This window comes from Natator depressus, chromosome 4, assembly GCF_965152275.1.
Source record: "Natator depressus isolate rNatDep1 chromosome 4, rNatDep2.hap1, whole genome shotgun sequence".
NCBI lineage: Eukaryota > Metazoa > Chordata > Testudines > Cheloniidae > Natator > Natator depressus.
Genome location: NC_134237.1, coordinates 30,488,864 through 30,610,759, shown reverse-complemented (window position 1 = coordinate 30,610,759; position 121,896 = coordinate 30,488,864). Strand labels below are relative to the sequence as shown.

General features: G+C 41.4%; 1 protein-coding gene across 2 annotated transcripts; it reads right to left on the bottom strand.

Moving 5' to 3' along the window:
• Window positions 1-1,380: 1,380 nt before the first annotated feature.
• TET2 (tet methylcytosine dioxygenase 2) lies at window positions 1,381-88,031 on the bottom strand. 2 transcript variants are annotated; one of them, XM_074950700.1, is made up of 10 exons: window positions 87,728-88,031; window positions 32,197-35,596; window positions 30,197-30,287; window positions 18,899-18,992; window positions 17,434-17,642; window positions 15,956-16,106; window positions 13,580-13,669; window positions 12,076-12,213; window positions 9,964-10,324; window positions 1,381-6,045 (listed from the first exon to the last, which is right to left on the bottom strand). In XM_074950700.1, the coding sequence occupies exons 2-10, from the start codon at window positions 35,549-35,551 to the stop codon at window positions 4,655-4,657; spliced, it is 5,880 nt and encodes a 1,959-aa protein (XP_074806801.1). In that variant the 5' UTR covers window positions 35,552-35,596; window positions 87,728-88,031; the 3' UTR covers window positions 1,381-4,654. The 2 variants fall into 2 exon arrangements, with proteins under 2 accessions (XP_074806801.1, XP_074806802.1); XM_074950701.1 differs by having other exon boundaries at window positions 1,381-5,214.
• Between the last annotated feature and the right edge of the window lie 33,865 nt (window positions 88,032-121,896).

The window sequence follows — 121,896 nt, the reverse complement described above, 5'->3', positions numbered from 1 at the left end:
CATTGCACCCCATAATGCTTTATAGCAATATGCTTATGAATGTAAATATGACATAACTGGAATATGTTTTATGCTAGATATGCCATGTAAAATATCTCTGCAGAGGTTATGATCTACTGAATATATTCATCCTATTTGTATGCATGTATCATTTTTGTATTTGAAGTTATGAATATTGGCTATATATTTCTTTGATTCTAAGTAGCCTCAGTGAAGCATTTGGTCAGCTTCTTAAGAAAGGACTATTCTCAGTAAGTGCCCCGTCAAGAAACACTTAACTGACAATGGACTTTGGAAGATGCCAATCCACATCTGAGCTTTCCTGGGAACGTTCAAACTAACAATGTAAACAATGGCGTCGGCCTGCAAAAAGCTGAATCATTCATAGACATGTGACTTGCCCAGGTGGCTAGAGACCACATCTTGTGGCTGTGATGTTGCACAAGAGAGAGGATATAAAAGGCCCTAAAAGCCCCTCCATTTTGTCTTCAGCTAGCTCAAAAGATAACCTCAGCAGCCCCAAAGAGATACCTGAAAGAAACTGGAACAAAGGACAGTAACTACTGGGGTGTCAGTGATTGCTGGACCCAGATTAGGAGGAAGTCTAGTCTGCAAAAGAAGCTTACTGGAACATCTCTGAGGGTGAGATTTACCTGCATTTAGTTTCCTACTGTATTAGGCTTAGACTTGCATGTTTTTATTTTTCTTGGTAAATTACTTTGTTCTGACTGTTATTACTTGGAACCACTTAAATCCTACTTTTTATATTTAAGAAAATAACTTTTTACTTATTTAATTAACCCAGAGCAAGTATTAATACCTGGGGGAGCAAACAGCTGTGCATATCTCTCTATCAGTGTTATAGAGGACAAACAATTTATGAGTTTACCCTATATAAGCTTTATACAGAGTAAAACGCATGTATTGGGGGTTTGGATCCCATTGGGAACTGGGTATCTGGGTTGGCAACAGGAACACTTCTTAAGCTGTTTTCAGTTAAGCCTGCAGCTTTTGGGGGACGTGGTTCAGACCTGGGTGTGGGTTTGTAGCAGGCTAGCGTGTCTGACACAACCACGCAGGGTACTGAAGTCCAAAGCTGCCAGGGAAAACGGGCTCAGAGGTAGTCTCAGCACATCAGATGGCAGTCCCAAGGGGGTTTCTGTGACCCAACCCGTCACACTTTTAAATCATTTTTCTTTGGCTTCTTCAAATCCTTTTCAGTTTACTGACCTCTTCCTTGACCCGAGCAAACCAGAATTGTATATGTTCTCTTGTTGGCTGTATGTGCTTGGTAAAAATTATTCATCATGAAAGACAAGTTTCTGTAAGACAGACTTTAGAGTGCATTAAATAAATATAAATTTTATTAAAAACACCCACATCTCAGCGTTATCAGGAATGATATAATAATAAACAGCTTTAAAATAACCTGCATTCATTACATTACAATACTTACAGTATTTATAACCATCCTCAGATTTTTATAGACTTACCAAACATTTCATAAAAATGAGTGAAACTAAAGTTTAAAAAAAAAAAAGTAGAACATAAGCATGGAAAACACACATAGAAGTTCATTACCTTAGTGTCAAACTGCTAAAGTTTCCTACACAAGTTAACCACTAGCTTTAGAAGTGAACTTTACACCACTGTGCATCAATCAAGATGAAAAATTCATTCAAGTAAAGTTGACACCACTCAGAAGCATCTTCAAGTATGGCTATAGTCAACCTGATAATCCTATACACGCAATTTTATGTCTGCTTTTTCATTCATTTTGAGGCAGGGTTCTGTACACCTAAATTACAGTTCAGGTATTTACAATACATAATTGAATCCCCAACTAAGCTTCCTGCTATTGTTTGCCAGCAGTTTGGCAAATGACAGTGAATGGTATATTAACCAAACATCAACTATGGATGGCATGATGGATATGATTCAAATAAAAAAAAATCAAGAGATTAAATTTAATGATTTAATTAACCTAATACATAAGGAAATTATAGTTAAGGTTTTAAAAACTTGAAACTCCTGTTTCAATGAAAACAAACATTTTTTAAAAAATTTTGTATTTATAGTGGTTAAAGCCACATATTAAGAATTTCAAAAATTGCCAGAATATAAATATTTGACCAATAAAACCAAAAGGCCTCCTTTTATTGAATAGAATTAGTTTGTAATTCTGCTAGACAATATGTGTTTAGATCAATCTTACAGTATATTGCACAACAAATATCTAAGTGATGGAGGTTTGCTTGTTTAGGGAAGCCCTCATATAGACTGTACCTTTTTAAAAAAAATTATTTTATTCATTACAGTATCCCAGAAGCCTTGTTTAGAGAGCGATTTGAAACACTCTAGCAAACGGTCACTTGCCAAACCTCTGCCTTACAATTTTCCCTTTAATTAGCTCAGTGCATTCTACTTTCTTTGTTTGAAATAGGCAAAACAAGTCTAAAACTTTTAAACACTTTCATTACAATAAAAAGAGCTAACAAATTTACAAAATTAGTTTGTTACATCAATACATATACAAGTAAAAGTAGAAGAGGGATTCAAAAGAGAAGAGTTAAATCCCTGAAAAAAATAAAGAAACCCCACAAGAATAATATATTTATTAACCTACAACAGCTTACATACACACAGGTGACATGTTGGCATAAGGAGAACAGGAGCTGAAATATCCCTGAATTTTTAGGAAAAAAAAAAAAAGCTTGAAGTTCAAGTTATACTTGCTAAAATATCAAGTACTGAGAAAAAAGGTATTTTTTTCAAAGGCTATGGGAGGTGGGGGAGGTGGTATACAATATTATAAACTTTCACTCTCAGTTCAATATCCTATTGCCAAACTAGTGTTGAGGTATATGACAAGTAGGAACATCACTCAAATCTTTTAATGTATTTTTAGCTCACATTATGATATATTTGTAGCAGGCTGAGTAGCACCATGATGTGAATTCAGCTTCAAACCCAAATATATATATATATATATGTGTGTGTGTGTGTATATATATACATATATATATACACAAATTTTTACAGTACTAAAATACTAAAGCATTGCATTAAAAAAGGTTTTGTTTACAATTTAATTTACTATACAACTTTTGCTTTTTTTTATATAGAAATTAATGATTTAAAACCACCACAGCAAGCCAGCTGCCTTTTCCCCTCCATTTAATCAATGGAATCACACAGAACTAACCCTTCTTCATTAATTTTATGTAGGCATCAGTCTGCTCAATCTTCCTGGAAAAGAGGACACTTACACTGAGAAATGACATACACCACAATTTACATAATTATCAACACAAAAACAATCTGCCATTCAATTATCTGAAGAAGCATACAGATCTTTTAGAAATAGCAGAAACCTTAGCTAACTAATTGTAGAATCTGTCACATGCTGCCAATTATTACCTGTGGTTACTATAAAATTCTCTCCTTAAAACTGTACTCATTTGAGTAATAAACTTGTCATAATAATTGTAAAAAACTGTTACAATATAGCTGTGAGAGATGAGCACCAGTAAAATATGTGTTGTGTACTAAAGTATTCCCTTGTATCCAGTAAACCCCATTTCTACTGTAACTGACTTATTAAAAATGGATATGTAGCCCACCAGCAGATGTCTGGCTAAAGCCAAAAGTATTTAAAAGCTTTTTAAAAAAAAATTCTTTGCATTTTAAAATCAAAGTAAACGTTCTTTCTTTCTTTTAACGTCTTAGTACCTTAGCACTGTTCAAGTTGCCAAGCTTAGGTAGACAAAGTGCTTCTGAAACACTATTTAAAAAAAAAAATCTCTCTCTATATATATTATTGTCCCTTAACCAGGACTTGACTGGATGAGCAAAATCCAGAGGTCTTTAATTCCCATATGTTAAAAAGTAAGCGTGTTTTAGTAACAGGCAAATTTGATAAAAACATGAATGAAAAGGTCCCCCCTGTTGTTCAAGGATATTTGAATACACCATTAACATTTTAAACTATTATAAAGGCATTAACTGTTCAACGGTTATAATAAAGACACCATTTTCTTAGATAGCACCATGTTTTAGAATATCCAAACAAATTCAGTGTTTTGCTGTCTATTCATTATGTTCTATATGTATCTATTTTGTTAAATAAAATCAAGAGACTATTAAGATTACAGTAAAAACTGCATGTTAAAAAGCCATAATTCCAGTATTTCAGTACATCATAGATACAGCACCAGATGGTATTTTAAGATTCCTTCTGTTGTAATACTACAGTATTTTAATTTTTTGCTCCTGTTCCATGACTATGCAAAGTCGATATTATTAAAAGTGGTCACAGATGTGCAAAACTAAGGAAAAAAGTTACATTTGCAGATTCTCTCTTCCAATAATGGAGCCAGTGTTTTTCAATGTAAATTGTGAAACACTTTTTTTTTTTTTTGCATAGGATGCTTTGGTCTTGTTTCCACATGCCATCTGTGACCACTTACAAGTCAGTGGAAAATAAGTGCGGTGGTAAGATTACCTCTTTTTGCTGGTGTGCTGAGGTTTTTCCACTGACAAGTCTAATGAAAATACTGTTTCTTTCCCTGCCCACCCCTCCCTGCAACCTAAATGAGAACTATTCTATTGACAACTTGTTTTTTAAAATGAGGTAACCAACAAAGGTGTGAAGTTATATATATCTGTTGTAAGGCCCTGTAACCCGTGTAAAGGCATATGGAGATGTAGTTACTGTGGAGTTTGTGGTGACTGACATAGTCCTTTGTGCAAGAGACTTGACAAAGCGCACGTATGTTGGTTCTGAGGGCTCGTGTGATTCAGTAGGCTCCCGCTTTGATTTTTTGCCATAAGATTTTTGAGGCACGTAATCAGGACCATATTTTTCACACTCCTCTTCTTTTTCTCTTGCCTTCTCAGCCATCTTTGCCTCCCACAGAGCCAGACCGTGTTTTGGCTCATTCATACTCTTATGTTGATAGAAGACAAGTGATATCCTGGTGGGATGGTTCCTGTTGGGATTTTTCAAGGGGGTCGTTGCATGGAGCTCACGTTTTGCACATTCAATGAGAATTGACCCATGAGATGGGGCAACTGCCACTCCTCCAATATCTGCATCCAGAAAGCTGTGCTCGCTATCTGACCAGACATCATCGGGATCCTCTGCTTTTTCTGGATTCAGACTATCAGTTTTATTTAAACCATGTTGGGGAGTAGTCCTATCGTGGTTAAGACCTGGAAGCATATTAGACAACCCATTAGCTGTGTGTGAAGTCATTTCACTATCCTTATTTTGGAGATGTAGTGAATGAGGAGGACCACTGAATATACTTGAAGCTGAGTGGTAATCATGTGCTAGATGTGAAGGTGGATGTAGGGGATGTTCACCATTTTTATTCATGGAAGTATAGTCCATACTTGGATTACTAAAATTAGATTTTAATCTTGAGGCAACATCCATAAAGTGGCTGTCAGCCTCAAGGGTGGAGTAAGGGGAAAAAGACCCTGCGTGGTGTACATTTGGTCTATTGGTGCAATTATTGAAGGCGTCTACCTGCATATTTTGGTTTCCATAATTCAAGTACTTGGGACCAAAACTCTGGTTATTCCCAAGTCTATGCTGGTATAGTGTATGAATGGGTGGCAGACTTAGTTTAGATAAAGGGTCTTGACTCTGATACCTATATAAGTCCAAGTGTTGAGGTTGTGAAGGGTAGGAACCCAAGTAAGAGGGGAGGTTGTCCATAGGCATGTTTCCATTGCATTGGTAAGGTGGATATTGGTTATTTTGACTTAATGATCCTGAATAAGGGTTCATAGGATTGGAAGAATTCAAATAAGACCCTGAAGGCTGTGACGAGGTTCTATAAAGGTTCATGGGGTTGGACCCTCCATAGAGATCTGAAGTGTATGAAGAGCTTGGATGAGCACTGGCTGGATTAGGCAGCCGCATGTAAGGATTGGCAGGACCTGAACCAGAGTAAGAGTTGACAGGGTTTGACTGAGGGCTGTTAGCAAGAGTATGCTGTTGCTGTAGCATGGCTGGTCCTGACAGACGTAAAAGATCTGCAGACGTGAAAAGAAAAAAACACATTTTACATTGACTCTAGATGAAAATACCAAAGCAATTTCCATTAAATTTCCCACAGATTAACAGAAAGATCCCTTTCACACAAATCACAAATACAGTTCCTCTTACAAAAAGAAAAGGAGGACTTGTGGCACCTTAGAGACTAACCAATTTATTTGAGCATGAGCTTTCGTGAGCTACAGCTCACTTCATTGGATGCAACAGTTGCTCTTACAGGTGACTAAACACTTCTACTTTTCCAAGTTTCTGGCAAGGTGATATGTGAAAACTTGGAACAAAATTCATAGTGTGACCTGTCCTAAAGAAGAGTCAAATGCATAAAATCTAAGGGCTAAATTTTCAAAAGCAGCCTCTAAAAGGAACCTGCCAGATTTTAAAAGGTATTTAAGGTGCGTAGTGTTGCAGATAAGTGCCTAACTCCCACTGATGTAGAGTTAACACAGAGGGCGTTAGGTACCTATCTGCATCTCTAGACACCTAAATACCTATCAATTCTATGGGCCAGAGAATCAGCGAAATATAGGGCTGGAAGGGACCTCAAGAGACAGGACTAAGTATATCTAGACCATCCCTGACATGTGTTTGTCCAACCTGTTCTTGAAAACCTCCGATGATGGGGATTCCATAACCTTTTTTGGTAACTTATTCCAGAACTTAACTACCCTTATAGTTAGAAAGATTTTCCCATCACCTCACATAAAACTCACTTGCTGCAGATTAAACAGAGAACTTCTTGTCCTACAGTCAGTAGACATGGAGAACAATTGATCACAGTCTTCTTTTTTACAACCCTTAACATATTTGAAGATTGTTATCAGATCCATCCTCAGTCATCTTCTCTCAATGCTGAATATGCTCAGTCTTTTTACCCTTTCCTCACAGGTTTTTTTTTGCTCTTCTCTGGACTCTCTCCAATTTGTCTACATCTTTCCGAAAGTGTGGCACCCAGAACTGGATGCAGTACTCCAGCTGAGGCCTCACTAGTGCTGAGCAGAGCAGGATAATTACTTTGTATGTCTTACACAGGACACTCCTGTTAATACAGCCCAGAATACTAGCCTGTTTCGCAACTGCATCACACTGTTGACTCATACTCAATTTGTGATCCAGTATAACCTCCAGATCCTTTTCAGCAATACTACTGCCTAGCCAGTTTTTCCCCATTTTGTAGTTGTACGTTTGATTTTTCTTTCCTAAGTGAAGTACTTTGCCTTTGTCTTAACTGAATTTCATCCTGTTGATTTCAGACTATTTCTCCTGTTTGTCAAGGCTGTTCTGAATTCTAATCCTGTCCTCCAAGTGCTACCAACCTCTCCCTGCTTGGTGTCATCCGTACATTTTATAAGCATATTCTCCACTCCATTATCCAAGTCATTAATTAAAATATTGACAAGTACTGGACCCAGGACAGACCCCTGTGGGACCCCACTAGGTATGTCCCCCTCCAGTTTGACAGCAAACTACTGATAATTACTCTGAATATGGTATTTCAACCAATTCTGCATCCGCTGTATAGTAATCTAACCTAAATCACATTTCCTTAGTTTGCTTATGAGAATATCACGTGGGACTGTGTCAAAAGCCTTACTAAAATCAAGGTATCAGGTCTACTGCTTCCCTCCATCCACTTAGCCAGTTGCCTTGTCAAAGAAGGAAATTAGGTTGGTATGATATGATTTGTTCTTGACAAATCCATGTTGCCTATTACTTACCACCCTATTATCCTCTAGGTACTTACAAACTGATTGTTTAATAATTTGTTCTAGTATCTTTAGTATCTATAATTCCTCAGGTCCTCTTTGTTATCCCTTTTAAAGATAGGTACTATGTTTGCCCTTCTCCAGTCCTCTTGGACCTCATCCATCCTCCATAGGTTCTCAAAGATAACTGTTAATGGTTCAGAGATTGCTTCAGCAAGTTCCTTAAGTACCGTAGGATGAATTTCATCAAGCCAGGCTGACTTTAATACATCTAACTTACCTAAATATTCTTTAACCTGTTCTTTCCCTATTCCGTCTTGCATTTCTTTCCCCGTATTAATATTAATTGAGTTAAATTTCTGGTCACAATTTACTTTTTTAGTGAAGATGGAAGCAAAATAGGCATTAAACATCTCAGCCTTCTTGATGTCTTCCATTATTAGCCTTCCTTTAATTAGAAGGCCTACACTTTCCTTTGTCTCTCTCATATTGCTAATATATTTATAGATGCTCTTCTTATTGCCTTTCATGTCCCTTGCTAGATGTAACTCACATTGTGCCTTAGACTTTCTGATTTGGCTGTACATGCTCGTGCTATTCTTTTGTACTCCTTGTTAGTAATTCATCTATGTTTCCATTTTTTGAAGGATTCCTTTTTTATTTTCAGATCATTATAAAGCTCCTAATAGACATGTTAGCCTTTTACTATTCTTCCTATCTCTCCTTTGCATCAGGGTAGTTTGCTGTTGCACTTTTAATATTGTCTCTCAGAGAAACTGCCGGGTCTCCTGAACAGCTTTTTTCCTTAGATTTTCTTTCTATAGGCCCTTATTTCCCAGTTCTCTGAGTTTGTTAAATTCAGCTTTTTTGGTGTCCATTGTCCTTATTCTGCTGCTCTTAAGTTTCCGTAGAATCATAAAATCTATCATTTAATTTTCACTCAGATTGTCTTCAACCTTCAGATTCACAACCAATTCCTCACTGTTAGTCAGAATGAAGTCTAAAATGGCTGTGCCCTTGGTTAGTTCCTCCAACTTCTGAAACCAAAAGTTATCCCAATACATTTCATTTTCTGTTTTGCTGTGTTACTTTAACTACTCAGATTTCTGTTGTTAAAAGTCCCCCATTACTACCAGGCCTTATGTTTTGGAGAGTTCCTTTATTTGTTCTAGGAATGCCTCATCCACCTCCTCCTCTTGACTTGGTGGCCTATAGTTAGGCTTGGCAGGATTCAATATAAATCAATTTATGTTGGTAAACATTGATTTCACTTGAAACATTGAAATGGATGGAAAAAAATATTGATCTGTAACAGTGGGACTGCAGTCTCCCCTGCTTGTGCCTGCAGGGATGGGATGTCACCAGCCCTGTGGCAGCGCAGCGAGCCATCTGCAGCTCCGAAGTCATGGCCTTGCTCGCTCGCTCACTCACCGACCATCCAGGAGTGTTCGAGCCATCCTCGGGCAGGAAATGTTCGTCAGTACGCCGTGGCTGGGGGCTTGTCCACCTCATTGCAGTCCTGGCTGGGGGTCTCTGTTCTGCCAGGTCAGGACTGCAGCCTCTGCCACGCCTTGCTCCCCAGTGTCTTGGGCCCCTTGGTCATATAGAGAACCCCCTGCAGCCCCGATGTCTGTGCTGAGAGCCCCCTCCAGGCCCTCTGTCAGTTCTGCCCAAACCCCAGCCCCAACCCTAACTAGGGTGATCAGATGAAACGGACAAAATATCGGGACACATGGGGGAAGCAAAAACAACAAAAAAAAACGGCCGGAGCGGCCAAAGCCGCAATATCGGGACAAATGGCGTCCCAACCGTGCATCGGTCAGGACGTGGGACAAAGAACTAAAAATCGGGACAGTCCCAATTTTATCAGGACGTCTGGACACCCTAACCCTAACCCCCATTAATTTCCAAAAACTGTTAAAACAAAAAAATCTTAAACAAAAATTAATAGTCAAAATTAGAAAAAAATAAAAATCAAATTCTGCCAAGCCTATCTATAATAGACCCCTACAATGATATCACCCCTGGTTTTTATCCCCCTTTTATGTTTACTAGAGGCTTCAAATGGTCTGCCTCTCAACCCTCTTTCCGGACCTCCTGGTTTTCTCAAGACTTTTTATAAACTGCCTTCACTTCTATGGTTAATTACTGTTATTAACACGTATACTGACTAATAGAAGATTCTTGCATTACCTGCTAACTGTTTTGCATGACCTGCAGCCTCCGAGCTGGCTTGTTTATGGCGTGCTGCGGCAGACTTATCTTTTTCAGTTTTGCTAGAGCTATTCTCCAATGAGGAAAGCTTTTCTGCTGCTGCCTTCTTGGCTTCTAACTTCTTTTGCCTGCATGTCTTAACAGGCTCTGCCAGCATCCTTACTTTGCGCCTAAACGAGCTGAGGACTTGGATGCTGCCATTCTTCTTTTTCTGTTCCTGGCCTTCAGTACTTCCAAACTCATCCACATCAGAGACTTTGTATAATGGAAGTACATGCAGCTGCTCATCTTCTGGCATTTGGCCAGTTTCACGATTGTCTTCTCTGGTTAGTGTGCACACCTGTCCGAAAGGTATGGTAGAAAAACTATCAAAAATTTGCATTACGCTGTCAACTCAGATAACTCTATAATGGCAAGTAGCTGGCCAGTAACATCAGATTGCAAGGCTCATGACATAACAGATGTAATGCCAAATAGAGCATCCAATGTGGGGATCAACTGAATGCAAACCCCCCGCCCCCCTTTTTTTGTGTGTGTAGAAAATTTTGGTAAGCTTTAACTTTTTTTTTTTTTGCTTCTAGATTCAGCATCCAACTCTCTCTCTCCCGCCCCCGACCTTGGCAATATTAAGGGACACTTTATATAAAATGCCTATTTTCCTCACATTCCATATTCCGCCTGGAAGTAAGCAGGATAGCCACGTGTTCCCAAAAATTAAGTGAATTCTTTGGCCAATGATTCCATGGTCAGGGAACTGAAACGCTAGGCTCCCTGGAACTCTACAGCCAGCAAGATTTTTTCTTAGGGTGTGACACGATAGTTAGCTACATATTGGCAATGCTGTTTAGTATAAAAAAAATCCCGTGACATGACATATACTTTCAAAGACCACCCTAAAATTCCAAGGGCAGCGTAACAGTATGGCAGACTCTAGGGCCTTGTACTGGATGCAGGCTCCTTCACTGAGTCAACCGCACGTTAGATGTTTGAATGACAGATACAGATTCAAGGAACTGCTGCAGAGACATAGCAGTAGGCACATCTTGTGAACTCCATCCAGGATATAAGAGATGATGGGGATATCTCTCAAAAGGAATGAGAAACTGCAAGACAGAAAGATCTGCAGGAAAACCAGCCAGTCTTGGGGAGAAAACTCAGGCAGAAGTGTATATTTTGTTAATGTTGTTTTGAAGAAAGTCAAGCCCCAGGAAGGGTGTAAGTTTAGACTTTGTAAAATATTTGGATGTTCTGCTCAGACCATGGTGGGAATAGCACCTGCTTACAGGCACTGATGCACTTACTTCAAATTACAGCAAGCTAGTCTTGATTTTTTTGCATATTTTCACTGACAGCATGCAGTAGATAGAAGTAAGTCATAAACTCTCCTATTCGATGAAGCCAGCTAGTCTTGCTCAGTTATTTTTTTCAGTGTCGAGTTTTGGAAAGTAGCAGAGTTTTGTGGGACAAGAGCAAGGGTTTTATTTAGTACTGGCCAAAGAACAGAAATTATGTTTGAGAGGATTTTGACATTTGTTTTTATTCTGATTTGAAATTAAACATGAAGATTTTGAATTTTCTGCAAAATAAATTTGAGGGGAAAAAAATCTTTCCAGCTCAAAATGCTTTGGTTATACTATAATATGAAATAAAGTTGAAATTTATAATGTAATACAGAATTTTAAAAACTCAAAGTGAAAAGTCATTTTGAAAGGAAAAATCACAATATTTCACTCCAAAAATGTCAAAATGGGAAGTTTTAGCATCATCGTAAATCCCATCCCCCTTTTTTCTCCGAAATGGAATTTTGGCAAAATCAACATGATTTCACGAACTGTTTCAATTTCAAACTACATTTTCCACTGGAAAACTGTTCCACTGAAATTTTTCAGCCAAATCTATTTTAGATCTTTCTCTAAAGTCTGATTTAAATAAAAAATCCTGTCGGGATTGCACATTTTAGCTCCAGCTACTGATGAACGACTCTTCTTTTAGCAGTTAGCTTTATGTGCAAACTTAATAGAAATATAGATAATGAATTAAATATGAGAAATCAGTGCTGAAACAAGGCAGCTTTATGCAGCACTGACTTACCAATGTACTCCCATTCTGCATATTGTGCAAGTCTCTGTGAGCATGAGCACAAAAATCCAGGCAGGCAGTGACCCCTGAGAATGGACGACCTTCTTTTAAACCAAGACGGCACTCTGGCGCTCTGTGTTCATACTCAATCTGGAAACAGAAGTCAAGTAATCACTGAAACTTATCTGGACAGCCCATTACACGGAATTACTACTGAATACCTTAGCCTCCTAATATCTTGGCAATGGCAGAATATAGTTCTTAGAGGTGAACAATTCCAAGAAATTACGGTAATAAAAATGGGAATACAAGCTCCTCTTTCTTTTCTTGCTACTCAGTTCCACGTTGCCTTCCATTGTTCAAGCGCCATGCTTCTGCCATTATCATATTTGTGTATTTAGCTGACAGTACTTCTCCTTCAAGATTACTTTTCATTTTCCTGCCATTGTCCAGTTTCTTCAGATGATAAAATACAGTATATAGTTTGAATGTCTGGCATGTTGTTAAGTTATAAACACAGGCTCAGAAATATTGAACTACCTAGGAAGAGTGCATTTCCTTGGAAAACTGACTTTCAGTGGGCTGAATGGAGAAGTCAGTGCAGAATTTGACCATTAGATTGTAATTTCTTGGTACATTGACAGCCTTTCACTATATTTGATATAACACAAGTATGATGGTGCTCAAAAATAGATAACGGATAATCAGCACAATATTTTCTATTGTGTTTTCATTACTAATTTTGTGAAATGTTCACACTGAAACCAAAAGTCACACACAATTCTTGGTTTCACATTTTATTAGAAAGTTAGAAGTTCTCAAAAACGTCGCGAAGATTCACGAACCTTTCAGGCGAACATGGGCCCTATTTTGAGTAAATGTATGGATTGGCATTAAAATGTGAAATTTGAGGTTTGGCTTCCACACCAGGAAGAACCTGGCTAGTTTGGTGATTATTTTTATTTTTAAATTTGAGATATTTATTTCATTCAAATCTGAAAATCAAAGCAAAGCTTGAGAGATGTGAACCCGTGCAATCTGAAACAAGAGACCGTGGTTGGATTCAAATCTGGATTAGAGTTAGGTTAGGGTTCTGGTTCAAGGCCAATACAAAGACAGGGATCATGTTCAGATTCTGTGGGGCTGAAGGTGCATGAGATGTTCTTGTAGAATTTCTGCGGGATCTAAATTGGAAAATCCAATAATGGATTTGCCCTGGAACCAAACATGTTGAGACAGGTTTAGATTGGAGTAAATCAGGGAAATCGAACATCTGTCAACTTAGCCAGTGAATAATGCTGAATCTGGAAACCTTAAGGACCTTATCAATCACAGGAGCAAAGCTTTTGCTAGAGTGTTAAATGCTATATAATGTATTGAGTGAGCAGGATTTAGTCTAAGTAAGAGCAATATTGGCACAAACTGTAAACAATTACTTACAGCAAAGAACATGCACTGGCAAAGTAAAGCAAAGATCAGATTATTTTAGTGACTTTGCCAACTCCTTTTGACCTACCTGGTTGTTATATGCGTCTGGTGCAAGTTTCTTGTAGGTAGGTGCCATTAGAGTCGATAGATTTTGCAAATTGGACTCTAGCTTTTCTTCCTGTTATCAGATGAAATCATTTTAACATATCATCTAACCACCTACATTACTATACATGCAATCTACCATCTTTAGAAGCTACCGGACACTATGATACCACAGAGATGACTGATATAAATGCCTAATATGCACTGTAAATGCCTTGTAATTCTTGCTGAGAAAACAGCCCCTATAAATTTCAGTTATAGTGATCCCTTTTACTGTTTTTAAAAGCACAACGTATGTCCAGAAATGAGCTTCTATGATCCTTATGAGGAAGCATCATATAATGCTCATCTGATTTATAAGAAAAGATGTACCTACTATGTAAAGGTTCAACCCAAGCACGAAATAACTAGTTATTACAGTTTTTTCTGGAAAAAAAATTTCCCCTTTAAAAACCTTGAGGGGGAAAAAAGAAAAGAAAAGAAAAGAAAAAATAACAGACTGCCCAATCAGCATCAATTTAATCCATCTAATTTGAGAGTTTTACATACTGAAATCATAACACTTCAACACAATGAAATTCTCTCTCCATGTAGCAACTTAAAATTATTGGAATACTTCAGACTGAAAAAATGACAGTTTTTGAGCAATCAAGAGTTGTGGGTGTGGCTAGTGTAGAGCAATTTGGGATACAAATGACCACTTACTTTTTGTTTTTAAGAGAGATACAATCTTTCAAAATGACAGGCTCTTAAAAACATGAAGTGCTCTAATAAATTTAAGTTGCTCCACTAATTTCTCATGCCCAGAATCCTAATTTCAGATCTGTTTCTTAAATTAAAAATACAGGCCTCATTGCAAATGTTTAAAAAGAGCAGCAGATTTACACAGAGAAATGTAATCATTTCTGGAATTTGTTCATGAAAGCATGTGAAAAGCTATGAAAAATCCATCAGTTTTGGTATGCACTAATTTGGTTAAAAAAGTTTGACCTGCCAGTTTCAATTTGAGTTCTGGGTTCACAGGAACCCAAAATCACAGTATGACATTATCAAAAACCTTTCACTGTGTCCCTTTTTTTAGTTGCTATCGAAACCTGGAATCATTATGTTGCTTTCCTTTCCAGCCTACAAGTTACAACTCATAAAATGTCACTTCTTCTTTGAGTCTTTGTGTAGATCCCACGTGTGATGCGTATCACGCTCTCTTTGTTGCCCTCTCATCAAGCATAGGTATTTTATAATAGAGGGAAAAAGAGGGTCAAAGGTTACAACTGTCTCAGAGATGCTAACATTTTTAATAGAATATCAAATGTGCTAACATAATCCACAGGCCATGTGATGCCTGCTAGATCTAGGCATAAAAATGTCACATGAACAGATGGTTTAAAAAAAAGTTTTAAAAAATTCCATGAAAAATGTTATCAAAATTCTTGCCTTTTTCATAAAAATTTTGAGAATCCAAAAAAATCTGACCAGCTCTCTAATTACATAAGTCACTGATGACATGTCTGAAATGCTAAATGTTATGGGTTTTGCATAAAATGCCCCAAGCTTTTAGTATGTTATGTGGCCCATCCATCACAGTGGACAAGCTCCATCGTAAGGGACACATTTGCACTTGTATTTGCCAAAAAAGTGAGCCAGCCAATCAGAGAGTAGAACCCTCCCCAGAAAGGCAGCCCGTTAACAATTAGCAGGCATGTTAGCTGAGGGTATCTAGAACCCACTGGAGTTTGAACTTCGAAGTCAACTTGTTCCCCAGCTACAGGCACGGCTGCTGAGCTCCGTGACATGCTTTGATATGATCAGCATGCAGTTCTGGGTCCAGTACTTACAGCATCTTAGAGGCCACTCTGGAAACCTTTCCTACACTGTCGGCGAGGCAGCAGCATCCACTGAATGAGTCCTCCCAGTCCTTTCATTCTGTCACTCCTACTGTATCTCACAGCTCCCTCATACTGTCTCCATGCAATTTAGTCCAGCTCGGAGCTGCAAAAAGTTATATGCCTCAACCGAGTACATCCTGTATTCTGCCATTGTGGAAACTGCAAGTGCAACGCTTGTCTGTGGGCCTGATATAGCCATAACTGTTCTGGGTGTGCCCTTTCTTGCTCTTTCACAAAACCTGCATATATCATTTTATGTCTCATGGTTTTGACCTGCTGCCAGCATTTTGGCAGTCAATTAAGCTGGCTCAGTGGCTGGGGTAAATCCATTTTGACTGACACTGACTTAATTTCCCTATGTGGGTGGATTTCAAATGAGATTCTGGCCCTGTGTCTACTTTACCTCAGCTCCACAAGAACAACAGAAACATTTTATAGAATGAGGCAAACTTCACTTTAAAATTAACACCAACCTCTTTTGGATCATCCCCCAGCAGCTTAAACTTCCTTGGGACCTTGCTTCTGGCAAACTTGCACCCATTGTAGTACATGCTCCAGGAGCAACCAAAGGAAAAAGAAGCACCACAAGTCTCAGGGTCCAGCCCTTGACATGCACAAGTCCGTCTAAGAAATAAGAGAAACATTTATGTGGCTATCAACAGCATGTAGAGCCGTACATGGGTAAAAGTCCGCATGCTTAAAATTCATGCAATACATGTAAACCATGTACATGTTCATGTATATGGGGATAGAGTTCTTTTGTGTGGCATTTCTCCTTATTTGCCCACCATCAGTGCAGGATTTCCGCTTCTTTTTGGCTTTCTGTGCTTGAATAGCCTGGCCCAGGTTTCAGCCCCGTAAGATAAAGCTTTGTTGAATAAATGGTCTTTTGACTTTCTAGGGAAAATGAGTTAACTCACTGCTGTTTGCAAACTGGGATAGGACTAAGTTCCTGAAACAAAGCCATGCCCATGTTACCAAAAAGAGAGAACAGAATATTTGTAATTAAGTAAGCCTTGTTCTGAAAGCAGTTTCTTTCTGTGTATAGCCATCAGAGAAAGGGAGAAAGAGGAAAAGGAGTGTGCCCTTTCTTGCTCTTTCACAAAACCTGCATATATCATTTTCTAGCTGTAAAATAGTTGACTCAAACAAAGATGTTACCAATCATTAAATATTTTTACAGACTATCAAGGTTTTGTTAGCCAGTGCTTCTCTGTTTAGATGAAGCCTTGAGAGAATTTGTGCTCAGTTGTCAAATTTTTTGTGGGTGATGGGAGATTTAAAATGAACTGTCATTAAAAACTGTAGCTACACAACTTAATTCTATATAGAAATCATACAGCTAATTCTCTTTGTGCACTCCCATGAGCCTAGATGGAAAAGCTCATATATTGAATGTCTGTTTTATATTGAGATTTTTGTGATTGTGAGTGCCGAAAGAGGTCTTCATTGACTTTAATGAAGCTCAATTTGTCTCCCCCACAAGGACAGTAGGGTTTCAAAATCTCAAAAGTAGCTTGCTTTTGAGAGAAGTTTCTTCGAGCCCTAAATACGTAACTTGAATTGTCTAATTTTAAAAGCGGTATATGTACACATCTTGCAGCTTCTGAACTAAAATCCTCCCCCCCCGCCATGACTTCGCTGGTATTACATGGGGGTGAAATCCAACACAGAATTTGTCCTACTGGATCTAGATAAACTTTTGTGGGTCAAATTCTGCTCTCAATCAGACAAGGGCAAGTACAGTTCCCACTGAAGTAATGAGCCCCTGTCGTGTTCTCATTTACACCAGCCTAAATGAAGAGTAACTCCAGTGAGGTTAATAGTGACACCAGTTTAAAACCAGTGAGAGGAAAATTAGATCCAAGACGTAAGTAGAGCTTGTGTTTGTTTTTGACTGTAGCTTGATTGCATACTCAAGGGAAAGGAGAATATGATTTGTTTCACTTACTCTTCATTCAGAGCACACCGTCGGTTTGTGAGTGTGCCATACTTCCTTAGAGTGTCGGTGAGTTCAGAATACAGCTTGTCTGCCAGACTCAGGGAAATCCCCTCCCATACCAGGATAAGGATCACTATCACTGCAGTTTCACAGGTATGGCCAGCTCGTTCCCGCACCAAGCAAAGCAGCTTTTCTTCGTCACTACTTCTACGAACTACCTGCATGTACGGCAACACCATCCCCCCCGCCCCCCCAAAAAGCATTTCTTAGTGAGAAGCAAGAGAACATGAAACCTCAACAGTCATGGTAAAAAGTTACATTTGCCAATATACGTTTTCCCCCTTGATGCTTCTGACACACAGATTCTTGCCTCTATTGAGTAATACACTGATAAGGGCCAGGATAATTCCCTTCTGTTTCCTGAAACACAGGGCGGGTCTAGATGAGATAGATACTGTCTGAAGAGCACAGAAGACCTGGGGTAGGTGCAATGACACCTTTGCAGAATATCTCCTTTATTCTCTGAGAAAACAGAAATGTGTCCAGGATGGAATTATGGCAGAAAGGACTATTGCTGTAGTAGAGAGGGCAGGAAAAGCTAGATACTCCCCATGGTGTTTCCCTCTGCAGAGATGGCAGCAGATATTTGTACCCAAATAAATCCTCCCTAAAGCAATGGTGATTAATTTAGGTCTCTCTTCTGCAAGAGCCACACAGATTCGGGGAAGAGACTAGAAAAGCTTCACAGAGGAGCCTGCCCTCATTTCTCTCCCCTGATTCCTGCTGTGCCCAGATGATAAACTGCAAACTTGAGGTCAGCCTCCGTGTTTTGCGACCTCATGTGCCCCTATTATTAATTTTCATGTATAAACATTATGGCAGCATGCACACAGTGGCAGGTGAAGTTCAAACAAAGTAGAAAGACAGGTCTGCCTCTCAGTGCCCATATGACTGTGGGTATTTCTACAAGAGGGTACAGTTTGCCATACCAAAAGACTATAATTAAAAAGGCATCAATTTGTCCTCATCTTGTCTCCTACCAAGCGACCCAAAGTACTCAGTACTGAGTCTGCCAGAGCAGACAAAAGAGCTTGCTGGCCTCTGCTGATCAGTGTGCATATTCAAAACATTGTACTAGTGCTGTTGCACCTCTTAATTATTTCTACGCTAAATGTAACAGTAAGAAGAATGTCTAACATTCTGGATCTTATATCTAAAAGAATGCATCTTCCTTTTCATAACTCTAGGCCAAGTTTTGCTTTCACTCACACGCTTGCAACTCAGCTGAAGGAACTGCACAGGTGTGAGGGCAAAAACTGGCTCAGAGTGGGCAACTGGGCAGCCTGAGATATTGTTGCTACTTAGCTGTTTTAATTCTACTTCAACCAAAATAAATACATGTGTCATTCTCCTTTACTTACATGAATGATCAAACTGAAGTAGATTATTAAGGACATGTAGACATCACTCTTACCCATTTAGCAATAGGACATCCCTGAGAACTTTTGCCTTCTTTTCCAGTATAGATGACCCTCTCAATCCTTATAGCTTTACCCTTCTGTCCAAATCTTAAACGAACAAGCAAACAAACAAAAAAAATACAATAAGCAGCTGAATTTGAATGTGGTCTGCACAAATACTTAAAGTTTGAGCACATTTCTAAGTCTTATCTTAAGAAATAAACTCTTAGCTCTAAGCAAGAAGGGATGAATCATAATGTTTCAGTCTTATTCATATCAGTACAATAATATGTTGCTATGGTGAAAGAGGCCATTTTGTAAAATGTATTTAGTCGGTCATAAAAGTGTAAAAATTGTCCATCTGTGCTAGGGTGCCCAGGTGTCCTGATTTTATAGGGACAGTCCCGATATTTGGGACTTTGTCTTATACAGGTGCCTATTACCCCCAACGCTGTCCCGATTTTTCACACTTGTTATCTGGTCACCCTAATCTGTGCTAAATTTTTAAAACCAGATAGCTCCTTTCTATAGTGAATTTGCTGTATTTGATCATTTGGAAACACACATTTGACAGGTATTTTAACTGTAGGTAGTTGGTCATTTTTTAAGTTTATCGTTGTCATGGAATAGTTGGGATGTAATAGTTACATTCAACTCACTTTCTATACTGATTTCTGCTTTAGACACAGCGTAAGTCAGCAAAAAGACATGAATCATTTATTTTAAGACATACTCATTACAGATTATCATCCATTCTGAGTTACCTGTTGCATTTAGTTAATAAGTATGGATAAGAATTATGCCTGCCTTCTATACCTAAGCAGGGTTATAGGAAGTACTAAAATAATACCTTTGATAATGTGTCTGTAAACCTTTGCAGATTTGGAGATCTGGTTTGATTCTCACTTATCTTGGTGTAAATCAGGAGTAATTACATTTTGGAGTGGAATCTGGTCCAAAGTTGTGAGTGTGTATGAACCAAAGGCAGTAGCATACACCCCAAAGGGGACATAGTCAGCCCTCCATGCCCCCCCCTCCCACTCCCATGCACCAGCTGGCAGTTTGAGGCCTGTGGTAGGCAGAACAATTACTGCATCTATAAAAGAACTATGAGATCTGTTGTCATTTCTAAACACACTCCCCCTTCTGTGTCCCCCAGAGGCATTTACCGAAGGCCATTGCTGCTGTTGTGGTGCCCTTCTGCACAACACAATAGCGTACCAAAGTTGAAACAGCCCACTTAGTTGCAAATTTGAACAGCTCTCAGTAAATGCAACATCATGGTTCCAACAGTAACATTAACTTAGCCACATTTCACAACTGGGCCAAATTCTGTTTTCAGGTGCACTTGTGCAACTCCGTTGTGTTGTAGGGACATAATGAAGGTAGCATTTGGCTCAGATCACAGTCTACTATATATGTAATAGTCTAACCAGTAATAGAAAGCATTACACATGTCGTGTGGCCAAGGTAACTGTTTCTGGAACGTTCAGTTTGGCTTTTCTTATTTGTGTGTTTAAATTAAATACAAATGTTTGTATTTAATTTTCTTCATCAGTAAAGGAAGGGGGAAAAGGAAGAATTCCCAATCATGTTGGACTACACATCTGCTAAAGGCAATTACTAGATCACCTTTTTCCTAGTTAAAGGCTGAGATGTGAATGTACAGCTGTTTTTTTTTAAAAATTAACCATGTGCAAAAGTTGTAATTCTTTATAAAACCATTTTTCCTATCAATTAGCTAATCAGGTTGCACTGAAATTTGTTTCTATAATATTATTCTCACTCTGACATCTTTCCTTAAGTTGCAAAATAGGAGCTGATAGTTTTGAGTTATGTGAGCACTGTAGAGGGTGGATGAGGGAAAAGATAAACACACATTCCCATGGATTCATGCAACACATTGTTGTCGCATAACTAGAAATTCCAGACCTAGCTTGTTTTGTAGATCTAAACACTTAAAAATAAAGCCAAGTGTGTTGAAAGCCAGTTCAGTAATGTCAACGCTATACTTATTTAAACTCAGTAATTGCATACATGTGTTTTAGAATATTTGTATAGGTATTTCAGGGTGTGTTTTAAAGGAAGGTTGACTTAGGGATGTAGTATTAGCTTAGAGAGCCAAATAGCTTTGTAGTTCCTCAGCCATCTTGAACCACACAGCTCTTACAATATAAAAGACTCCCAGCCTGTTCAAGTAATTTTTGAGCTTTTCTGGTGAAGCCAGCTGAGAGTATGAAGGCTGTCAATCAAAATACCTCTAGATCTTCTCCTTATGCCAAAACAGCAGAAATTAAATGCAAACAAGTGAATACAATAAGCTGTGAAATCAAGCCCTCAGAAGTCAAAAAGTTTGAAAAATTAAGGTTTCTTCTATAACACTGCCAAAGTCTCATACGGAGGATTTTCTGTTTTACTGATTAAATATAAATATTAAGGCCTAAATGGAAGAACTAAAGCCCTGAGCTGGGAATGCTGTGCAGTTACAAACATACTGCATCCCAGGTGTGGCCTGTACCACCTTCTAAAGGTGCGTGCTCCCCTGCACAGTGAGGAGTGTGGGATATGGTCCACCCACCCTCTCAAGCTGCCCTGCAGTGGCTCAAGAGCGTGAGTACTAACCACAGGGCAGACTGTCAGGGAACAGGGCACAAACCCCAAATTGGTTGTGAGCTCCTTACTCAGATTTCACCAACTAATTATCAAGTGTGAACTCCTCAAGCACTATAACAGCCTTAACATGGAGTCACAGACAGTCCAGTTGGGTACTCCGATCTGTCTTGCCAGGTAAGCCTGCCCTTGTGACAGATGAACCCGTACACCAAAGATCACAGCAATATTCAGGTTACCCCCAGTCCTAAAAGACTGGTCACTTACCCCAGATCAGTTGCACTTTATATCTCACACCAAAGAAAATGCTTGTAGCCAATCTTATAATAAACTATCTACAGATTTATTAACAAGGAAAAGGAAACAGAGTTGTTTACAAGGTTAAAGCAGGTAAACATATATACACACAAATGAGTTCGAATCTTAAGTTTCAAAAAGTAATAGAAGCTTCTGTAATAAACAATCTCTAGATGTCCTTTAGAGCTAACCCAGGCTAAGCACTGGAGATCTTTTTGCTTATGCACAGTCCAAGCAGCATAAAGATACGTTTCAGAGTAACAGCCGTGTTAGTCTGTATTCGCAAAAAGAAAAGGAGTACTTGTGGCACCTTAGAGACTAACCAATTTATTTGAGCATGAGCTTTCGTGAGCTACAGCTCACTTCATCGGAGTGAGCTGTAGCTCACGAAAGCTCATGCTCAAATAAATTGGTTAGTCTCTAAGGTGCCACAAGCACTCCTTTTCTTTTTGCATAAAGATACGGTTCCTTCTTGTTAGGGGTTTTTGTTTCTTTCCCCACTTGTGCTTTGAGTTGCAAACTCAGCTGATGGGAAGAATAAACTTGGATGTCCTTACTGGTCCTCTCTCCAGGGTTTGGGGTAGGAATCAGGTTGGGTGATGGTGTGTACATTTCTAAAATCCAGACAAAATCTCATGATTTATACCTTTTAGGTACCACCACAATAGGAGACCCAGGGGCTTTTTGATTTAGTGATCACTCCCACGTCTACAATGCTCTACAATTCCTCCTGAATTTGTCTTTGCATTTCACTGTTAGCATAGGCTCTGCTAGGAGCAGGGCAGGGTGCTGTAATTACAATAGAATGCATTATTTTTTAAATTAAATCTGGGAGGTTGGAAAATGAATGCCCCTGCCTGTGGTATTTCAAGAGAGCCAATATCTCCTGCTTTTGGCTGGGTTCAAACCCTCTCAAATCTCAGTGCTCTCCAGAGTAGTCTCTTCCTTCTCTCCTTGACCAAATCCATTAAAGGCGAAGAAAATGTTCCCTCAGAAGTATAACAAATTGTATTCATCGCCATCTCTCTGTCATGGTAACCCTTCAAACTATTGACATGTACCGTTTGCACAGCTCCCCTGCCACGGGGTTTCATTACATCAGAAGTGACCTCATTCCCTCTCTCTTTTACCTCAAAAGGTCCCTCCCAGCAATCTTGCATCTTGTTTTTCCTCACTGGAATCAATACCAAGTCACCTATATCAAAAGACTTTCTCCAGCATGCCTGTCATACCAAGCTTTCTGAGACACCTGACTCCTTTCACGGTTCTGATGCACTAAGTCCATCATAGCCATTAAACTGTCTTTAGAACGAGTGTCATATTCCCCTACAGGCTTTCCTAACTCCTCTGTACTACCCTGCCAGAGCCTTGAATTAAATCTAGAGCATGAGTGTCTCTTGTAAAGGAGATCAAAGAGGGAGAACCATGTAGACTCTTGGGGTACACAAACAACAAACAAAGGAGCAAACACCTCAGTCATTCACTTGCTGGGTACCACACATCCTCATCATAGACTTCAATATCCTTCTGAATCTTTCTACCAGCCCATTCGTTTCTGGATGATTGTCGTGGCCTTTATATGCCTCACTCCACACAACTCCTGTAACTTTCTGAAAACTACAAGCATGGAATTTGCAACACAATTTGACAAGATTTCCCTGGGAAAACCTACCCTGCTATAATTGGTCATTAGGGCAGTAGCCACAGTTTCCGCTTGTACATTAGATAGAGCTCTCACTTCAGGGTACCTGGTGGCAGAATCCACCATAGCCAGTATATATTTCTTTCCATTCCTGGAGAGTCCATTTAATCTCTTATGCTTCTGACATATGGCACAACTCTTACAGTACTTTTTTTTTTTTTTTTTTTTTTTAACTGTCTCACACACGTGAGGCCAATAAAAATTCTGTTGGAGCCTATCACAGGTTCTCTTCACCCCTAAGTGTCCAGCAAAGGGGCAATCAAGAACTACCTGCAGCCACACTGTCCTGTACTTATCAAACACAAACGCCTGCTTGCAAACTTCACCACGGTGCCTCTTTTTCCTTATGGAAGCCTCCCTATACAACAAACCTTCTTCTAGAAAAAATCTACCCTTTCCTTCCCCAGTCAGGGTATTATTCTGAGCTGCACTCCTCTCCTGGTGCAGGGAAAGATCAACATGTTGAGCCTCAATAAATTCCTTTTGCGTTTCACTTAAGTTAAGAGCAGACTCTGGCAAAGCCATGGAATCTGCAAACCCTTTTTCTGGGGACAGACTGTTACCCTCAGTCCTTTATAAGCTGTGAGTATTTCCCTCCCACTGGCAGCCCACCATAGACAAGCCAGGTGAAGTACAGCTATACTCTTTCTAGCTGCAAGTTCTGACATTAACCTGCTTAGACATGGCTAAGGTATCACTACCTATTACAACATCAGTGGGAAGTAGATTCCGAATGCCCACAATAATATCTCCTTTAAAATCCTCAAATTTGAGGTAACCTTGGCCAAAGGTACAGAATATTCAGCCAAAGCTAATATATTTAAACTCTTATCGGGAAGTCTGTCTTCCTCCCTTACCAAACTTTCCTTGACCAAAGTGAGGGCTGTGTGTCCCTCCAGCCCTTACAATCTAAGCCATTGCCCTTTAGCATTTTAAATAAATTCTTCACAACCTTCCTAAGGTTCAGTCCTAATATAGTTCATGACTGACACTGTCAAACGTTCTGAGGTTTCTATACTTCAACTGATAGGTCTCAGGGGTAATCTTAAATCTTTTCAATACATTTTCTTTCTATTTCAGATACCCCATGGCATCACCCTCCTTCATATCATTAAAAACTTGTCTGGCTTTCCCAGTTAATCTAGTTAAGAGGAAAGACATCTGTTTCTCTGCTGGGATATAGTGCATCCCACATAGTCCCTCAAAGGTGGACAGGAACTCTTCCGTACAGTCAGTTTCTTTGTAAGTTGGGTGGACTTTCTCCCATTCCCTCCCATGGTGGGGTGTACTCACTACATGGAGAAGCTCTTTTTACTGCTCCAGTATTTTGAGCAGCATTGCTTGAACTTCCATCAGATTCTAGTGGGCTCTCTCTTCTGCTGCCTTGGCCTCCCTCATTGGCAGTTCTGCTATCAGTCTCTGATGCTCGCGTTCTTCCTGGGCTCTCAGGTCAGTTGGACCAGTTCCTCTGTGGCATCTCGGGGAGGAGGGTCCTAGGACTCCACCACCTCTTCTTCCCCTGGTGCCTGGTCAAAACTTATGAGCAAAGTTCTCAGCTCCTGAAGTGGGGCCTTCTGTTTATAGGATAGTGCACTCTCCAAATGTAACTGTTCAAGTTCTTTTCTCATAAGACCATCATATGACTGGTTCACTCGTGTCTATTCTTCATCTTTTAGAACTCAGTATCAATTTAAAACTTTTTGTATTGCTGGGGTTAAGATCGATAACCTTAATTGACCTGTGGTATATAACTCCTGTCATGACTATTCCAGTGTCAAGCTGCCCTGCAGTGGCTCAAGAGCATGAGTACCAATCTCAGGGGAGACTGTTAGGAAGCAGGGCACAAACCCCAAATTGGTTGTGAGTTCCTTACTCAGGTGCATGCTCCCCTGCACAGTGAGGAGTGTGGGATATGGTCCACCCACCCTATCAAGTTGCCCTGCAGTGGCTCAAGAGTCTGAGTACTAACCACAGGGCAGACTGTTAGGGAACAGGGCTCAAACCCCAAATTGGTTGTGAGTTCCTTACTCAGATTGCACCAACCAATTATCAAGTGTGAATTCCTCAGGCACCGTGAGAGCCTTAATATGGAGTTACAGACAGTCCCGTTGGGTACTCCGATCTGTCTTGCCACCCAGGTGAGCTGCCTTTCTGACAGATGGTCCCTTACACCAGAGATCACAGCAATATTCAGCAAAAAGAAAAGGAGGACTTTTGGCACCTTATAGACTAACAAATTTATTTGAGCATAAGTTTTTGTGAGCTACAGCTCACTTCATCGGATGCATTCAGTGGAAATTACAGTGGGAAGATTTATATACATATAGAATAACGAGAGTGATCAGGTAAGGTGAGCTATTACCAGCAGGAGAGCGGAGAGGAAAAAACCTTTTGTAGTGATAATCAAGGTGACCCATTTCCAGCAGTTGACAAGAACGTCTGAGGAAAAACGTGGGGGGGGGGGAGGGAAATAAACGTGGGGAAATAGTTTTACTTTGTGTAATGACCCATCCACTCCCAGTCTTTATTCAAGCCTAAGTTAATTGTTTCCAATTTGCAAATTAATTCCAATTCAGCAGTCTGTCATTGGAGTCTGTTTTTGAAGTTTTTTTATTGAAGAATTGCCACTTTTAGGTCTGTAATCGAGTGACCAAAGAGATTGAAGTGTTCTCCGACTGGTTTTTGAATGTTATAATTCTTGACATCTGATTTGTGTCCATTTATTCTTTTACGTAGAGACTGTCCAGTTTGGCCAATGTACATGGCAGAAGGGCATTGCTGGCACATGATGGCATATATCACATTGGTAGATGTGCAGGTGAACGAGCCTCCGATTGTGTGGCTGATGTGATTAGGCTCTATGATGGTGTCTCCTGAATAGATATGTCGACACAGTTGGCAACGGGCTTTGTTGCAAGGATAGGTTTCTGGGTTAGTGGTTCTGTTGTGTGGTTGCTGGTGAGTATTTGCTTCAGGTTGGGGGGCTGTCTGTAAGCAAGGACTGGCCTGTCTCCCAAGATCCTTGAGTGATGGGTCATCCTTCAGGATAGGTTGTAGATCCTTGATGATGAGTTGGAGAGGTTTTAGTTGGGGGCTGAAGGTGATGGCTAGTGGCGTTCTGTTATTTTCTTTGTTGGGCCTGTCCTGTAGTAGGTGACTTCTGGGTACTCTTTTGGCTCTGTCAATCTGTTTCTTCACTTCAGCAGGTGGGTATTGTAGTTGTAAGAACGCTTGATAGAGATCTTGTAGGTGTTTGTCTCTGTCTGAGGGGTTGGAGCAAATGCGGTTGTACCGTAGAGCTTGGCTGCAGACAATGGATCGTGTGGTGTGGTCTGGATGAAAGCTGGAGGCATGGAGGTAGGCATAGTGGTCAGTAGGTTTCCGGTGTAGGGTGGTGTTTATGTGACCATCGCTTATTAGCACCGTAGTGTCCAGGAAGTGGATCTCTTGTGTGGACTGGTCCAGGCTTAGGTTGATGGTGGGATGGAAATTGTTGAAATCATGGTGGAATTCCTCAAGGGCTTTTTTTCATGGGTCCAGATGATGAAGATTTCATCAATGTCGCGCAAGTAGAGTAGGGGTATAAGGGGACGAGAGCTACGAAGCGTTGTTCTAAGTCAGCCATAAAAATGTTGGCATACTGTGGGCCCATGCGGGGTACCTATAGCAGTGCCGCTGATTTGAAGGTATACATTGTCCCCAAATGTGAAATAGTTATGGGTGAGGACAAAGTCACAAAGTTCAGCCACCAGGCTTTCTGTGACATTATTGGGGATACTGTTCCTGACGGCTTGTAGTCCATCTTTGTGTGGAATGTTGGTGTAGAGGGCTTCTACATCCATAGTGGCTAGGATGGTGTTTTCAGGAAGATCACCGATGGACTGTAGTTTCCTCAGGAAGTCAGTGGTGTCTCGAAGATAGCTGGGAGTGCTGGTAGTGTAGGGCCTGAGGATGGAGTCTACATAGCCAGACAATCCTGCTGACAGGGTGCCAATGCCTGAGATGATGGGGCGTCCAGGATTTCCAGGTTTATGGATCTTGGGTAGCAGATAGAATACCCCGGGTCGGGGTTCCAGGGGTGTGTCTGTGTGGATTTGTTCCTGTGCTCTTTCAGGGAGTTTCTTGAGCAAATACTGTAGTTGCTTTTGGTAACTCTCAGTGGGATCAGAGGGTAATGGCTTGTAGAAAGTGGTGTTGGAGAGTTGCCGAGCAGCCTCTTGTTCATATTCCGACCTATTCATGACGACGACAGCACCTCCTTTGTCAGCCTTTTTGATTATGATGTCAGAGTTGTTTCTGAGGCTGTGGATGGCATTGTGTTCTGCACGGCTGAGGTTATGGGGCAAGTGACGCTGCTTTTCCACAATTTCAGCCCGTGCACGTCGGCGGAAGCACTCTATGTAGAAGTCCAGCCTGTTGTTTCGACCTTCAGGAGGAGTCCACCCAGAATCCTTCTTTTTGTAGTCTTGGTAGGAAGGTCTCTGTGGGTTAGTATGTTGTTCAGAAGTGTGTTGGAAATATTCCTTGAGTTGGAGACGTCGAAAATATCGTGTTCGAGGGGGTGGAGGGGCAGAAGGAGAGGCCCCGAGATAGGACAGATTCTTCTGCTGGGCTAAGAGTATAGCTGGATAGATTAACAATATTGCTGGGTGGGTTAAGGGAACCACTGTTGTGGCCCCTTGTGGCATGTAGTAGTTTAGATAGTTTAGTGTCCTTTTTCTTTTGTAGAGAAGCAAAGTGTGTGTTGTAAATGGCTCGTCTAGTTTTTGTAAAGTCCAGGTTATTCCTAGTCCCAAATGACCAGTCACTTACCCCAGATCAATCTCAATTTAGATCTTACACCAAAGACAACGCTTGTAGCCAATCCTACTGTAAACTGTCTAAAAATTTATTAAATAGGAAAGGAAACAAGAAAGTAATTTACAAGGTTAAAGCACATAAACATATATAGACACAAATAAGTTCCAATCTTAACTTTCAAAAAATAATAGAAGCTTCTATAATAAACAAACTCTAGATGTCTTTTAAGGCTAACCCAGGCTAAGCACTGGGGATCTTTTTCTTATGCCCAGTAATCCTTGTCCTCCAGAATCCAAGCATAATAAAGATACAGTTCCTTCTTGTAAGGGGTTTTTATTTTCTTCCCCCCTTGCCCTTTCAGCTGCAAACTCAGCTGATGGGAGGCATTCACCTGGATGTCTCATCTTCATTGGGAGGAACAGACTACAAAGTTTTTGTCCTCTTTAAATGTTCCACAGTAGTTTGTCTGGTGTTGAGAGGCCTTCCTTTGTGCCAGGACATAACACCTTCTGTTGGAGATCAGCACTTTACATTAGTTAACGTCTCTCTCCTGTCCGGTGATATACACAATCACAGAGGCTTATAATACAATGCTCAAATATTACCTTACAATATGGGACCCTGATGTTATAATTAATGATGATTAATGCATGGAGAAACTTATAAGCATTCAATACAGTCTAAACAGTAATCACATTTTTATAATTCTAATACCTATTTTAACAATACTAACACATCGGTGAGCCAAACTGATGTCAGCTATGTATTTGCCAGTTTTCAAGTGAGGCCTGGGACTGTGCCATGAGCTGGCACTTGGCCAGCCAGCATCACACTCCCTTGTTAGAGTTGCTAATGCTGCTTACCATGCTAGCCAGAAGTACTTGGGCTAGTGCAAGGTCTGCAGCTGGGGCCAGCCCTGCACCGGAGTCGCAGGGGAAAGAAGCTCCTTATACTGTACCACTCCCCTGTGCACCTGCTAGCTTCAATCTGGCCCCAATAGATCAGGTCCAAATCCTGCAGTTCTTACTCAAGCAAACTCCAAATAGTCTGGGTATGGAGTAAGTAAAAACACAGACACAGCAGAGTGAGGACCTCAGGATTTGGCACATAGTGTCTATGCATACCATATAATATATGGGCTGTGCAATATGGCAGTTTTCAAGTGGCAGGAGAACCTTACTGTTTGCTGGAGTTCTCCCATTTAACACCTTATTAATGTTAGCAGTGTTTTATATTTATATAATATGTAAATGATCCACATATCTCTATGACTATTATATGCATATCCTAAGCATTTGTTTTGCTGGTAATCTGGAGAATGCTAGTAATGTAGTATCTTGTGAGATATAATTTATTCTATCATTCTGAAAAATACTGTCTTCAAATAATGGAAGGGGGGATGTTTTGCTAAAGAATTGCTTATTGAGTTTCAGGACCAAATCTTACTTTGCTCCCATTATTGTAATTGAACACATTGCAGGAGGAAAGTGAGTAGGATTAAGCCATTTGAAGTCTTTTTGTAGATAACATTTTGCTTGAAGTTTGCTTTTCGGTGCTCTCCTCCCTCCATCTTCTTCCTATCTTGGCATGTGCATCCCCCACTGTGAATACCATAGCCAACACTCTTGCTTGGCAGGCTTATGAATACTTGTCCCCGCTTGGGTTTGCTGGCATCTGTCTCAAAGTGGGCAGCCTGTGCCAGCCAGCAGACTATTAGCCCTGTCAAATATTGTGACTCTCCGGTGAATAGCACAGTACGTAAAGCTGGCACACTGGAGTAGCTAAGCCTACAAATAATTACTCCATTTGCAATTGTTTACTTCTTTATGTGCAAAGACTGGAAAAATTCTGACATACACAAAAGGATAAATGTTAATCTGTCCTGTTCCTTTGCGCTAATTACCTTTCTTCCATGATTTCTCTAATAGCTGCCACGTTAGGACCGGCTCCTAGATGGGTATAGAAAGGACCTTCATCTTTTTCAATAATTTGCTCTGTTTAAAATAAAATAAAGGTTATTGCCTTAAAGCGTAATTATTTAATATAAGAAATTGCGTTGCAAAGCTTGTCCACAGCTGACCAGGTAGGACCCTGTTATGAATTTTTGGGGGCCAAACTTTCACACATACTTGTCTAAAGTAGGCCCACAAATTATGCCCAAGTGTATTTGCAAACCATGAATTTACACATGTATAATGGGTGACAGTGTGTGCAAGTAGATATTGCACCCCATTGTCCCTTTTGCAAGCACAAATGCTTGTTTTATATTTGCAGTTACAGTGAAATTAAAAATTAGCATTTCCCAGTAGTTACTGAACAGTGATTTCTCACCCCCGTATTTAGAAGGGAGGATTTTTGTGGTCACATTGGCAAACATCACTTTGGGGGCTATCACGTATCTGTTTTTTGCATGTATGTGTAACTTATATACCTAAGGCTTGAAAATGTGGCCCCTAAAGTTAAACACAGCTTGAGTGGAGAGCAGACTCTTCTTGTTGAGTTCACAATTGCTGTATTAGGTGAAAAAGGGGTGGGGAAGACTGGGGCAAAGCTGAGATGAATGCTAGATGTTGAAGAAAAGCCTCTTTGTGCCAAATACATTGAAGAAATTGTCTTAATATATCCATTATGTGAAAATGCAGGGTGACCATCTCTGTAAGTATCAGTGACAAGTTAAAACTACAAATGCAGAGAGTTTTGATTTCCCCATTTCATTTCTACAAGGTTTCTCAAAGTGTGGCAAGGAGAAACAAGAAACCAACTTCCAGTTTTGTATTTCTCCTTGCAGTATGGTAATGCACTACTTTTTCCCTTCGCCCCCATGTCAATTTTCCTGAGATTCAACTCAAAACATTTTAGAAGGGGGAAAAGATCAACTTTGCTTTTGTAGAGAACTATATTTTCAACTTTATACCCTGGGGCAGGCTCTCTGTGTGTGTGTATATAAATCAGAGAGGTTACAACAAAGCTATTTGTCTTCACAATGAAGAACTGTACATTTTGTCTCAATCCAACACAGCAGAGAATCATTTCTCCAGAAAAATGACTTCAAAATGTGCCCATAGTAAGAGGCAGAGTGGAGACTCATTTCGCCAAACAAAACAGCGTGTGGCAGAATGAAAAGGAGGAGCATGCCAGCTATTACACTTATGTTCTCCCTACAGTTCCAGTCCTGCTCTGTGCAGAGTGGGAGGTGAGCCATGGTCTTGCCCCTTTGCTGCCTCTTAGAGGAGAGCAGAGAAGGAGCAGTCACTGTGCTTCCTAAAGCACAGTGACTGAAGTTCTGCTTGGCCCTGACACTGGTCATTACCAGGGGAGTGGAAGGGAAGAAAGGAAGAAGGCACCTATGTAAAGAGTCATGCAAAAATCCAACCCTCTGTTTTTAATCAGCCCTTACTCAGTCAAACTCTCAGTAATTTGACTGTGTATCTGAGTAAAAATGGAGTAAGGATCTCAGGTTTTGGCCCCAAGACATCTTTCATACAAACAGTATCTCCAACCTTGACTTAAATAATACTGCATCAAATTAAATTGTGAATCTGATCTTTTTATCAGATGTGTTTGCATAATATATGCCTGCTTCTGAAGGAGACTGGATACAAAGAGATAAACAGACTGAAGAATCTACTTTATATTAGATTTGTATGCCATACATTAATCTGCTAGCACACAAACCAGACAGCTTTGTTACAAACATACGGTGGAGTTCTATTTTTAATGTAAAAACTAGTGTTGCTGGAAAGAAACTGAAACTCTCCCTTGCTAATGGCTGGCATTCTCAAAAATCAACCCAAAATAAAACCAAACAAAAAACCAAACCAAACAAAACCCCCAACCACTCTGAAAGCTACCTTCCTAATTGTGAATTAACAATGTATTTTTAGTACATTTCTTGCCACTTACCAACACAACTGCATGATGGGAAATCATATTGGGTTTTGACAGGTGTGTCCAATAAATTTTTTACAGGAGTATCCAATAACTTTGAAGGGGACTCTAAAAAATTATTTAGGACAGATCCAGCTGGTCTTTTAGTTGGGGTTTTTTCAGCAGAAGGAATTGCTTGTTGATCTAAGGTGGAAGTGTGGCTGTCAAATTCTGCAGCAATAGAATTTCTTGATAGGATAGTGATAGGACCTGCGGTTTCGACCTTCACATGCTTAGGTGATTTGATAGTAAGAGCTTTGTGATCAAACAGTGATTTGACCTGAATCTGTTTCAGCTGCTGTTCCATTGTCTCAATGATACTCTTTTGCTGCATGTTCTCACAACTGAAGTGCTGATTCTCTTGTTTAATTGTTTTTTTCCATGTTTTGTTTTCCAGATGTCCAGTTGATAGATGCATGCAGATATTAGACTTTGAGCCAGCCTCAACTTTTATAGGCTTGCGCGTCACACTGGGACAAATTTCAGGTTTGGGTTGTTGGTGTATTTGCTGCTCTTGCTTTTGTAAGAGATGCCACCTGAGAGCAGCATGATTTTGAAAATCCTTGTGGGGTTGAGCCTGAAGGTAACACCCTCTCTGGTCTTGTGGGAGACTTTGTTGGCTGTGTGGTAAGTACCTTTGCTGAATCGGTGGAGCTTGCTGGCTGGACATACCTTGTTTCAAATTCCCACCACATCCCTCTGGTTGTTGGAGTGGTCGCTGTATAACTGAAGCTTGTTGAGATTGTTGCTCTTGTTCTTGAAAGCAATGATGCACCTCTTGCTTTGGGGTCATACTATTTGGATAATATTGCATATGTTGCAAGTCCTGCATTTTGTTTATTCCGAAGAGTTCAGCATTTATGGTGTTTTCCTTCTTCTCAGAAACCAAGTGCATACGGCCAGGATGCTGCAGATTAGTATTTGTTTTCAGAATCTGATTGTAAAGGGAAGTTTTACTGTTGCTACTTTGCTCCTGCTCTGGTCCAAGCTGAGGGTTATGCGGGAACTCAGTTGGTTTTATATACTTATTCTCGGTTTGAAAACATTCTTCTAGTTTAAGCTGACTGTAGGATGCCCCATCTATTTGCTGTTCATTGTTACTTTGGGAATGGGAAAAGGTCTGAGACAGTTCTTCGCTTTTCCTTTGCAGGCTTTGCTGGTGGTGGTGGTGGTTTGGGGTTAACTGTGGACTGCGTGACAGTTGTGTTTGCTGCGCCTGTTTTTGCAACATCTGTTGTAAAATGTTTGAATGTAAGAATGGTTCATTCTCTGTTGTCTGGGGAGTCAAGTGCTGCTGTTTTAACAGGGCCCCCAAAGGCTGCTCAGTTTGTTGTTCTTGTCTTGCTTGGAAATGAAGCTGCTGCGTATGGTGTTGCTGCACATAGGACTTCACCAGAGAATTCCTCGTTGTGAGCTGTGGCTGGGGAGAGTGCTTTTGGAACTGCTGCTGCTGGTCAGCTGTAGGATGGACTTGCAGTTGTGCTGCCTCGCTTTTGTACAGTTGAGGCATTTGTTCCTGTTGTATTATTTTCTGGCTACGGGGCTGTCCTGAAGGCTCTTTTAATGCATCGGGATTCCCAGTATACTGGTTTAAATGCATCTGTTCCATTGGATTTGGCTGGAACTGGAGAATTGACCTCAATAAAGCCTCATTGGGCTTCTGTGGGGAATCTCTATGGTGAAAATGAGTGGAAATCAATTCTATCCAACCAGGTTTTGGATAATGTTGTGGCTGCTGTTTCACTTGGTCTTTTCCTTTCTCAGGAGGCATCTCGTGTTCTTTTTGTCCCAAGTGCTGCTGATAGTGTTGCTGCAACTCTCCGTTGTTCCCAACTACCTGCAGATCTTGGATGTGTGGTTCTGATGTTGGCTTTATTTCTTCTGTGCGTTGCTGAATGGAGGTCATCGTGGTAGCTGGCAGATCACTTTCACTGCCATCTTGTTGTGACACCTCAGGCTTCTGTGGAAGCTTCTGTTGAGAGTTAGGTTGTTGCTGGGCAAGGCCAGGACTCCTGGACATCAGTTCTTCCTGCTGCCCTTCATTCTTCACTCCTCTAGGAAGAGTTTCAACATTTCTGTTGTCATAGGGGTGATGTCCTTCTGTAACCCCAAGGGACAGAGTGCTGTTCATTTCTGGAGCTGGGGGAGGAACAGAAGCAGGAGGAGGAGTGAAGGAATCCTTATTGGACATTGAGTTGTGTTTAAACAAAGCACCATTTTTTTCTGCTTGCTCTGAAATCCCCTCCAGGCTATTGTTGTGAGATTGCAGATTACTGCTGGAACTTAGAGAGAGATCTTGGTTGGGTGCCCGCCCCGTATTTCCATGAACACTACTGTTTCCTGTGGGTAACTGATGTGTATCATAGCCTGGGTTTTGCTGCTGTAGCTGCAGTTCCGATTTCTGAAGTGAATAGCTACCTGGTAATACAGGTGGTTTACTGGAGTCTTCCGTATTGTAGACCTCAGTAGCCACTACAGCTGGCACTTGAGGCAGCTCAGAGTTTGAGGTCTGTGGGGAAACGATCTGCCCTGAGGTATGGGATGAATGTGTTGTCTCATAGGACAACACATTAGTAGCCTGACTGTTAATGGCATTTATGTGAGATGTGTTTTTCTGCATTGCAATGGAAACATGGTCTGGATAATATTGAGACAGTGTTTTTTCTAGGAGTTCACCATGCATGTTTTCCATGGAAGAGGCAGAAACTGTAGCACCATTAGGCATTGGCACTGCCTTGTTCTTAAGTAGTAAGACAATGTTCTTGTTGTGGCAATTAATGTTTTCCCTCTCTTGCTCATTCTGAATCTGGAGATCTTCAGGATTTTCTGAACCATCACAGTTGTATCTTGAAGACTGTATAAAATCAGAAGCTGCATTTTCTTGTCCAGTAAAACTCTCAGATTCCTTCTCATTGCATGAATTGGAGACAGTTGGTTTTTCATTGTTTTCCCCTGGCTCATCTTTTTCACCATTTCCCTCTTCATCTCGTTTAATTTTCTTGTTCTGATGAAGGCCATATAGAGAAGGCTCACTAAAAGTGCGTTTTATCCCACCATTTTGCATATACTTGGAATACACTCTCTTTTCCTGTAGGAGGTCAGGGCTGGTACGGTTATTTGGGTTTCCCTTCACGTGAGGTATTCCATAGCTGTTCTTAAAAAGTAGCCACTTATGGTCACCATTTACTTCAGCATGGGTTCTCTCTGTTAATGGACTTCCATTCTGCAGCTTCACTGACAAAGGCTCCACCTGGGAAACATGAGAAGGATGTGGTATTAAAAATGGGCTCAATCTATTGCCATCAACATGGTTGGTTCTATCCTGTTCCATCTGGCCTGCTCCAGGGCCATCCACAAGGCTGCCCTTTTAACGTATCTGAAAGAGAAAAAGGGAGGGAAAAGGGTCTAAGTTTAGTTTTATTTGATACACATCAAATCACTGACCAGACACAATATTTGAGCATCTGCCCTCCTATCTATGCACAGCATCCCAAGTTACAGTGGTCTCTCCCGTTTGATTGGTCTCTTAATCAAACCAATGTTTTCTCAGGGTGTTTTCAATAGCATTGGACTTATAAAGTGTCATTTTTTCAAGCTGCGGTCTGATGTATTTTTAATAAATTAAAGGTGAAGCCTGAACTGAAACAATATCAGATTGGGCATGAACATGTGAAGCTGATGGTGGTATGCAAGCAGAGTGAAACTGCACCAGACAGACCCGCTTTTAAAATGGTGCAGAAAAAATGCTTGGTTTGTTAACTTGAAACCATTATGCCTTATAGCAACATACTGTCTTAGTTCATATTTTAATTTGACACGCTTTCTGAAGTTCAGCACGTGATTAGTTCAAGTGTGTTTTCAAACTTGATAAGAACATTTTCAGCACTAAGTTCCTAACAACGGATGCATAGGTGAGAAACTCAGATTAGTATAGAAAAGGGCATGCAAAAATAAACTGGGGATGAGAAAATGCTGTTCTAACAGAAATATACTTATCTTAAGGCTAAATCTCTTGCATGATTAATGATCATTTTTTAATGAAAATATAAGTATTTACTGCTTCGCCTGAACTTTTCTGTAATGATTTTTATTCCAAGTAAGGTGGAAAATCATGCAGAAACTGTAGTTCCCAGACTTAGAGCTAATCCTGTTACTTGATTATAGTACGCCAAGCCTCTTTTGTCTGATTTGAAGGATTATTGCCACCAAGCTTGCTGGTTAGAGAGGCACCCCTGCCCCTCTATTCATCAGCTGTTTGACAAGGTCATTTAAAGTTGGTTTTCCAAAGATCTCACCCTTAACAAAATACACGCATGATAAAACAAAACAAAAACTGACTACTCTCCACTGGAATCCCTATACTCATTCATTATTGTTACAATACTAACATTACCATTATGCATTTATTTAAGGAAAAAAATTAAAATCATGGTACATATTCATATACAACAGACTGTATTTGCTTGGTATTATGAATGAAGCCTGTGAGCATGCCTTTAGAATTGTATTTTTGTTGTTGTTCTGCAGCAAAGCCTAAAATCTGTGTGTCTTGGATATGAGTTGGGTCGTTTGGAAATTCTTCTCTTCAATAAATATCTTAATATTCAATAAAATATTTTCCTTTTATTTATATAAAAAAGGTTTCACATTGGATAAACGTGCTGCCAGGGTGTAGTGAACAAATTCCACCCAACAACTGTCCAATTCTGGTTAGGCAGATCAACCGAAGGTTCAGAATGACAGAAAAAGTAGAGAAAGCTGTTGTTGCACTCTCTCCATAATTTGTTCTTTGTGGGTTTTATCGTTCCCCACCAACAGCCCAAATGACAGAAGAGAGACCGACAGAGCACCTTGCAGATGTTAGAAGGATTTCAGATTGGGAAAGTTAGGAAAATGTGTCAAATAATAAATACATAATGTACTAAAGGTACAAATGAGTCTAACGTAAAAATTTTGACTCACGCAAATTTTTGCAATGAAGACATTACTTCTAGTTTGCATAGAAAGGGAATATGAAGGGCTCTCTATTATTAATTCATATTTGCTTGGACTGCTAAGAGCCTCACAAGTGGCTGATATTACCACTCCACAGAGAGGACTATTACATTTGAAAATTTCTCCTATCACAGTAGATTTGCCTCCAAGAGCACAGAACACGATTATTTATCCTTCTCTAATTTTTTTACAATATCAAATTACACCTAATTTATACAATGTGCACTGAATTCCAGGGTATTATTGCCTTACTAAACTCAAGTGAGTAATAGAATTCAGAAACACTCTTTACATAAGAATTGCTCTTGGGCCATGTAAAATTATTATAAGCAGAACTGATAGCATTATATAAGATTACTGGGATTCCCTTTCTGTTCAGGGTGCTAACTTCAAAATAGGGACAATCAAAGCATCACAGGTGCATGCTAAGCAAAACTGGACAACTGGACATATGCTAACCACACCCCCTCATTTGTTCTTAAATGTGCTTTTAACCCTTAAAACTCTTTTCTCCATGTGCTCGAATTATTCTTTATAAAATGAAAATATGCTATGGTCACATTGCTTCCCAAACCCCACCACTAACAAAGTGAGTTTATAAAGTAATTTGGAAAACAGAAACTAGAGATGGAGAAGATCAGTTATGTCATCTAGTCTGCTCCCCTAATAAAGCAGGATTCTTCTGGGTAGAATATATATTCCAGCATCTTGGCTTGGCTAGCTTTAAGAGTCCCAGGTGATAAGGCATTTGTAACTTCCCTGGGGAGACTATTCCATAGCATAATAGACATCGCTGTTAGACTGGCACATCAGGAAAACTTTAGAAGTTCCCCTCATTCCATATAGTTCTTTGAAGTAAAAATGAAAAGTAAAGGATGCTGCAGAATTACATTCCCTCCCAATGGGGTTCAAGAAACAGACATTCACCCTAACCTGAAATTGCTTCCCTTTCATTCCCTACCTGCTGTCTTTTGATACCTGAGCTTGCAGCCAAACAACTCCCAGAGGTGAAAGATGAGTGTGTAAACTGCTAAATGACACAGTATTCTGAGCAAAATACAAAGGAACAGTAATTAACACTACCCTATCAGATTATTTTTTATTTCTATCAAAACAAGGTATTAGTCTGTGTGACTGAGCCATGGGAATCCTCTCCATGGTCCTCAAAGCATATCAGTATTTTAACACTGGTGGTTGAACTCTACTTTATCACAGAGGGTAAAGTTTAACTCTCATTAAAAGTTTTCAAAAGCTCCTTTTGCTCTGTGTTTTGTTGATGGATAAAAGAGCCTTACTACTTGAGGAATGTGTGGCCTGTATCTAAGCTCAGCATGCAAACCTCCGTGCAAAGTGTGCCTGCTCCTCAGGAGGGAAACTCATGATCCTTGAAAGCCACGTATTTCCTTCCTTATTATGTGACAAAAAATACATGTACTCTTCACAGGCTTCTCAAAAGCCTCACACTACAAATCAACCAATCCCTTGGATTCTGATTGGCTCCAGCATAAAAGGAGGTGGTGGAAGGCATTCCAAAGCAGGATTAAACCATTTGACTCTTCAAAGCCTCGTATGAACTCATTGGTTTAAAAAGCCTCACACTTTCTTTCTTCAGAATAACTGTTGGATTGGGGTTACTTTGCATTACTCTTGATTCCCCATGTATACACTCAGTTATGATTCTATTCACAATCCTCCTGAGTCTCGTCTTATTACAAACCATAAAAGGTGCTCAGACAAACCACAGTAATGCAATTTAAAGTTAGGAAAAACCAAGCAATGGTATACCTCTGGTATTTATTTCAGCTAGTACACCATGCATGTGCTTTAGATGCTACTGTTGAATTGTTTAGGACTGCAAAATCTGGACTCTATGGTCTTTTTACATTTGTGGTGGGGTGAACTACATTTCTTTTAAAGAAAACTTACATTTACTAAAGGATAGTAGTTTATTTTTTCTCCTCCAGTAACAGGTGTTTGAGCCAATACGCTTAGGAGCTCTAACATATTTTTCCCCAGCCATAATTTATTAGGAATTCAAGTCACATCAGCAGCATCTGTGAAACAATTACTGCATCTAGGACTGACTCTGCAGTCTAATCCATCAGAATTATGACTGGTCTCTTTGAAGATGCTATGATGCATGACTTAAAAATAGCACATTACTGTGGAAATGGATCAGCATCTCACATCCCACCAAGTTGTAATTCTGCCCACCACTATTTGACTTCTTGAAGTATCCAGGAACATACATGTAATTCTTGCCATATACTGGGCACAAACGAGAGATAAGGAGTTAGAAGTAGATTATTGTTGGTTTTGTTTTTTTAAAAAGATGTGTAGGTGCCTCTTTGGAGTGCTCCTGCAATCTTCATGAGCACAGAATATGTAAGAGAGTGACTCATGTACAATTAGATGACAGGAAAAACCATTTTTTTTTTGGTCAAAAGTAAGCTTGGTTATGTTGATTTGCTTTCTTTTGATAACTTATCTATTTTGAGTCAATTCCTGAGGTTCATATTTTATTAACTATTTGTATTGTGCTGATTTGCTAGCTAGGGACTTTGTGAATGCAAAGAAGTTTGGCTGAGTAAACATCCATGATCAGATTCTAACCAGCCCCTGTACATACATCTAGTGCAGGAGGCGTAGGAAGAAAATTGGGGTGAGTTCCCCCCTCCTCCGGCTCTTCCACAAGAGCAGGCCAGAATCCCATTAGGAAGAGCAGTGACTGTTCTCTGTTAGGATGTCCATGAACACTTGCTGGCTGACAGAATCAAGATGGGTGGTACTATAGCCCCTCCGTATCAACTAGAAACAGAGCAGAGAACACACTGCATCTTCTCCAAGGTGACTTGCTGATAGCCCAGCCATTCACAGTGTATTTATGCAACCAGACCTCCTTGGACTGTGATCTCAAACATAAATGGGGTTGGACTTGCTCAGTAGCTGGATGGGAGAACACAAAGTAAAAGTCAAGGAAGTACAGGTGATAGCAATGGTGTGACAGTCCCTTCTATATCAATACTAAACTACTGCCCTGCCCCAGCATGATGCTTGGGTCACTATACTGCTAGACACTTTTGGATGAAACAGAGGTCTAAATCATTTGCAGTCATTAAATTCCCATGGCAGTATCTGCAAGAGAAGAGTGTTTATCTAGGTGCCCTGGCCAAATTCCAGTTTGGGTCGTTAAATTCTGCCTACTTTAATTCCCCTTCTAATATCAACTGAATACAATAGTAGGCTCACTTCGGGACTTAACTTGTTTAGTGTTACTGTGCACAATTAAACAGTAGCCTATCCTACCCCAGAAGTGGCTGAATTTCAGTGATGGGCAACCTCATGCCTCTATCTAGTTTGTAAAGCACTTTGAGAGTCTTCTGGTTGAAAGAAGCTACAGAAGAAACAATTTACGAATTTCAGCAAAGAAAGGGAAAAAGCTCAAAACAGCCCTTCTCTGTAACATCATAAACCATTACAAACCATGGGCTAAATCCTGAAGTCTTTACTTGGATGAAAAGCTCTTGAAGCCAATGGGAGTTTTTTCCTGAATTGCACCTGGTAGATAAGCTAATGAAATTTTCAGAGTTTTGATGCAAGTTTATCCCTGAAGGTAGTGCTGCCAAGCAGTCAAGCAGCCACAGTTTGAACTTCTGTGTGGTCCTCAAGAGTAGTCCTATGTACATCACAATGGATTATTGTAATCTATAAGCAATAATGGCATGGATAAATTCTATATCTGAGGAAATGACCACAGTTGCCTTAACAGATGAAAAAGGGGTGCTTTTGACCACCAGCACCCACTGAGAATCCAAAAGCAGTCAGAGCCAAACTCACCAAGCAATGAAGCTCTTTGACAACTTCCCCAAAAGAAATGTGGGCAGGCTCCAGTGCCTCCACCCCCTCAAGATGCCACCAACATACCCCAATCTACTAGCATCACCCTTGACTTCTCTGGATTGAGCAACATTTTCATCCAAGTTCCCATCTCAGTCAAGCACTTGGAAAAACAGATAAATCACATCATCTGGATTAGTTATAAGCCTCATGTCACCCATATATTGATGGCATCGTAGTGAAAATCATCTTGCTATCCTCAGCAGTCTTGTGTGCACAACAAACAATCTGTGTGATAGAAAAGAAGCCTGCAGAATCCCTGAGGTTTTCATTGACTCCAATGGGCTTTGGAACCCAAAATAATTAAAATACCAATATTTATCTCTCTCATAGATGGAACAGAATGAATATACATACATAAACACGTGGTTCAGTGTATTCTATCCATGGATTTCTGGGCCCCAAATCCCTTATGGACTATCAAAATTCATCCAATTGCCTTGTTTTAGATTTTGTATTTGCACCACTTATTTAGCAGAAAGTTCTATAGTAACTATACATCTGAGGAAGCACTAAAGAATAATTTATCCCTTCCCAAGTCAATTGTAATTGATGCCTGCTAAATTGTTTCTAGATCCACCTTTTTCAAACAGTAACATACGAACAGCTTAGGAAAATACACCCTCTGGTGAAGCTCTGCCATCAGAAACGCAGAGGACAAGTGGAATTGAGGAATGGCATTTTTTTTTTTGGAGGACAGCAAAATACCTTAGGAGCAAATATTTGGTATGGATATTGTCATCCCTTCAAATACATGATGACATTTTCAGCTTCTGGAGACTGGATTAGAAAAGAGAATTTGGTCCCAAGTCTTGATCTTATTTTTGGACTAGCCAATACATTAGTTTAAGAAGATCTTAGGCATCAACTAATCTCAAAGAAAACAGCATAAATCCCAAATTGTGCACTAATTATAAGTCAAAAGAAGCAATTTTCAAGTTACATCAATATTTAACAAGAAGCCACAGTGTGACTCCCTCAGGACTGTAGGAATATGGAAACCTTGTTTTCTGAGGTTAACATTCTGGCCATAGTATTCTTTTTTTTCCTCCAGGAGCTGGAGCCCCATTTTATTTTTATTTTTCTGGAAGGCCATTAACTAAGACATTGTACTAAGCCAAGTTTGGAGTTAAAGCCACAGACACCAGAATGCTCCAACAGCATTCTGACAAATTTTTGAGTTCTCCCTTATATTCAGCTTACTCCAGTACACACAACTTGTTTTATTTTCACTGCCTTTCAAAACTCTGCAACAGTGTAGTAAGAAACTGACACTGAGAAGCCAAATTGATGTATTTCATGGCATGAAACATTTGGTTAGAAAGGTTTTAGGAAAAAAGTTGGAGGGAGAGAGGTGGCTGGCCTTTTTTTGGAAACTGCCTTAGTGGTGAACCAGGAAAAAGAGTAGTCTTTATAGACAGGAAGTCTATTTAAAGGTACTGTCTTAAAGTTAAGCTTCACTGGAGCCACTGATTTCTAGAACTGCATAAAAATTCAGCACTACTGTGTTGACAAAGGTTATGGGTTGGAATCCCAGAATGAGCTGACATTTCAGCCTTCCTTCAATTTCCTATGTTTCAAAGCACATTCTTTCCCATGGTAAAATGTACTCTCTATGGCAAGATGCAGCAGGAAGAGCTAGAGAACTAACTAAAAGAGGAGAAAAATGGCAGATTGTGTTTTAACTCTAAGTAAGGCTTTTAGGCTCCAACAGTAGATCCTCGTAACGGTGATATTTATACAGTTCTACAGGGAATTTCAGTACTCCCCTCTGGCACTCCTTTTAAAATACTTCCAAAGCTTTGAAAACAGTCAGTCTTTCTTCATTCTGGCAGGCTGCCATTCACTGCCAACCCAATTCAGCTCATAATCTTCCAAGGCCTCCAATAGCCCACGTGGATTTAAGAGAATTTTAAATGGCTGAAGTACTAAGACATTTCGGGGTATTAAAAAAAAAGTATATATCAAATTTTAAATTAAAACAAAACATAGCTACACAAACTTTTGTCAGTTTTCTACAAAGTTAGCTTCATATTCTTCACAAAATGCTATTTCACTAATTGAATCATAGAATCATAGAATATCAGGGTTGGAAGGGACCCCAGAAGGTCATCTAGTCCAACCCCCTGCTCAAAGCAGGACCAATTCCCAGTTAAATCATCCCAGCCAGGGCTTTGTCAAGCCTGACCTTAAAAACCTCTAAGGAAGGAGATTCTACCACCTCCCTAGGTAACGCATTCCAGTGTTTCACCACCCTCTTAGTGAAAAAGTTTTTCCTAATATCCAATCTAAACCTCCCCCATTGCAACTTGAGACCATTACTCCTCGTTCTGTCATCTGCTACCATTGAGAACAGTCTAGAGCCATCCTCTTTGGAACCCCCTTTCAGGTAGTTGAAAGCAGCTATCAAATCCCCCCCTCATTCTTCTCTTCTGCAGACTAAACAATCCCAGCTCCCTCAGCCTCTCTTCATAAGTCATGTGCTCTAGACCCCTAATCATTTTTGTTGCCCTTCGCTGGACTCTCTCCAATTTATCCACATCCTTCTTGTAGTGGGGGGCCCAAAACTGGACACAGTACTCCAGATGAGGCCTCACCAGTGTCGAATTGATTATTCTCTGTCCGGGATGTGGACATACTTCTGGCAAAGTATGTACAAAGAAGCAGTGTGAATTACAAAGCTCATCATTTTTAAGCAGCAGTGATACTTTTTTCAGGACACTGAGGTCAATGTGTGTGTGTGTGTGTGTGTATATATACACACACACACACACTGACCTCAGTGTCCTGAAAAAAGTATCACTACTGCTTAAAAATGATGAGCTTTGTATACACACACGCACACACACACACACCCCCCTATCTCTTTGGCAGAGACTTGAGCGTTGTGCTGGGTTTGAATTAAACTTAGGATTCTCCTAGCTGAAAAGTCTGAGTTGGGAGAAATATCTTGAGTTTAATCAAGTAATTATAAGTCAAAAGAAAAAAGCAACTAAATAATAATTAAACTACTTCATCCATCCCTCCCTCTTTGCTCTTCCAAGAAAGGACAGCAGATGAACTTTGTTTTTTCTTATTTAAATACACAAATCCCACCAGCAAGGCCGAGTGGAACTCCTCATGGTTGTACGCACTATCGTAAGTGTTTGCAGGGCTGGACTTCCAGCTTGAAGTCTGATAAATCTGGTCTTCAGCTAAAGTAAGAAGTTAAAGGAATGTCTTGCGTGTATTAGTCAAATTCCAGAGAGAAGTGTGTGTGTAAGCGCGTGTGTGCTGAAAGCTGTTGGGCTGCAGTCCTGAAAGAACTGTAATTGTATGCAGTTTCATACCACAGCTGTTCCTTATTATGCCAGCAGCAATCTTCAGGTTTGTGAGAAGTTTTTTCTTTCTCTCTCTTTTTTTTTTTTTTTTTTTTTAAAAGGCAGGTAGGGGCAGGGAGGAGGGTAGTCAGGTTTTAAGCTCCAACACATACAACTGGTTTAGCTCAAAAGAAAAGAAAATCTGCGTTTGGTAATATAACTTCTATAGAGCCTTTGGGAAAATGAACAGCTGCTTTTTCTTAAAAAAATGGAAAGACGGGGGAGGGGAGAGACAGTCATGAGGATACTAAATGTTCAGTGTAGCCATTTAAATTGAAATGCACACTGCTGTCAAACGCATAAAGGGACATTAGATTTTGGGTTTCCTAAAAATATGATGGCTAGCCAGGTTGATTATGACAAAATGAGCGAATAATTTCACTGTGGGGGAAGGGGAAATTGCCAGCCAGAGCTATCTGCTCATTATACAATCTAGCAGACCACCCATCATAAAAACCCCATCTAGCTCACATATGTTTGTGTGTAATTGATATGTAATAAATCCAAAATGTATTTCAACCAATATCTTAAAAATTCATGATAGGTATGGATGACTAAGAAAATGTTCTGGAAAGCTAGCTATGCCTAAATGTGGAAGACTGAAAATGAGAGATCTGCCCTGGGCTACATGCAATTAACTTGCAATAAAGTAGTACATGGGGAACCGAAGCAAATCAGACCAACATCAAAATTTTAATGGGAAAAATAATCTGGTTCACTGTGCACTTTAAAAGGCACAATTCCGCAAAGTGCTGAATGCTTCATAGAAGTTATTACTCATTTGTATTGTGGTAGTGCCTGGAGGCCTAGAACAGCTCGGACCTGTTGAGCTAGGCTCTATGCTACTGTGAGAGAGTGGCCCTAAAAAGTGCAGAATCTCTTCAACTCCCATGAAAGTCAATGGGAGTGAGAATGGTGAGCTGCTTTCTGGAGTGCTTAGCAACCTGCAGGCCAAACCCTCTACATTTAGAGCTTTAAGATTAGATCTGACTCTGAGATCTCTATTTTCTGGCCTTAAATGGAGGGTGCTTAAGAACATAAGAATGAACCGTATTGGTTTATCTAGCCAAGTATCCTGTCTTCTGACAGTGGCCACAGCTGGATGCTTCAGAGTGATCCATCCTGTTGTCCGGTCCCAGCTTCTGGCAATCAAAGGTTTATGGACACCCAGAGTATTGCACTGTGTTCCTGACCATCGTGGCTAATAGCTATTGATGGACATATCCTCCATGAACTTATCTAAAGGACAATGCCATTCAAAAAGACAATGAAAAAGAAAGGACACGTTTCAATGAAAAGCAAATACCTATGTGCCATTGTCAATTATTTCTCTTCAGAGGTCCATTATCCAGAGCTTCTTTTTAACTTTTAACGACATGCTCAAAATATTATCAAATATTCTTAATGAATATTTACATAGTGGTAGTCCAATGGTTGTCTAGGAGGCTCAAAATAAGAAAAATATCTATTTCTGTGAAAAAGTGTGTGTGCAGCAGAGTTCTGTAGACCAGCTGTACAAAAGAATCATGTATTTGCATTAAAGTATAAGCGGTATTCAGGATCAGGTTTTCTTGACCTATACAAAAATACAGGAAATGATCAGAAACACTGCACCAGCGCAGCTGTAAATTACATTGCTTGGAACCATTACTGTTGAGCACATTAGTATATTTATAAGGGAATGTACATTTAACATATCCCTACAGGTGTGCATGGCACTTCACAGAGAGATCAACGACACAGCCCCACTCCCTGCCCAAACAAGCTTAAATCTACCCTGCAAAAAGATCAAGTTCTTGCTTTGGTTTGTGGTGTATGAATCATGATTGTCCTGCATTTATTGGTTTGGTTAATTGTGTTTGTTTATAAAAACTTATCATAAAAGTTATTTTACATAATGAAGTCCACTTGTATTTTAAAAAATAAGCTATACTGATTGTGCATAGCAGGATTGAGGATAGCAGGGAGAAAATCTTGCACTGTGGATTTTAAACCAATATGGTCGTCCGACTTTCTTTCATGGCAATCTGTTAGAGTCCAAAGGCGTGTGCTGACTATATTACAGTTAGAGGCATGAGGCCTGTATCCGTTAGCATGTGTAGTTTATCTCAAAAAACATAAAATAAAATAATAATAATAATTTAAAAAGTACTGAGATGATTCAGGTTTTTTACAATAATGGCCTCATTTTTCTCCTTACCCTTATCAAGAATACAGATATGCAAAATACATTTAATTTTACTGATAAATACTACGTGGGCTGCATATCGCATGTGTGCTGAATACAATACATTCAGCAGAGAAACAGGTAACTAATTAAAATACCAGACTTCACTAGACTGGTTCCTGTGTTGTGTCCTATTCAGCAGTCACAGTTAAGGCCAAATTCTGTAGTACTCATATAGGATGCCAACTGACTTCATATAGGTGAAATGATCATTAAGGATACCTAGATTTGGGCCCCCCTTCAGCAAAGCACTTAAACATGGGTCTTAAATCTCATTTACTTCAACCTAAACATGCTTAAATGTTTTTACTAATCAGGGTCCTAGTCTTTAAATTCTGCTATCTTTAGCCCTTGCCACAGCCCCTTCCCCAAAACTGCTTATCTTACTCTGACCCAGGGAACCTCATTTGCTGACTGTTGTTCTTTCTGAGGAGGAAGATACTTTTTATTTTAATTGGTGCAATGTAGTGCCTTGTACCCTAGCTGCTGTTTGTCATGGCAGATCACCACACTGTAAAGGCAGACTAACAGGAATAGCTAACTATTTGAAAAAAACATAAACACTGAAATGTTCCATGGCTACTTGGGTTGGAGAACTCAAACGTTTACTGTACTGAATAAGCTTCTGATTCAAACAGTGTTGGTTTTGTTTTTTTGTTCAATTTCCTTACTTTTGAGTAAAAGAGGCCTATATCAGAGTAGCATTACACATCTCAGTATTGATAACCCTTATCTTTCGTACTTGCACCAGAATATTTTCCTCCCATCTAATCTACTTCATTACTTTTGAAGATGGCCTAACTTGAATTACTTCTTTTCTGAATCACCAACTGCAGGATGTATAAGGCCATAACACTGGCTCTAACTATATCTGGAAAACCTTCCTCCATCCTGCAGTACGCTGGGGTTACTGAATGGCTCTGTGGATTAATAGCATGCCCCGGCACATGATCAGCAAGTCATGTTCCAACTAAAACAGGACATCAAATAGTTAACTTTGGAGAATTATTTTTCTTATAGGTTACAAAAGTTAATACAAATTGATATTATTAGTTTACAGGCAAATATAGTACAAAGTTCAGGTAATACTAATTTTGGAAGTGTTCGTTACAAACTGTTGTCCCTTTATGATTAGAATTTATAGATATAAATAGGATATTGTTGATAATCAGAAAAGCATAATGTAAAATTTAGCCAATTCCTTTGACAAACGTTTGCATTTCACACCAGGAAACTGGGATTGTGACTACTGCATGCTAAATAGTAAGAGTCTGTTTCAAGGACTCATGCTGGTTAGACAGCTCCCAGACCTATAAGGCTAGGAAACCGTATCACCACCTCCCTCGCTGTTTACAGTCCAGTTAGAAAACTTAAAGTCGGATGTGGCATTTTGCAATCAGCCAGCTTGTAGGCTAGCACACACATATTTTGCATGTACAATCATTTATATGCACAATATCTGCATTTGAACATGCACATTGAATTGTGCTAGCATGAAACACTGATAACTGTACATCTAACTACTCTATTTGTCATGTGTGTGAAATGGCACGTTCCACCCACCCAAACAGGCATATTTTTGTAGGGGCGAAACTAAAGACAATGGTTCCAACCACAGCCATCTATGTCCAGAATTTCAGAGATGAAACAGAGCAATTATAATGGGCCTCGTGAATGGAATGGCAACTTTTCTGTGTAGCTAAATCTTAAATGAAAGCTATTCACTTGAAATCTATTTAATTTCTAGAAGTGGACTGAAAACAGTTTCAGGTGCTATACCCCTTCCTGAAACTCCCTACTCATTTGTGGTTTCACAACTACATTTTTCTGTCTTGTTTTAATGTCTGGGTGTATTATGAAAACCCTGCGCAGTGAAACTGACCATAAACAAAGTGCTATCAAATGTGCTAACGGAACAAACTGGAAAGATAGAGGGTGAAATCCTGGCCCCGCTGAAATCATTAGCAAAACTCCCATTGACTTCGACAGAGCCAGGATTTCACCCAGAGACTATCACTATAGTTACCGGAGGTGTCTGCTGTAACAATTGTAGGTTAACTCCTCTTCCCCCCAAAAATCAGGCAAAAGTATCGTCGTTTTATATTTGTGGTGTGTCTGTCATGCAGTTATAATTTAGCAACACTGAGTATTTTCATTCTTTGGCCATTTTTATTTGCATTCTTCACACAAAAATTTCCCTTCCTAGGAAGAATATAAATTTGTGAGGGTTTTGGTTTTTTTTTTTAAATAAAAAAATAAAAATAAAGTTAGGGTTATACTGTACTTTTTTGATCTAGAAAGAGTAGAAAGTAAAATGTAGACTGAATCCACCAGGCATGAATAAAGAAAAAATGACCGTCAAATTGAAAAAGGACAGAAGTTTACTAAGAGTACAGATGGATCTCCTTCCCCCATACCACCTATGTATGATATCTAGAAAATAAGTTTGATAGACGTAAGCTATCAAATAGATCACATATTAGAAACTTTAATACAACATTCTGTCTATCATTTGTAATTAACTTTCAGGTTTGATACAATTTAGAATAAAAATTAAATCATAAGATGTATTTGATATGAGACTTCGTAATTTTCTTCTACTTGAAGAACCTTGAAGACTTAGTATATGTGCAGTGTTCCAATACAGTCTCGTGCTCCCTGACCTGGTACTTCGGAACATAAATCTCAAAATCCCATCAGTCTTCATTACTGTCTTATTGCATCACATGTGCATACTCAATTTAAGATCGAGAGCCTAATCCAAACCTCAATGAAATCAAAGAAAGGCCCCATGTCCTTACAAAGGAAAGATGATAAAAGCGACCAGCTATAATGCCACTTAAGAGCAATATCCACGGGCCAGACATTTCTAGCATACATACAACTTTATTTTCATATAACATCTTTATTCCAACAGAATCCCAAAACGCTTTACAGTTTAAACACAATTAGTGTTCATAACAAAAGGCAAAAGGGAAAGGTGAAAAGATATATTTTCAGTTAGAAGTTTACATGAAACGATGAGTTGGGACTCTATCCTGAAAGGTACTGAAAAAGCTGGTCCTACTTCAAAGAAGCACTTAATACTCCTGGGGGAATTCTGCGCTACTGCGCATGTGCAGAATTTATGTCCCTCACAGATTTCTTTGCTTCTCTGCAGAAAAATGACTTTCTGATGGGGAAGCAAAAGGAAGCCACAAAAGTGCGACCCTCCCTAGCAGTATGGTTCAGGTGCCCAGGGCAGCCGGCAGAGAGGTAATTCACTGTGAGGCAGGAGGCGGGACTGCGGAAGACCTGGCTGGTGGCTCCTACCTTGTGCTAGGCTCAGCTGCTAGTCCCAGATGCCAAGGATGGGACTTCCTCTTCCCCTGCACTGCATCCGGGGCTGGGTCAGACCCACCCCCAGATTTCTCCCCCGGCTGCAGAAAGCTCTGAAAACTCTTTCTTCTCCCTCCCCACCCCCCAGCTTCCTCCACCCATTGCTCCTCAGTTGCAGGGCAAGGGATCCCTGTAGAGGAAGCTGCTCCCCCACCCACCCAACCCCCGTGCATCCAGAACCCCTCATACCCAGACCCTCCCAGCAAGCCTCACCCCTCCGTACTCAGAACCCCACCCCCCATGAGCCCCACTCTTCCTGCACCTGGACCACTCCGACAAGCCACCCGCACCTGGATCCCCACCCCACTGAGCCCCAACCAGCTGCACCTGGATCCCCATCCCACTGAGCCGCACTCCCCCAGCATCTAGACCCCCCTTTGAGTCCTCCACACCCAGACCTCCCCGCTGATCCCCAAATACCCTCACCTGGACCCGGCTGCAGAGTCCCATTACTGTTGCACCCAGAATCCCCCAACAAGCCCTGTGCATCCAGATCCCCCACTGAGCTGCCCGCACCCAGACTGTCCCACATAAAAACCTCTCAACCCACACCTGGATCCCCCCACTAAGCCCCTTAGATTCTGCCTTGCTGAGCCTGCCTGACCACACCTGGTGCACCTGGAACAGAAGGGCAGGGTCCTGGGGTGTTTCTGGGGCAGGCCCGATCCTTGCGCTGTGTCAGGGTTGGGTGCAGCCTCACTGCTGAGTCCGTGTCCCAGGGGAAGCTGCACAGTGATCTCCCACCTCTGTGCAGCCAGTGGCCTGTGCCTCCCAATGCCCTGCTGGAGCCTCCACATTTATTGGACAAATAAAATTTGCAGAATTTTAAAATACTGTGCACAGAATTTTAAATTTTCGGTGCAGCATGCCCTCAGGAGTAACGTAGGGCTTGTCTACACTGGCACTTTACAGCGCTGCAACTTTCTCGCTCAGGGGTGTGGTTTATTAATGTTTCAGGGATGAACTCTCTTGCTGGAGTTTAGGCACAGAATAAGAATCTCTTTGGATTAGGGAATAGGAGTTAAAGGAATAAGTAATCTTTGTCACCATTTTGACATTGTTTCTCCTTCCATTTTTTGGGGTGTTTTTCCAAGTAGTAGAGAATCTGCTGGCTCATGCAATGCAGGGGCAAGATAAAAACTGTGTATTAGGGGGAGTGTCTCCCAGATAAATAGGTTGCTATTTAAAGGGGAAGGGAAAGAACAAACTGGTTCGGGGAGATAGTGTACGCTTTCCTCTTTCCCTGAGCAAATTATCAGCGATACTGGTAGGACTCTAGCAAAAGTAGATGAAAATTAAAACAAAACAAAAAAACAACCAAAGCTTGGAAGAAGGGAATTTTATCCATGTAAAATTATCTGGAAACCAAAGATTAGCATTCAGCTAGAAAATTTAATTGAGCTTTCAGAGAGAGAGAGGAAGAACTTCCTTTTATCATCTGATGTAATGTTTCTTTGGAGGAGGGAGCGGAAGGTAAAATGGAAAGGAAAATTTTCCTGTTTGCTGGCTACAGGAACTAAGTAATTCCTATAAGCCTCTACCTGTTAAAGGCAGGCATGACTTGCAATTCCCTGCTAAAAACAAAGCTGATTTACACTGATGCATGACAGATCCTACAATGTGACTGTGAAATGGTACAGTTTCTCCAAAACGACAGATGATGGGAGTTTATCTGAGGATAAAAGGGGAGGGATTCTCTGCACAAAGTCAGTTTAGGAGAGATGTTCAGAGCAAGAGCAGCTGTCTGCACTCTCAAACCTCTAATCTAAGAGGACCACGTCACTGCACTGCCTCCCTAAAAGACAGGTTAGACTGCACTGCTATTGCACTATCAACCATTTAAGTTGTTTTCTGTTTCACTGGCTTTTGTTTTCTCCCCTATTCAGATGTAAAATAAAATCCAGGGGATTTCTGAATTGAGGTCATCTTGCTTCTTTTGTAATGGCAGCACCACACTCAACCCTGCTGTCACCCAGAGGGCTTTTTCAGCATTTCCCAAGAGCTCTGAGGATAATAAATTCATTCAGGTCTTCACCCAATAGATAATTTTTGTGGTCTATTTAAGAGAACAGATTTTGAGTATTGTGTTATTTCCATTTTTGGTGCAGCCTTCTCAGTTGCTGTGCATTTCCTGTTTATTATAGAAACATCTCATTTGCTTTGAATCTACATTTTAGCTCCAAATATTAACAAGAAATGAAGCAAAATGGCAAGGAATGCCTTGCCAAGTATGTGTACAGCAAGTCACTGATTTCAGGATGGTTTGAAATCAAGGAATGTAATGAACATTCAAATCTACTTTGACGTATGCCCTGTGTAACCCCATTGGTGTATCAGCATGACTACATGATACAATTAATTGTTCTGCCTAACATGTTTTTTTAAACTTCATCACCTTCGCCATCAATATCATACTCCTCCTCCTGCTCCTCCATCAGGTCAGTTTTGTTTTTAGTAATCATGGTAGTCAAGAATATACCTAATTTCTCAGATTAAATGACTATTTTAAAGGTACAGCCGCTTAAGTGGACTGTTTAGGTCACGGGTGGCCAACCTGAGCCTGAGAAGGAGCCAGAATTTACCAACGTACACTTTCCGAAGAGCCACAGTAATATGTCAGTAGCCCACTATCACCACCACCCCAGCTCCCAGAGCCTCCCCCTAGGGTGACCAGATGTCCCAATTTTATAGGGACAGTCCTGATTTTTGGTTCTTTTTCTCACATAGGCACCTTTTACCCCCTACCTCCTGTCCCGATTTTTGACACTTGCTATCTGGTCAGCCTACTCCCACCCACCAGCAGCCCCACCGATCAGCGCCTTCCCCTCCCTCCCTGCACCTCCCGATCAGCTGTTTTGTGGCATTCAGGAGGCTCTGGGAGGGGGAGGGGGAGGAGTGAGGGCATGGCATGCTCAGGGGTGGAGTGGGGGCAAGGCCTGTGGCAGAGCCAGGGGTTGAGCAGTGAGAACCCCCTGGCACATTGGAAAGTTGGCACCTGTAGCTCCAGCCCCAGAGTCGGTGCCTATACAAGGAGCCGCATATTAAGTTCTGAAGAGCCGCATGTAGTTCCAGAGCCACAGGTTGGCCACCCCTGATTTAGATCCTCTGCTGTTCAGTTTACCATAGAAAGAAGGGCACAAATTGAACTCTTGACTAACTCCTTTGACATCAATAGTTACACTAGGGATTAATTTGGTCTATTACATGTACATTACATGTAGGGTTTGCAGAATTTAATTTTTATTTTTATATGCTTTTTAGGATTTTTATCCATTAAAATGTTCATAATTGTGGGAAATTATGGATGGGGGTCAGACACTAATTATTGAATGACAGAGAGATTCAAAAAGTTAAAGCTTTATAGCTGGTAAAATACTATTTGTCAACATCAGATGTCAAAACATACAGAGTAAATATCCTTAAATCAAACCCTAAGTTCTCTAGCAGCATATTTTCCCCTTTGCCTACCTGGAAATTTTGATTATTGATGGTTATTATTGATATTTTGACTATTGATTATTAATATTTTTGTCGGTTGGTGTATATACAGTGAAATTGAAATTTACCAATAAAAATCTAATCCTTCCAAGCCTAATTATGTACTTGTAACAGTACATCAGTCATTAAGATCAGGAAGTTGCATAAATAGGAAAGTGGACAGGACAGTCAAAGTTTTATTTATTTTGCTTTGTGATCTGCACAGTAATGACAGTTTCAGTCTTTGGCGCAGAGCAGTCCTCAGGCTGATGTTCTCTTTTCACTAACACACTGTATTTCCTCAGGGTGCACACCCTTAACTTGCCATCTATTTCACAGTTCTGCACCAATCTCTCAAACTCCCTCTTGCATATGGCTTTGTGCCAAGCCTATCTCCTACCTCAGGGTCTATTAAATTGAGGGGAAGAAGAAGAAGGCAATGAGAGCAGGTGATCAGAGTGGTGGCCTCATTGCTACGTGAAGAGCTATATACAGAAACATTTTCCCCTTGTGCCAAGTGAGGGGAGAGGGGCCCTTTGATAGTCCCCCGGCAGAATTTTTCCAGATTGTTCCACTGGAGAAGGCAAAAGCTTGCTTCCACCCCTGCAGGACTGGCAATGGATTAGCTCCAAAAGCTCACATGTCCTAAGACCAGCCGGAGGCCCAGACCCCTGACTTCAGACCACCTGTAGCACCGAATAAAGTCACACAACCATGGGCTATCCTATGCAGATGGAAACTGTAGCAGCTTTGTTGGCTCCTGAAGTGAAAACTACGATAGGCTCTCGGCTAGAACAAGGCTCTCAAAGTCAGGCTACAATGAGATCCTCCTGGGTTCTCTCTGTTCCTGCTTCTTCCACTAACTTAAGTGACTTCTGCAGGTCACATAAGAAAACTTGCCTATACTAGGAAAATAACCCATTGTTGACCACAGCTGTCAGCAATGGGGGCAGCTGGAAATGGTGCTGAACATGATTTGTCTGTTCACATTTGCAAAACTTGTAGTTTAACTGTATTCAGCACCTGTTACTGACACACAGCAACGGATAGCCCTCATAGCGTAGTCCACAAATTAATCTGTCTGGTCCTCAGTTTTACCATCTGTAAAATTGGGATACAAAGTATTTCATCAGGGTGCTGGGAAAAACATGTTTGTTAGTTACTTTGAGATCATTTGCATTTCTATAAAAGTAGACTATGATGATGTCCCACTATCACACAGATGACTTTTTTTTTTTGGTGATGGAGTTGAGGCAGGGAATGATGCTGGTGCAAACCTGAGCCATAACTGAGAGGAAGAGGGTGTGTTCAAAGAACTGAAAAACAAGGAAAACTTCACATTGAGGTGCCTCCTCTGCCCTGTTAATATCAGTTAAAGCTCTTCCAGCGTAATCATCTCAGAAAGTCCGATTCTTTGGAAAGTTGGTCACCAGGGACAGGCAGATTTCCCTGTGTCCCTGATTGAATCATGATCACACTTCTTTTTCTTCTTTTTTTTTTTTTTAAAAACCAACAGCTGTCACACAGAGAATCTACCTTCTGCATTATCTTACAATTAACATGCTGAAACAAATGCCACTGGTATCTTCTGGGAGTTTCAGTGACGCAAAACATCATTTCATTGTGAGACACAAAGCTGGAACCCGTTAACAGGTAAAGTAACCTGTGTTTTGAAGCCTGGAAGCATCGACTCTGTTGTAAGAAGCAGTAACATCATCTTTTTCAAGAAATCTTTAAAAAGAGAGAGAGAAAAACTCTCCGAGGCCTGGAGGATGCATTAGCTTTTGCAAAGAAGTTTCAGTCACTGACAAAAGCTACCCAACTATTTCAGCTCATTGTGCTGGGATACATTCACACTGTTTTGGCTTGAATCCTTCCTTCCTCCCTCCTATTCCTATTTGTCCATAACTCATCCTGTTTCAACATGAGCTCTGAGCAGGAAGCTCCTTCTAATCAGTGTTCCCAGGCGGCCACTGCTCCTGCTCCATACAGCTACAGTGAAATCCCACTCCAGTCCTAAAGAAGCCGAACCAGAGTTTACTGAACAGCTGGTCACTGGCCTCGCTTAGATACACCCACAGCACATAACCCCTCCCCTCCCTCCCTAGCAAGGAAAAAAAAATCCCTTTGCAAGCCAGAGATCCTGGCTGACCTAGGTCTGCCCACGGGGAAATGTTAATTGAGAATGCTGCTTGCCAGCAGAGACTGTCCTTACACAAATGCCCACAAAATGACCAAACAGTATATAGCAGGGTAAAAAGCAAATATTTTTCAATCCCTCTTCAGGAAACATAGTGCTGTGAACACAGAGATTTTTCCTTTGTTTACTTTGTGAACAAAAGGAAAGAACAGGGGTGAAGAAGGGACCCCTTAAGGAACAGTTGCAGCTGAATTAAAAACAAAACGTTACTTCCCAACTGTAGTCGTTTTAGCTAACATTGCTGTGAAGATCTGTTCTGGTTCTTTAAAACTGGGACAGGAAGCCAGGCAACAAGGGAATGTGGGTGGGTTCTAGACAGACGTTTTACCCAGAAGGTGAGAAAGACAAAGGAAATCCAGGATAATAACTGTTAATTAGAATAATAAAAACTTTCTTTTTCAATGTTAAAAGAAAGTGACTCTTTCTGTAAGTCACAGGAAAATTCTGAGAATCTACCCCAGCGCCACCTAGAACTCTCTTGTTCAACATAGTAAGGGTTTGTGCCCTCAGATCACTGTTTTTAGAAATTAGAATGCATTGCAGAAGGGGCGTGGAAAGTATGCTGCATATTATAATTCCCCGGAGAAGCATGAATAGTGCCAAATGGACATACTTCTTAATTGCATCGTAGATAATCATACTGCAATCACAGAAACATGTAAGGAATGGGAATTTTAATTCATGAAAAATAACTAGATTGTGTAATGGGGAAAACCATCACATGCAGAAGAAAGCAACCCTGAGATGGTCACTGATTAATGAGGAAAAACAAGAATTTCCTCATTAATCTGAGATCATGGGGCAACAGAGAGGCTCTTCAGATAAATACATACATACAATAGTGGGTATATTTGTCCCGTACAATAAAGAGCTACAGAACCGATTATGATTTCACTCTGGTGTGAATCAGGAGTAACTCCATAGTCACATGGGATGTAGAACTGTTATATGTAAGATCAGACCCTGTGCCTGCTCTGTATCCCATTAAACTGAAATCTTTTAACAAGTACACACTAACTAGCATGCTGTGCAGAGAAGATGAATTTGCTCCTTGTGGAAGCCTCCAGCTAGGCAGGGCTGGAGAGGAGTGCAGGTAGATGCACTTTTCAGAGGAAGGCGTGTGCACTTCCACATGCCAGAGAGGTGGTCTGAACAGGTGACCAGAGAGAAATATGCTGAGAAAGGGACCATTGGACCCATTCTTATGCCAACCCTGTAGTCAGGAACCCCTGCATGTGGGGTATGGAGAGGCAGCAGCCTTTATGCCAGCCTATGATCTGGAACAGTAGCTGTAATAGGCCTGTGCTGAACTCCCATGACTTGACCCTGGACTGCAGGTAGATTTTTTTTTCTCCCTTCAAACACTCACTTAGGACAGCCACCATGAAATTATTTCAACAGTTTCATTTTTTTTCTTTAACCGAAACAATTAACCTAAATAGACACACATTCACAAAATGTTTCAGGAAGCCCAAATCTGCATTTTCCAGTGAAAAAATATTTCGGATGAAAAAGGTCAACCAACTCTAAACTTAGGTCAAACTGTTAAAAAGAAAAAGGCAGCAGCCATACCACTTTGAGCTGTGAGATCAGTTTTTGCAGGCTGAGCATGGTCAGACTAATTCAGGAGAAAAAAAGCCAGGTGCAGCAGGAAGTGGGTCTAATATTTTGTTCAAGGTGTGGTTATCTTCTCTTGGTGCCAGTACTGGGCCCACAACACAGTAAGGTCAGCATAATGAATTACTGTTCACTTCCACTCTGCACAAAACCCTGGTCATGTTCCAACTCAGAAGTGACTGAATTTCTGTCCTGGGAGAAAGTAACCCCCAGATTGTGTGTGAGTTTTCTATATTTATACAAAGTGTGTAAAACACCCTGAAATTCTTCAGGATAAATGGGGCTAATAATGTGTGAAGTTTTATTAGTGAGTCTATTGCCCTGGATTTTTCAGTCACAATGGATTTTGTTTTGTTTCTTGCTATAGTAGTTTTAAATCATGTCATTGTTATTTAGAATGAAATGTTACCGCTTGTTATGGTGATACAATACTCTATGAAAATTGCATGTTTTGAGACTTCCTCAATTGCCGTTGTTTTGCAGTTTCTACTGGATAAATACCTAATCAAGATTTTTACATTTTTTTTTAAGGTAGCAGCTCTATACCCTGAATCAGGTAATTCTGCAATTAGTGGGTTATTGTAAAAATCAGCTCTTCAAAAGAATGGAGCCATTATTGTGTATCGTATTTGTATCACTGTCCATTTAGAGAGTCAGTGGATCAATAAACCAGTAGACTTTGATAGTTCCCTTCAGAGCTGCCACAAGTCTATAGCATCAAAGATCACTTAGAGAACTTACTCGCTCTTGCATCACTAACCCAATCACCAACTCTCTCAAAGCCAATGCAATGCACTGAATTAATATGGGTACTGAACATGCACAAGTAATCTGACTGCTAAAAATATTAAAAAAACCCCATACTGTGGATGCACAGGAGCTACTTATAATAACTATAATAATTTCATTAATAAATAATTTAATTGTTTTAATTTTTTAAAAATGCAACTGATAACTTAAATAAAGCAACCAACAATTGATGTCCTTTAAAAATGGTTTTCTAGTTAAAACAAGATGAGTCACAGAAAAATGACAGTAACATTCCTTGGTAGTGGTATGAATGATAAAGTCAGAGAACACTAGTCTTACTGGAATTAAAGGGTTAAGAGACATACCAAGAGTAGAAAACTATCCAAGAGGCAAAGCCACAATTGTGATTTTTTTCTTCAAACACTAGAAAAGGAGAGAAGACCAGACAAGACAAAATATGGGAACAATATTTGGAGGGAGGGTTTGGAGGGAGGGGAGAGAAACGCAGAGAAAGTTGTAATTACTTGCAAAGCTAGCTAGTACTTCCAGAGACTTCTTGACTTTGTGAAACAGAGGGGGATTAAGGTTGTAAGTAGGTTTGTTAAAGGCAGTGTAACTTCATAGCTGCTGCTGCTTCAAATGTCACAATGGTAACAATGCAATGGAGGGCCCTAATCTTTGGGTACAGTGAGATGGGGGTGAGGAAGACAACACATACAAACAAACAAACCTTTCTGAGCCAGGGACAACTTATCCTTTGTGACTGACAGATCTAAGGAATGAAAACCAATAGGTTGCTTTGTGACAGAGGTGGTAATTTGCGTCAACTGTTTTCCTGTTGTTGTAAAGAGAGAAACTTTTTAGGGTATGTCTACACTCGCATTAGCATTATGCATCGCAGATGCATCCCATGAAGTGAGCTGTAGCTAACGAAAGCTTACACTCAAATAAATTTCTTAGTCTCTAAGGTGCCACAAGTCCTCCTTTTATTAGCATTAGCAACTCTAGTGTTTTGTAGGAACCAAAGAACAGAATGGTTTGGTCGTAAAATGGCAGCACTGCTGACAGGAGCAATGCAGTGACCCAGAGTAGTGCATTTTAGAAATATCTCCTGAGCTCATGTGGTTTCATTCACACAGCTGGTTTTGTATGAATTTTATTATTGTGATCATGTGTTATCTCAGAGAAACATTTAAAAAGCTTTAAAGTGAAAGATACGAGGTTCTCAAAGCCAAAAAGGGAAAGGAAGTTGGGAGTATGTTAAAAATCTACAAAGGAAATTATTCTAATTTGACCACCTTTGGAAAAAAGTTGGTTGCAAAGTTTGATGATAGGAATTAAAGAGAAAAAATGAAGGCTGTGATGGGGAACAGGGTAGATACTGGAGCACAAACCATAGAGTGGAAGACTGGGGGTGGGGGTGGGGGAATCCACAATCAAACCTAGTGCTATAACAGCAAACGGACTGCAATGAATTAAGCAGGGAAAGGGAGTTGTACATTTCCCGATATAAATGCAGGTCTTAATTAGATTAGAGAAATCAGATGTGAGGCCTTCTTTGGGCATAGAAAAAAGAAAGATCAAAAGAAGGGACCTGAAAGGGAGCGAAATGGATGAATGAGAATGTGAAACAAGGAAGGTTAGATTTAAAAGAAAAGAGGTTACAGATACAGTAGAGGCAAAAGCCTATGAAGGCTGGTTTTGAAATAAAGCAGTGATCCTTTTCACTCTGTAGGATGCGAGCAGAGCAAGGAAAAGGTGAAACCAAGTTTGCAGTAAGAAAGGAGACCATAAAGATATTAAAGACCTCCTTGTCTCTATCCTTTTAAAGTTGTGGCACTAAGGGAGCTGTGAATTATTCACTCTCTGTACTTGGTGGTAGTTCTCGCCTCATTGTAAGCCAAGTGCCGAGTGACCAGATACTTTACCATGATGGGCATGATACAAATGCCTATAATAACTGAAGGCAATAACATTTCCAAACCTAATGAAGACAGTTTAGGAGAATTTATAAAACAGGTTAGTTGTGTAGTGGACACGTGACTTTCTTATTCAAAAATGATCAACAAGCAAATACAATTCTCCTCCATCACCAGTGGAACTGAATCTGTGTCAATGTAAGGTCACTGCACTGTTAGTTGGCTGACAAACCTAGCTGAAGAGCTGACTAGGGCTTTCAGCCAGTGGATGTGGAGCATGTCACAGAAATGACGCATTGGCTGGAACTTATCCATCAAAAGAGCCAATCAGTTTTATACAGTGCCTGTATAATTAGCTAATTCATAGAGAGGCAATTGTGCCATCTCTGAAGATGGTTGCTTGTCTGACCACGCGGATGGATGCATAGCTGTCCTGGCCACGGTTAAAGTTCTATATAACAGAGAAAAAGACTAGTCAATAGTCAGGTGCCAATTCATATCTAGATTCCTAGGAAGTCTGAGATTGCTCACAGTGAACATCCTGTTTGCCTTGGCTAGGAGTTTCTGGTAATTCTGTAAGAAATGAAGATAATCAGCCAGATCTTCAGCTGGTGTAAATCAGGATAGCTCCATCAATTAATAGATTGACACCAGCTAAGATCTGGCCCAGCGTTCCTGTACAATTGCACCAGAATCTGATCTCTTTTACACCTGTCTGAAAACTGGAGTAACTCATGGTTTTTCAAAAGCGTTATGCTGGGAATACAATGGTGTAATTATCACACTGTTCTTTAATGCTAATACTTGGTGCTCAGATTTTGTTAGTGGGTTACCATAAATAAAAATGATCTTGGCTGTAGTTCAATCCTCTAAACAATACCATGACAACTGTATGTGGCTCTGCCTGTCAGGTTCAAGCAAGGACAGAGCCATGCACACCATCACTGGCGCTGCAAATGAGGTAATGCGTTATCAGCAGGCAGGTCAGAGGCTGCATATATCAACTCTTATAGTGTACAGAGACTAAAAATAACTTTCTGTTTCAAGCACCCTTTTCCTGAAGAAGGAAATGCCCTTATTTTAACACCTTCCACCCCAAACATAACCAGGAAGGGCTTATCACAATTCCGATATCCTCCAAGAGTAGGTCTGGCTGGATTAGCGGATAAAGCATTCTCCTTTCACCCTAGGACCAGAAATCAAGTGTAATGTAAAGTCCTAAATTAAATGAATTTGGTAATCCTAGCTCAGTTCCCATCACTAAACTACCACTATATGTAATTTTGCATGTAAATCTCTCTCTGCTCAGGCATTTCTCACACCAACTCAGTCATGACCATTAACTAACTCTCATCCCTAAAGAAGCAGATATCTCCAGGTCAAGACCAGCAAAAGCATAAGCAACTTCACAGGGCAGCTGCCTGATTGACCTGAACTGTAGGTAGAGAGAGGAATTCTATTAGTTACTTTCATAAGCTTGAGCATTCACTCATATTTAAAATATGTAAATAAAGAGAGAGATCTTGAACAAACTATCGATCGTATTTACTATCGAGCATGGAAAAAACCCTCAGGATGGTAGGACTAGGTTCATTTTCAGCCTATAGTATATTCTGAGGTGTACATTTTGGGTAGGGTATAACTGGCGTTTTTGGTTTCACCATGTTTGAAAAAGCTGCATTGTACAGTGTGCAAAGATGGTGGGTCTGATTCTGAAGTCACCAACTCCAGTGTTGGTTAGCAGTGACTCCAGTGAAGTCTCTGTTCTCAGATTTATATTGGTGTAATTCCAGAGACAGACCCAGTTTCTCTAAGAATTCAGACAAAACCTGGGTGCCTAAAGCTAGGTATCCAAATCCACATTAAAGGCTGCTTTTATTTGGGTGCTTAATTTAAAACACCTGTGGGAGAGAAGTTTTACTTTTTGTACAGCTCTGAATAATTATGGTCCTGTATCTTTCAGTTCCCCATGCTGTTTCTACTTCTACTTTCCCGACTGTTCTCTTCTAGAGGTTTATGCTAATAAATTTACTGACCATTCTAATCACGTCTAATTAGGATGAGTGGAAGAGTTATGATTCTAGAGCACCACAGCAAAAGGCCAATCTAATCTTTTCCTAAAGATAATACTATTAGGACAATGCCGAATGAAGGGTAAGATAAAAAAATAAAAACAACCTTATTTATTTACTTTAAATCAAGTGCTATTTCAGCCACTTGCCTTGCTTATCAATATAGTATCTGACATAAAATGACGCAAGATGATTGCTTCAGTGCCAAAAGCACATTTTAAAACATGATTCAAGTTTACTTAAATATATAAAAAATAGCATGTATTCTGAAGACTAAAAAATTCAGTGCGTGTTAACACATTCACAAGGGACTGAATTCAGCCTTAGTGTAAGAGGAGCAATTTGGCCTGCTTAAGTCTGGATTTGGTCCATGACTAACTATATGGCAAAAAATTGTGCTGAACACAGTCCTCACCCCGACATACTGCACATCATGGCAGCAAGTCAACTTTATCTTTAATAGTAAGACTTCCTATCCCTCTCTCTCTTGAAACTACTCTCCCATCATCCTACTCAGCCAACTTTCTCTAATTTCGCTTTAAAAAGTTTACCCTGACAATTGCCACTTGGGTAAATAGCACATTGCAAATAGTCATTTTATTTTTCTATTCCTTTCAAAAGTTAAACGTAGGTGAATGTTATTCTTTGTAACATGTAATTGATGTGCACGAGCCAACTTTCCACTCAGAACAAAAACTGTATTCTTGGGAGACTGTTGAGTATTCTTGTTCATATCACTGGTTCCCTGAAGGGATGCGGATCGGGGGGAGGTGGGGAAGAGAAGCAACTTTTAAATTTTGGCTCACAAGAGTCATACAGATACATCTCGCTATTTGGCTCTATCAGATAAATGGTAATATGACAGCGCACGTTGCCAGAATAAGAGCACAGGCAAAATTTGAGAGGGCTGGGAGAAATAAACTGGTTTTGGCATTAAAGGATTTTTATCTCCTTAGATATGCATTACCAGAAGCCTTGATTCACTGAGTAGCATGCTTGGTTCCGTGCGTAACTCTTTACTTAATAAGGCTTCAAGTCAGCAAGATACCTAAAACACATGCTTTACTATAAGCATATGAATATCTAACTTAAAAAAAAAAAAACCCGATGGGACTATTCACATGCTTGCTGAATCAGAATCTAAGTGCTTAATCTGAAGCCGGCTGAAGTCAATGAGTCGTCCCATTAATTTCAATGGGCTTTGGGTCGGGCCCAAGAAAGCACCACATATTTTCTTAGTGTTTTAAGAGGATTGCTTTTCTTAATATTAAAAAAGAGGAGAGAGAGAGAGAGAGAGAGAGAGAGAGAGAGAGCGAGCGAGCGCGCGTGTCCTTTCATGCAGTTTCATCCTTTGTGAGAAATGTATACATGTCAACACACACTATTAAAATGCAACACCTGTAATTTAGAACATTGCTCACAGGAGATACACTCATGCTCCTCAAAGATGTCAAAAAATGTGTTGTGGTACAGTCCTTATGATGTCATAACTTCCCAGCTATCACTGCAGGCCATGGTTTTTGACACAAAAGGGAATCCTTTTCTGGAATACAGATCTTTGTGAACCCTCACAAAAGTCATTCTTTTAAATTTGCAAGAGGACCTCTGTCTTACAGCCTCTAGCGGCTACCAGCTTTAGTAAACATATCAAGGACTGTGTGTTCAATGTCAGTTCATATTTAAGGACTTGATAGTCACACTTTTCTCAAGCAATAAATATAAGGCTAAATCCTGCCTGCCTTGCTATGTAATTTCAATTAGGCTACTCACAGTTCTAAAAATTAGATTTTTTTAAAATAAATCTATTTTTATACCAGAAATGTGCACAAAGGATGAAATATACCCTATTCAGATGGTCAGCACAAGATTATGCACTTCAGTATCACTATCATAGCTTAATGAGACTTAAGTATTGGATAGGCCTTATGGTTAGTCCTCTGAACTGGGTTGAATGTCACTCACTATCAACTTGCTTTGAAAACTGCATTGGATTTATATTGCTTATTGTAAAGATGGAGTATAGAATGCCAGTAACGATATCATGGCACTTTTGGAACCAATCATGTAGTCCTTACTCACAAAAGACTCCCATAGACTAAGGTTGTTGAGAGCTATTTTTGTTAATTTTGCGGTGTTTATTTTACTTGTGTTGAATCAATGCTGGTTAGATGTGGAACCCTACAAGAGTTATTGCTTCTACCACCCTGTGCATCCATCGATAAGAATTCTGGACACTAGAATTGTGTCTATTAAAAATTTACTCTGCAACTTCTATACACACAATAAAAACAAAAAAACCCACATGCTTGTTATTCAATGGTAGCCTGGAAAATAAATGAGGCTATTCATTCTGCTTTCACTTTATTTCAATCAGATGTGCATATGGGACACACCATAATAGATTAAGTAGAAAGTTAAATAGGCTGTAAATTCTTACCTACACCCCCAGCCTTATTAAAGCCATGGATGTACCCCCTGAAAGTTGAGAAATTTGTTCAGATAAATCAATGTATCAGAATTATCAGATGCCAGAAAAATGTTAGCAGAAGAGAACATTCATGTCGCCATGTTCTTAAGATATTGTGATTGCCATTTAAATATCAGTATTTCCCAACAGCTATCATTTGTGCCTGTTGGACAACTGTTTTCACTTATCATGAGCAGGTACCGGAGACCCCAGTTATTTCCTATAATAACTATGGGTCGGATTGTGTGTTCCTTGTTCACATCGGCGATCAGTTAATCCCATACATGGTTCCATTGACTGCAGTGAGAACATATGTGGTTAGACATTCATAATATAGCCCCGTGAAAGGAACACTGATATCTCGGCTACCTATGGGAGATCAAAGTCAGTATTTGCCAGTAGTCATCACTCCACATTTACATTACTGCTTACGCTATTGTGAATGACCATCTATATTACAACAGGCAGCATGTCACTATTGCATACCATGCCAAATTTGTTTTTTTTAATCTCATGATCCTGCCATGTGTTTGATTCATCTACCTGTTGTATTTTTCCATAAAACCTATTTTAAACTCTTTGGGGGCAGGAATTGGTTTTTTACTACATGGTCGCACACCGCCTACCATAACTGAGCACCAGCTGAGATAGGGCCTCATTGTGCTAGGCATTGAACAAATGTATATTGAGAGATAAGTTCTTCAGAGTAGGGACTTCAAGTCTAAATTGACAAACAGACAGAGGCCAGGTGAGGAACCACAGGCACAGAGATGTGGCCACTTGCTCATGATCACAGTAGTTCAGTGGCACAGTCTGAAATAGAACCCAGTGGGCTATCCACTGGACCACATGGTCTCCCAGGACTCCTTATGACAGGATACTAGGGACCGATTTCTCCTGTTGAGCTTTGCCCTGTATGAAGTCTTCTTTCTTGAGAGTTGCCATGTAATTACCTAAAATAGCCTATAATACATCTACTCTGAGCACAGCTGGGAAAAGTTCCTTCATGCTATCAGTCATAGATAAAAATATTCCTGTTACAAAAACAGGCATGTTATATTGGGGCTGAGGGGAAGAAGAGACAAAATTATGTCAGTCTCATGGCAAGTTAACTAGTCCAGAAAATGTGCATGTTCTACTGAACACACTGAGCACTATAAGGATTTGGAGTTAGTTTCAATGATTTTTCCATATCAGCTGCATTTCTGAAGTATAAACAACTCTCTGGTTTGCTTCTTATTTATTTATTTGGTTGTCTTGGCAGAGGGATAATGTATAAACAAGAAAGGTGATGTCATTACTTCATGTGGCACTTGTTAAAAGTCATCTGCAAAACTGTGTGCAGCATTGCTCCCTGTACCACAGAAAGAATCTTAGTGAACTGATGAGGGATACATAAATTAAAGATATTTAATCTAAAACACTATTATAAATAGACAATGGAGTCAGGAGTCTGTAATAGTGTGTATGAAATAAAGCTACCAAGTAAAGTGATTAAAGCAAGGAATATAAGTGTGGCCAAGAAACACTCTGATTTGTCTCTGGAGACAGAAGTTGAGGATAATGATAAAACGGGAAGGTGGGATTCAGATCAGGCTCAAAAAGAAGAGGCATTTTGGGTCACACACGTTTTTCTTCTTCCTAACTTTTTTTTATGTTGTAACAGGAATCCATAAAAGAATCAGATATTGTCTTACAGAAATAACTAATTAAATGAGTGAATTTGAAGATGAGGAAATAGTCATATTAATCAGGTATCTCATAAGTGACAATGTGCTCAACACTGTATGAGACAGACTACAGCCAATCCATACTCTAAAGACTTTAAGTAAAGCAAGAGAAAGTGTTTTTAATGGGGAAAAGGGAAAATAAATACAAACAGGGCAAATGGGTGAGGTAGGCGTGGAGGGGACCCAATGGTTAAAACTCATAAGGGGTGGAGCAAAGCTGGTCTGCGAGCCTCTAGGAACCTTTATTTAGTGTAGGTCAGGACTTTTTGCAGATTAGACCTCAGCTCATGAGTTTTAACAAGATGCCTAGATTTTATGGAAGGGTATCTATTTCTTTTAATGGTTGTTGCTGGAACTTTGAGAGTCAGATTCATGTATTTCTTTTGGGATCTTAAAATTAAAGTACCTCTTTATATATCTATCTATCTATCTCACACACACATATACATACACACACACACAATGGACTTCTGATTCTTTCTTCCCTTCCTCTCATCATTCTTTCTAAGGATCTTTCATAGAACCCTGATTTCCTGCGCTACAACTGTAGTGCGACTGACACCCAACTTTTCAATCCGCTAGACAGCCAGAAAAGTTTGCTCACATCCAGATGAGGATGTAACTTTTCTGTGTGGTTTTGCACAAGAGAGTTTCCCCATCCACCCAAAAAAGACCTGCTGTTTCTACTGCAGTACTAAGTCATTAGTACTTTTCTTCATTTTTTATTTACTGGGACACTTAAAGAGAGTGAGACAGCTGTAAAAACTCAGCTACAATTTTTTTAAATTCTCGAAAAGGGAAGTCAAACCAGTAAGCACAACATATTAATATGAAAAATGGAATAAAGCACCAAGAGTGCGGGTATTTTTCTACACATAGAGGAAGGCAGGTGAGTTCATTCTGAATTTGCTTTTATTCTAGATGAAGAAAAACAAGAAAAAATGAAACCAAAGTCTCCTTGAGAGCGCAGTGTATATCCCCATGTAACAGGCTGCAACTACTTGGAGAATATGGTGGTTGCACTCTGTGTTTTGTGTTGTTTTTTTTCTTTAGATACGCAAAGGTGCAATAAAAGGACACAGGCACCACAGTTTCATAGCTACACATCTAAATGTTGGATCTGAAAACTCTAAGAGCTCATGGTGTCTGGATTATTCATTTATTTAGGTTCCAACCCATCTCTAATATAAGATCATTTAAAGTTGTCCATGTTTCCTGTAGATTTTTCAGGAAAACTTCCTAGTAGAACTAAGGTTCTTGTGGGTTTCTTTTCTAAACTATCTTTGCTTATCTCCTTTCACTTTTGGTGTAGTTTCAAGCAGCTCCTCAGTAAGCCACAAAAATGTTAACTATCCAATTCAGTGCAAGTGGGTCCCAGGTTAAATAAATAGTCTGCACAGGCATACTACCTTTCTTTTCCCTTCTATGTTAGTCCTGAATGCACTCACTTCACATAAATCAAGGGCATTTAAGTTGTTTAGTGAGGAGACCATGCACTGCAAAAAGTGTTGCTTTCATAGTGCTGTGTTTCTATAGTAACCATCTTATTAAAGCACAGCAGCCATCTGCTTTAAATATTAACTTCACAAGACCATCAGGACTGGCTTTAAAACAATATCACATGTTCATTAAATATTAAAACTAGAAACAAAGGGCTAGAAGAGAGAGCTTTCCTGTTCCTTGAATTTCCTCTGTAAAAAAAGCTGTTTGTTGCCTTTCAAAGTTAAACAATTTTAGACTTTGGTCCAAAGAATAGTTTAGATGACCATGCTAGGTCATGTCTCTAAAGCTTAAGCAGAATTTTTAGATGCTCACCAAATGAACGAAGAATTCAGTTAAATGAGTCATCCATTTGCATATATTTATTTGTAATAGTCAATTTTATGTACCATGTTTTCATAGTAGTAGTCTTCTGAATACTGAAGTGGAGAATGTTTTGGGAGCTGCACACACAGAGATACACTTCTCATGTACACGTGAAGTGCCATATTGAAGCAGAACAATTGTCCATTTAGTTCTGGTCTGCTACAGCACACATGCTTCAGTGAAAGGTATACAGTCCCACAGTAATGTACCTATCAAGTGAGCAATATCGTTTTCTTTCTGATTACTTCTAGAGTTCAGCTTATATCCTGAAGCATGAAAACCCCTATAACTTTTATCCTAGTTAGTGTAATGGCAGGGACAGTTCTTATTTCATACAACTGTCCGCTACTGTCACTACTTACATACTAAATGACTTGCCTCAGTAATATCCTGTGACAGCAAGTTCCTTGTGTGATTACACTAGTTTGTATTGATTTCCTTTTATCCAGTTGAAGTGTATTGCCTTTTAATTTTACCAAATGCCCTCTCTTTTTCTCATACCATACTATGGGAATGAGTAAATGCAAATGCCTGGCTGGCCATACCATACATACTTCTATCATACTATATCTACTCTTGTTCTTCTACATCATTCCTTCCCTCGTTTCTTTCATTGCCCTTTACTTGATCTTTTCTATTTCTGCTCTCGCCTTTGTGAAATCATGTGACCCAAACTTGTATACTGTATGCAAAGTGATGATGTACATGGCCTTCTAGGTTGCTCGGAACTCCATGGTAACAAGGGGGATAGAATTCAGATCCTCCTACTGCAGCAGGACAGGCCTGTGTCACTTGAGCTAAAGAACAGGAGGACTTGTGGCACCTTAGAGACTAACCAATTTATTTGAGCATAAGCTTTCGTGAGCTACAGCTCACTTCATCGGATCATGCATCCGATGAAGTGAGCTGTAGCTCACACAAGCTTATGCTGAAATAAATTGGATAGTCTCTAAGGTGCCACATGTCCTCCTTTTCTTTTTGCGAATACAGACTAACAAGGCTGCTACTCTGAAACCTGTCATTGAGCTAAAGAAAAATCTTTTAGTAGTATATGTCCATTGGCAGTGTCAAGCAGTTCTAATTCCATCCAGTAGAGGTCAATGATACATATAGACAGCTCAATACATTAATACAGTGATAATTTCAGTATTGTACTCTAACCTCTGCTTAATTCAGCCTCACATCTTTGAGGTTTTTTTTTTTTTTTGATCATTGCTAAAAATTGAGCAAGATGCTTTCATTTAACTGTCTGAAATAGTGTCTAGATCTTTTTCCTTGAGAGGTTATTTTTTATTATATATTGAGTGCCAACAGTGTGCTCAGCCTCACACAGACTTAAATACATGGTCCTTTTCCCAAGGAGTTTACAGTCTAGTTTTATTCTCAGACAAAAAAAGATTACAACAAACTCAGAACTCAGCATTTCTCGTACTTCAAAGTTTCATCCAATATACGCTTCTTTGTACTTGTCAACATTGACTTAATCTGTTCTCATGCAATCTGATGTTTTCTTAGGTGCTTCTGGAGTTTCTTGTACTCCTAACCTAAATATTGTGTCTCATCAGCAGATCTTGCCACCTCACTCAGTAATCACACCATCTTCCTCGTTATTGGCCCTAGCACTGATGCATGGGGAATACTTACTATTCACATCTTCCTGTGGGAACTCTTCCAAGGTAGGTTCTAATCAAATTTGTGGTTTCTTAGGTCACAGGCCTTGAAGTTCAAAAAGATCCTGGTTTAATCAGACCCTGTTTTCCCATGGTCAAATCTTCATGCAAATACATAGGCAATGTTCAGGTTGGGTTGGTTGGTACACTTTTGTATCGATTCTTGCGGGATTTGCAGGATTGTGGCATCCTTCTCTTCAGTGACAGTCAAACTACTACAAGAAAAACCCATCAAAAATTTAGTGTTGCCCAGAACACTGGGCCTGATCTACAGCTGTCTGACATCTATAGAAGTATTTTTCCATATATTTAAATTGGCTCTCTGTCAGGCTCATTGCATAATTTCTCCTTTGTTCTGTCCACTGAAAGAGGAAATAGGTTGTATATGTGGTAGGAAACCATGTTCCGTTTAGGGAACAATAGGTAAAGGAGACCCAAGAGCAACATGGAGAAGTAGATGCTCTCCACCAGATTCATGGAGGGCTTCTTTTTGTGAATCACTAAGATCCACAGGTTTTAGTGGACATACCTCATACCACATCCACAAGGCCATAACTCCTGTCCCTCAAGGGTAGAATTCAGTGGAAAATCCATAAGATAAATAAGTCTCTCTCAAGTCTGATTCACCTCTCTGTGGGATTTTAATCTGATCTTGTGGGAGGTTATGATATGTGTGTCCCCTCTACTGGCATGCTCCAAAAATCAACTGTTCCTAGATGTAATTATTTATTGTGTTAAGAAATGCTTTCTCCAAGTCATGTGACTATCAACCAGCAGATTTTCTACACTAACAGAAATTAGAGGAGGGTTCCAAGTCTTCTCTCAGATACCTGGGTGCAACTCATTCACTTCAGCAGGAACTGTGCCAATGTATCTGAGGACATAATTGGACTTCAGGTGTGACTTTTGCTAAACTTGTTAGACAGGATTTCCTTTACCCTTTTTATCTAGATGACAAACCCATGACAGAGTCTGCATTTTGAGATATTCATCTAAACTGACACAATATCATTACTTACTTTTTACCACGCAAAACTAATCTCACCCCACTCTCTCTCCCACCCCTCTCACCTCCAGTGCAAAGAAGTTAATTTTCATCAGCAGTAACAGCTCTTTGATTACACCTGCTTTATGGAGCAACTTAAAGATATTCTTTTACAATGAAAATTACTATGAGAAAAATGTCACCAGATAAGTTTCTGGTGTCATCAGAATCTGTTTTTAAAAAACACTAAGTTAAATATGCACTACAGATATGTTAATTACAGTCTGCATGTTCACCTCACCTCCACCTATGTGGATCTAATAAGTTAAGTGTGAACTTCCACTGCAAACAAAATACTGTGGGTGTCATTAACACTAATAATGAGTAAAAGGCAACTTTTTGTTTCATATAAACAAGCCTTGAGTCTTTTGGTTTCTGAGCATTTTCAAAATGCTTTCAGCTTTTCTTGAAAAATGTTCCAGTATTACTCTTGATGAGAATTTTAGTGCAGGATGTGCACAGTAAAAACCTACTGTTATATTTAAGAGAGGTTTTTAATACCAGCACCTTACTTTGCCTTCCATCCTTTTTGACTATTACTGCAGAGATTCACAATAAAGTTTAAGTGCTGTGCAATTGGTTCGACATGCAGAGTGACCATGAGGAGTTCTTTAAATGGGTAGATAGGAGTTATCCATTTTCAATAGTGCTGTTTTTTAAAAGAGCTACTAATTTCTAGGTCTCCTAGATACAGTGTAAAGAACACTTACAACACCAATCAGTAAGAAGACATCAATAATTAGGGCCCTACCAAATTCACAGCTGTGAAAAACAGGTCATGGACCATGAATTCTGATCTCCCCCGTGAAACCTGGTCTTACCTATGAAATCTGGCTAGTGTAGGGGAGGGGCAGGGCTGGGGATTCTTACTGTGCACCTGTCTCCAGATGCTAGTCTCAGCTGGGCTGGGGAAGGAAAGGACTTCCTGCTCCTGGGCTGGATCTGACCCATCTCAGGGGACCTCCCCCGGCTGCAGGTAGCTCGGCAGCTGCTGGTTGGGAGCCCGGCTCTGAAGACAGTGCCGCCACCAGCAGCAGCGCAGAACTAAGGGTGGCAATACTGCGAGCCCCCCTACAAAAGCCTTGTGACCCCCCTTCCCCCTGAGAACCCCCTTTTTGATGGGAACCCCCATGTTTACAGTACTATGAAAGTTCAGATTCAAATATCTGAAACCATGGAATTTACCATTTTTAAAATCCTATGGCAATGGAATTGACCAAAATGGACAGTGAATTTGGTAGGGCCCTATCAGTAATCAATGCAAATGCCTTTGTTCTCACATGCTGAATACAATTTAAAATTAGCCAAATGAAGAGGCTGTGTGCATCCAGTGTCAAGTCAGGGCCTAGGATACAGAGCATTTCTCCTCCTGCTGTAGTTATCTGATAACTATTTGGTAGCCCATATGAAATGAATTCGTGGTTAGTTCAGAACTGGCATGTGTCTACATAAAAAATTACCATAGCTGATACAGGATAAGCTTTTGTGAGCTTATGCTCAAATAAATTGGTTAGTCTCTAAGGTGCCACAAGTCCTCCTTTTCTTTTTGTGGATACAGACTAACACGGCTGCTACTCTGAAACATAGCTGATACGGATACTAGCAGACGCAGCAGAGGTGCCAAGGACTGAACACGCATGGAAGTGAGGTATTGAAAATGAATGGGGAAAACATATGGAAAATGAACTACCACCATACTTATAAATGGTTCCTCCAGTAGTGAGTTGGAGGTATATTGACAGCGTGATGTGGGAAAGATTGTACTGAATCTTGAGGAATTTATTCTCTAGGGCTTTCAGTCTGGCACCTCTGTAAATATTAATGTCCTTTTAGAGATAAAGGGTTAATAAAAAATATATATACAGCATAACATGTAACTCTTAAAGTAAACAGATTTAGTTATAACTTCCTCCTAGATCCTCAATTTATTTTTAAAATACATACATATTAATCTACACTTGTAGAATGATTTATGCCTAATCAAACCCTTACAATAATCATGCAGTTTGTTATTCTAGATGATAGTAACACCCAACCACTCTGGACTATGTAAATTCAAAATGGAGAAGGAGAATTATTATTAAATACCATAATGACATTAACTTGAGTCATGTAGTGTAGGAACCATGTAAAAACGTGTGAGCCATTCTATATTTGATATATTTTTATGACTAAGCAGAAGAGGAAACAAGTAATCTTTGCTACTTTGGGGGAAGAAAGTCCTTCATCAAATAATTGGTTTTTACAAATTGTTTCATTACAAAACTGAAAACAGGAAGTGGTTTATTAAAGGGCCTGGATTGTTTTCAGTTAATTTAGCAGCATTTTCAGGAAAGGCCTGTCCATCTCTGGCAACCAGTCACATTTATGGTTCTCTTTTCAAGATACAAAATAGCATCTTCTCTTAAATGATTTTTTTTTTCCTAGATCCTCCAACCCATCAGTGAAATCTATGTCAAAAGTTAATTTTCTGATGGGTTGCTTGCAGTTTCTAGTGAACTGCTAATTTCTAGCAAGACTATTGCCTTCATGGAACTTAAACAGTTTTTTAAAAAGTTTGGCATATTTAACGTACCAAAATATCAGTGAACTTTCATTGCAACAGAATATGGAGCATGCAGTACATTAATTCTGATTCTTGGTTTGTTCCATGGGGCAACATGACTATGCAGCACCCTTTTTCCAAGCTTCTTGGTGAACTTACAATTGAGTCTTTAAGCAGTATTCCTATTCTGCACACCCAGGTACGTTACTTCAGAATACTGAGTCTTTTCATCTTTCCACAACTGAATTTTAAAGCAGGAAGTTTTCTACAAAACATGCACAAAATGTCTGAGGAAATGTTTTAATAAGGAATAAAAAGGAACTGGGAGACTGGGGTCACAAGATCACAGTGTTCATTTTTTTTTAATGCAGTGAGAGTGTGACAGTAGCTTTACATTGCTTTGTGTCTTTTAAAAATATTTTCTGAGTTAGTTTGGTTAAGAAACAAAATTACGATGCTTAAGAACACAGTCACTTTTATCCCTGCTTTGCTAAAACACTTACTGCTATTTTAAATCTGCAGTGGAAAATTCTCTTCTGATGGCAGTGATGTTTCCAAACAACTCAGAAGTAAAATTATCTGCTCGAACATCCAAAGTGTTTTCCAGTTTATGTTTTGTACAAGCGTCTCAATATTCTCTACAGCACTCACAATGCAGGTCACCATAGCTTGCGAGATACGACACTTGCCGGCTGTTTCATAACAGACCTTATGAATTCTGGGATCATGTTTGTAAACACTGTAACCATGTGCGCGTGGCCACGTGGCGAGTCATCAGAATGACCTGGAACTCCTACTTGAGAGGTAAACCCTGGCGCCAATACTAATGTAACTAAGCCAACTAACTCTCTTTAGCTCTCTCTTCAGTGTACTCCCATTGCAGCCGCGTGAAGCAGAGCAGGAGGTTATTTGAAGGGGAAAGTGAATTTTTTGCTTGCATACAGCACACGTGAATGTATGTTACATTTGTTTGCATCAAGACAGGCCCCCTCCTCAGATGTAAACAAATTAACAGTGCCGAGTATTTCATTATTTTCCTTGAAAACCTAAGAAATACTTATTTCTGCTCCCAGAAAGAGAATGAAACTTTAAGCTTGTCAGTCCCTGTAACACAGCCCTTTGAAAAAACAAAATACCCTCCCCACATACACTACCCCAAATCCCCCAACATTCATGATTTTCAAAGGGCGTGTAGCCAAAGTTTCCAAGTCAACTTTGGACACAGATACCAAGTCTGTAGTATATTGCTGGATCTATGCTGTTGAAATTAAGACCACAGTTCAGGAGTTTGAGGAAGTAGCCTCTAAATTATTTCTGTTTATCAGCAGAAGTTGCAAGAAGCTATAGATATGGCCAGTACAAATAAAAGTCACAAGTCTTTCATTTCCTCTTAACACAGGATTAGCAATTACAGCCACCCAAAGAAAGTTTCTTGGGCCCTAACCATGTGTTCCAATAAATACCACAGGAAAAGGGTGGGGGGGGGGGGAAGAGGGAATAAGCAGTGTCCCTGCCCATCTATAGTGATTCTGTTTCAAGTGTAGCTGTGAATCTCATTTTCTGTTGAGAAAAGGACAAAAAGAGTTAAACTGTTACCAATCCCTGCTGAGTTTGTACTTCTCAGGCCATTTAAGCTTCTGTGGATGGGAGGGGAAGGAAGAAAGACAAATAAATCACACCCCAAACCAAAACAAGGGGGAAAAAAAAGGATAAAAAATGTGATTTTTTTTTTATTTTCCTGAGTAGTTATATCTTGTTATCTTAATGCAAGGTACAGTAGATAAATGAGTGCTTGAACTGTGAACTCCTAAGGAGAGCTGCAAAAAGTCAATACAATTTTAGCTGAGTGACTGGGAATAAGAGTGCTGTGTCTTTTCTGCTTAGGCTACAGGAGGCAATTTAATCCAGTGACACACAGCTATTTAAACCTCTTGTGTGCTATTTTCCAATGGCCTGCTAAAATAAACCAAGATGATGGCATTTCTCTCCTAGCAATAATGGGACTGTGGCATCAAATGTTAGCGGCTCCAAACTATTTACATTTTGCTGAGGCTCATCACTTGAACCTGAATAGAAAACGCTCCCCAGTTTGCTACTTAAATGGAAATGAAAAAAAGTATCCATTGGTTTTAGAATGTTTTTGAAATCTTGCCAAATCATAAATGTTCCTGGAATTCCTAGTAGCCTTTGTGGCAAGCAGAAAAGAAATTTACTCTCTATCTTACGCAAGTTCAACTAGCATTGTCCAGCTCCAGTTCTTTGTCAAGCAAGAAAGCTTCTATCTTTAGTTCACCACAGACAACCTCGTTCTAAGCTCTAGTGCTGAATATTGCTTAATCGTAACACAAGGGAGATTAAAACAGAATTTGTTCGTGAACTACCCTGACCAGTCAGCCCTGTAATTTGCAATGGTGGCTATTAGTAATTGGAAACCTGCACTGGAAATATGGATTTTGGGAATCTCCGCTAACACAGCTGACGCTTGAAATATTGCACCCTCTGGACTGTTACATAACAGCCCTGGGAATTCTGGGACCATGTTTGTAAACAGTGCAGCCATGTGCGCGCAACCCACGTGGTGACGCGAGTCTCACTGGATCTGAAAACTCTTAATGAGAAGAAATGGTGTGGAAGCAAGGGAGAGAAAAGTCTAAGTGTGTTTCTCTCAATCTCTTTCCAAAGGTGTTTACAGCAGCACTGGATCCCTAAATATGACCAAAAAAAAAAAATTTCTTTATAGTCTAGTGACCATTTCCTTGGACCGCATTTGTAGGAATAGCTATATGAAACTCAGTCTCTATATGAAAATTGTTTAAATCCTAAAGAAACAGGATGCATTTTTATTTTGCTTTAGAATACATTTCAAGATTAATTATAATATACCATAATTCCTGGTACAGCCTCGCGTAAATGCACTGCAAACTGAACTTTACAGATTAGATTAGCCAAGATTTCACAGAGCAGGGATATTCCCAAATAAAAACTAAAGAAAGAGCTGAGTATCAATGTGAAAGATCAGTGAATGAAGAGAGAGAGAAATTTACCCTGTGTGATTCAGGTTTCAGAAATAACAGATGACATTTAAAGGCCATTAGTGCTTTTAGGATTATGTTACAGACCCCTCCTCTCACTGCTAACCACATCTGTGTACGCTACCTCCTGCAACAGGGAATATTTTTGACAACAAATGGAACTTGCTCTTTTGATGAGCTCAACTGCTATGTATGACATTTGTGTGAGGGTTCATGAGTTCCACTTGGCCTTAAAATTGATAAGCCAAGTTATAATGACATGCACATGGTAGCTTTGAGCAAATTCATGGGAACAGTTTGCAGACTGTGGGAGATCTCATCTTGATAGGAGGATTTAGGGCACTAAAGGTTAATGGAATTATTGGAGTACCTTGCTCATTGAGCTGACACTATACACCCCTCTTCCATACACTGCAATTAGCTGACACAACATGCTATTTTAAACTCAAATGAGCTCATAGTGAGAGCTTTTTTTGTTAGAGGTGTGCAGAAGTACTGGCATTGGCAGTGAAATTGTGATTGTTTCCTTTCCTCTCCATCCCCCCTCCCCCAACCATTATCCCCATTTCACCTGAAGGGGTTGTTTTACCTATTTTGCTATCAAAGTAATAGTGATCAGCAACCCCTCCTCCAAATGAAAAACTATAGTAAAATACAACTTGCATCATTTTGTTTGAGTGGTGCCAGCTGAAAACCACAGAACAACTCCACCAAAGGAGGTTGTACTCGTTCATGGACAGAAAACACGAATAAAAATTTGCCTTAGAAATAAGTGAAAAGCCATTTGCTTCTGCTTCTAGTTTCCATTTCCTAACATTGCTACTTCTGTTATCTCAGTAAGAGCAGCCAGTTATCTGTTAAAGTCTGCTTGGACAGGAAAGAGGGTTAAGGCTCTGGGACTCAGGGTTCTGTTCCACCTCTGCCACAAACTTCCTGTGTGTACTTGGGTAAGCCATTTAGGGTTTGATCCAAAGATTACTGAAGTGAATGGAAAGACTCCCACTGGCTTCAGTGCTGCTTTGCATCAGCGCCTTAATATATCTGTACCTTGGGTCCCAACCATTGCCTATAAATTGTATCTCTTCCTCCCACCTTTTGTCTGTCTTGTCGATTCATAATGTTAGCATTTTAAGGCAGAAACTTTCTTTTGTAATGTTGGTTGGGATTTCTATGCCTTCTGTATTACAAACATCAAGTAATTTTAGTTTGTTTTGAAAATTATTCAAGAAAGGGATTGTCTGAGTCTCCCCCTGTAGCAATGCTTCTGTTGTTGAGTTCTGAAAGCAAGCTACTACTACTCTTATCATTTTTCACTGTCACTGCCTTACTTTTTGACAATCTACTTTGCTGCAGTAAGTGGGACAGGGGCTGCCTTATTTTATGTTTGTAAGGCTCTGGGCACAAGGGGACCCTGGTCTTGATCAAAGCCCAAGGTGCTACTAGAATACAAATGATAGTCATTCACTATCCATTCTGCTTCTATTTAAGAACACCAGGACTGCCACTACCAAATTAGACCAGTGATCCATCTAGTCCAATATCTGGTGTCTGACCGTTTTAGTATTCCATACCAGATGCTCCAGAGGGAGATTAAAAAAAAAATCTGAAAAAACAATTGCAGTAGATAGTTATAGACCAACCTGTCCACAGGGAAAGTTTCTTCCCAATCCCCATTAGCTACAGGGTTTATTTTTAAAGGGAAATCATTAACCTGAAATCTAGTCAAATTTTTAGAAGTATTACAAGTAGTTTCGGCTACTACACCTGCCCCTGAGTCCTTCTGCCCATTTTTTATGGTTTAACAGCTACATTTCCCCCCCTTTTTTAACCAAAAACAAAACAACATTTTTTTCTCCCACCCTGCCCCCATTTCTGAAGAATGTAAGAAGCTGACTAAATAATGCCTCAATTCTCCAAGCTGCTGTGTGCGCACAGGCTCTTTTGTCCCTGTGGAGCCTCTCTGAAGCCAATGGGGTTCTATGTAAGCAGCATGGTTTGTGAGCACAGAGTAATTTTCAGGATCACAGCCTGACTATACAGAGGAGACAGCAGAACTGCCAAAGAGTGCTGTCAAATACAAAAATACACTTTTTTCCTCTAATCTCTTTCAGTTACAGTTCTCAGATGTGACTTGTAGCAATCACAGGCAGACAAGATTCAGAAAGAAGTGTGGTTAAGTCGAAGGTGTCCCTTCCCATTATATGGGCATCACTAGGTGCTATTGATGATTTGCTCTTCTTTCTCATTCCCTCCCCCCCTCCAAAATCTTCCTTACTATGACCAAGGTGATATGCAAATAAGAAGGGCACAACTTTTTTTTTTTTTTTTTAACTTTTTAAGGATGTATGGTGGCCTGCAAAGAGTTTTATTTTATTCACTCCATTGATATTCCTAAAGAGGAGAAATGCAAGTCTGATCTTTCCTATTTTTGGTGGCTGACCTCCTGGATGTCTCAGACGAAGTTGCACACGTCAACTTAATGGGCAGAGTGCTGAACATTTAACAAAGACTTCCTTTTCCCAAAATGTCTTAGTCATACAAGTTAAATAGGTGTTAAAAAACAGCCTAATTTATAATCCCTTTCCCTCTCAATTATTCAGCTTTCACTTTCTTGACTTTCATGATGTTGTCATTTCAATAACTCCATTAGCTTTCTGGACAGAAAAGATCTGAATTTCTGATGTTTTTAAAAAACGCAAGAAAAAACAAAACAAAAAACTTAGTTAATTTAAAGCAACATTTTTCAGGTCTTCTTTAATATACTAATAAGGACCAAGGGAAAGGCAGAGTCCAATTTATTTTTATCTTTTGCAGGTTCCCTTTCAAGAGTGGCAGTGCATTTGCTCTAAATTCTGCATGTATTTTAAAACTTCCAGGCTGTCACAATTCTGTGACTTTCGGGGGCGGGGGAGCAACTTCTGGTTTTAGTGCAACAACAGAACATTTTCCTCACAGTAGTCGTTGCCACACAAAGGGAAGTAAAGCAATTTTTACACAAGAAGAAATATGCAGTCACTCTTTTATTTTTGCTTACATAACAGCTGGAAGAGTGGTGTGTGCTCTGGCAAGTATAAAAATGGTATAACTTCAAAGTATGAGACTTCAAACAAAAATGAAAGGGTACCGAAAGAACACACAGATTAAACAAAGATTAAAAAAAAAAAAAATGAGCAGGAGCAAGAAAGTGGGGTTTGATCCAGGAGTAGTTGCTACCTCTAGTGCTAATTAGAGAAAGAACACCAGTAATAATGGAACTGGATAAGGCCTTAAAATCAAGGGCAGTGCCCTCTAATATCAAGATCAGGCCCAGTATTAACACGGTGTACTCTTTTTTTTGCCTCTCTCTGCACCGGTGGCCCAAGAGGAAGAATAAAAAGGCAATGCAATCTCAGAAGAGCCATTTTCTAACACCTGCCCTTCTCCATAACCTTTACTCCTCTCTTCCTTACTTTTATACTCAGCTGCTGTGAAACTAATCTTGGCTCAAGGAAAAACTCCAAAAAGAAAACAAGACAAGTCCCTCTTCACACATTGTGAAGAGTCTGAATGAAATAGAACCAGAAGTTGGATGCTATACAGACAACTGCACCAAGGAAATGAAGTGATAGATCAAAAAGAACCTGTCAGTATGCAATGGTAAAGCACAACCACTGTAATTAAATTAATGCAAGATGGAAGCAACATGAAACAAATGAGGACATGTCACCAAATAGCATCAGAAATGCATATAACATGGCACATGGATTATTATACAGAGTCTGTTTTATGACAGCAATACCCAGACTCATCTGGATGAAATCAAAATATGCAGAAGGATCCTGCTGTAGATTCAAGCATCAATTGCTTTCCTGGCCACAAGAAAATAAGCACGTACTCTGGATTCATTTCCCAAAGCATGTGATATGCACTGCCGCTCCCCAAGTACTTGCCTGTGGAAAGTGGTTGTAAGGGCTTTAGAATTTTATCAAACAGCAAAGACTAAAGCCCTGCTTTAAGCTGGAGGTAATGTTTTCAGGATGAATAATACTTTAGGAACCTCAGCCAAAAAGGTCTAACAATACGCATGGTGTAGCCAAAAGGCCTCTCTCTACTCTTCCTTATACCATAACCTGTTTGGCAACTTTTTGTCAAATTCACAATGAAGTATGAACTAAATTGTCAGTTGGGGTGCTTCCAACAGATTTATTTTCATCTGCTCTTCAGGTAACCAGCCTGGCAAATCAACAAAATAATGACCATCTCCTTTGACACAGATTGAAGGCATTGTTCCTTTGGTTGAGCAAACAGGGAGATGTCTACAGAGCTTCTTATGCTTTATTGAGAACTGAAACTTGCCTTACAGTGGTATTTGCTTTCGCAACAATAACGCCTCTGTGTGTGTCAACATGTCTCATTAAGTAATAACTCCTTCCAAAAAATTGATTTTATTTATAAAGTTGGTATGATTGAGGATTTCATTTTTGTTCGGTAAAGATGGGATTGTTCCAGTATTCAGAGGCAATGAGTCATTCCAAATTAAGGAAGAAAATATAATTTACTGTGGGATCACTGTATTGTTAAAAGCAGCTTGTGGTGAAAGCTTTTGGTGATGGAATCTTCAAAGAAGAGGGGGAAAAAGGTAGCCTCAAATCAAACACCTTTACAACAAACCCTCCTGAATCTAAATATCAGTCAACCCCAAGCAAGTGTGCTTGTAAAGCATGAATGCCATCGGACAAGGGGGCGGGAAGCATTATTGGACAAAGTCTCTAATGTAAAAGAAAATGCAGAAAGTTCAGCCAAAACCAACCTATTGCATTCCCCCCCCCCGAGATCCCAAAGTTCACAATCATTATTTCCCTGTGAGCAGCAAGGACGTTCCCTCTGGTCTGTACTCACTGACTATGCCAAGGCAGTTACTAGGAATTCTGGGATAGTGTTTGTAAACACTATAACCACGTGCATGCAACCACATGGAGAGTCCTCATTCTGATCTTAAACATGTACCCACCTGGTAAGTCGTTGCATCAGTGTTACTGCACTGAAGCCAAATCAGTATCCATTATTCTACTTATGGTGTCTCATGCCAAACCATTTGGAAGACGGACAGAACTCTGAGTTCTTAAGCATTATAAGGGGACAAGTCATTTTAATCTTAAGAACCAAAATGTAATAGTAAGTATAGTGTGTTTCATGTGCACAGTAAAGAATACATAGGCAAGGTTGCGGTAATTATCCTACTCTTACATGCCAATGAAAAATTCATGTTTAAACTTGAAGAGTCCTCTGGGATGTTTCTCTGGTGAAGCACAAGTTTTCAAGGTCTCATGCTAGTTTCTAAAATGATGCAAGCTTAGTAGTGATATTATACAAGAAAGATACTTTTTCTTATAATTAGATTACATCAACTTAGTTATTTAGAAAACTTGAAGATGGCTGACCTGCATGTGTGGGAAAACTGTCTTGGTGAGCTCCTTATTAAAGCCCACTTTGTAAAGTTATCTAACACACTCATCTCCTCACTTTTTTTTTTACCTCACACAAGAAGAGCACAGAATACTCTTCCCATGCACAGTAGACTTTTTGTAAACTCAGCCTCACTAGCTCACTCTTTTAGCTAGGCACCTTTGAAGCGCCCACCCAAACCCGAAGTGTCGTTCTCACTGCCCTAATGTGCAAAATATGCTTTGATAGTAAAAATCCAGAACGATTTTCCAGTAAGTAGAGGTGTAAGACACTGCAGTTGAGAACTGGGAAAGCATTGATTTATATCTCATCATGGAAATTTTACTCATCGCTTTGCTCTTAAACCAAGGTCTACGAAGTAAGTACGCCTTCCATGCATTACATTTCTACGGTATCAGTATATGGAGGTGCCTTCTTAAAGCACATACTAATACACTTCTGAAAACTTTGAAATACCGTTTAAGGTACTTAATTTTAATTTCCTGCTAAACCTGAGCATATGACAGGCCTGCTACATTGCACACGGCAATGGAAATGAAATCATTTTTCTTTATATGTAAGATCAAGCTGAAGGCCCAATCCTGCAAACCATTACTCGTGTCTGGACTTTGCTGGGACTTCTGGCATGAGTAAAAACTATCGCATTAGGGAAGGTGGGCAGGACTGGGCCTTGCCACAAACCGCTACAACACAGCATCTGAATCTTTAACTCCGAATTTACATCCCTCTAGAACACTTTTCAAAAAGGCCCTGAAGTCTGCTTGGATTGATAAGGTTTTGGAAAATGCATGGAAAGAAGTATGTGCCAGACTTTGAAAGGAACAAATCTAGATGTTGCCTCAGAAGAGCCAAGTCTATGTTAAAGAATTGTATGTTAAAGGGGGCTTTAAAGCATCACACTTAAGTGCATTTTAACAGTTTAAAGTTTAACATTTTTCATTATGAGTGATTGGTTAGGTTTTCTTCGTCTTTTAAATCAGTGCAGTTTTTAAAATGTGAGCCAAACTAAGCATCTCTTCTCTTCCACCTTTAAAAACTGAGTTCAGGTTATTTGGAAGGTCTTGAAACAAATCAAAACTTTAAGAAACTTTTATTTCCTCTCCCCTCCTTCACTTGCCTACCCTCACACCACAAGACACGTCTAATCTTTTGAAACTGAACAACCCTTTATTTCCAGTCAGCAGGTCATTGATTACCCTTGGGATTAGCCCAGTTGATATTTCAAGTTCATATTCTCGTTACTTGACCTCAGATGTCTGTATGCATTGAGCAATTCCCTGGGACTATGGTAACTGACTTAAAGTCATTTTTCTGATATCCAATCTCTTACCCCATCTCCACCCACATGGGCCACTGAGAAGACCATTACTCGTGGTACTTTCTAGTTCTAGTTCTTTGTGTGTCCAGTATACTGGGCAAGTTAAATATGCACTCACTGATAATCTGAAAAACATACTAAATCAAGCCATGATAGTTTGTTCAGTTCTCACCAAACATTCAGTATATCAAAGGACATTTCTTCCAGAAGCAAGTTAAATGGATAGATGGGTGTTTGCTGAGTTCAGGATCAGAATAATGCTGAAAATGATTGATGCAGATAATTCCTATTTGGCTGACAGCCATGATGCAGTCACATGCTTTATCTCTGGTTCAGACTACAGTCTTTTATTTCCCTTCCCCTTTTGAATCATAGTACATCCCACTCCATCTCAGAATCAGCGGATCAAGCACACAGCCTTTCTAAATGATGTCACTGATCGCTGGCAGAGTGCCTTGACAACAAACTGGAGAGCTGGACTACGTAAATACTGTATATTATTTGGCGAAATCGCTCGTGGTTGTGTTCTGCAGCACAGTTTCCAAGATAACCACCAACTTTACTTGAAACTTGGCAACTTTATTCTACCACTTGAGGGTTCCAATTGTAAATCTGGCTTGCAAGAAGTTTCGCTGCTGCTGGCTTTACTGTACTACCACACTTAAAGCTACTGTGTGGCAGTCAAATAATAGCGGAAGAGGGTTAGCTTGATAAGCCAGAATTTGAGCTCATCCAAAGTTTCAGCTTGAAAAAAATACGTGCTTTAATGAGAGATCCTCTTTGCTTTTGTAAAAACAAAAAAGTATACCACTTAGCATTTAACTGAACAAATTATTTAAAGTGACTATTTAGGCACTCTATTAGAAAACCACTGCACTGCCTTTTAAACAAAAATCATTTCGAAGAAATCAAACATGAAACTTTCCTCACAGCTCCCAGAACGTTTTGGTAATGTTAGCACTACCAGTAAAACATGCATTGAAAATCTGAGCACATTTATTTTGAAACATGCTTTGTTTTTAGGACCACTTAGATGTCACTAATATTTGTAAATGATCAGGTAGGGGGATAAGTCCCAGGAGTGCAAGGAGCTGTAGTATGTCTTACGACGACTGCTCAGATTAAGTGAAAATGGCCCCTTCTGGTTGTGGCGGCTAAAAATTCCAGCTCTGCAGGTAGGAGAGTAATTCTGAAAGTGCCCTGAGTCATCACACTGAAACCAGACATTTATGGCCACCTATTTCTGTTACCTAATGCAGTACCAGTGACAACGACAGATCTTGGAAATCTGTCCGTCATAACAGTGCCTCGGAAGGCACACGTTCCTTGTTCTTTAAACAATGTTGACATGCCAAAGTCTAGGACCATGCGCACTATATCAAAACAATATCAGTTCCCCTGGCTCTTGGCCAGGAACCAATAAAATGCCAAAGTCCTAGTTCAAAAATCTTACTACTAACAACAATTTGGCAGATTTATTAATCTACGTAACAAAAATGCCTCCCTTCCCTCCCACCTCTTCTTGCCAATATTTATTAATGGTTAGTTCAGTATGTGAAAGCTTCTAAAATGGGAAACACACACAACTAATCTCAGAGGTCCTTGGAACCATTGAGCTAATTCTGAGGAACTCTTCTCCAACCAAATTGTTTTCCACTGAAAGATTGTTCACATACAACAAAGAACAAGAAAATAGAGAACTAATTCAACAAACTAGTCATTGAATTTCCCCCAGGCCTAGCTGCTGGATTTAAACTTTTCTATGGATTTCTCTGACAGGATTTCTTTGGTACTACACTATATTTCCTCGTTTCAGAGTAGCAGCCGTGTTAGTCTGTATTCGCAAAAAGAAAAGTACTTGTGGCACCTTAGAGACTAACCAATTTTTCCTGAGCAACTAAGGAAGTGTGTCAATGTATTGCCCATTGGAGAACTATTTGGCTCCAAATACTTACCTTTTACTTGTTCTACAGGAAAGCAACAGTGCAAACAACAGCATAAACTATATGATACACATAAATAGTACCTGTATGTAGCTTTTGCGTATATAGTGGACTAAACGAAATAACGGGAAAAGCTTTATTTGCTTGACAGAGTAGGAATAAATCCAACTGTCTCAACTCAGATTTATCAAGACTCTATGGATATTAATGTTTAATTTTGTTCAATCCTTTGAAAATTAGATACTTTAGTAATAGAGAAGTGAAGGGAAATAATCCACAACACTAGAAAGCTTTCAAGGAGAGAAGAGAGCACATTAAAATATTACAAGTCTGAGAAATGAAGAGCTGAAAGGAAGTGTTTCTTTATGACATTAGATGGGTTATACATACAACGTGATTTACAAATACTAATGTATAAACAACTAAATGGGTTGTAACCTGTTTGTTTGTTTACTGGGTGGAATGTGTTATGTAAGATGGGGAAATACCCATTAAAAAAAATAAAATGATCATTATAAGTAGCCATAAGGACTGGCCAATGAACTGTGCTTATCTTCTGGAGACATGAGTAAAGTGTCCCTTTATTCTGCAAAAGCAGCTCATCTGATGGACACTCACTGTTTAAAGCAAATTTGCCTAACTCCTCAAAAGATAAGTAGAAGAATGATTTACAAGTGAAATGTTCAACAAATAGTTTTTGGGGTGCAATTTAAAAGGGTTGTGTATGCTTTGTGGTGTGGGTTTCTTCACCTTTTGATAATCCACATCACCTTCTAACTGAAACTTATTCATGACTCTTGACAGTTAACACCTCTCTGCTGAATTTCTTTTACAAACATGCCCTATTTTGCAATTCACAGCCTCCAATACAAGTGCCATCATGGAATACACATGCAAATACACAAATGAATATACATGTTATCCCTTCCACTGCAGTAAGTCAACCTGCCATTATAATGCAAATATAATGGCCTTATTAGCCAGTAAACAACACCCACTTACCTGCTTTTACTGAGGCTAATGACTCCTCAACTCTGAAATTCCTACATTTCTGGTTTTAAGATAAATTATACAACCACACTGCTATTCACTGTTCCTTTTCTCAGTTGCTTATCATGTAGTTCTATCAGTGTTCATTTGCATACTCTCCATCATGGAAAAAAATCTCATAATGAGACCTTTGGTTGAAACATTTCAGTGGAAGCCTACTATACCACATCACTTTTCTCCCCCACTTCACACTTTGAAAAGGAAAACAGCTAAGCAGAACTAGCTGAATTTCCAAGAATCAAAGAGCAAACAAAAAAGCCTCATTTTTACCAAGGGTATGAAAATGACTGCAACAGCTGGAAGAATGGTTTAATGCTCATAAAAACACAACATCAGGATACAGTGATGTCAGGTCTGAAAATCATATGTTTTGGATTTTTTCCTATCAGACTGAGGTGCATGCCTTACCTGGCTAAAGACATTTTTAATCTAATGTACAGTAGAAAGCATTTTTTCTTAGTCACATTGTGTAAGTTGCCTAGATCACAGGATTTAACAAGGATGACAAAGATCATAAAGAAAAAGGAAGGCCTTGTTACAAATCTCTTCTCCATTTCTCTCTTTCTCCCCTAGGATTGGGTTTTATTTCCTTCAGTGCCCCTGACCTTGTAGTCCTCAAACTCCACAATCCTCTTCCCCCCCCCACCACCACCTTCTCCCTCTTTGACTGCGCCTGCCTTTGTGTCTGTCTGTCACTCACCAGCAAACCAAATGAAAGCTGATTCATGAGAAGCACAAAGCCAGAAAACACACTTTCCACGTACAAATTCTCTCACAGATATTTCCCCAAACTAGCCAGAACGCCCAGACTGTGGGCACCGGATCTATCTTTATCAGAAAGAAAAGACCGTTTTTTTGTCCAAAGAAACTATTCCTCTCCTCCTCCCCCCGTTCTCCCCCATAGCACCAGACACCCCTTTTGCATTCAATAAACCAACAATAAATGAAAGCTAGATGCAGAAAATCCCACCAGCTATCACATTCAATCGGAAAAATCCTCCTGAAGTGGAAAAAGAAAACAGGCATCCACCGCAGTTTTAAAACACCTCTTGGGGCTCTTTAAAGAACCCAGTAAAATACAGTGACAGACACGGCGCAGGAAAAGAAGGAAACCCACCAAAAGGGAGGAAAGTGGGACAACAGCAACAACTGATCATAAGAATCATGAAGTCTTTTAAAAAAAATGATGAGCACACTTCCCTGCATTACAAAAATAAATAAATACACCAGCCAGCCCGAGATGCTGAGAGGAGCTGAAAAGCAAAGTTTGGGGTGAGAGCAGCAGCCCAACCCACCGGAGGAAAGCCACCAGCTCACTAGTTTTTAAACATTTTTAAAACTATATTTGTCAGCCATGTTGGAGAAGCTTCAGAAAAAATTTCGTTCCCCTCTTTCTACTTGTAGATCAGGCAGCGGAGCCCGGCATCCCAGCCCCCAGCAGCACGCTAGCCAAGCCCCGCTGAAGGAAAGGGAGAGTTTCGTGGCATTAAGATAACCGCTCTGACCTCTTTATGTCCCTCAGCCTTGCAGCAATCCAGCAAATGCAGCCTGCTCCCCTTGCTAACAAATCCTAAAGGGCAGCCATCTTGCTTCCTTCTGCTCCTTTACGAAAGCAACCCGAGCCTCCACATCAATATTCATAAGGCCCCTTTGACGTCTGTTCTCATCACTTGGTGAAGCCCCAGTGTGGCTGTTCTCCGGCTCCCGGCAGCGGGCGTGACTCGCATGTGAACTGGCTCCACCGCGCCGTGGGTGCTGCTGCGGCACTACACCTCCGGGCTTGCTCGGGCGCTATAAATCCCTCCTGAGGCTTCCCACACAAAGCCTGGCAATGTTTTGGGGGCTGTACAATGGACGAGCAGGGCAGGACAGGGCTGCCCTAAAGCTATGGAGTGGAATCCAAAAAGAGAAGGGCCTGGATGGTTTGCCTTATGTGTGTGCGGGTGTGTTTTTTGTTGTTGTTGATTCCCCTGTGCATTGACAGTCCCTTTCCAACCCAGTGCAGCCGGAGGAGCCGGCACTCCTGCCCTGTGCTAGGGATCGCGCCCCGCTCCCCATGGCTTATTGGGCACCCTTATGCCCCCCCCCCCCGTTGTCACCCTCCTCCCCTGCCTGCAGCCTAGGGGGGAGGAGTGGTTAGCTGCTCCCCCATCTCCGGTGTTAGCTCCTGCTCCTGTCCCTTCTCCCTGGATGACAGGAGGTGGCCCCCCCAGCTTACTCCTCCATCCATCCCTGTGGCTACCACTTTGACTGCCGCCGCGGCTGGGTCCATTGCCAGAGCCCCCACCAGGAAACAGCAACAGCGGTCACGGGTAGGGACTCCACTGCTGCCATGGCTTCCACCTCTACCACACTCAAGGGAGCTCCTCAGCCAGAAGAAAGGGCCAGGGGAAGAAGAAAGGCAAGAGCCCTGCCTGGAAGGTGAAGCCCCCCATGGCGGGGACCGCTTCCCCCACCACGGCCCTGCTATCGGCCACGGCTTCCCTTCCCCCTGCTATTCCCTCCACCAGCTCTGGGGGCACCTAACCCCCAACCCCCAGAGTGTATGCCCAGGTGGCCAGTCCTTCCGCCCACCGCCCTGTCATCTGCCCCTGCCACCTCCCCTAGTTCCATCTCTGGTGGCCGGGGCCCTTTTCCCACCCTGACCAGGCAGCATGGTGTCCGTTGCCTCCGGGTGTCCGCCTTGTCCCACGTGGAGACCTACATGTGGACATTGGCGTGGGTGGTGGGGCCCACGGCCATTGTGGCAACCTCCAAGATGTACGGGAAGGTTGTCTTCTTCCTGTCATTGGAAGGCGCTGCCCAGGAGGCTGTGGAGAAGGGCCTTGCGATGGAGGGCATCTGTGTTCCTCTTGAGCCCCTGAAGGACCTAAGCATCTGGGTGGTTTTCACCTTTTAGTGCTGCCTTATTGCCCGTCCTCTCTACCTTGGGGAAGTCTTTATCTGTCATCAGCCCTCTCCCGTTGGGCTGCAAGGATCCTGCCCTCCTCCACATTCTCTCATTCCGCCAGCAGGTGCAAATCCAGCGGCCGCCAGCGGTGTGTGACTGAGAGAAACTCGAGGGATCCTTCCTGGTGCCCCATCAGGGGGCCCAGTACCTGGTATATTATTCCTCAGGGGAGCCCGAGGTTTCCTCTGCCAGGCAACGGGGCACGTCTGGAGCCCAGCATGGAGGGGTTCTGGGGACCCCCAAGATCTGGGAGGGCGCCGGCCCCATTACCGCCTGCAACCCTGACTGCCTGATCTCCTTAACCATCCCTCCTCCTCCTTCGCCCATTGCCGCTTCCACTCGGGCCCCAGGGATAGCCCCCCTATTGCACCCAGATGAGCAGTTGGGCCCCACCACCACTGTGCATAGTTGGGTAGGGCCTGTGGAAGAGAAGGCAGCAGAGCTGTCACCATGCTCGGGAGAGGGCCCGCCCCTGGGGGAGATTCCCCTTCCCCTTGTTGTCCCGCCCTTGCCTCCCAGACTTTGCCCCCTGAACCCACCCACACTGGTCGAACCTCCACTACCACGTTGGGGAGCGGGGCGCTTGTCCAAGGGAAGTGCGACAAGTGGGAAGTGCGGGCTCAGCACCTCCCACTTCGTATGGAAGGGGAGGAGGCCCCCCGTAAGACCATGAAGGGTGCCGCTGCCGCTGAGCCTTCGGCCATGCCCCCTGAGCGAGCCCAGTGGGTGGAGCCAGCTGATCAGACCATGGCAGTAACGCCATCCTGTCAGAGTCCTTCCCTGAGGAGTCCTCAAAGTGAGCCCCCCACCCCCTTGTCATCTGTGCCCCCCATCGGTGTCACGGTAGATGTTGCCTCGGTTGCTGACAGGGTGGACTCTGTGGCAGAGGATGGGGACTTTAGCTCCATCTATGAGGAGATTGAGGCGCTGGGTCTGATCCCAGTCACCCATGGGGAGGATGACCATCTGCCAGTGGGCCTCAGTTTGGGCAATGATTTTATCGTGCTGCCCTGTCCTCCCCTCTCTCTCCCCTTTCCCAGGCTGCTGCCCCCACTGTTGCCTGTGGGGTGCCCCAGGTCTCCTCCACCTGCCTGGCCGCAGACGGCACACCACCTGAGGCCACCAAGCCCATTGCCTGGCCACTGCAGACATCCTCAGGGAGATTGTTGACCATCACTCCCTGGTGAACTCCTGGTGTGATCACCACCTGGATGTTGAATCCACCTTCACTGATATCCGGGTGGAGGCTGATTGGTTGCACTACTCCTTGTTGGACAGCATTTATTTATCTCATTTCCACCTTTTGCAAGCCAACTCCACAGCATCCAGCCATCCCCACAGCATCCAGCCATCCCCATTCTCAGACCACTATTTCGTGACTGTGACAGCCTCTCTCACCATGGAGAAGCCGGGGCTGGCCTACTGGCATTTTAATAACAGCTTGCTGGAGGACGTGGGCTGCGCCACATCCTACCAGGAGTTCTGGCTGGCCTGGTGAGGGCAGAGGTGCGCTTTTCCCTTGGCACAGTCGTGGTGGGATGTGGGGAAGATCCGCTCCCGGTTCTTCTGTCGTGACTACAGCCCAGGGGCCAGCTGGCGGAGGGATGTGGTTATAGAGCAGCTGTAGCAGGAGGTCTTGGAGATGGAGAGGCGTCTGGCTGTCAGCCCTGGAAATCTATCCCTCTGCGGAGCATGCCAGGAGAAGCAGGAGGAGCTCCGGGCCCTTGAGGACCATTGGGTTTGGGGTGCTTTTGTTCAATCCTGCATCTGTCTCCTTCGGGAGATGGATTGCGGCTCCCGCTTCTTCTATGCCCTAGAGAAAAAGAGGGGGCTAAGAAGCATGTCACCTGCTTTTTGGTAGAGGACCGCACCCCTCTCCTGGATCCAGTGGAGATGCATGGAAGAGCCAGGGCCTTCTACACCAGTCTTTTCTCTCTGGATCCGACCGACGCCGATGCCTACAGGGTGCTCTGGTACAGATTCCCAATGGTCAGCTCAGGCAAACAGGACCAGCTTGGCTGGAGCTACCTCTCTCTCTGGTCACGTTCTCAGCAGCGCTGCATCTCATGCCCAGTAACATGGGCAGTCTATCGCATAGGCTGGGGAAGGCTGTGCCTCCCCAAACAGCCTGGCATGGCCCTGCTCCCGCTCCTCCCCGAAGCCCTGCTTGCCTTTCCCCCTTGGCCCCAGCCCAGGCAGCTGCTCCTCTTCAGGGAAGCAGTGTGCTGGGGCTGCGTCTAGGGCTAGGGTGGCCGGGACTTGGGGTGTCTGGGGCCACCCAGCACTGGGAGGCCCTGGGCCCTGGGGTGGGGCTGAACTGCCCAGCGCTCTAGGCGGGGGAGCTGGAAGCTCTGGGGCTGCTTACCCTGTGCTTGGGGGGGACCAGTGGGGACCGCCTGCCTGCCCTGGGCTCATAGGACGAGGGAGCTGGCAGCCACGGGGAGGGGGGCTCCGGCGGGGGGAAGGGAGCGGGTCCTTGGGTGTGGGGGAGCCAGCCGGGGGCTAACCTCACTCAGCCAGCAGTTCTTCTAATGTTCATCAACTAATAAGTCACCGGGCATGGTGACCGAATCCTTAGGGAGAGGAGTGCTTCCCCTGTCATATAGGCGAGCTGTGCTTGCCTTGCTACCAAACAACGGAGACCTCCGTGGCCTTAGGAATTGGTGTCCAATCTCACTCCTCAGTACGGACTACAAGGTCGTAACAAAGGCCATCTTGCAGTGCTGGGATCCATGCTGGTGGAGGGGTTCACTCTGACCAGACCTACACTGTCCTAGTCTGTACCATCTTTGATTACCTTTATCTGGTCCGGGACCTCGGTAATAGGGATTGTCAAACTTGTCAGCTTCAGGCGAGGGGTGCATCAAGGCTGAGTGCAGTCAGGCCAGCTGTATACTCTGAACACTGAGTCTTCCCCTGGACGAGGAAGGACAGGGCCTGGGCTGCCTTCACAGTCAGGTCCATGTCTTCCGTGTCCAGGCCCTGCAGAGACTACTTTACAGTGCAGGTGGTCCAACGTGAAGCATGTTGGCATATGCCTTCCTCTGCCCCCTCCAAGGGCTCCAATATAACCGGCAGCTCTCTTTTTCTTCATCCAAACGGTTTTCCATGAGACCTCTCCAAGCTGCTGGTCTTCTACCAGGACCTCCTCCAGACCTGGAAGCTGGTTTCAGCGACCAGCTCCATGGTGGTCACCGAGGGGGTAGATATACTCCTAGAGCCCCTGCCACACAACCCTCTGCTTGGTGTGCAGGTGGTGGAGTCCCCCTCGGTGCACCATAGGTTAGTCCCTGGCAGGAGCCACCAGAATCAGAGACCTCCTGGCACTTGGTTGGTGCATGGGGCACTACATCCCTCATACTCACCAGCGTGTACTCCAGGAGGTGAGGGCAGCCTTACCGTCTGCCTCTCTGGCTTTCCTTTAGTGGATCTGTGGGAGGGTGTTCCCTGCCTGGCCCGCACCCATGGCCCTCCGGACCTTTTTATTGGGCCCCTGCCCTACGAGTCCCCCTCTCTCCCAGCCTCCTCCTCCCTTCAACCCGAGCCGGCTATGCAATTTGCAGCTGATTCACTTCCAAACTGCACCAAGGACACATTTGTACACGCTCATGCTCCACACTTTTCATTTCCTCACCCTTGTGTCCCAACTGGCGGGACCTTTTGCTATCTATTAAAACCAAGCACTCTGCCCATGCTTGTGACCAATGGGTGCTGGAAGAGAATTGCATGTGGAAATTTGGGGGAGGGATCTCTTGCTGAGCTGAGCTGAGGATGGCAAGGAGTTGAGAAAGTGGGATAATCCTAATTAAAGCGTGAGTATATAGCCTGATCTAGAATGCCAATAGAAGAAAATTCTTCTGGGGCAAGTGATGTTTCCTTTTTGAGTGCCAGAAGGGAGCTGACACAGGACTTTCTCCACAGTCATTGCCACAGTGTAGCTGTAGTGCAGCAGAGTGAACAAAACATTAAACAACACTACCACCACCACCAAAAAAAACCCTACCCCAAGGCGAACTATCCAGGCCCTTGTCTTTAGGGCAGCCCTGCCCTAGTCCTGCTCGTCCATTGTACAGCCCCCAAAATATTGCCAGATGAGAACAGACGTCAAAGTGCCTTATGAATGTTGATGTGGTTGGTTCTCAACCTTTAAAAGTCATTGAGTCATCATTCCCCCCGCACACTATCCAATGCCCACCTACTGTTTATCTGGCTATGTGAGCTGCAGGGAGAGCATGACAGTCACCTTCCACAAAACAGAACTTTAACTTCTTCCTCTGACTTTCTCCTTAAACATTTTATGACCATAATAATGGATAATATGGTACCTAGCCTCTTCAACAAAACATCCTGTGTTCTCAGCATTTCAATCCATGTGCTGAAGCAATGGATCTGGAGATAATTAAAAAACAGAGAAAACTAGACATCCAGCAACATGGGCTAGATAAACAGCCACTTTCACGCATCTCTAAAATGTGTAACTGGGTTACACAAGTGACTTTGGTTGTTTTGTGAGTGAGACTCACTATAGCACTCTGAAACAATAACTTTATTTTTCTTTGCTAGAGGAAATGATTCCATGTGCACTGACAGCTTGAGTCTTGGAGCCAAATTCTGCTTTTGGTTATACTTGTGCAATCCCACTTACATCAATGGGCTTCTATATGAGTAATCAAAAATGGAATTTGGCTCTTGAGTATTTTATTTTTTAAATAGTAAGTCATTGATTACTTCAGGGCTCAATCCTGCAAACACATATGTGTGTAAGCAACTTTACTCACATGAGCAATCCCACTGAGCTCATGCCACAAACAAAACTTGGACTCCATGTGAGTAGTTACTTATATTTGTACGTGATGATTGCAGTCAGGCCCTTAGTGTTCATACTATAAAGGCCCAGCTTTCAAATAGAGATCTAGATCCTCAGGTTGGCTACTCGATATCCAGTGCAGGACTCAAAGGAAAGGAAAGCCACCTTTGCACCCTTTATCTTGGGGCCTCAGGGTTGCTCTAACCCATCCTGGCTAATCATGGTCCCTAAGGTTTGCTGGAGTGAAGCAGTACTCTTGGCCAAGCCCTCTCATATCCAGAGGTGCTTACTACACTGGTGAGAACAGTAAGGGGTGCTTAGAGCCAGCTATGGTAGACAGTAAGCCCTTATCTGTCCTGCTAGGCTATGAACATGGAAAAATACAAAAGAAATTTATCAGGACAGAAGATCTGGCTCAGTAATTTCAGTGAAGAGCAATTTAGAGGTTATTTTGGCAATAAATTATTACATCACAAACCATTTTATTGCATGTTCTCTGGGGACCGGAATATGCACAGAAGGGGGTTGCCTCTCACCTATAGTGCACCACATGTTCATGGGGAACCTGGTGCCAAATCATTCATAGACAACCCATAGACAAGGGTTTCATATGTAGCAGAGCAGCTACCTCACTGTGATCTATTGAAAACCAGCCCTTGCCACGAGCTCATTGCTTGGTACTTTGATGGATTTTTAAAAACATTTCTGCAACGTGAAAATCTATGTAGTGAAAGGTTTCCCTTACTTAAAAAAAGAAGAAAAAAGAAAAGAATAATGAAGAAAGATTTCTTCTTAACAACAAGGAGGGACATGGTCCAATGTATCACCATTTTTGTTCTGTGTTTGTACAGCACCTAGCACCATGGGACCCTGGTCCATGACTGGGGCTTCCAAGCAGTATGATGATGATAGTAATCATACTGAAATGGTTTGTTTAAACAATGTCAGAACAGCATGTCAGTCTCATTTTAAAAGTTCTTTTTTAAAACCAGAACCAGAAAAAAAGAAAAGAAAAAGCTAGGAATTCTTAGTTCTGTGCGGTATGAAAAGAAAATTTTCTGGACAGTGAGATCTTCTTGTTTTCAAAGCCTGGACCCAATTCTCCTCTCACACTGATTTTATAGTGGTGTGAGATAATTAACTTCAGTCGAGTTTCACACAGTTTAAACTGATGTTTGTGATATCAGAATGAGGCTCTCTGCAGACTAGTTTATCTGAAGATAAGAAGTTTTTCATTTTGTTTACCGGCAGTTTTTGTCCTTTCGCTTCAGGCTGCAGTTGCCTAGCATCTACCAGGCTTTCACCAGTATTTCAAGCTGTTTAAATTCTACACATTTAATAAAACAAAGAGATTTCCCCCTTCCTGTTATCTTTATGAGGCAAATGATATAAAGAAGAGAACTATCTGACAGGCTACAGGCTAGCTGGTGAACATTGGTGTCACTGCATTGAATTCAATGGAGCTAAGCTGATTTTATACCAGCTGAGGTTCTAGGCCTATATCTTTTGTATCTCCTCAGTTTGCCTAATGAAGATACAACATTTACATGTTTAAATTAGGGAGGCAAGATGGGTGAGGTAATATCTTTTGTTGGACCAACTTCTGTTGGTGAGAGAGACAAGCTTTTGAGCTTACATAGAGCTCTTCTTCAGGCATTTCTATCTGCATTGTTCTTTGGTGTTTGCATTGTGATTGGTAAAGTGATCCTTAAGGTCACCTCTTTTTCATTTCATCTTTGAAATCTCTCCCCACCTCCTTCTACATCCTTCTCTGTTGTAACAGGTGGTTCTTGTCGGCCTGAAATCTTCTCTGGCTTGCACCCAGCTTGGAAACAAGCTTGGCCTTTCTTGCCAACTCTCCCACCCCTTACTTCCACTATGACATTTGTTGATTTAAAAAAGGAGAACACACCCCCTCTTTTTCTCCACACTAGCAAGCCACTGCAAACATGGATAACTTGAGGTTTACAAAGAAAACAGCAGGTTCTGTATAACAAATTTGGATTTATTTTTCTGTCTATGCAGTTAGGGCAAAAGAAAAGCAAAAGACAAGGCAGACATGACTCCCAAAGTTAGTTGCACTAAATGGGTGCATTCTTAAAATGCTTCCTCTTATAGGTGTGGTTAACTGCTTTTGCTCTTTTTTTTATTTGTGTGTGTGTGTGTGAAAAGATAATTTACTGCTGTAACAACAGTCTGTTATAATCAAGTTCCTCACAGACTTGATAAAGCCAGGATCAGCACTTCTGATGAAACAGCAGCACTTTCTTTCTCCACAAAATGTAACCCACACTTACAACAGTATCCTCTGCTCAGTTCTGCTGTTCTAAACTACCTTGGCTGCAGGCCTCCTGGCTGACCCAGTGCCCCTGTCACATATTGATAGCAGCTATCTTTTGGCTTTCAGATCTACTGCTGTCCATTACACATGCAGCTGTCAAGTGCAGCTTGCTTTACAATGCAAATCTCCTGACTTCTATTAGCAGCCTAATAGGAGGCACATAGAGCCAAAATTCTCTCTTGGAGTAGTTCCATTGACTTCAATGGATTTACACAATCAGAAAATCTGACCCATGTGTCTCAACCTATCTCCGCTTATAAAATGGGGAAAATGCTTCAATTAAAATGTTCAGATACCATGGTGATGGTTGACCTTTTGAAAACCTAACTAGATAGGAAGGAAAAACAAAACAAAGTCACAACTGGTAGCCAGTTCCTAGACTTGAAAATGAAAATTGAAATCATGATGCAATGTATTTGCATTCATTCCTAGCTTCCAAATGCTGATTCCTGAAAAGCAAGAGACTAAAACATATGCCACATATTTGTGGGAAAAGTGACCTCTGTACAGTACATCAGTAATTGTTGTGAAGGATGCCAGACCTGCTTGTTTCTTTTGTCTGATGGCAGCAGTGCTTGCAGAGTTAAAGAGCATGTTAAACTCAGCAGGAATGCTGGAGGTCTCGGAAAAGTTATTTTTAAAGAAAACAATCCCTCCTCATTAAACTTTTACAGTTTGGGCTTAAAGTTCTAGCCTGAACTTATAAAAAAAATTGTCATGAGTATTTTTCAAACAGGGCATATTTTTTTTTTAAAAAAAGGACACCCAACTTTACTAGGTCTTGAAATTTACTTAGCTCAAAAGTTGTTTGTTCCGCCTTTCTTTAGGCCTATCTTTTGATCCATCTTTTTCTTCTAATCAATTGATCCTTGCAGTTGTGAGAAATGCAAATGATTAAATATATGGCTTCTTGTGAATCCTACAGAAAAAGCAGTATCTATGCATACACTGTTGTAGTGGTTAGGAACATCTTCTGCTCATTTTGGAACCTAATGAATTGGACAATGTGACTTTTCAGAAAAAAATGTGGTCTCACAGCCAGAGCACAGGACTGGAAACTAGAAAGTTCTGCAGCCTATTGTGGCACTGAGATTTAATAATTCTGTGGCCTTGGGCAAGTAATTTTAGGGTAGCATTTTAAAACTGTGTGCTGAATTGTGAGTGTGTTTGCATAGTTTGGACAAGCTGCTACCATAGTTATATGTGCAAACTGGATAACTGCATGCACAGAAGATCAATTAGAAGCATTACTGACCATTTGCATATCTGATTATGACATTTGCCTTTACAGTTGAAGTAATCACGGGTACATAGTAGGTGAATAAGTGTGACCTAGTAAATGGTGCACTAAACAGGGATGTGAGATGCCTCTCAGCTCTGCTGCTGGCTGAACTTGGGAAAGTCTCTCTTTTTGTGGCTCAGTTTTCCCATCAGTAAAATGGCGGTAATGATACTGCCCTGCTTTGAGATTTACTGATGAAAGGTGTTCTATAAGTGCTAGATAGTATTATTTGTAAATCTCTGATCCAGCCCTCAGTTTCCTTCTCATTTCTATCATTTTATGAATGGCAAAGTTTGTGAAGGATGTCAAAGCCGTTTGACAGAGATCCAAATTGCGAGTCATAGCAAAGTTTCCAGGGCACTTCCAAAGCATCAGTGAGCAAACCAGGCTCAAATTCATTGAAGGGATGCTATCACAGGGAGGTTGGCACCAGTAAATGAATTAGATCCAGTGCCCAGGAGAGATGCTCCCATGTCTCCAGTTAAGAGAATGAAGTTATAAAGGATCACGGAGAGACCTAGGCAAAGAGAGTCTAGTGAGTCAAAGCAGACTGGTTCAGTCAGGGGCAAGTACAAGCTGCCTGAGAAGAGGAGGAAGTTCTGGAAGGAGGCAGAAAGCATTTCCTGGGGGAAGGATGAAAGTTAGAAAAGCAACAAGAGATGAAGAGCCCGGGTTGAAGGTGGCAGTGGCAACAGCAGCAGCAGGTGTTACCTGCTGGCTCTGAGCTGGAGAACTGGACTCCAGGTTTGGAGAGGGCTGAAGGCCTGGGAGCAAATAAGGGTCTTACCCACAGACATCTCTAGAGGTGAGAAGCTGAATCGTGAGGAACAGTACCAGGGCCACGGGGCGCAAGGGATGTTCCCCCTGTAAAGATGATCTCTCAGCAGAGAGGCTGTGAAGAGCAGAATTTCACTGCAGCTGGAAAGTCTGGGGTGGCTGTCCTGGCAAAAGGATGGAAGGGGATGGACAAGGAGACTAGGGGTGGGGGAAGCTGGTGGGAATGCACTCCCAGCAGAGAAGATGGGGTGTTTCCCACTGGGAAGAGTGAGGTTTTAAGGACTGCGTGCCCTGGAGGTAATAGGGACTATCTTTTGGGACTCTTGTTATGGGTTGATTTGCATATGTTTTGTAGTAAAGTGGCTCCCAGGAGGGGTATTATTCAAGCAAGAGAGTCTGTGTAGAATCTTGGGGTTACCTGAAAAAGGAAACTGAGACAGACAGGCTTGTCATGCTGTGGACTGCAGCAGGAGGGTGCTCCAGGTGGGTCCTAGTGAATCTGTTTGTTACTTATGTAGGAGAAGATAATGAGTTATATGATGTGAATTCTTTGTCACACTGTACCCTATGTTAATGTAAAACATGGCTTATTTTAACTGTATACAGAATGCAAGACCAAATTCTGCCCTTCTTAAATTTCAGTGCAAACTCCTTTGACTCCAGTGAAGTTGCACATGATTTATGTCAAAACAGAATTTTGTTCATTATATTTACACCCTTATTCAGCCTATGGTCATTGTTGTGTTCATGAGTCCCTTAATGTGTTATTTAGAATAATAAAGAGTTGCGGGGGAGGGGGGAAGAGTACATTAACCAGAAAATACTCATATTCTATCTCACGTAACAGGGGTGCTGGAGTAATTTGTATAGTGGGGGTGCTGAAAGCCATTGAACCAAACTGTAAATCCTGTATATGATGGAAACCACTTTAAACCAGTGGGTGTGGCAGCAACCCAGCACCCTGAGTTCCAGCACTTATGTCACCTAATCATTTTATTCCCTATAATCTAGAAAATTAGCAAATAGAAATCAGCAGGCCTTTACATTCTCACACTCCCCTTTATCTTTCTCTTTTACTCAGCGGGTATATCTACACTGCAGCTGAAGGTGACTACCCATGCTCAAGGCCTGAGTTAGGGGGTGCCAGGCTTGGGCAGTGCCGGGCTTGGGGTGCGGTCGTTGTTAGTGACAAAAGGGAAAATAGAATGTTTGAAGTAAAATGTTTCAGGTATTCCGTATGTGGATTCATTTTTCACTAACCTCCTAGAATGTTCTGGACCTTTGTAGAATCTCATGGAACTTTCCAGACTTTCTGAGAACTACATTTTCCATGAACCTCCTAGAATCTTGCAAAGATCTCTGCTGTCTGAGCAGGGAGCAAGCAGTTAATGAAAGAAGGGTGGAGCAGGCTGCCTCAATATCTGCTCCCAGAGGATGAAGTGGGGGCTAATGGTGGTTCCATGAGAAGCTCTGTCCCTGCTGAAGAGGCCTAATGATGGCCTATCCTCAACAGCTTGCTGCAGTAAAAGTTAATGGCATATATCACCTTCAGTTCAGTTCATTTAGACATTAATCATCACTGAAGAACTACACAATCACTGACAATTCCAGATCTTCTAAAGAACATTTTACAGAACCCATGTTATCAGTGCCCCATGATGTAACTAGTGCAAGTGTCACATGGATAGATTTATGTCAGATCTGGTCTATCTTCTCCTTGATGTACATTGGATGTAAGTAGTATTTTGTCTGTAGGGTTCTTTGAGAGAAACTTAGTGTGTGACTACTACTGAATGGCTCTGATATTGGACTGATTTGTTTTGTCAGTCATGAATTCCATTATTTTTAGATTATTTAAAAGTCTGCCCATGATTTTTGACATCTGGAGATTTTTACTGATGGATGTGTGGGTGAGGAAGCAGGTGCCTGGGGGAAATGAGCAGGTAAGCAACTGTATTCACAGTGTTAAGAATGTAACCTGTAGTTCAAAACTATATCCAAGATATTCTTCCTTTAGTGCCACTTTCACCATGTCTCCTACTTTTCTGAATCTGTACTAGGAACCTTCTTTAAAATTCAGGCTCTTTCTCCTCAACTTCAAAGCTCTCCATAACTCGGCTACTTCCTTCATCTTCGTTCTCATCTCCTCCTCTGTTCTCTCCTACTCTTTGCACTATGCCCAACCTAGCTTCTGTCTTGATTGCTCCTGGATTCATGTCTGTACACCATCCTGTAATCTTGGAATAATATTCAGGAGGCTTTTAGAGAGCAGGGGATCGGTGACAATGTTGCAGGAAAATAAGGGACCCAATTGGTGTACTCACATGGACGTTTCCCAGCAACTCAGTCAAATACAGGGCAAGAAATGATAGCCATGCTCCTATGTAAGGGTCAAGTATAGCACTCTGGTTCCACAAAGGCAGTTCAGGTACTATAATACATGTCTGACTTGTCAGAATGTTGCCATTATTTCCATGAACTGTGACATTGTCACTGTGACTTCTCCATGACTTTCTCCATAATTTGCCATGAGAAACTGACAGCTCTCATCATGGCTTAAAGCCATCACCTCTTCAATTTAACATTATCAACCAGCAGACTCATATGCATTGTGAAGAGAGATTGACACTCTGGTCTTCTTGAATGAAGCACTTGTGTGTTTGCCAGAAGACGAGGTTGCTATATTTTAGGATGGGTGCTCCTACTTTCTTTAGAACTCAGCATTGTTTTCCACGGGTCTCTTTATTAGCAGTCATTACCTTTTTTATGATGGTTGTGTGGGTGTGGCTTTTTCCATGATTAGATGTACTAATGAAGTCTTGAGGAGACGTGGATGTTCGATTCAGGATGCTATCTTTGCTTTTTGCACTCCACTCTCCTGCCTCTACAAAATAAATAATACATTGCATATTTGTTCTCTGTGGCTGTATAAACAAACTCAGTGAGAAACAGATGGGAAAATACATGAGAAGTAGGGTGCATTTAAATGGGAGATCTGTGGCACATGGGTTTTGAATATGAACTTCAGTATGACATTTATGTCTGTTAGCCCCTATATATACACTGTAGCTATACTAATTTAAATCAAATTGTGTGTATGTGTATGTGGTGGTGGTGGTGGTGAGGTGGGACTTTAAAGTGTCATTCTGTTCTCTGAACCTGAATGTCTATAAGTCTGTGGGGACTTTGTAAGCCCTCCTGTTAGTTTTATTGTTTGTTTCTTCTAGGGTGTCTTGGGAATAGAGCCCAGAGACATAGGAGCTCTGAAAAAAGGAGCTCTGACTGGCTCTAGGGATTGGTAAGGGGCTTTGCCTCTCACCTCGAGATTATCAACTCAAATGCAAATAGAATTTCTTTAACAAACTACTGGGGATTTTGTTGGTTGTTTTCCCTTTCTCCCTGTGCAATCAGAATTAAAAACCTGAGAAGAGGAGTTGGTAGCACCTCTCCCCCTTTCCCTCTTGCTCTCTGGGCTTTGTCTACATTAGAAATCTTGCAATGCCAGAACTAAAATCACTTATTTCATTCGGCTCAAAATCCTAATATAGACAAAATTAAACCTGTTTGTATTCTGCTTAAACTAATTTAGCTTCATGCAGTAAGCATTACCTCATTATGACATAGCATCAATATTCCATTCTATAACAGAGCATTTCTATTTCAAACTTTCTTTTTGCATACACCAGCTCCAGGTGGAACTAAACATTGTTTTTGGCTCCTATCTCTAATAATGTGTCAAGACAAAATCCAAAACATACCAGAACTTGGGAGAGTTTGCCTATGTCCAGACTTTGGGACTGATCCACCACTTATTCACACAATTTTTATAGAGTTGTAACTGTTGTAGTCAATGCAGTTACCTCAGTGTCAAACTTGTGCAGCAGAGTGGAGAATTCTGTGCCATTAGCCCCTCTGAAAGTAAGACTAAGCATGTCTAAGCTGTCTGCTTGTAGTATCACACTCTTCTAGAATGAAACCATGGTTAGCCAAGGAGACGACTTACTCCCTCCAGCGTGGCTGTTTTCTAAACTGACATTAATCTCACTCATACTCACAAGCCAAAGTGAAAATTATATTTAGCGTAAGTTGTAGGTATATATGAGGTTTTTTTTAAAGCAAAGGTGGTTAGTCTGTCAGAACAACCCCTCCAATCCCTCTCTATTGTTGATAATGATTTTTAGTGGGAGATTGTTTTTGTTTATGATTTTTATGGCAGGAAAGAACAAACTTTGGACCCAATTTTACTTCCATTGAAGTCATTGGAAGCTTTGCCTTGAGTTTCAATGGGAGCTTTTGTTTAATAATTTGTTCTAATAGATTGTTTACAAGAAAAAACCCTGCCTAAAGAAAGTGTCCATTTCCAGCAGGTACATGAAAGGCTGCCTAGGAGCAGCTCAAGCTCTTGTATAGAAAACATAAGAGGGCACGTAAGGAGACTGGTGAATTCAAGAGCAAGTGTGAAAATATTAAAGTAATAGGAAGCTCATTGAATTGAGAAAAATGACTGAGAGGTGAAGGAGTTTAATTGTAGTTTAACAAAAGGACAGAAGGGGGGGGGAATTTAGCAAGAGGTGACTCTATTACCAGGGAAGAATGTTGTTGGGATTTTTAGCTCAAATAGGAGAGACAGCTTGAATAACAGGTAATTAGGTGATTCTTGGGTGTTGCCATATCCCTCCTGGGCAGTTAGAGAGCAGATAAGGAAATATAAGTAAAACAGTTCTTAGTTATTTTCCCCCTGAAAAGCATCCGAGAGAGTGAAAGCCATTTTAGTTTAATATGATAGAGAACAACAATGTCATCAAAATCTAAAATATACTGTGTATTTAAATGACTTTTCTCCCTCTCAAGAGCTTTACTGTGTTTTAATTAAAAATGGACATTGGCCAAAACATTCATATCTTGATTTGGATCTGAACTTCCTCAAAGCTCAGGGTGTTGGGATCTGAGATAGTGACTTAGCTCGGCTAGCTATGACGTCTGGAACTGGATCTGAGTTCAAACTTCTCCAGAGTTCAGGGGACGGGGGAAGTTGGATCTGAGGTTGTATCCTCTAGTTTTAACATATCTGACCACAGAAAGGATAAAGAAAGAAAAACTGTCTTGCTTTGAATCAGTGATTCAGGTCTTTTATTTAATGAAAAATGAAAATCACTATAGAGAAAATAGGCCACAGCCAATAAAGCAGATGTTATACCCACAAATACTGTGATAACAACCATACCAGAGTCAGTTAGACAGCTTATCACACTAGAGTTGCACAGAAATGTTATGCTTCCTTTCATGAAACAGAAAGGATTTATCAGCACATAGGAATAATAAGACAAAACTGATGGAGATTTATGGGTAATGGTGAGCAATAAAACATGCAAAAGCAAATGATCAAACTCCAGTAGCCACCAATATGTACAGAATGCTCTCAATGGCTGGACAGGAGGGAGATAGAGCATATTATTATCTAAAACCCTCCCACCTTTTTCTTCATTCAGGTATTAATAACCTCAGGTCTAGAGCGCCCTCTGCATTCTGTGCTGTTGTACGAATTGTCAGACTGGCTCACATCCATCCAGTTCAGTATCCTGTTTCCAGCAGTGGTCGGAATCATATGTTTCAGAGGAGGGCCTAAAAGCTGTGCAGTAGGGTGATGTGAAATAATCTGCCCTCCTACATTAGTTCTCATCTTGGTCTCTGGTAATTAGCTCTCAAACCAATCCCTAAGCATGAGGTTTAATAGCCCTTTCAAAAAATTGTATTGCCATTAATTGTAATTCTGGATATTCTCATTATCCATATAAATATGGAATCTTTTTTTGAATCCTGTTTAAATTCTTGGCCTTCATGTGGCAATGAGTTCCATGGCTCAATTGCACATTGTGTGAAACAGAATTTCCTTTTATCAGTTTTGAATTCCCAACATTCAATTTAATTGAATGTTCCCTTGTCTTTGTGTTATGAACAGGCAGAACAGAAGTTCCCAATCTATCTTCTCTAGAGCATTCATTATTTTATATACTTTTATCCCCCTCTTATTTGTCTCCTTTCTAAGATAAGCAACCCCAGTCTTTTCACTCTCTTTCATACAGTGGCACCTTAGCCCTAGACCTTACAGCAAGCAAATTCTATAGCAGCATAAAATAAATAGAAAAAGATGGCTCCAGAAATTGGCAATGGGCTCTATAGCCTTTCACTGCTAGGTCTCCAGGTCAGCAGAGTTTGGAAGTTGTTATCACCTGTAAGCGGTTTGATGGCCCATATGAAAGGAATTGGTGATCTGCGACTAGTTTCAATTATAGAGGTATTCACATCACAAATGGCACTAGCTGACAGTGTAAGGACCTGAGCTATGTTTTCCCTTCTCAAGGGCAAGACAGTGGAAATAATATTATCGTTCTAATAATTTATTATCTGTATGATCCGAATACCCAGTTCTGCTATGCACTTTATAGATATCCAGGAAGACACGTTTCCTGCCTACAACCTAAAGAGACAAATAACAAAGTGATGGGGAAAAGGAACAACACACATACAAGCAAATGTGGTCAGGCTGACATGTGTTGTTAGTTCAGTATTTCATATATCACTGCACAATTTCTTTTATCAGACTACTTCAAGTGCTTGGCTCAGTGCTACTTACCCTTTGATTACTGATTAGTTGGTAGCTTTTATCCAAAATTTAGACTGCCTTTTTTCTCTTCCTATCGCTCTCTTTCCCTGATCCTTTTCTGTTTGTGTGTGTGTTTAGAATTGATTACAGCTATACTGGTTCCAAAGGACAGAGAGGAGTCACTGAAATAAGAACAGGTTTCAGAGTGGTAGCCGTGTTAGTTGGTATCAGCAAAAGGAATGAGGAGTACTTGTGGCACCTTAGAGACTAACCAATTTATTTGAGCATAAGTTTTCGTGAGCTACAGCTCACTTCATGACAGCCTGCTCTGTTTCCTCCTCCATTTAATAGAATGTTGAAAGACCAAGGCAAAAAATTGTTGTGAAGCTGACAGGAACCAAAAACACTTGTAGCTGCCGGGATGATCCGTGTGTAGTTAATTTCATCCTAAACAGTCTGGAAAAAACTAGAAAACATTTTGAGAACTGGGGGGGAGCAGAAGCCATGAGAAAGGGAGAATAGGTGTGGCTCTGGATTCTTGAGACCAGTACCTACAGGTACTGGAACTAGGGGTGCTGCTGCATCCCCTGGCTTGAAGTGGGTTGCTTCATATACAGGGTTTACAGTTTGATTTAGTGGCTCTCAGCAGTAGACTATATTTTAGTTCTCTCTACGGAAAAGCTGTGTGTGTTGTCCTTTCCTCCCCATCAGATAACAAGTGTCCTAAATTTTCCAGCAACTATGAATTCTGTATGCCTTAGTTTTTGTGTACTCAACTTGAGACACCTTAAAGAGGCCTGATTTTCAGAAGGGGATACTCAGCACTTCCTGAAAATCAGGGTCAGAAAATCAAGTTAGGGAACCAAAAATCATTGGTCACCTTGGAAAAATTTGGGCCAGTATGTGTCAAATTATATCTGACATTCTCACAAGCATTTAAACAACTGCTGCTGCTAATAATAATGGCAACAACATAACGTTGTCAGTTCATGATTTTTTATCACAAATTGCATGTTATTTGGTGTTTTTCTTAAAACCCCAACTCCAAGTGATTATGTAAAAAAGTTTTTCTTTTAAATGTCAAGTGTCGTGATTGCAGAGAAAAGACTGAAAACGTGACCTGATATTAAAGGATCAGAAGCCAGAAGATAAATAGGAATAACCCAACTGTGATGCTCCCAATGGTGATGCAAGAGTGAGTATAAACCTCAGGCAGACTGTTAAAAATGAGGGCACAAACTCCAAATTGGTTGTGAGTTTGAAATTTAGATTTGACCAACCAACTGCACCATGTGTGTAGACTCCTCAGGAACTTTAGTAGACCTAACATGGAGTCACAGACAGTTCCCTAAGGTACACTCCAGTCTGTCTTGCCAGATGTCTACCCAGGTGAGCGTATCTCTGTGATAGATAGCCCTTTGCACCAAGAATCACAGCAATATTCAGGTTATTCCTAATCTCAAAGGACCAGTCACTTACCCCAGGTCAATTGCACCTTCGATCTCACATGAAGGAGAACGCTTGTAGCCAATCCAGTAATAAAAACTATATGAAGATTGATTAAATAGGAAAAGGAAATTAGAGAGTTATTTATAAGGGTAAAGGTGGCAAATATACACACACACACACACAAATGAGTTACCATCTTAGCTTTTAAAAGGTAATATAGGCTTCTATAATCAGCAAGCTGTATTTGTCCTTTAGGGCTAATCCAGGCTAAGCATCTGGGGATCTCTTGCGTATGCATAGAAACACCTTGCCCGCATCAGGAGCCCAAGAAGCATAGAGATCCATAGCTCCTTTGATTTGGGGTGTTTATCCCCCTCTTGCCATGTGCTCTGAGCTGCAAACACAGCTGATGGGAGGAATGCATTTGCATGACTCATCTTCACAGGGAGAAGAGCAGAGCAACAATATGAATCTTTAGTCCTTGTGTTGATGATTCCTTAATCCAGATGTGGAGAGTTTTCAGTTGCAAGGTTCAGTTGGAACGTGTCTAGTATTGATAGGTCTCTTTCAGGAGGGGCATAACAATTAATTAACATGAAGAGTTGCTCTTTTAATGTCGCTCTCCTGTATGACGATTCATATAGTCACAGAGGCTCACAGTACAAACTGCTCAAATATTACATTATAGTATGGAGCACAGATATTAGAAATAAGATTAATGCATGCAGCAACTCAGAAGCATTAGATACAGTCCAAACACTAAATACATGCTTAGAATTCTAATATATCTTTTATCAATATTGACCCACAAGTGAGCCAGACAGATTCCAGCTATGTCTGTAAGTATCTAGTATCTGTAAGTCCAGTTCAGACATGTGGACCTTGACATGAGCTGGTACGTGGCCAGCCAGTGTCATGCCAACACGTATTACTCTTTGAAAAACTTCATGATTTTTAAACTAATCTGATTTTTTTGAGGCTGACCTATGAGTTTTGAATGCTTGGGGGTTGCAATATTGTAGTGATATTTTGTATTTGCAGTTACATAGCAGCTTGCATCTGAGTAAAATGCTTTATAGTGATGGATATGTATTATGTTTATTGGGAGGGAAACTGAAGCACAGGGGTGGCTATGGTCAAATTGTAAATCCTTAGTGCAGCTGGGGATAGGTCCCAGGTCTACTGACTATCATACATCTGCTCTATCCATAGACCATACTGTCTCCCTAATGCATCTGTTCATCCTAATCATCCTTCCTTCCCAACTCAACTACAATATACACTACATGTTAATTGCTTTGCTTTAGGGCAGTGGTGACAGTTGCTTGAAAGAAGTACAGTGAGTCCTGCCTACCCATATATTGGTCTCAGATATAGTAAAACCACTGATAGTGAAATAGAATGAAAGTCTCATGTCATTTCAATGGACTGCAAAGTACAAATAGAAATTCTAATTCTAAAGAATTTTCACTTCTAGGGTGAAATCCTACATTCCTTACTAAATCAAAGTCCCCCTTGAGTAAAAGTTGCAGGATCAGCCCTTCATTGAATTACTCTCTGAAAAGACATGATTTTACTGTACACGGGTTCCATTGCAAAAGAACTCTGCAGGAGAACCTGTGACACTGGGAGGCAATCAAAGCAGGAAAATGTTACATTTTAAAGTAATATTTGCAAAATGTAATAATGATAAAATAATGATTTTACTTTTAACATAGAAATAGGGTGTCTTATTTAAACCTTGTAGTCTGAAATAACATGACTATTATGAATCTCATTAACTATAATGTTATTAAGACAAACCCCTCTCCTGAGTAGTATAAAAAGATATATGTATATTTATTATTTTATTTTTAAAATGCTAGGTTCTCTCTTCAGTTAGGAGACTATTCGGTGCAAGCTGTGGCTGGACCAAGGACATCTTTTGGCAGACACCTTGGCTTGAAAGTGAAAGTCAGTTTCAGCAAATACCAGAGGTATGGTGCTTGTTTATTCCCTTTAATTTAATGAGAATGGATTAAAATGGGTGAATAAAGCTGAAAAGCTAATGTGGTTAACCATTTCTGACCCAGCCTGACTGGTTTATTCCATCAGTCCTGCCCTTTTATAAACTTCTTAATCACATTGGCCTCCTTCAGATCTAGTCACTGGTTTTTAATTCATTCCAGTCAATTTAAAATTAAGAAGAGCTTGAAAACCAAAGGAACCTTCAAATAAAATGGCCAGGGTTGCAGGAACAATCCTATTAGCTAACAAAAATTTAAATATATTTTAAAAAAAATGAAGTAGTAGTAGAGCATAAGAGAGTTAGGAGCCTTTGGTTCCTTTGGAAATGCCAGCCTGAGTGAATACTTTAAAGAACATAGTTAGTACAATATCTTTCCTATGCCATGCCTCACTTGTACTTATTCATTCTATGTCTCCCAAATTCTAATGATTTGATAGGCACTCCAAAACCAAGTTATGAATAAAAATTCTTGTTACACCACTCTTATAGTACTTTAATCAAAGTAACAGAGCATATGCCTTTGATTCATAGATGTTAAGGCCAGAAGGGACCATTATGATCATCTTGTCTGACCTGTGGAACAAAGGCCTTAGACCAGGGGTGGGCAAACTTTTTGGCCCAAGGGCCACATCTGGGTGGGGAAATTGCATGCAGGGCCATGAATGTAAGGCCAGGGCAGGGGGTTCGGTTTTGGGAGGGTGTGTGGGTGTGGGAGGGGGTGTGGTGTGCAGGAAGGGGCTCAGGGCAAGGGGCTGGGGCAGAGGAGGGGTGCAGGGTGTACAAGTCCTGCCTACCAAGGAAGGGAATTGGGGTGCAGGAGGGGGCACAGGGCAAGGGGCTCAGGACAGGGGATTGGGGTGCAGGAGGAGTGTGGGGTGTGGCAGTGGGTTGGGGTGCAGACAGAGGGCTCAGGGCAGGAAGTTGTGGTGCAGGAGTGGTTTAGGGTGCAGGCTCTGGCCTGGTGCCGCTTCCCTGGAGTGGCTCCGGGGTGGCAGTGGTGCGCACCAAGGCCAGGGCAGACTCCCTGCCGGCCCTGGCCCTGGCCCCGCTCTGCTCCAGGAAGCAGCTGGCACCACGTCCCTGTGGCCCCTGAGGGAGGAGGGGCAGAGGGCTCTGCGTGTTGCCGTTGCCTGTGGGTACCTCTTCCAAAGCTCCCATTGGCCACAGTTCCCAGTCAATGGGAGCTTTGGGGGAGGCACAGGGGTGGCAACCCTGTGGGCCGGATCCAAAGCCCTGAGGGGCTGGATCCTGCCTGTGGGCTGTAGTTTGCCCACCCCTGCCTTAGACTATTACCTAACAATTTCTGCATCGAGCCCATAACTTGTCTTTTAGAAAGAGGCCTCCAATCTTGATGTAAAGATTTCAAGTGACCAAGAACCTACTGCCTTCCCAGGCAAGTTGTTCCATTGGTTAATGACTCCTACTGTTTAAAAATATATATCTGTGCCTTTCTGATCTGAATTAGTCTGGCTTCAGCTTCCACCCACTGGATCTTTTTCTGCCTTTGTCTGCTAGATCAAAGAGCCCTCTACTATCAAACCTATGTAAGTACTTATAGGTTATGCCTACGCTACAAACTTTGGTCTATACAAGTTACGTAAAGCCATTGCAGTTAGTATATTGCTTATATGTGTGCAAACTTTGCTCCTTGTGTTGGTGCTGCATGTGCTCAAGAGGCGTGCTTGTGTTGATGCACATTGGGGTCCACCATGGGTAGGTATCCCAGTGTGCAACCCACCACTGTCCAGCGCACTGTCTTTTGGGAAATTTTAGCAATGCATGGTGAGGCAGAAATGAGTCACACAGTGGGTAACTGGGAGCAAGGGGTCAACTTCCCTGTGTGCAACTGTCTCCCTCCCATAATGGTATCTATATGCCATAATTTTCACATCTTTTCAAAAATCCCACAAACTCATGGAGCCCTCCTCACTGTCCATGGTCTCTGACAGACGCATAGAGCCTGAACAGCTCTGCACTGTTTTCTTAAGCATTGCAAACACAGGACGCACACTCCTCTGGTATCTGCAGAACTGTATGAAGAACGAAATCAGCAGGGAACAAGAAGTTTTCTTGAAGGACAGATTGCTGTGGGACATAGCAAGAACCAATTCAAGGTTGTTGGTGGCATTCCTGGAGCAACTGCAGATGGTGGAGTGCCGCATCTGGGCCTCAGAAACAAGCACTGATTCTGGGACTGCATCTTAATGCAGGCTTGGGGTGACAAACAGTGGCTGCAGAACTTTCGGATGCTCAAGGCCACATTCTTGGATCTCTGTGCCAAGCTTGACCCAGCTCTCCAGTGTAGGGACACCAAAATGAGAGCTGCACTGACAGTGGAGAAGCAAGTGGCAATCACATTGTGGAAACTTGCAATGCCAGATTGCTACTGGTCAGTAGCAAATCATTTTGGAGATGGAAAATCCACTCTGGGGGCTACTGTTATGCAAGTGCGCTGGGCTATTGATCATCTCCTGCTATGCAGGATTGTGACTCTCAGCAATGTGCAGGACATAGTGGATGGATTTGCAGCAATGGGGTTGAACTGCAGTGGAGCAGTGTGCAGTGGCCTGCACATCCCTATTTTGGCACCAGACCACCTTGCCACAGTACAGCAAGAGAAATGGCTACTTTTCTATGGTTATGCAAGCATTGGTGGCTCAGTGGGGATGCTTTATCAACATTGGACAGTCAGGGAAGGTGCATGATACATCTTTCAGAACACAGGACTGTTCAGAAAGCTGCAAGCAGGGACTTTCTTGACTGGCAAATCATTAGGCATGTTGAAATACCAATAGTGATCCTGGGGACCCAGCCTACCCCTTACTTCCTTCGTTCATGAAGCCATAGAGTGGCAACCTCAACCGCACTAAGGTGAGAGTTCCTTGACAGCACTAAGGAAAGATTCAGCCAGTGCAGCATGACAATTGAATGTGCTTTTGGTAGATTGAAGGCCACTAATCATTGCTGAATTTTGCCCTTAGAAATGACTACTTCCCTTAGAGGAGACAGTGGTTAATTGATTCTTCACAGCTTTGTTCAAATATGGTAATAGTTTGAAATGTGCACAAGCCCACTGGGAGAGAGAATTCTCCTTAATAAAATAGATATATTTAACAATGGAGAAATAAAGAGAATCTTTCATAAAGAGAATCTCCCTTATAAAATAATTAATATTTAAGCTGAATTATTTATCCGTGACCTCTGCACAATATAAATTTCCGTTATTTAACTTGCCTTATTTGCTACATTTAAAGTGACTGCTATAGGTCATGATAAAAGAGCTTGTTGGCGAGAAAACCCAACGATATGTAGTAGCTGCTAGAGCGGTGAAAGTTTACCATTGGATACCACGCAGGGACTGCGTTCTTCTTTTTAATATTTACAACCCATTTGAAGGAGAACAGCAACAGCACAATGCTAACATTTTTCCAGTTAAATGAAAGATGAACAGGGGAACATGATCTAAGATAGGTGGAGCTAGTAGAGACAGGTGGCAGATCCAGTGAGTGACAAAAGCACATTTTAGACCTAGCCAATATAATAAGTCTGGTAGCAACAAATACATTTTAAGATTGAAAATATATATATATTGTGATGGGGCAAGGCCAGATGGCTATAGGAAAGTAGTGAGAAACAGGTATGTTAGCCCCAGGCTAAACAAATCCCTGTTACCATGATAACCAAATGGCAGTTGCTCCAGGTTAATCAAGACCCCTGGGGCCAATTAAGATCCTTCCAGAAAGCAGTGGAGACAGCTAAGTTGATTGGGACATCTGAAGCAAATAGGGGCTGGCTGAAACTAGTTAAATGCCTCCCACTTAGTCAGGTGGGGGTGTGTGTGTCAGGAGCTGCTGGAGAAACTGAGCAGTACAAACTCCATCAGGCACAAGAAAGGAGGCCCTGAGGTAAGGGTGACTTAGATATTGAGGAAGTGGGGGCTGCTGTGGGGAAGTAGCCCAGGGAATCTTACTTGTCCTGTTTCCAAAAAGTCAGCTACCAAGAGCTGCTACTATCAGGGTCCCTGGGCTAGAGCACGGAGTAGAGGGTGGGCCCGGGCTCCCCCCTCCCTTCCCCAACTAATCACTAGGGCTGGGAGACAATAGAGACCATGTGAGGGAGGATAGCTTCTCCTCACCTCCCTTGCTGGCTTATGATGAAAATGGCTCAGTAGGCTGTGACCCTTGCCTCTAGAGAGAGAAGGGCTATGTGAAGGGTCACAGTGAGTCTGAGGCTAGCATAATCTGCCAGGAAGCACAGGCCCCACTGAGACAAGGTTGGGGCTTTGTTGCTATATATGAATGAATAGAACTGCACTGCAGGGGAAAAAAGGCTTAGGAGGAGCTCACAGTGAAACAAGCCTCAACTCCAGTCAGTGTACACAGGATTTGTTATGAGGGGAGGCTAAAATGTTTGGATACTATTGCTGTGGCACAGTCATTCTTGAATTTCCCATGGGGAATATATGGCTCCGAACCTCCTACTTGGGCCAGTGGCTAAATGCCACAATTCGGCCTTTCATTTATAAAGATAACTGCCTAACTTATGTTTCTGCCTCAGGGAGCTAAAGTGGAGTTTCTCACTGAAAACAAGAGGACTGTGCTTAAAAATTGATGGCCTGAGGTGACCTTCTGTATTGTGGAAATGTTTTCCTAGTCAACGGATTACAAAAAGTTAAGGAAATGAAAATGAATTTAAAGAGAATTTGTTGAGAAGGGGCAGGGGGGAAAGCAACTCAGTAACATACCTGAGATTAATGGTACTGACAGGTGTCTAGTAAAATCTCTAGAGAAAAGAGATTCAAACAAGGCTTGTGAGACTGGAAATAGGAGAAAATAAAGAAAACACTGACTAGAGAATTTTCTTGAGTTCCCAGAGAAAGGGGGAAGGAAGAAGAGCTTCTCTTCATCTTCTGAGTCTACGTTTAGGGAAAAACTGCACAGTCAAATGAGAAACTTAGCATTGGGGGAAAAAAGTTCTCATTACAGGCAGGTGACAGCTTGAAACTCCCTGCTGAATTAAAGCTGCTCTGTACAGATGAATAACAGATGCAAGGGCAATGTGACTGAGACAGTACAATTTCTCTAAAACCCAGGCTGATGGGATTTTATCTGAAGATAAAAGGGAAGGAATTCCCTGTGCAAGGTGCTCAGAGGGAGAGCAGCTGCCTATACTCTCAGGTGGCTAATAGAAGGGTACAGTTCTCTTACACTGTTATCTCACTGAAGAATCAAGTACAACCTATGGGTTTAATGCGGACAGTGTCCATAGATGACTTGGATAGAAAAAATAAAAGTTATTTCTTATATTTCTTTATAAGCATCTTTTTAGATTCCTTTCTAAAACCCTGTCCGAACTAAAACAAATATAGTACTTAAGAATTCCTCAGGTTGCTTTAACACAACCTTAAGATGTCTTGATCAGTCTTTTAGAGCGTTTCAGCAATCCTCCTGAACTGCAAAATTGCAAATCCTCCTTAGGCAAGGACTTGCCTGTAACAGACTGTTCAGTCTCATAGTCAATAAGAAAATCAACTTGTGAATTATTTTCAATTTGCGTGTCTGCTCTCACTTCACTTGTCTCTACCAACTCCTTAGTCTTGAGTAGATGCTTATGACTCCTTCATAAGATTTTGCCTTTATCAGTGATTACTGACTATGAGTGAGGTGACTCTTTGATCACTCTAGCTGGCCAGTGCCCATCTTGCCAAATTCTCACCATCCCCAGAACCGACAGCCAACTGGGACCGGACATAATCATCACCAACGAGGACCGGAAGAAGATCATCCTGGTGGACGTCAGAGCCATTTGAGAACAGGACCCTGGCCTTCCGTGACACCCAAGCTTGAAAGGTGGAGAAATACACCCCTCTGGCCAACACCTTGAGAGCTAAGGGTTACCAGGTTCAGACAGATGTGCTGATGGGAGCGTGGGGCACATGGGACACCAATAATGAACCAGTGTTGAGAGAATGCGGAATCGGTCAGCGCTACGCTCGGCTGATGTGGCAACTCATGGTGTCAGATGCCATCAGGTAGTAGAGGGACATCTACATAGATCACATCACCGGACATCGGCAATACCATGAGGGATGAGCTGGAGTGCCGATGAGAAGCAGAGGGGAAAGTAACAAATACTTTCCTCATGGATTGTATTTTCCAAATGGACTACCCTAAATGCTCAATTACTGAGGGACAATCTTCACTCATCCCTAAATTTGCTTTTTACAACTAACTCTCTGTATAACTTTTCATGAGGGATATACCAGAGTATTCAGATTCTAATATCTAAACTGTATTAAATTTATTCACCTTAATTTGGGTTATTGCTGATTATGCACTATATGTATCTTATGACTTTTTAAAACAAACTTTGTATTGTGGATAATCTAAGCCCTATACCCAGATGTAAAGACACTCCTTTCTTAAACTTGTGTACTTTAACATTAGCTTTAATAATTTTTTTAATTCCTTTAAATAGTTTAGGATCCCAGTTGTGGTGCTCACTATGTTCTGTGCTTCAGTAGCTGCCAGAAACCCATCAGAGCAACCTCATATATAGTGAGATGTGGTAAAGTGGTGATGGGTTACCCAGAGTATTATGGGATGAAGCAATGCTCCTCCCTGTTGGGATTCCCTCTGAGACCTTTTCCACTTGGCTTACCCAGAACATCTCATCCAGTTCTGAGAGAACACTTTATCCAGTTTTCTGAAATCCAAGAAATCAGTTCAACTCCAGACTCACTGAAGATTCTTGATTGGCATACAGTCATACTAAGCTTGAGTTGATCAAGAGTAAGGGATGGATATAAGGTATAATACACATCCAATGTACATAAATCAATTTATTGTATACCCTTACACTTAATACTATTGGTTAATATTTCATATCACACACTTCATGATTTGTCTATTTTTTGTAACCAATCCCATGAACTATCTGAGCTGCAAAGTATGGTAGTAAGTAAAGCTGCAAGCTTATTACACATTACTCATCTTACCATTTCTATATCTACTAGCTACATGTTTTTTACAAGGCCACTTATGACTTTATGCTCTGTCTCTTGTTAACCTGTTTCCCAAATTCTCTTCCTTACTACTTCGTGCATTGTTCATGCAAGGTCCACACACCCCACTCTTACTTCCTGTTTGATTCAGTGGGAGATGCCCCCACACTGTTTGTGATGCAGCTGAATAAAGCAGCAAGTTACCAGTCTTCAGTCCTGTGAGTAGGCTTTATTATCTTATTTTTGCACTGAGTGGTCCTTTCCAAAACTAGGTCTGGCATGTTTGTGTATGTTTAGTAAACATGGTTATTTGGGACCTGTGGTGGGCTTTGTACCTCATCAACCCCTTAAGTCATGGGGGAGGGAGGTAACCCCACCTCTGCCTACGTCCGTTTGCTAACCCTTCTGCCCCAGTAGTCAGCACAGTGGGGCCCAATGGCCAGACCCCACATAATTCCCCCTCCCCCAGTGGAGTAGCACAGCTTAGTGGCTGGAGTCCATTCAATGTGTCCCTAGGGCAGTGCAGCCCAATGGCCAGAGTCCTCCTAATTCCCCCTCCCCAAGTGGGATAGCACAGCCTAGCAGCCAGAGTCAATACTGCCACCTTTGGAGGCAAAATAGGGAGCCTAGTGGCTGGTGCCATCACAAGGGGGTGGCAGCCCCTGGTAGGGGAGCCTGGGCCCATCCAACTCCACTGGGCCCCGACCCAGGGCCCTGCCAGCATCAGAGCAGTCCACCATGGGGTCAGCAGGGAATCCTACCAAAACACACTGACCTCATAAGGGTGGGAGGTACCACTCCCTTACCCTCCCTGGGTCGCTTCCTACTGGCTCTCCTGCAGCAGTGGTCCATACGGTATTGGGGTCTCCAGGCTCCTCAGCACCAGACACTCCCTGGGGTTCCAATAACAGAAGGCCTCTAGTCTAGGTTTCTGGCTCTTCAGCTCTTATAGGTAAAGGCTGTAATGGCTCCTGGGCTGGAGCCCCTGCCAACTGTCCTTCCTCCTCAGCAGTCTGCCCTGAGTGAGCAGCTCTGCAGGCTTTTATACCTGAATTCCAGGTGGAGCATGGGCAGCAGTGCCTCAGGGGTGGGGCTTCCTCTGCTACAAGGGAAGGATTTAACTCCCTCCATACCAGTGCAGGGCCAATCCGCCCCATCACAGGATCCAACTATGTTCCTGTGGTTTCCTTATATTGTTTTTTGTTGTGTAAAGAGCAAAAGACACAATATCCACCCGTCATTCAAGGTGCCTTGTTATTTGCCTTTGCAGCAGTGTGCCCTCTCCCCTTGGACACTTATCTCAGACAACTTCACCTGACTCTTGTAGAGCACCTTCATTTCCCCCAAAAGGTGTTCCCCTTCCCCACCTCTTTTCTCCTCCCTTGTATATTCCCTCACGTTTGTTTGGAATTTTAATGATGGGATTATTATGTTTCATTTATTATTAAAATATTTTACTACACTTTAAGAGAACCTGAATAATTCCTCAGGAGAGTGGTAACGGGGGTAACTTTTCGGAGAGAGAGGATGAAGGACTCAGTAACAAAGCAGAGAGGAGCAGCAGGGCCGTCCTTACCTGTACGCAGCTGCGTAGGGCACCAGGAAATTTGAGGCACCCAAATTTCCTGGTGCCCTATGCAGCTGCATGCTGCTCCAGCTTCTGCTCCACCTCTTCCCCATGGCCCCTGCCCTGGCTCTGCCCCAGCCTTGCCCCGCTCCACCCCTTCCCCAAAGCCCCTGCTCTGCCCCACCCCGCCTCTTCCTGCCCCTGCTCCGCCTCAGCCCCTCCCACTGCCCTGAGGACTGCAGCAGGGGTCAGGCCTGCACTCACCGGTGGCGGTAAGTGGAGTGACCCAGCCCCAGCCTGCTCCGCTCTGCTGGCTCCCAGCCATGCCGCCGGCGAGAGCTGGGGGGCAGTTCTCCCCTACCCACCAAAGCTGAGAGCCAGGGGAGCAGAATGGAGTGGGCTGGGGCCGGGTCGCTCCACTTCCCGGCCGTCCCATGAGTGCGGGGTCGGGCCTGGCTGCCCTGCAGTCACCGGGTGGCAGGAAATGGAGCAACCCGGCCCCAGTCTGCTCTGCTCCACCGGCTCGCGCTGGGGGGCAGTTTCCACCCAACCTCCCCACCCCCACAGAGGCCTGGGGCCCCCCACAGCCCCTCCACTGGCTACGGATGGTCTGAGGAGCGGCCATGTTTTTAAGAACAGGCTACATAAACAGCTGTCGGGGATGGTCTAGGTTTAGTTGGTCTTGCCTCAGTGCAGGGCATTGGACTTGAACTCTCGGTCCCTTCCAGCCCTACATTTCTATGATTCAGTGTTTGTGCTAAGTGGCAGTCTCCAGACAAGCTAATCTTTATGAAATTATGCATTGCAAAGAGTATTTGTTCTTTGTCAAAGTTGTGTAACTAGTGTGGATTTTACAGGTCATTATCCTGTGAGTAAGTAGAAAGTGAGTTTGATAGCAAAAGTGGTATGTTTTTAGGCAAGATTGAAGGCAGATTGAAAAGCAGACTGCTGCAGAACTTAGGAACATGACTCAGGAAACCAGGGGCCCAATTCTCTATTGCTCTGCACCTTGTGCAGTCATTTAAAGTGCAAAGTGGGTGTAAAATGCTACCAGATCAGAATGGTAGATAATTTTCATGTGTTTTCCACTCACTCTGCATGGGTGACTGCAGAAGGTTCTGGATAATGGAGAATCAAGCTGCTGGGTTCTATTTCTGATCCTGTACTTGACATTCTATATGAGCTTGGGCAATTCACTCAAGTTCTCTGTGCTCTGTTTCCCCATTTGTAATAGGGGATAATATAACACTAGCTTTAAGTGCCCTGATTTTTACCGGTAAAAAGTGCTCCAGCAGCACTAAATATTTTATTTTTACAAGGAAGAAGACAATTCCACTTCATGGCAGCTTCCGAGGTTTTGAAATTTGGTTTCTTTCTGCACTGGAACAAAAACAAAACCATTTTAATGATTTTGCAGAAATTGAATTGTCTCCATTTCCATTTTTGGATCAGAACCTGAGCTTTGCAATTTGGGAAGGCATATGTAGCCAGGTGGCCAAGGTACTGGCTAGGGAAATGGGAGGCACAGATTCAAGTCCCTCTTCTCCCTGATTCAGAGTGAGAATGATCTGGAAAGAAAATTTTTAATCAGCCAGAGAAGGGACCCCCCCATCCCAGGTCCGTACCCTGGTACAAAGTTAGAGTGTGAGAGCATCGCTTGCTCTCCTGCACTATACTCCAATGAAGACTTCATAGAAACTGATATGTTTCTACAAAACATTTTGTCTTTGATGAAACAGCATATTTCAACAAAATGAAATGTCACTGAAAATGATCTGACCAGCTCTATGGCAAGAGACCAGAACAGAGGATCAGATAAGTCTCTGCCACGTCTAATTTCTATGAATGAAGTGTAAAACACAGAGGAGCAGCCTTGGATAATGCAACTAAGTTCTAGACCAGTCATTGTTCATCATACAGCACATAGCCAAAGATTTTTGTTACCGAGAGCATAGCAGCTGATGCTAATTTAGATGTACAGCCAAAGACAATGCCTAGCTTCAGGCCCTAGGCAACCCAAGGAAAGCACCAGGGACAGCACTGGCATTCTGGAAGGACAATTCAGTACTAACTCTTGAGACACAGGAGCTGTCAGTTCTGATAGATTTATTACTGTTTGTTATTGTTTTTGTGGTTTACACCTCCTCACCCCCCTTAATTTTGGGGCTGTCTTTCTGCCAATGTATTTTGAAAATATTCTCACAAGGTCTCCTCCCGAAGGAAGTGCTAACTTGGAATTAACAATTTATTCTATATTTGAGCCCCTGAAGAAAGCATTGACACTTTTGCTGCTGTTAAACAACAGACAATAGAGGCTGATCTGTCATTATTTACCTTGTGTGCTCTAATTACATTCCGCAGCACACAACACACATACAGAGTAAGTTCATCTGTTCAGGGGATGGGGGTGGGACAGGAGAATGGAGGAAAGAGGAGTGCTGAGCCACCCAGCCAGGCACAATGGCTTTAGGTACAGTTTGTTTGACTTCAGCTGGCATTGCGGGTGTTTAGCCCATCAGAGGAACAGGAGATAAATCCATAACAGATCCTCAGCTGCTGTCAATTGTACCCTGATTTATGGCAGCTGAGAATGTGGCTCATTGTTCTTAATAAATACCTCTACCAAACAGAGCAGTTGGCTTTGTTGGCTAAGCTGACTGCAGGATTGATACTTTTCCTCAGTCTATAAAAGAATATGCTTGAATTTATAACATCAATGGGGGTGCTTGCGTTAAATATGTGATGTTTCTGATAGATTTTCCTAAAAAGATCCTTTCTCTTCTTGTTTTATACCCATCATCCCTCAAAGAACTTCTGCTTCAATCAACTTTCTTCCAGCTGAAGATGAAGTTCCTTTTGAAGCCCTGCAGATCAATCAAATGGAGTTACTATAGGCACATGCCACCCCACCAGGGCTCAGCTTGCAGCTTGTGCGCCCAGTCTCTGCCGGTCTGGGGTGTAGAAAGGTAGACCCAGAAGCAAATCTTTGTGTAGCAGATCTGGAGTGATAGAACTGGGAGAGAGGAGAGGGCTCATGGAGAAGATAAAGAGACTTTGTTGTGGTTTTTGCTAAAAACAAAAATAGGAAATGTTGGTTTTCAGCAACCAAAAGCCAAAACTTTTCCACTCAAACCTTCCATTTTTCAGTTGCCAGGAGTCAACATTTTTCAGTGTTTTTGGGCTGAAATTATTGGTTTTCAGTTGCCATGATTCTTTCTCTCCATTTTCTTTTGAAGGCAACATTTCAAGGACATTGAAAATGTTTTCATTGTCATTGAAATTTGTTCATATGACCAAAAAACATTTCCCAACCAACCAGCTCTACTGAGGACTAAGCTATGCCATTCAGGCACAACCCATTACTGGGGGGGAGTGTGGAGTCACATTGCAATAGGGGGAACTTGAGGAGGGAGGGATTTCCCCTGGGAAAAATACAATTCCTTCCTGAACATGCCTGGTGCACAAAAGGATTGTGCACTCTCTTTTTTTTTTTGGGGGGGGGGGGGTCTCCTTCTGAAACCACTACTTACCCCAGTCCCTTAAAATAATCAGTTGTCCTAGTATAAACAATGCTCTATGGACCCAAGCCACAGACCTAATGGTGAGCTCCCAGAATAGGATACAGCTCCTGCATCTGCAGTGCAGACACTAGTAATGTGCACCTTTCATGCTCAGACAGTGCTCAGTAAAAGCACACTTGTATTTTTTATAATGCTCAGCAACTGTTTGCTAAGTCTGAGTTTCTATAGAGCAGCTGAACAGAAACCTTTTGTCACTCTCATTTTGCTATTTTTAGCAATATTTAGTCTGCACTAAATCTTAACAAATCATCAAGGTTTATTTCACCTTCCAGAACAATGCACTATGATAGAAAAGAAAGATTTCTGAGAATCATCCTACACAGAAAATTGGTCCTATTTTGTGTGTACAATGTAGGGACTCATATTTTTCTTTCCATTTTTTTTTAAAGGTAAATCAGGTAGTGAAATATGTATTTTTTTGAAAAGCAGTCTTTGCAGATATAGCAAATTCATTAACAGTTTCCCCCAGTTTTAAATAGAAAGTGTTGCTCTCCGCATATCAATGCCAGCACAAATCAACACAAACAATTGTTAAGTCATTAGCAAAGACTGAACGCTGGTAGTCCTAATATTAAGCCTTCTGGTGCTCTCCCTGGAATTGTTTGACTTGATTGCATCCTGTTACATTTACAATCTGTTTTGTGTTATTGGCTGATAGGCTGACAGCCATTTAAATTCTTATTCAGAAAAATCCAAAAGCACTCACCTTTTGCTCTCAAAAGGATGAGTCACTGAAATCAATGATTGATGCAGGGCATTAAAGAGAAGGGTCCATTTCTGTGAGGTGCTGAGTACCCTCAACTGAAGACAACATCTCACAGGATCAGGCCATTAGCTATTATGAATGAATAGCCTCCTAGAACCGCCTGGGAGAGCTGATGACTCTCTTTTTTCACGGTGGAGTGCTATCTGCTCTATTCATTAAAATGGAGCAGATTATTCCGTGTGGCTGCTCACCAGGTCTGTATGGAGTGGTGTGAGACAGTCCCAAATAAGGAGAAGCAGGAGTGAGTAGTTCCTGTGCTCCCTCAAGAACATACTGTTATTGCAAGTGGCCCCCCAGTGCAGCCATTCAAGGGAGGGGGTCAGGGAGAGAAGGAAGCTTCTTACTTACCTTTCTGCCTGTGTGTGGCCATGAAGAGGCAACTCTCAATCAGGGTTTGAGAGTTCTAGAGAAAGAGAGGTTCAAGCTTCCATGCAGTGAAGATTTCCGTCCTTGCTTGTAGACAAATCCAGTATCAGGTGAGAAAAGTAATTGAAGGAATAGGTAGTTTTAATATGTATGGAGGGTTCCTAACTATACAA

Coding starts and splice junctions, on each gene's coding strand:
- TET2 (XM_074950700.1), bottom strand. CDS start 35,551: ATGGAACAGGATAGAACCAACCATGTTGATGGCAATAGATTGAGCCCA. Junction 18,993..30,196: donor AGAGAAATCATGGAAGAAAG/GTAATTAGCGCA, acceptor TGTTCGTTTAAG/ATTTGGACAGAAGGGTAAAG. Junction 6,046..9,963: donor TCATGCAAAACAGTTAGCAG/GTAATGCAAGAA, acceptor TCACGTCTGCAG/ATCTTTTACGTCTGTCAGGA.